At 43.5% G+C, this 144,179-nt stretch overlaps 2 protein-coding genes across 3 annotated transcripts; both read right to left on the minus strand.

Moving 5' to 3' along the window:
• Window positions 1–26,103: 26,103 nt before the first annotated feature.
• LOC120945767 (flavin-containing monooxygenase 5-like) lies at window positions 26,104–93,305 on the minus strand. Of its 2 annotated transcripts, XM_040360148.1 has the most exons (10): window positions 93,251–93,305; window positions 81,042–81,201; window positions 74,123–74,260; window positions 65,751–65,939; window positions 61,644–61,806; window positions 55,351–55,493; window positions 47,051–47,250; window positions 37,576–37,925; window positions 32,538–32,610; window positions 26,104–27,232 (listed from the first exon to the last, which is right to left on the minus strand). In XM_040360148.1, the coding sequence occupies exons 3-10, from the start codon at window positions 74,252–74,254 to the stop codon at window positions 26,893–26,895; spliced, it is 1,590 nt and encodes a 529-aa protein (XP_040216082.1). In that variant the 5' UTR covers window positions 74,255–74,260; window positions 81,042–81,201; window positions 93,251–93,305; the 3' UTR covers window positions 26,104–26,892. The 2 variants fall into 2 exon arrangements, with proteins under 2 accessions (XP_040216082.1, XP_040216081.1); XM_040360147.1 differs by lacking the exon at window positions 93,251–93,305 and having other exon boundaries at window positions 81,042–81,275.
• Window positions 93,306–102,584: 9,279 nt separating this feature from the next.
• Window positions 102,585–142,450, minus strand: LOC120945768 (flavin-containing monooxygenase 5-like). The gene is made up of 9 exons (XM_040360149.1): window positions 142,348–142,450; window positions 128,743–128,908; window positions 125,828–126,016; window positions 119,922–120,084; window positions 117,347–117,489; window positions 109,764–109,960; window positions 107,555–107,910; window positions 105,633–105,705; window positions 102,585–103,407 (listed from the first exon to the last, which is right to left on the minus strand). Exons 2-9 carry the CDS (start codon window positions 128,872–128,874, stop codon window positions 103,062–103,064), a joined length of 1,599 nt encoding a protein of 532 aa, XP_040216083.1. The 5' UTR covers window positions 128,875–128,908; window positions 142,348–142,450; the 3' UTR covers window positions 102,585–103,061.
• Window positions 142,451–144,179: the final 1,729 nt, after the last annotated feature.

The raw sequence follows: 144,179 nt of genomic DNA on the forward strand, positions 1-144,179 counted from the left end.
AAGCCATCTTTTACCCATCTCGTTCACATTTATGCAACAGGGAGTCAGCGTCTGCAGACAGGCACCGTTTTGTTGAAATAAACAGTTATTTACTGTATGTGCAGGAAACATTGGCAGAATTATTCCCTATGCAAGAACACTAGCAGCGCACAGTATTCTGCAGCAACCAATTAGAAGTCTTTGGGACGCTGGCAGGTAGCTCTTTGCTCTGGCCGGTACAAAACATTTACATTGAAAGATACATGAAAAAAGGAAAACTGTGTGACTTTTAAGGTGTCAGAATAAATGAATGATAGCTTTTGTATGAAAAAATTGAAATTTTATTAACATTAAAATTCATAAAAATTCCTTGTTGTACTATTGGGTCAATTCTTATACAGATACCGCTCTACATGTTTCGCTTCAATGAGGTTCTTCAAGAGACTTTAAAGTGTTGTATAGATTGAATGCTAAAAAAATAACAAAAGAACAGCAATAGAACAATTATATAAAGTTTTGGAAAAAAACACAAAAAATGACATATGTCTTATGGTAGGTATTACAAAAATACATTATTAGATGGTTCGATACAATAATGAATAAATCTAGTATTGTGCAAGAATGAGACAGTAGAATGGACTTACAAAATAATAAGTATATGAGTTGCCAGACAAAATAAGAGCCCTGATTCACTAGATCAAGCAATCACAGAGAAGGGATAAGGGATATCACCTCTTTTCTGAGGAAAAGAAGGTATAAATATATAATTATATATATGTTGTGAATATTAAGAAAATAATCCTAACTTCAATCAATGAAACAGAAAATACCTTAATCATGATGATATAATGGGATCAATTTATTTGGTGCTCGGTGGAGAGGAAGACCCCAAAAGTTGAGTGCTACGTGGAGAGAGAAAAGAGGGGGTACAGATAAAGATGATAGTGTGGGAAAATCTTGGGAATTTGCAGGGTGGTATTAATCTACCAAGATCGCTCCTTAGCTGATTGCCCCAAAATTTATAAGCTCCAAAGTAAACAAATTAACAACATTTTTAAAATAAATATAGTTCGGGCTGAACTTTGGTTGTTCGGATATTCGGCAAACAACGAACAATATGCAGAGTTCGGGGCAAAATCAAAAGCCACGGAACCCCGTTAAAGTCTATGGGACACTAACATGAAAAACAAAATTATATGCAAGTTCATGGGAGGCTCCTGCCGAGTGATGCTTCTTCTCGCTTTGACAGCTGTTATATAGCTGAGGGCGGGGCCACCCAGTGACGTAAATAGGTAACCCCGTCCCCTCTGACGCCACAGGGGTTTCCCCGTGGTGTCAGAGGGGGGCGGGGTCATCCATTTACATCACCGGGTGGCTCCGCCCTCAGCTATATAACAGCTGTCACCGGCGGGAGAAGCGTCACTCTGCGGCAGCCTCCCAGGGAGGCAGAACTGTTGCAGGTTTTTTTTCATTCTTTTTCAGTCATAGTGCGACGTGGATTTACATCGCTGGACATTTTTTTTTTTTTAATAAAGACTTGTCCCAAGCTGTCTCTTGTCTTTTTTACAATTTGTTACACTTTTTTTGTGAAATGGTAGGGGTTTAGACCCCAAAGCACCCTCCCTATGTTGTAGGGGGACCCTACGCCATTTTATTTTAAAATTTGGCACAGGGTTCCCCTTAATATTCATACCAGACCTGAAGGGCCTGGTATGGATTTTTTTTATTTTTACTTATTATTATTTATTTTTTATTATTTTTTATTTTTTCAATGAGTTTTATGTATGTTGCTGAGACCCCACAATTCCTTACAGCCGCGATCAGTTTTAAATGACTTTTTTTCCTTTAGAAATGTCATTTTGCTGTGGTAATGTTCTAAACACGGGGAAAATGTGCCACTTTACAGACATACTATAGACACCTCCCAGACACGAGACACCCCCCAGACACAAAATTTAAAGGAATATTTTATTTTTATTGTTTCACTTTAAGCATTATTGAAATCACTGCTCCCGAAAAAACATCTGTTTAAAAAGAAAAAAATTTGCATGGGTCCCCAAACACTTTTTATGGCAATAACTTGCATATAAGCCTTTAAAATGAGCACTTTTGATGTTTGTGTCCCATATACTTTATCGGTGTTTGTGTGTTCGAACAATTTTTTCGCCTGTTCGCAAGTTCTGGTGCAAACCAAACCTGGGGGGTGTTCGGCTCATACTTACTGCTGAAGTCTGAGGCCCTGTACACACGATCAGTCCAAACTGATGAAAACGGACTGAAGTTCAGTTTCATCAGTCCAAACCTACCGTGTGTATGGCCCATCAGACTTTTGTCCTTCAGACCAAAGTTTTAAAAATTGCTTTAAAATCGGACTGATGACCGATCGGTCAAAACCGATGGTTAGTACGCAAAAGCATTGGTTCAAAACCCGCACATGCTCAGAATCAAGTCGACGCATGCTTGGAAGCATTGAACTTCGTTTTTTTTAGCACGTCGTGTTTTACGTCACCGCATTGGACTCGATTGGATTTTGAACTGATGGTGTAGGCACATCAGACCATCAGACCATCAGTCCATCAGACCATCAGACTTCAGCCTTCAGTCCGTTTTCATCAGTTTGGACTGATCGTGTGTACAAGGCCTAACTCCCTTTTTTTCTCTTCCCATTACCTCCTCCGCTACCTCAGACATGTCCTCTTTCCAGCCCTGCCACCCAGCCCTAACCAGGTTGGGGTCTTCTAGGCTAGCGCACTCAACTGATCTTGTGTAATGTTTGAGGCCTGAACATTGCCCAAAAAATGATCAAGAGCTCTTGGAGATCTGTCGAGGGAATGAGCCCAAAAAGCGTTCTTTCAAGAGACACACTTTAGAGGGGCTGACCATCCTACGATTAGAGACTTCCGTTATCCCTTAGCATACCACAGTACTTCTCCAAATGCAAAGTCAAAAGGGGTTGGTAGTCTTATCTTTAATCTGGCCAACTTTATCAAGATCAGAAGACAGATGGAGAGGGGAGATTTCTGCCTAGTGGACACTTTGGTGGAATTGGCTAATATCTATGCCCCCGTTGCAGACCAAATCTCTTTTCTTGAGCACTGTGTGATGGAAATGGCCACCTTTGCTGAGAGTGTTCTTATTGTGTGTGTGCGGGGGGGGGGGGGGGGTGACAACAATATACCCCTGGACCCTGTCAAATAACACATCACATCTTTTGTATGCCTTAACTAATTTTAAACAGCTTTTATACACTGAACATTTGATTGACAGGTGATACCTTTAACATAGTCAAAGGGTTTTTCCCAGGGAATGGTTACAGCGCCCAGAGGCGATTCAGTTTGCATGTGCTGCGCTATATAAGTTCACTCACTCACTCATAGTAAAGAACGGGATTTATACGTATTACTCTGCCAAATATCCACATATTCCTGGCTGGACTACTTTTATGACAGATTGGTCTCCCTAAACTCTGGACCACTTCCATCACAGTAAAGACACTCTCAGACCACCCCTTAATCACCATTGACATCATGCTCTGGGAGGACACTCCTAAAGTGTGGGAGTGAAAATTATAATAGTCTTTACACCAGGACCCTGAAACGAAGGCCCTGATAGACTTAGATCATTTCTCAGCACCCACACTAATACCGAGACTCCTCCATTGACCGTTTTTAAGACCCACAAATGCGTCAAATCGGGGATATTAATTTCTCAGGTCTTCATGGTACAAAAAAGAGTGAACGAAACAGGTCACTACACTTCTTGCCAAGATCCATCAACTCGAGGCTGTACATAAAAAAATCACTGGCAACTACAACTCTTGTCAATCTGCAAATTCTCTGTGACCAACAAACTACTCCTCCAGAAATTAAAGCGAAAGCCACTAAAATGCGACATCACTTTTATGAGTGGCATAACAAGACTGGTAGACTATTGGCTAATGCCCTGAGAAAGGCAAAAGCTTGCTCTATTGTTCCTATTATAGACTCGAGCAGGGGAACCCTCTTGCATACCACACAAGCAATAGCTGATAGATAAAAAGTGATTCTAAAGTCTAATGTTTTTTTCGATAAAAATAACAAACATGTTATACTTACCTGCTCTGTGCAATGGTTTTGCACAGAGCAGCCCAGATCCATCTCTTATTGGGTCCCTCTTTGCTGCTCCTGGCTCCTCCCTCCTGTCGAGTGCCCCCACAGCAAGCAGCTATGATTAAGCACTAATTTATAGTGCGAAACGCGTCAGATGTTTTACTCCTGTGTAGTGTGCTGTGACTTGTAGTGCATTTTTCCTTTTTTAAATAAAGACAACCATCAAAGTTTTTTGGAGTGCGGCTGTCCATATTTTCTTTTTCCATTTGTTGCCTTGTGTATTGCCAGCACCCTTGATCTCCTGAGATCATACTGATCATCCTAACACAATCCACCTGGAGCGGTAACTTTCTTTCTTAGCTTGCTATGGGGGGCACCCAAGCCAAGCTGCAGCTCCATGTGTCCATTCAGACACGGAGCTGCCATTCGGATCCACCCCCTCTCTCTCTCCTAATTGGCTAACTGACTTTAATTAATAGCCACGGGAAACAATGGCACTGCTGCTGTGTCTCAGCCAATCAGGAGGAGAGTCTTGGACAGCCGAAGGACTCGTGGACATCGCTGGATAGAGATGGGGCTCAAGTAAGTATTAGGGGGGTGCTGGGGAGGCTGCTACACACAGAAGGCTTTTTATTGTAATGCATAGAATGCATTAATATAAAAACCTTCTACCTTTACAACTTTCTATAGAGAACTTAACAATTCCTCTCCCTGCCTGTCCGGAATAAGCCCGCAAGACAGGCATGACAGGATTAGCCTCACAAAGCCCCTGGGGCAGATGGCTTTTCTCTTACATATTATAGAATGTTCACACATCTTCTTGGCCAAACTTTAATGGATGGTTTTTACTCAATTCATAAGGGAGACTCTATCCCTGCTGACACGTTACAAGCTACAATTACAGTAATTCCTAAACTGAGAATGGATCAAGTCGGCTTTGTTACGTGCAGTTAGGCAAATGAAAACACAATCAGGGCCATTAATGCCATTTACTGGGTCGAAGTTACAAAATCCCTTGAAAAGGAATCACACTCACGCCCACCAGGGCCTATTTCAACCTCCCCCACTTTTTAACCCAGACTAGGAAAGACCTGATGGCCTGGGCAACTAAGCTACAATCCTGGTTCGGAAAATGTAACACACTTAAAAAGCACAAGCCCCTGTGTCTTTTATACTTGCTCCACACACTCTGGATGCACATTCTTAGTTACTTTCTATGACAAATAGGAGGTGAAGTTTCTGTGGGCAGGCAAGGTGCATGAAATCCAACAGAAACTTTTAACTAGCCTAAGCTTTTGTGTGACGTTGGTCTTCAAGACCCATTTAGATATCGTAAGGCGGCTTATATGTCACAGATTCCCAGCTCGTGTGTCACAAACTCTACTACACGATGGGTACACCTCATACAGTCTTTCTCTGATTGTAAACTGGGGAAGCTCCCCTGGCTATAGGAAGAAGATTCTCGCCAACTTCTAAATCATCCGATGATCAGAGTTATGTTAGCAGTTGTGAAATCGCTCAGACCCGGAGTCCTGTGGGATGCACACCTTTCCAGTCTAAGTTTGGTTGTCTTGCACCCAGGGCCGGCCCTACCATGGGACCCGATGGTACCATTGTACCAGGCAGCACTTTCAGGGGGGCGGCAATTGCATGAATAGAGCCATAACAGGTCCTTTTTATACTCCTATACGTGTAAACAACCATAACAGGTCCTCTTTATACTCCTATATACATGTATATAGCCATGATAGGTCCACTTTAGTTATCATGATATAAAATAATTGATGTGGGGGCATTTTGGTGGGTGTAATTTTTTTTTGGGGGGGGGGCAGCATTTCATTCTTGGTACCAGGCAGCACAATGTCTTGGGCCGGCACTGCTTGCACCCAAATTTGGCACTGGGACAAAATATTTCTCTCTGCTCTGCGAGATCAGAAAGCCTGCTGCCCCAATTCTTCTAGGCTAGCCAACGCTGACTATCTATCAAATACTGGGTCAAGGAGCTCTCCCCAAAAAAGAACACCCCCCCCCCCCCCCCAAAGGGCATAGGAGGAAGGAACAGAAAGGCTCTCACATCCTCCCCTAGACGTCAGGGCAATGACTCACACCCTTCATCTTTTTTTTTTTATTATTTAATTCTCTTTATTAAGTTTCTTTTTTCATCAATGTATAAAAACAGGTTACATTCACAATGATCCTTTTACAAAACATTTCTCATTCCCCGCATATCATAACCTTATATATTTCCCCCATTGATTTATTTAGCCTACCACACCCTTCATCTTAGTGAGAAAAAAACACACAAAAATGTGAAAGTGATAAACAGTAGAGGGAAATACATTAAAATAAATAAGTGGCCGTGCATGTGTACTGGCCGAGCCCTGAGGCCTGGAAGACCAAATTTAACCTGGACTTGGCCAAAAGGCCCAGCCCTAAATAGTTTTATTGACTGTGACCATGTGCCTGTTCACATAGTGGTCCCAGCAGGTTCTCGGCTTTCCCCTCGGGATTTCCGACGGGAACTTTCCCATCGAATATCCCGCACGTGTGTACGGGGGATTAGAATGGGGGAAATTATGTTTCTTTGATTTCAGTTTTGTTGTCCTAGTCTCTAGGCAATGAGCTTTCTTGAGTGCATGTGTGTGGCTTTATAATATGGTTATTTAAAAAGAACAGGATAGTTATATCATAAAACACATGCTTTTGTTTTCAGACTAGAACAATTTTATCTGATTTATATGCAGCCATGGAGAGATTTGTAGACACCAAAATAAACATCCATGTTCCGTTTTCATCCAATCCAACATTGTGAGTTTATTTCCCAGTAATTCAATGAAACATCTGGCATGCAAGACACGTTTAACACAACAGATGGGTCATATGATAAAACATGTGAAAACAATGAACATTCATTTCAGTGCACATATTTAGATGAAGATAGGCTATGTTCTGTTTATCCATTAAGTTTGGACATGATATCTCAGATTAAAGAATTCGTTTTAAATGGGCCATTTGTCTAACTGTCAAAACGAATAAGATATATGCAAGTAGCAGAAAATTTGGCTTCAGTGGGTTGTTGTTTCTAGTTATTTAAAATAAAATATATGTTCAAAGGAAAATATAGCTGTTTTAGTTCAATTTTATTTTTATTTTGTATTCATGTTTTCAAACTGTGGTGTTTTATCTTTGTATCACTATGCATACAGTCTTTGTTTTATACATACATAATTATTACAGACAGCACCCATGACAAGGGATTCCCAGAGCATTATGGGTATTCTAAAAAGAGAGCACAGCAGAAGTTGTTTATTTTTAAACGCCTGTGTGGTGAAATATAATCTGTGCAAACAAACTCAAAAATATGTGCAAATATCTATCAATAATACTGTTTGCCTATAATGACAAAGGCAGAGACTGCTGCTAACACTTTCTTAAGCGTGTCCACCAAATTCTCTTCATAAACATAAAATACAAAATATAAGTGCAGCGCAATCACATGTAAAATATAACATGTGTGAAACAATAAGAAAAATACAAAAGCTCAAATAGCTAATGTGGTAAAAAAAAACTGTGTCATTGTCCCAGATATAAGAGCTCACCATTGTGCAAATTCAAAGTGACATTTCTTATAATAACATCCAATATGTTCAGTGCCCACTACCTCTGGATAAAGTGCCTGCTCACCTCCAGTATCTGACCCCACTACAGAGTCATAATAGTCTTATGCCCGTACACACGATCAGTTAGTCTGATGAAAACGGTCTGATGGATTTTTCCATCAGTTATCCGATGAAGCTGACTGATGATCAGTCGTGCCTACACACCATCAGTTAAAAAAACGATCGTGTCAGAATGCGGTGACGTAAAACACAACGACGTGCTGAAAAAAATGAAGTTCAATGCTTCCAAGAATGCGTCGACTTGATTCTGAGCATGCATGGATTTTTAAACGATGGACGTACCCACAGACGATCGTTTATTTCTATAGGTTTTTTACCCATCAGATCATTTTAAAACAAGTTCCTAGTTTTTTGACTGATGGATAAAAAACCGATGGGGCCCACACACGATAGGTTAGTCTGATGAAAACGGTCCATCAGACCGTTTTCATCAGACAAACTGATCGTGTGTACGCAGCATTAGTGAACTCCACTCCAGATGGTACTGGAACATTCCTTGACCTAATGACCTCCCTGAATCACATTACTTCACTTCTTGAGTCTCGATCAACCATGTAACATATCATAAAAAAGAAATGGAGAAACCATAGTTCTCTCTCCTTCAAATTATTTATTAAAACTGAATCAAGGGATAAGCCCACGTTCACATCGGGGCGATTTGGCATTCGATTTAACATGTCAAATCGCATGCCAAATTGGTGGCTATTGCGGGCAATAGCACCGTCCGGTTTGCGGCGTCGCAACGATTCCCAAAAACAGTTCCTGCACTACTTTTGGTGACTTTGGGGGCGATTTCAATAGACATCTGTGCAGGAACATGCACAGATGTCTCTGAAATCGCTCCCGAAGTCAGACTGATATGCGGGTTAGACAATTTCTAACCCGCAGTCAGTGTGAACCTAGGCTTAAAAACACTCATATAGATATGTGCAAAACAAGCATACAATCAGCTCACCAATATACAAAGAAAAAGAGCCCCTGCTCCAGGTGTATGATGATAACCTGAGGTGAAATATCTCGTAGAGTGCCATCCCCGGCCCGCCTCCGTGGGAAACTTGTAAGAAAATAAATAGTTTCACATCCAGGAATTCCGATTGCCTTTTATTGTTCAAAGTGATAGCACCAAAGACACCGACACAAGGTCACGTAGACGCGTTTCACACAAACATCTTGTGCTTAATCATTATAATCAACTCACCACGCTGATACCAATGGTAAGTAGTGACGTCATGGGCAATGGCTCCTCCCACCCAGTGAGAGTTGGGATGTTAAAGTGGTTATTAATAAATATAAGATTACCAATTGTCACTGCCAGCCCCTCTATTATAACTAGGCATAACACACAGGATAAATGTTTTTCTAAAGCGAAGCTTGGAAATACTTTACAGCTATCTTCAGGCCGGTTATTTGACTCCAGGCCAATCTCCTACTCTGATCCAGGGCTTCAGCAGGAGGGGCCAAGATCTCCCTCTGACCTCAGCCAGGGAGGTCACTTGGCCGCTCAGCCCTTCTCGTCGTAGCCCTGGATCAGAGTAGGAGAGCGGATGGGAGTCACGTGACCGGCCTGAAGATAGCTATAAAGTATTTCCAAGCTTCGCTTTAGAAAACCTTTTTTTGTTTATAATAGCAGTAGGAGGGAGGGGTGGAGACAGAGACACACACACAGGAGCTGACAGGCAGGGAGGGGGTGAGGGGAACAGAGTAGGGCTGTGGATGAAGGAGGCCCGCAAGCTGACCACGGTAGTCAGGGCTCAGCATCCATGATTATTGTGGTCAGCTCACAGAGGGGGACACAGGAAGTGGCAGGATCAGCCAGGGTTTAGAGGGGGGCAGATTAGACAGCACAAGCACTGTGCTGTTTAATTTGCTATAAAGGAACAGAATCTCTCTTTTTTTTTGGGGGGGGGGGGGTTACAAACACTTTGGATGTGAGTGGGCTACTGTAGAAAGTGGAGAGGAGATAGATTTTTTAAGAGGTCTTTTTTTAAAAAAAAATGCTTTTTTTGTGTTTTATTGTTCATGCAAATGTAAAAAATAATGCCCGAAATGTTTTTAATATGTGTGTAATAGCAATTTCTAGTTGTTGTCTTTTGCTAGGCAAACATAACATTCCCTAACACTCCTAAGACAATTATAGACATAAAAACATTTAACCCTAAAAGTTTAAGAATTCACCAAGAGGGAAAAAGTATGAAAACAGCCTAACACTTAAGGGTAAGAACAATCAACCAGCAGGGTGCTAGACTATTTTTGCAAAGACCAATTTCTTGTGCCCAGTAGATAATATTAAAACAACAAAACATGAAACGGCTGAATTTCTCAAGCTAACATCATCCATACCTGCAGCACGCAGTGGCATGCGGAACATTTGCACAGTGTGTGGGGAACAACGGCGGCAGTGGGAAGCAGTCCCAGAACGGGCCAACAAATAGGCCTGGACCTTTTAGACTGAGCAGCCCATTTTTTTTTAAACCAAAAAATAGGCATGTGCACACTGAAATATTTTGTTTCGGAATTTCGTTTTCGTCCGAAAAATACATTTATTTAGTTTTTATTTATTTTGTTTTTCGTTTAAAAAATGCATTCGTCCGAAAATCCAAATTAATTAGGGTCGAATCTGTCATTGAAGGCTTATGGTGTCTGTTGAATGTTCTAAGAAGATTCGACGGAATCTTTAAAAAAAAGAAAAAAAAGAAAAGAAGATTCGACAGAATCTTAAAAAAAAAAAAATTCAACGGAGCAACAAAACTGTACGATGCCGCAATCGTACATTTCCGGTCGAATGTTCGAATGTCCCGCCTACAAGATATAGAAGAATTCTAATGTTGTATGACTAATAATAATTATATTTATTAATTATTATTACTAGTCAACCAACATTAGAATTCTTCTATAGCCTATGGGCAGAGAATTTCACCATAAATGTCCGTTTTCTGCGATCGTATGGTTTTAGCTACTTCGCCGAATCTTCATGTCTCTCTATGTTGAATCTTTTTTCTCTATGTCGAATCTTTTCTCTCTATGTCGAATCTTTTCTCTCTATGTCGAATCTTTTCTCTCTATGTCGAATCTTTTCTCTCTGGCCCCATACACACCATAGAATCTATCCGCAGATAAATCCCATCAAATGGGTTTCTGCGGATAGATCCTATGGTGTGTACACTCCGTCGGATATCTATCCGCAGATAAATCTCCCCTGGAATGGATTTCCAGCAGATAAATATTTGTCGACATGCACAGAATATCTATCTGCTGGAATCCATTCCAACGGATGGATCCGCTCGTCTGTACAGACTTACCGGATCCATCCGTCCAAAGGGATTCCCCGCACGCGCCGCGTGTACACGCCATCGCATTGAAATCCTCTGAAATCTTAGAGAGGATTTATCCGCGGATACGGTCCGCTGAACCGTATCTGCGGATAAATCCTATCGTGTGTATGGGGCCTCTATGTCGACTCTTCTTCATGACTCTATAATGTCAAATCTTTTCTCTTTATGCAGAATAATATTGGACTAATAGAGTTAAGGTTAGGCACATTCGACCGCAATGAAAACGAAAAAAAAAAAAGAATTTGTTTATGTCGGATCTTTCGTTTTTCGTTTTCTGTGCTTTCGTTATCGTTCGTTTAAACGATAACGAAAATACCTTAAATTCGGATGAAAATGCATTCGGACGAATGAACATGTCTACCAAATAACAAATAATGACAACCACCGATTTCTCAATGTCTTTTAGTTATATTTAGCCTGCTTCGCTCCATTGGTGTCAGTAGTTTATTTTATTTTAATACATTTTCTAACATTTTATTTATTTATTTATTCCAATTGTATTTTTTATTATTTGTTCAAGACTTTCATTGGTGGACTTTGGTGAAATATCAGGGGTATAAACAGATGATGATGTTCCACTTTTGAGACAGAGAAAGGATTGAGAACACCACCCTCAATCTCCATCTCTGGAGCCTCAGCAGCACAGATTTAATGAACAAGAATAACTTTGTACAATACAGTTTACTATACCTTAGTTGAGAATGAAAAAAATAAATAATAATATACAGAGTCAGTGGTCGGTACGGATGTAATTTCAGACAAGGAGGGGGCCGGTAAATGCCACATTCAACAGCCCGTTCCTCACTCTCCATCCTGACAGATCGCCCACAGCATTCGGCAGAAGAGAAGAGGAGGGAATCTGGCAGATCTGTGGGGGGGGGGGGGGGGAGCACAATGGGGCCAGGAAAGATTAAAATGAGAGAGTACAGTGGGGCCAGTAGAGAGGATAGTGGGGCCGGGAAAAAAGAGGAGACAGTAGGGCTGGTAGAAGGAAAGGGCTGGTAGAAGGAAACAGCGGGGCTAGGAAAGGAGGAGAAAGTGGTATTCAGTAGCAAGAGATCGGTTTCTGTACATGCAGCTGTCTTTTTAGGACATACCCTGGCTTTGCCCTTGGTGACAGTGCGTCCTAGGCGGCTGCCTAGTTCACCTAGTGGTAGAGCCTTGCTCAGGGCTCCTGGATGTCGGGGACCTGCCAGCCACCAGCCCTAACAACTAGTGGCTCATCCCTGCCTGGCACATTCAGCTGTGGGGATTTCTGGCTGACAGGTAAATGTAAACAAGGAGATAGTGTGAAAAGGGATAATGCCCCCCAAAAAAGCAGGTCTGGTATGAACCTTACACAAAAAGCAAGAAAAAAGTGTTGGGTCCCACAAACTATACTACACCCTGGAAACATACCAGGCCACATGCCCTCAACATAAGCAGGTACCAGAAGTGTAGTAGCAACTGCACTACAGTTGCACTGTATTATGTACTGTGTACATCACCAGAAAAGTAGTAGCAACTGCACTACGGCTGCACTGTATTGTGTACTGTGTACACCACCAGAAGTGCAGTAGCAACTTCACTACGGCTGCACTGTATTCTATATTGTGTACTGTGTACACCACCAGAAGTGTAGTAGCAACTGCACTACAGCTGCACTGTATTGTGTACACCACCATAAGTGTAGTATCTGCACTGTATTGTGTAGTAGAAACAGTACATCACAGAATGCACTGTAGATATAGGCTACACTGGATGCAGAGTATATATATATATATATATATATATATATATATATATATATATATATATATATATATATATATATCTCAAATACACTGCCACTAACTGAATAACCTGCCTGCTTAATATAAATCACACTATCTCTCCGTCGACACAAACGGCACTACACAGGGCTGCCATATAGGCAGCCTTATATAGTGTGGGGCATGGACTTAGTGCCCCTGAGCCATGATTGGCCAAAGGCCTTTGACCAATTATGGCTCTCTTAGCAGAGGGCGCTGGGATTGGCCAATGCATGCAGGTCAGGTGCATGCTTTGGCCAATCATCATACAGCAATGCACTGCGATTCTGCAGTGCATTATGGGGCGTCCGTGGCGCTCAAATTCCCTGAGAACGCCCAATAATGTTCGTTCTTTGGCGAATGGACGAACACCCGATGTTCAAGACGAACTTATGTTCGACCTGAACATCGAGCTCATCCCTAAGGCCCCTTTCACATTGGGGCGGGAAGTGCAGTGGCGGTAAAGTGCCGCTATTTTTAGCGCCACTTTACCATCAAAATTGCGGCAGGTATTCGGCTGCTAGCCGTGTGGCTTTACCCCCCCTGCTAGCGGCCGAAAAAGGGTTAATGCCTCTGCAGAGGCGTATTGCCGGCGGTATAGCCGCGGCTTTCCATTGCTTTCAATGGGAAGGAGAGGTGGAGGAGCGGTAAACACACCGCTCCTTCACTGCTCCAAAGATGCGGCTAGCAGGACTTTCTCCTGTTAGCACACTGGAGAAACAGCGGCCGCTGTTTCAGGTCGGTTTGCAGGTGCTATTTTTTGCGTAATAGCGCCTGCAAACCGCCCCAGTGTGAAAGGGATCTAAAGGGGGGTAATCATTATTAGAAAATGTTTCGCATGTATTCAATCATTATTTCTATATACAGTATACATATTTAACCATGATCTAATTGTATATGTATATAATATTTAACGCAGTGGTTCAATTAGAAATTGAAACATTATTTACAGAAATTTCAATAATTATTTCAAAGAATGGAGGAAAAACATAAGTGCGCAAGATGTTCTGGAAAGACCTTGCTTTTCAACAAATCAAGTTGGGGCATAAAGTATGATGTTTACGTGGAAATTGTAAAGTCATGCCAACAAAAGAAGAAAGCAAAAACTGTAAAGGACTGGAAGGCATTTAACAATTTTTGGATGAAAGCATTCAGTGTGTTAGCTTGGGTCCAGAGTTTGTTGAAAGATACTTGACTGAGAGAATTTTCATATTCCAAAATGTCACAGTTACATAACTGTCACAGAATTAATAGATGCAAATCGGTAACTAATTCTATTTGGCCAAAATGTGTTAGGCCTCGTACACACGATAGGTTAACCAGAGGACAACAGTCTGAAGGACCGTTTTCATTGGTCAAAACCGATCGTGTGTGGGCCCCATAGGTTATTTAACCAGAGGTTAAAAAAAAGCCAACTTGCTTTAAAATTAACCTATGGATTGGTAAACGATAGGTCAAAACCGATCGTTAGTAGGCACAACCATCGGTTAAAAATCCACGCATGCTCAGAATCAAGTCGACGCATGCTTAGAAGCATTGAACTTGTTTTTTTCAGCACGTCGTTGTGTTTTACGTCACCGCGTTCTGACATGATCGGTTATTTAACCTATGGTGTGTAGGCATGACGGACCATCAGTCAGCTTCATAGGTTAACCTGGGACAACGGTCCTTCAGACCGTTGTCCTCTGGTTAACCTATCGTGTGTACGAGGCTTTAGTGGCTCTGTAACTGTGCAATGCAGTGAAGTTTTAACCAACAAAGGTTCTGAAGTTCATGGTAGAGCTCCAGCACTCTCCATTTATGAATAGATATGATGCTATTGAGCCAACACTCCACAGGTTTTATAGGCTAAGGCCTCGTACACACGGACGGACTGTCCGCTCGGAGATTTCTGTCTGATGATTGTACACACCATCAGACAGAAATCCGCGCGGGCACGATACGCGGTGACCTGGCCGCGCCGTCGCCGCGGCGACGTGCGCGGCCCTGGAAGGTCAATGCTTCCTCGCATGCGTCGAATCACTTCGACGCATGCGAGGGCTTTCGGCCGAGCGGACATGTACGGTGAGTCTGTACAGACGACCGAACATGTCCGACGGACAGGCTTCCAGCGGACATGTTTCTTATAATGCTAAGAAATTTTTGTCCGCTGGAAAACGGTCGGCTGGACAAATGTCCGCTGGAAACCTGTCCGATAGGCCGTACACACGACCGAACATGTACGCTGAAACTGTTCCGCGGACCAGTTTCAGCGGACATGTTCGGTCGTGTGTACAGGGCCTAAGAGGTAGAGTTTATTTCTGAAAAACAAATTCTTTATGTAAATAGACCCCTTTGGGCTAATGTACACAGTTAAAAACTATTTCCTCCATTCTGTAAGAGAGGAGAGCAGCACCAGAGAGAGCGGTGTGCTTGTAGATGGCTGTCTTATTTTTTGTGTTTTCACTATGGATCCCTTCATAAGCATGTGTGAGGAAATGCCAGACCAGAAAAGACCAGAGTTTGTCGTATCTGGACTTATTCATTGATGCAGGCAACAGCATGTCATTAAAATTGTGTGTTTTCAAAATTTTTATGTGTTCAAAAATGACCAGAAATGTTTTCCCCTTTAAAACTGCCTTTAGCCACTTATGAACTGCCCGCCGCAGGCATACGTTGCTACTTTGAAGAGGAATACCGTTGTTATGGTACTCTCTTCTAGAGCGGGCGGTCTGCTTTCAGATAAAAGTGGTCTCTGAGGGGATTTGTCACAAGAACACTTTTATCGGCGGCGGGAGAGGGCCTCCTGCCGCTCTCCGTTGCCCCCTGCCGCTTACCAGAGCCATCGGCGGAGGGGATCGTATGCTGTCCCTGGCTGGGTATGGAGACGAGTGAAGAGAAGATGTCCCCAGTGCTGGGACAAGGTCATCCAGTGCCCAGAGCAAAGATGCCAAACTGCGCCCTCTTTCCACCGTTCACAATATGTAAGCTTAGGGGATCCTATGCCCAGCAACAGAAGGAAAGCGCCCCTTTCCCTGCAGTAAACTATTGCGCACAGGGCAGCCGTCCCTCTTGCCCACCCCTTGTCCCTAGATGGCCCCCACCCATCTCCATATCATTGCAGGGTGGAAGCAACGTCAAAATGTCACTTCCAACCAATGCTCTTAAAGGGACTTTTTTTTATTGCATTCTAGTCTAAATATGAGATCTTTTTGACCCCAGATCTCACATTTAACCACTTCCCGCCCGCCGCATGTAGATATACGTCGGCAGAATGGCACGTACAGGCACATGGGCGTACCTGTACGTCCCTGCCTAGACGTGGGTCGGGGGTCCGATCGGGACCCCCCCCCCGCTACATGCGGCGGTCTGGTTCCCGCGGGGAGCGATCTGGGACGACGGCGCGGCTATTCGTTTATAGCCGCTCCATCGCGATTGCTCCCCGGAGCTGAAGAACGGGGAGAGCCGTATGTAAACACGGCTTCCCTGTGCTTTACTGTGGCGGCTGCATCGATCGAGTGATCCCTTTTATAGGGAGACTCGATCGATGACGTCATTCCTACAGCCACACCCCCCTACAGTTGTAAACACACACTAGGTGAACCCTAACTCCTACAGCGCCCCCTTTGGTAAACTCCCAAACTGCAACTGTCATTTTCACAATAAACAATGCAATTTAAATGCATTTTTTGCTGTGAAAACGACAATGGTCCCAAAAATGTGTCAAAATTGTCCGAAGTGTCCGCCATAATGTCGCAGTCACGAAAAAAATCACTGATCGCCGCCATTAGTAGTAACAAAAAAAATAATAATAAAACTATCCCCTATTTTGTAAACGCTATAAATTTTGCGCAAACCAATCGATAAACGCTTATTGCGATTTTTTTTACCAAAAATAGGTAGAAGAATACGTATCGGCCTAAACTGAGGAAAAAAAATTATATATGTTTTTGGGGGATATTTATTATAGCAAAAAGTAAAAAATATTGCATTTTTTTCAAAATTGTCGCTCTATTTTTGTTTATAGCGCAAAAAATAAAAATCGCAGAGGTGATCAAATACCACCAAAAGAAAGCTCTATTTGTGGGGAAAAAAGGACGCCAATTTTGTTTGGGAGCCACGTCGCACAACCGCGCAATTGTCTGTTAAAGCGACGCAGTGCCGAATTGTAAAAACCCCTTGGGTCATTTAGCAGCATATTGGTCCGGTCCTTAAAGCGGATCTCCACTCTAAAGTGGAGTCCCGCTGATCGGCACCCTCCCCCCCTCCGGTGTCACATTTGACACCTTTCAGGGGGGAGGGGGGTGCAGATACCTGTCTACAGACAGGTATCTGCACCCACTTCCGGCCCTACGATACGGGCAAAGGACGGGTTTTTTCCTTACCTTCCGTCCGTCCCCCGTTGTATGCTGGGAACACTCGGCTCCCAGCACACAGCGGGAGCCAATCGGCGGGCGCAGCGCGACTCGCGCATGCGCCGTAGGGAACCGGGCAGTGAAGCCGGAGCGCTTCACTTCCTGGTTCCCTCACCGTGGATGGAGGGGGGAGCAGCAGGGTGACGAGCGATCGGCTCGTCATCTGCTGCGATCACCGCTGGACTCCAGGACAGGTAAGTGTCCTTATATTAAAAGTCAGCAGCTGCAGTATTTGTAGCTGCTGGCTTTTAATATATTTTTGGGGTGGCACATCCGCTTTAAGTGGTTAAGAGGACCTGTCATGCTTTTTTCTATTACAGGGGATGTTTACATTACTTATAATAGGAATAAAAGTGACCCAAAGTGTCAAAATAAAAAAATGTAAGTAAAAACGAATGCATACTGTACATGAGCAGTGCCCACATATGAAAATAGTGTTCAAACCACACATGTGAGATAATAGCAATAATTATAGCCTTAGAACTTCCCTGTAACTCAAAACATGCAACCTGTAGAATTTTTTAAACGTCGCCTATGGAGATTTTTTAAGGGTACAAGTCTGGCGACATTCCAAGAGCGGGCGCAACTTTGAAGCGTGACATGTTGGGTATCAATTTACTCGGCATAACATTATCTTTCACAGTATAAAAAAATTGGGCTAACTTTACTGTTGTCTTATTATTTGTATTCAAAAAAGTGAATCCCCCCCCAAAAAAAGCGCTTGTAAGGCCCCGTACACATGGTGGGACTGAACCGATGAGAATGAACCGAAGTTCAGTTTCATCGGACCAAACCGACCGTGTGTATAGGCTATCGGTCTGTTTTCCTCCGGTCCAAAATTTTAAAACATGCTTCAAAACCGAACCGGAGGACCACTGCCCGATCGGACCAAACCGATGGTTAGTACAGAAAAGCATTGGTTCAAAACCCGCGCATGCTCAGAATCAAGTCGACGCATGCTTGGAAGCATTGAATTTCTTTTTTTTCAGCACGTCGTGTGTTTTACGTCACCGCGTTCTGACCCGATCGGATTTTGAACTGATGGTGTGTATGCACATCAGACCATCAGGCCACTTCAGCGGTGAACCGATGAAAACGGTCCATCGGACCATTCTCATCGGTTTTGTCCGACCGTGTGTACGGGGCCTAAGACTGCTGTGCAAATACGGTGTGACAAAAAGTATTACAACGACCGCCATTTTATTCTCTAGAAAATATATAATGTTTGGAGGTTCTAAGTAATTTTCTAGCAAAGAAAAACTGTTTTTAACTTGTAAACACCAAATCTCAGAAAGAGGCTCATCCTTAAGTGGTTAAACACAAACGCACATAAACGCAGTTTACCACAGTTACAAGCATTTGGCTTTTGAAATGCCGGTAAACTACAGTCCTGAATGCGATTTTTCGGCTTTCAAAAAATGCCTGTAACCTCAACTGCTTCTAAACTACTACAAACTCAGTGTAGATGTACACATAAGATAACATAGAGGAGAGTTCAGGGGCTGCTGAAAAAAACACCCAACTGCTCCTAAACATCAGTTTAGCAGCTGTAGTGTACATGAGGCCTACGGCTCCTTTCACATTTGCATACCTCCCAACTTTCTGAGATGGGAATGAGGGACACCTATCAGCAAAAGTATATAGGTATAGGACACACCCCTTGCCACGCCCCCTTAAAGGAGAATTGTACAACAAAATAAAATTGGTTAAACCCACAAATGCTTTTTTACCGCTACTATTTCTTTATATTGGCTTTTGGAATTTACAAATGCAGCAATTTAGAAATCAGATGAAAGGTTTAGCACTGGGAAACACTTTTTGATAGATAAAAAAGTGCATTTTATATACAACTTTATAGATCAGACCAAAATGAGGGACAAATGAGAAAAATGAGGGACAGAGGGACATTGCTCGAAATCAGGGACAGTCCCTCGAAATCAGGGACAGTTGGGAGGTATGCACTTGTGAGACCCCAAGTCACAGAACATGTGAAATGGCATGTACAGTGGAACCTTGGATTACGAGCATAATCCGTTCCAGGAGAATGCTCGTAATCCAAAGTACTCGCATATCAACTGCTGAAGGCGCTGCAAGTTCAGAAAAGGTTCCTGCACTTCTGTGATCTGACTTTGACATGACTTCAAAGCCAGAGAGTGTAAAAGACTTATCAAAGTCACTTCAAAGTCACATCAAAGTCAGATTCCAAAGTTGCAAAGAAAATTCTGCAACTTTGGAGTCAGCTAGTGTGAAAGAAGCCTTATGCCACGTGCACACGATCGGAATTTCCGACAAGAAAAGTTCTATGTGATCTTTTGGTCGGAAATTCCGACCGTGTGTAGGCTCCATCGGACATTTTTTGTCGGAATTTACAACAGCAAAAATTTTGAGAGGTGGTTCTCAATTTTCAGACGGGAAAAGTTCTTGTATGCAATTCCGACGCACAAAAAAACACGCATGCTCGGAATCAATTCGACACATGCTCAGAATCATTGAACTTAAAGGGGTTGTAAAGGTAAAAAAAAATTCCCTAAACAGCTTCCTTTACCTTAGTGCAGTCCTCCTTCACTTACCTAATCCTTCCATTTTGCTTTTAAATGTCCTTATTTCTTCTGAGAAATCCTCACTTCCTGTTCTTCTGTCTATAACTCCACACAGTAATGCAAGGCTTTCTCCCTGGTGTGGAGAAAGCCTATTGAGGGGGCGAGCAGGAGTGTCAGGACGCCCACACACAACTGCTCTTTCTATCTGCAAAGTAGAGAGTGTCCTGACCCTCTTGCTCGCCCCCTCCCCCCTCAAGAGGCTTTCTCCACACCAGGGAGAAAGTGTCGCATTACTGTGTGGAGTTACAGACAGAAGAACAGGAAGTGAGGATTTCTCAGAAGAAAGAAGGACATTAAAAAGCAAAATCGAAGGATGAGGTAAGTGAAGGAGGACTGCACTAAGGTAAAGGAAGCTATTTAGGGAAACATTTTTACCTTTACAACCCCTTTAATTTTTCTTGGCTCGTTGTAGTGTTGTACGTCATCGCGTTCTTGACGGTCGGAATTTCAGACAACATTTTTGTGACCGTGTATATGCAAAACAAGTTTGAGCCAAAATTCCTGTCGGAAAAAAATCCACGGTTTTGTTGTCGGAATTTCCGATCGTGTGTACGAGTCACTTATGCTCTAGTAGTGGATTGGCCAGAACCAAAGACCAGACAAACCTTTATGAGCACTTTTTCATTGTTTTAATCCAAATTATTCATAGGTGTAAATCCAACCTCCAGTTTTTAACAAAAGTACAATTTTGCACAAATTTTTATAAAAAAATTACAAATATTTGTTATTTATTAATTTGATACAATTTTATCTTTTAGATTTAAAGCGGAGTTCCGGCCACAATTTCACTTTTTAAATATAAATACCCCTGTAATACACAAGCTTAATGTATTCTAGTAAAGTTAGTCTGTAAACTAAGGTCCGTTTTGTTAGGTTGTTACAGCATTTAGACCCTTTATAAAATAGAAATTGACTGGGGCCATCTTAAGTGTGGGCATCATGAAGCCAGACTGTATGACTTCCTGGATTTCAGCCTTGCAAATCTCGCACATGCTCAGTGCTGCACAAGCAGTGTCAGATCAGGTTTCAGCACCTGTGCTGTCCAAGTCACATGATTCTTTGAGACTGGGGAGTGCACAGACTCCTGAAAAGTTACACCCACTACATTCCCAGGAGTCTGTGCGGTGTAGGTTAAGCACCTAGGTGCAGGAAGTGGGAAGATTAATTATTCTGCCTAGCAACAACACTTTGAAGGCATCTAATAAAAACAATTTTTTTCGTAAAGGACTAATGACATTTTTTTAAAACTACTGATGTAATGTTATATTTATGGGTGGAACTCCACTTTAACAAGACTTTAGTAATTATTTTGTAAGTTAGGTTGTATCTGTGAGTGCTTATATTAATTTTAGTGTATTTTTATTGAAAATATCCTTTTTAACATTTGCGCAACTATAGCAGACCCTACAAAATCAGTAGTACCATCTTTTTATTCTACCTGTCCTGTTCTTTCAGAAATGTATGTTTTGGGAGGTCCTTTTTAAACTTTGGAAGCTGTAATGCCCTGTACACATGATCGGTTCGTCTGATGAAAACGGGCCGATGGATTTTTTCATCAGATATCCGATGAAGCTGACTTTCATCAGTCTTGCCTACACACCATCGGTTAAAAATCAGATCGTGTCCAACGCGGTGACGTAAAACACAACGACGTGCTGAGAAAAATGAAGTTCAATGCTTCCGAGCATGCGTCGACTTGATTCTGAGCATGCATGGATTTTTGACCGATGGATTTCCCCACCGACGATCGTTTTTTTCTATCGTTTTCTGTAACCATAAAATTTTTTTAAAACAAGTTCTATTTTTTTTCACCGATGGGAAAAAAAACGATGGGGCCCACACACGATCGGCTCGTCTGATGAAAACGGTCCATCGGCCCATTTTCTTTAGACAAACCGATCGTGTGTACAGGGCATAAGGGTTATTTACACTTGCTTCAACTTCAACACACATTAAAGTGCCTACCATGCTTTTGTGATGCTTTGGTGGTGTATTTTTCTAGCTTTAGTGAGCTTGGCAGATGCCCTGTGTGTGTGTTGATATCTCATGACTGCAATTTCTCCAAAACAAAGAAAAGCTAAAACGAAATAAAAGCCTCTCAAAAGCTACAGGTGCTTCAAGCGAGCAATGATGGGCACTGAAAGGCAGCACTGTATGGTGTTACTGATGGGCACAGACTGGCGTCACTTGCTGGGCACTGCTACGGCTGCCTGGATTATATGTACAGTCTCCCCTGCATGGAGATGCCGCTGATTGGCTCTCCTCACATGCTGTCTTTTACATGTGGTTGGCTGTTATTGGACACAACCGATCACATGGGTAAAGATCCACGTCATCGGCTCTTTACCAAGATCGGGGTCATGCTGTGTCATATTTGTCTTGCTTCATAACATCAATATCCTTCATAAAACCAGATGGGCATGGATTGTGAGCTAATTCGGTGGTACAATGGACAACTGGACTTACCCCCAAGGCTTAAAGCTGCCAGCCCTCCCTTAAACACATCCCATACAAATTATTTAGCACCAGGGTGGTGCTGGGAGGTGGAACCAAGGAACTGTGCTGAGAGTTGCGTAGGGGGCAGAAACTAGGGTGACGCAGAAGGGGGGAGTTCCTGCACCTATTCTCTCCTGGCTGAATGAATCTTCTTGGGGACTGTAATCTTTGCTTACCAGCTGCTATTGGCAAAGCTGTCTATGCTTCGTGTGCCTGCTGCTGCCTTCTGCTTTGCCTTTTGAGGACTGTTGATGGGATTACTATTTGTTCCTTGCTGTGCCTTACTGTTTTGAGGGATTATCCTGGATTGTTTTTCTTTTTTTTTATATTGTAATTTATCAATGTGTATAAATGCCTTCCACAGTAAAATGTCATTAAAACAAGGTTTGGAAATGCATTTTTTATAAATTATACCTTCTTCCGGGAATCGGCAGCTCCATCTTAACTACTGATCTTTGCATCTTATGCGGACGCCATTTCCACTCTTCCGTGGTTGCCCTGTCTAAATCTCGCACATGCGCGAGTAAGCCACACCTCCATCTCGATCACCGAGAACCTGAGGAGGGCACACTATCGCGGGGATTCCTTTGTGTGCCGTTCACCTTGGAAAGAATTGACCCAGCATCCCGGGTATATAGAAACGGCACACATAGCGTGCCGTTAACGAAACTACAGACTGCGCGTGCGCCAGGGGCGTCATTTACATTAGCAGGACGGATTATGAGGAAACTGTACAAGAGAGGGAAGTTTCACAGGCACAGATCTGCAGCTTTATCTGTGTAGATTAAAATGAGCTAAAGTGTAAAATGAGGGTTTACAACCACTTTAACAACAGAGCTATGCATGATGCCGCGTACACACCATCACTTTATGTGATGAAAAAAAACTACGTTTTTAAAAACGTCACTTTAAATGACCGTGTGTGGGGGAAAACGTTGTTTTATGTCTTGTGAAAAACGACAAAAAAAAATTGAAGCATGCTTCAATTTTATGTGTCGTTTTTCAAAACGTCGTTTTTTCTTCACAGAAATTGACCGTGTGTAGCAAAAAACGACGTTTTTACACCCGCGCATGCCCAGAAGCTAGTTATGAAGCGAGCTTCAATGGAAAAAAGTGGTGAACGTAACCTCGCTTTGCTAGAGCATTGTGAAAAAACGATGGTGTGTAGGCAACTTCGTCTTTGAAAATTTAAGTTTTAAAAACGTTGTTTTTTACTTCACAGAAAATGTCGTTTTTTTTCATCACATAAAGTGATGGTGTGTATGCTTAGGGTAAGTTTAGTTTATTGTCTGGTATAGGGAGTTAAAGAATGAACCACTGTTGCCATCTAGTGGTTTCCTTTATGTTTGCAGGCAGGCTTTATCTGATGATTGATGAGATCTTACATGACTCATATACCCAACTCTACTTACTGGGGAATATTGAATCACACCAGTGGGTTAAATAGTAAGTGCTCTAATACTTGGCTCCCTATTAAGGGTATATCAGTGGTTGTGAGATTTTTTTATATTTTCTATATCTACTGCTACAGTATATATAATGGTAAACTTTATTAAGACCCCAAAAATTGGTATGGTGGGTTCCTGTTTCCACAGGGGGGGCAGCTCTGTCCATTCATTGATTACTGAACACACATGGACAATTACACTGCAGTTTATCGATTGTGTTTATCATATAATTAATATACCATCACCGGCCACTGTTCAATTGTTTAGTAACACAAATTGCTAATCAGCCAATCACGTGGCAGCAACTCAATGCATTTAGGCATCTAGATGTGGTGAAGATGACTTGCTAAAATTCAAACCAATCATGTGTGTGAATGGACAATGTTCATTTACAGGAGCGTGGCTCAGTAGCGAGCCTGCTTGAGTGCCCCCATAGCAAGAGGCTTGCTATTGGGGACACTCGGCAGTGGAGTGAGTGAGTAACTTATATAGCGCTACAAATGTAAACTAAATCACCTCAAGGCTCTTGCATCCAGTGTCATCCTGATCCTTCAGAAGAGTTGGGTTTTAATTTTTTTCCGGAAGGCCTAATGGTTTTCTTCCATGTGGCTGTTCATGGGTAGAGCGTTCCATAGCCGTGGTCCTTGGACTGCAAATCTTTGTTCTCCTTTAGATTTGTAGCGGGTCTTGGGGATGTAAAGGAGGTTTTGGTTAGTTGACCGGAGGGCTCGACTAGGGTTGTAGTGTTTTATTTTCTCGCACAGGTATTGAGGAGCGATTCCTTGTGCACATTTGTGAGTGAGGAAGAGGGTCTTGAATGTAACCCGATCCTTTAAGGCTAGCCAATGTAGGGACCTCAGGGATGGGGTGATTGATTCCCAAGGTTTTTTCCTCATTACCAGTCTAGCTGCTGTGTTCTGGACGACTTATAGATGCAAAATCTGGTATTTGGGTAGTCCGAGGTAGAGGGAGTTTGCGTAGTCGAGTCGGGAGTTAATGATTGTTCCAACTGGAGGGGGGGAGGAACCAGGACTGCTGGCAGGGGACCCAAAAAAGAAGAGCATTGGGGCTGGTCTGTGCAAGATCATTGCACAGAGCAGGTATGTATAATATGTTTGTTATTTTTCTTTTAAATTAATACATTTAGAATCACTTTAAAATTACTATCATGCCGGTTCCATTTAACCCAAATGAATATCCTATTGTATAATTGTATCAGCCCTCAAAATTTCCCCTCGCCCACTCCCATTTTGCGAGTGTAAAATCGTTTCTGGCGAGGAGCTGGGAGTGGGGAGGGGGAGCGCGGGTACCGCTGGCATGCGGGGATTGATTGGTAGCCGTTCTCCCATCAATCACCCCCGGGAAGAGAAAAGCCGCGGGATTAGATAGCTCATAACCCGCTGTTACAGCTGACTTTACATTGCAGCTCGCTCCGCTCGCGGTTACACACAGCCCCGCCACCTGACCCCGCGCCTGTATCATATAGACAGAACACGTCCCAGCATTGGACTGGCATTCTGTCAATCTGATACAGGCACGGGGTCAGGAGGTGGGGCTGTGTGTAAACGCGAACGGAGCGGAGGGAGCTGCAATGTAAAGGCAGCTGTAACAGCGGGTTATCAGCTATGTAATCCCACGGCTTTTCTCTTCCCCAGGGTAATCGATGGGAGAACGGCTCTCAATCAATCCCTGCATGCTGGCGGTACCCGCGCTCCCCCCCCTACTCCCAGCTCCTCTTCCCCTGGGACTATCCTCTGCACAGGTGAGCAGAGGCTACAATCGTGGGCACAGTGAGTAAAGGCTGAAATGGTGGGCACAGTGCGTAAAGGCTGCAATGGTGGGCACAGTGCGTAAAGGCTGCAATGGTGGGCACAGTGCGTAAAGGCTGCAATGGTGGGCAGAGGCTGCTATGGTGGGCACAGTGGGCAGAGGCTGCAATGGTGGGCACAGTGGGCAGAAGCTGCAATGGTGGGCACAGTGGGCAGAGGCTGCAATGGTGGGCACAGTGGGCAGAGGCTGCAATGGTGGGCACAGTGGGCAGAGGCTGCAATGGTGGGCACAGTGGGCAGAGGCTGCAATGGTGGGCACAGGTGTGGCTGCACTGATAAAGTTTGTAACTTAATTCGGCATAAAACATGTAAGTGTCATTTCATGAGATAATTTGAGGGCGTGTTTAGGGGCAGAATTAGGGGTGGTGCAGGGTAGGGATTGGTTGGGTCAACTGGTGGCGAGTAACCCTTAAGGCCTGGCTGGTAGCGCAGGACTTGAAATTTTGAGCCCTGATTGTATTATATAATACGGTGGAAGACAGTAGTTTATTCATTCACATATCTCTTATCTGATTTTAAATGACAAAGGCTGCGGGGAGAAGAACCTAAATACAGAGGAAACATATTCCAAATGGTGAATTTAGCCTTTAAAAGGAAAAAGACATGAAACGTTTTTTAAAGAATAAAAATAGTAATTTTCTTTCATTCTGCAAACTACAATAGAAAAAAGACAGCTGGAATATATTTGGTTGGCACTGCCTCCACATAGACCGATTTCAGAAAATTATCCTCTTTGCCAAAAGACTGTTCTTTTTTGTTGGCTAGTGCTGGCACCAGTGATTTGTGCCAACGGGCAATCATTCTTTAATGACATTTGTCAGTGCTTTGTCATACATATCAAATGGATTATTCTACTCTGTCCAGCTCTGATGATGTACACAGTATACTAATATGAGTTCACAGACTGATTTAAAAAAAAAATTGACTGCCGAGTTAAGAAAGCACCAAATAACTTTCCTATGGCATTTAGCAATATTATGAAACAAAGTATTCTAGGACAGGTAGAGCTGAGGGTTCATTGTGATATGATTGCTTATACTGTACCTAACCTTGGATTAATTTCAACTAAAGTCATTAAGTCCATTTCCTTAGGTTGACAAACTCAACTTAATTATGTTTTCTTTTCATAATTCATATGCAATTCTTTCAAAAGTTTGCATAGTATCTGTTACTCTTTACTGCTGGACATTTGCCCAACTAAAATGTAATATTTGATGATCTGGTATGTAATAAGTACGGTAATATTTTAATTTTTTTTAAGAGAAAAGAAATATAGCAGCAAAAACCACCAGTATTCCCAGGAGAAACACTTGCATGGGAGAAATGCCTGAGCTTGGCTCTACATAGCGAGTTCTTGTTGGCTTCAGTGTTCTATCCCATTGACTTAGGATTGTTTTTCTGGCTTTGTCCCACTTTCCAGGTCCAGTTATTCGATACTGATAAGGTGTACAGGGTCCAAAATAGACTTGCCAGGCCAGCTTGGGGTCAGTTTGAAAAAGTTTCCACAAATCGGGCTTCACACCCAGTAATTCTGCTAATTCATCCATGTACTCTATGTAGTCCACCTGTATGGTATGACGCTGACTGTATACATAGCTGAAAGTGAAAGAAATAGAATCAGAATAAGGAATAATTAATAATATATTTCTTAATTGTGTTTGCTTTGATTGACGCAGTTTGAAATGTAAATAAATCTGAATACCATATATGGAAATATAGCAGCATTCAGATAATAAACCTTTTTACCCCTTCCTTACCGAGTCATTGTAAAATAACCTCGGCAGGAACCCTCCCTCCCTCCGCATGGATGTTATATGACGTCCTGGGCTTCTCGGGTGGCTAGGGGGCACGTGCGCGCCGCCGCTGACGCACGTCCGCTGCATCGCTCGGGACCTGGTGCACGTGCCCGGCGGCCGCGATGTCCGATGTCCCGCAATCACGGCAGGACCATGGATCTGTGTGTGTCATGTAAGGCCCTGTACACACAACCGGCCCATCCGATGAGAATGGTCCGACGGACCGTTTTCATCGGTTCACCGCTGAAGCAGACTGATGGTCTGATGTGCTTCCACACCACCAGTTCAAAAACCGTTCGGGTCAGAACGCGGTGATGTAAAACACACGATGTGCTGAAAAAAACGAAGTTCAATGCTTCCAAGCATGCGTTGACTTGATTCTAAGCATGCGCGGGTTTTGAACCGATGCTTTTGTGTACTAACCATCGGTCTTGACCGACGGTCGAGCGTCCATCAGTCCGATTTTAATGCAAGTTCTAAAACTTTGGTCTGAAGGACAAAAGTCTGATGTGCCGTACACACGGTTGGTTTGGACCGATGAAACTGAACCTCAGTCCGTTTTCATCAGTTTGGTCCGACCGTGTGTACGTGGCCTTAGAGTTGAGGAGACCAATGTGGATTCCCAGTACAGAGGAACACAGATCGGTCTCCCCCCTTGTGAGTCCCCTCCCCCCACAGTTAGAATCACTCAATAGGGAACATATTTAACCCCTTGATCACCCCTAGTGTTAACCCCTTCCCTGCCAGTCACATTTACACAGTAATCAGTGCAGTTTTATAGCACTAATCGCTGTATAAATGTGAATGGTCCTAAAAACGTGTCAAAAGTGTCCTATCTGTCCGTCGCAATGTCATGGTCACAATAAAAATCGCAGATCGCCGCCATTACTAGTAAACAAATAAAAATAAATAAAAATTATAAATCTACACCTTATTTTGTAGATGCTATAACTTTTGTGCAAACCAATCAAACACTAATTGCGATTTTTTTTTTTACCAAAAATATGTAGAAGAATATGTATCGGTCTAAACTGAGGGAAAAAAATAAAGTTTTTTTTTTTTAATTGTGATATTTATAAAATCAAAAAGTAAAAAATATTGTGTTTTTTTTCAAAATTGTCGCTCTTCTTTTGTTTATAGCGCAAAAAAATTAAACCGCAGAGGTAATCAAATACCACCGAACGAAAGCTCTATTTGTGGGGGAAAAAAAAACATAAAGACATTTGGGTACAGTGCTGCATGACCACGCAATTGTCATTCAAATTGCGACAGTGCTGAAAACGAAAAATTTATCTGGGCAGGAAGAGGGTGAAAATGCCCTGTATGGAAGCGGTTAAACTTACCCTACCTACATTTATTCAAAGTGAACTTCAGCCAAAATGTGTGAATTTTGAATAGAATGGGTAGGATTAGCTCTTACTGATATTCTAAAGTAGTATCATACAATCTAAGCTCATGTGTACATGAAACATGTTAAAAGTTCCTGCTCGTCTCCTGTGCAACTGATTTTATGGATCAAGAAAAATGTGACTTAGTCATTAGACCTGTGGAGGAATTGTCCTCCTCCCCCAAACGGCCCTTTGGAGTGGATTGGGAATTAAAGACCCTCTTAACTGCAATCTGACAGGCAGTTATCTGCTAATTTGTGTATACCAGTGTGCCTAAATCGCCCCATAGCTGATCATATACCCAGCATTTACCTAAACCCATGTTATTGAACTTATATTGTCCCTACTAGTATTCATTTTACTCCCTCTTTGTTGGGTTAGTTTGGGGACTGTTGTGTCTGTTTATCCTCTGGTGTAGTCATAAGATATAATATTATTTATAGCAGATAAGGATCATGAGTGCCTCATCCCACAACCATTCGGTGTGTCTCTCTCTTTCTGCCTGCTGAATGTCTATACATGGATCTCTGGACCTCACTTCCAACATAAATTTCCTTTTGGATGAGTACATGCATCAATAGTGTGTAGTGGTAAGATGCCCCTCATCAATTTTCATATGTATTGATGTATGAATTATAGTGAGTATTCATCTTTTTGGAATGTTCCACTCTGTACAGTTGAGACCATTTGAAATTAATATATATCTTTGTATACAATGATGATTATACTTCAATCTATCTATATATTTAGGTGTGATAATAAATATCCCCTGAGGACGCCGAATTCATTGGCAAAACATGTCGGAATTATCACCCCATAGTTTACATTAACTATCGATCATGTCTGTCAACATCCAAACTGATTTGATCCATTAATTTTATTTCAATTAATTTTAATGTTTTTTCATATATGTACTGTATATATATTTTTGCCATGTTTATACTTTATAACCATCATAATAAAAATTTGAAATGTTAACATTTGTTTATGGAATTGGGTTACTGGCACCTTAAAAATCCTAGCACTCGTGTTAATTTTGGCAGCAAATTTCGATTTAGTTTTATAGCTAGATTCAGAAAGAGTTAAGCCGGCGTATCAGTAGATAAGCCGTCGTAACTCTGAATCTAAGCCGTCGTACATTTAAGTGTATTCTCAAATTGAGATACACTTAAATGTAGCTGAGATACGACTGCCTGCGCCGTCGTATCTTAGCTGTCTAGTTCCGCCGGGCGCTAGGGGCGTGAACGCTGATTTACGCCTAGAATGCGTAAATCAGCGAGATACGCCTATTCACGAATGTACGCTTGCCCGTCGCAGTAAAGATACGCCGTTTACGTAAGGCGTTTTCCGGCGTAAAGTTAGTCGAACAAAAAGCTGGCCTAGTATGGACGTCGTTCCCGCGTCGAATTTTTAAATTTTTACGTCGTTTGCGTAAGTCGTCAGTGAATGGGGCTGGACGTAATTTACGTTCTTGTCGAAACCAATACGTCCTTGCGGCGTACTTTGGAGCAATGCACACTGGGATATGTCCACGGACGGGGCATGCGCCGTTCGTTAAAAATGTCAATCACGTCGGGTCACGAGTCATTAACATAAAACACGCCCCCCTGTTCCTCATTTGAATTAGGCGTGCTTAGGCCGGCCCATTTACGCTACACCACCGTAACTTAGGAGGCAAGTGCTTTGTGAATACAGCACTTGCCTCTCTGACTTACGGCGGCGTAGCGTATATGCGATACGCTACGCCGGCTCAAAGTTAAGCCAGTCTTTCTGAATCTGGCTATAAGTCTTTTGACTAAAATGCCATTTTAGTTTCAGTCCCATTTTAGTCATCTGCAGTTGTTTTAGTCATATTTAGTCAACTAAATCTGCCATACATTTTAGTCAACTAAAGTGCCCTGCATGTTAGTCGACTAAAGTGCCCTACATTTTAGTCAACTAAAATAATTTTAGTCGACTGAAATCAAATGAGTTTAGTTAAATTGTCATGCATTATTTAAGCATTTCTCTAGAATTTCCAAACGTATTATATGCTCCTGGAGTAAAAAATTTGAATAGGTTATTATTTATGATATTAAAGCGGAGTTCCACCCAAAAGTGGAACTTCCGCTCATTTGTCTCCTCCCCCCCCCTCTGGTGCCACATTTGGCACCTTTTGGCAGGTACCCGATCCCCACTTCCAGGAGACTTAACCACAGAGCATTGCGTCAGCAACTTGGCTCCCTCCTGAGTCGGGACTCTTGCCTGGAGGCCTGTAATGCACAGTACTGCTCTGGACAGTCATTTGAGGAGGCCTGTGATGCTCCGCAGTGCTAACTGCTAAGCATGGAGCTCTGTGGAAACTGTAAAGTTCACGTGGGTGAACATTTTTGTTTTTGTTCGTTAACGAAAATTAAATTGATTTTTGTCATAGTATTTGTCAGCGAACAAAAACATGCTGTACTTTCCTTTTGTTTTTCGTCACTATAAAAAGGCCGCTGATAAAAAATTTGAATAAATTATTTTTCGCTGATGAAATTACCTTGCTGGTGTGAGCATTTTTCGTGTGTGTTCTTTTTCTAATTGATGGGATGCAGTGTCCTTGAGCTTTCCTCTGAAAACTTTTTCCTGTGACTTTGGAATGAGTCAATGTGTTGATATCCATTTTCGACTGCTAGTAAATGTGCAAGCACCTGACTGTGCCAGGCAAGCGTGGACTGATTTGAAGAGACACTATAGTTTATTGATACATTTTGCTGGTATTTGCATTTTTTTTTTCTGTGTCAGTTTTAAGATGTCTTAATATTCTGGGAAGTCCCCGAAAAGTTTTGTCATTCACTTACAAGATATTCCAGAATTTTACTGTAAATCTGTCTATTACAAACAATAAATGATCATAATCTTCTGTGTACCGGCAACGTTATATCTCAATTATTTTTAAAAAATACTACTAAGAGGTAATAGTTTAAAATTCTCCCCAATGGGGCAGATCCACAAAGATCTGCCCCGGCGCAGCGTATCTGAGATACGCTACGCCGCTGTAACTTACTTTTGTTTGCTTCGAATCCAGAAAGAATTTGCGTCGTAAGTTACTGCGGCGTAGTCTATCTCTCGCGGCGTAATGGCGCGTAATTCAAATCAGGCGAGTAGGGGGCGTGTTTCATTTAAATGAAGTGCGTCCCTGCGCCCAGCGAACTGCGCATGCGCCGTCCCTAAATTTCCCGCTGTGCATTGCGCTAAATGACGTTGCAAGGACGTCATTGTTTTGACGTGGACGTAAATTACGTCCATCCCGATTCACGGACGACTTACGCAAACAAAATTTTGTTTTTTTAATTATACGCGGGAACGACGGCCATACTTAACATTGCGTACGCCACCAAATAGCAGCTTTAACTATACGCCGGAAAAAGCAGACTAGAGACGACGTAAAAGAATGCAACGGCCGCTCGTACGTTCGTGGATCTTCGGAAATAGCTAATTTGCATACTCGACGCAGATTACGACGGGAACGCCACCCAGCGGACGCCGAAGAATTGCATCTTAGATCCGAAGGCGTACGAAGACGTACGCCTGTCGGATCTAACCCAGATGCCGTCGTATCTTGTTTTGAGGATTCAAAACAAAGATACGAAGCAGGAAATTTGAAAGTACGCCGGCGTACTCTCTTTGTGGATCTGCCCCAATGTATTTTTTATAAATCTGGTAACCTTATTCTAGCAAAATTGTCAAACTTACCGTTTTGTCATCTCTTCTTTCTTTGTCTTGATATTCTCCTTCATGGCACTAACCGAGGGCAGCAGTTTTTCACCTTCAAATTGAAGGGGCAAAACAATAAAATAAAGTAAGTATTTTTTGACAAAAATGTACAATAGAACAATACTTTAAATGTTTTTTTTTGTAGTTTTGGATAGACTAGGAAAGAGTTAGCAAACATTGTCAAGGCTTTATTGCTGTATTTGTTTCCAGTGGGAAAAGTCACCCTAGTTATTTTTGTCACAGGTACCTAAAATGGGGGGAAATTCAAACTTGTATGCTGTCAAATGAACAGTGAAAGAGACAAAAGTCTCCCAGTGGTACCAGTTGTCTAAAAGGGGATTTCTTTGTAACCAGATAAGATAACTGGTTACAGGGGCACGTCCAAAGAGTGGTGATAAATAGCATGTACTAAGAATGGTCTGAAATGGTAAGTGGGCTACCCCAAGGCTCTCTTCTAGGACCAATTCTATTTAGATTATTCAAAAATGATATAGAGTTTGATATAAATAACTCAGTGATTGTTAATTATACAAAGCTAAGCAGGGCAAAAACGTTATCAGGATATAAAAACTTTACAGGAAGACCTCAATAAAATAAAGGCAACTACATGGTAAATGAGGTTTAATGTTTAAAAAGGTAAAGTGATGGATCGGGGGCTTAAAAAAAATATGAACAGAAGTTACTTGCCGGGGGGGGGGGGGGGGCTTTGGGGAAATCCAGGATGGGAAACGATTTGGGGGCCCTAGATCAGTGTTCCCCAACCCCCGGGCCGTGGACCGGTACCGGTCCGTGGATCAGGGGCTGCTATAATGCTGAAAAACAAAACAAAAAAAACACGCTCACAGCGGGGCTGCTATAATGCTGGGAAGAAAAAAAAGACTTTGTATGCACACAACCCTACACCTGTGCTTGATCCAGAGGAAGACAAAGAACTGACCTTACAGGCAAGTACAAGACACAGGCTGGATTGTAGGATGCTACCTTCAAGTGATTACACACTGGCAAAGCTTTTAAAAATGCCTCCCTTGGGCATACACCTATAAGGCTGAATTCACACTATGTGGGGTGAGATGTTTTACTGTAAATGGACAAGGGAAACATGCATCTGGTGACAGGCAGCTTGGCAAGTGACCCTCCGCATCTGGTGGCAGGCAACGTGACAAGTGGCAAAATGCATCTGGTGGCAGGCGACGTGGCAAAATGCATCTGGTGGCAGGCAACGTGGCAAGTGACAAGCTGCATATGAAGGCAGGCGATGTGGCAAGTGACAATCCGTATCGGGTGGCAGGTGACGTGGCGAGTGACACTCTGGCACATTCTGCATTATGGTGAGTTGAACTATTTCATTGTATATTACAATTTAATAATAGAAATAATGCGCTTTAATCATCCTGACACCATATCAATCATTGTGCCGGGATGATTGAAGCGCTAACACCAGCCATTACCCCGATAAATTGCCCGCGAAAAGGCGCATACACCCCCCCTCCCCGGGCCTTGGCACAATTTTCTTTAACAACGCCGGTCCCCGGTGCCAAAAAGGTTGGGGACCACTGCCCTAGATCACAGACTCAGCAATATCAAGCTACAGCAAGTAAAGCTAGCAGAATATTAGCATGCATTAAAAAGGGGATATACTCAAAAGATAGGACTATAATTCTACCACTTTAAAAAGCTCTGGTCTGGCCATATCTTGAATATGTCATCCAGTTCTGGTCACCAGTGATCAGGAAAGATATGCTGAAACTGGTTATAGTCCAGAGAGAAGGGCAACAAAGTTAATAAGGGGGGCTGGCGGACCTCAGTTACGAGGATCTACTACAAGCATTGAACCTATTCTACCTTGAGTTGAGATATGATGGCTATATACAAATATCTCAATGGTGATTCTAGCTTAGGGAGACAAGTATTTAGTGTCAGGGAGCTTAAGAAGACACACAGCCGTAAAGTTAGAGGACAAGTTGTGGAACTCCCTTCCATAATCAGTGGTTAGCGGGAAGTGTTGATCATATTTAAAAAAATCTTAGATGGACATCTTAACCACTTGACCACTAGGCACGTAAACCCCCTTAATAACCAGACCAATTTTCAGCTTTCGGTGCTCTCACAATTTGAATGACAATTACTCAGTCATACAACACTGTACCCAAATGAAATTTTCGTCCTTTTTTTCACACAAATAGAGCTTTCTTTTGGTGGTATTTAATCACTGTTGGGTTTTTTATTTTTTGCGCTATAAAAGAAAAAAGACTGACAATTCTGTAAAAAAAAATAATTTTTCTTTGTTTCGGTTATAAAATTTGGCAAATTTAGTATTTTTTCTTCATTCTTTTGCATAAATGTGAAAGATGAAGTTACGCCGAGTAAATAGATACCCAACATGTCACCCTTCAAAATTGCACACGCTCGTGGAATGGCGCCAAACTTCGCTACTTAAAAATCCCCATAGACGACGTTGCAGGGTATTGCGGAGTATTGTGGGGTATTTCGGAGTATTGTGGGGTATTGTGGGGTATTGCGGAGTATTGTGGGGTATTGCAGGGTATTGCGGAGTATTGCGGGGTATTGCGGGGTATTGTGGGGTATTGCGGAGTATTGCGGAGTATTGTGGGGTATTGTGGGGTATTGCGGAGTATTGTGGGGTATTGCGGAGTATTGCGGGGTATTGCGGAGTATTGCGGGGTATTGCGGAGTATTGTGGGGTATTGTGGGGCATTGCGGAGTATTGCGGGGCATTGCGGAGTATTGCGGGGCATTGCGGAGTATTGCGGGGCATTGCAGAGTATTTTGGGGTATTGCAGAGTATTTTGGGGTATTGCACAGTGTGGGGGCATTGCAGAGTGTGGGGGCATTGCAGAGTATTTTGGGGTATTGCACAGTGTGGGGGCATTGCAGAGTGTGGGGGCATTGCAGAGTGTGGGGGCATTGCAGAGTGTGGGGGCATTGCAGAGTATGGGGGCATTGCAGAGTATGGCTGGTACTGCAGAGTATTGCACAGGGAGGGATCGATGGCTGGATCTGTGACTGCATGTGTCACAGATCCAGCCCGCAGCAGCAGCAGCAGCTGCTGCTGCTTCCGCTCTCTCCCCTCTCCTCTCTCACACTGTACCGTTCGGTACAGAGAGGAGAGGGAGGAACCGGCGTCATCACGACGCCGGTTTGTTTACTAGTGATCGCTCCGTCATTGGACGGAGCGTTCACGTGGTAAACCGCCGCTATCAGCGGCGATTTACCGTGATCCGTGATCAGCCGGGTCCGGAGGACCCGGCGGTCACGGAGACTCCCGTGTGCGCGCCCCACAGGGCGCGCGGGAGCGCGATTCTAGGAGGACGTACACTGACGCCCTCCTAGAGTTAAGCAACTGCCTTGTAGACGTATTTCGTCTATAGGGCGGTTGCTAACTGGTTAACAAAAGCAGGTATATGGAAAATGTTTTTGACATAAACACACCCACAAGTTGAAATGGATGAACTGGTGTCTTTATTAAACCTTACCAACTACAAAACTATGTAACTACCGTATATACTCGAGTATAAGCCAAGTTTTTCAGCACATTTTTTGATCTATCTATGACTGTTTCCGTTTAAAAGGAGTCGATCTAATGATCAACTCTTCTCGAAAGGGACTGCTGGGGAATTTTCGCTCAATCAGCACATACTGTAGAGCCAATTGGCTGCAGCACTGATCAGTGTATTCTGGCAGGAGAGGAGTCCTGCTGTCAGAATTAATAGCGCAGTGGGGAAACTGTTTCGTTTTTTTATTTTTTTATCAGTCTGCTGGCTGATTTAAAAAAAAAAAAACAATTCATGTATGGAAAACTTTAGAAATAAAAACACATCTTTAAACAGGGAAAAACAAAAAAAAAACACTAAAGTTGGTGGTAGGACTAGCAGTACTGTTATGGACTGAGAAAATATTCATAAGGCCTTTAACAGGAAAACATTTACAGAGATATTGTAATTTACAGGTCTCTCCCAGTATATGGCAAGAAATCTAACACTGAATATTACTGTTTTATATTTTCCGCCTTAATATTTTTAATATATGAGTACCTACTAGTGAAAACTGGGAAATCTGATACAGATTTTCACAGGAACATTTTTAAAAGATATAGGCCCGGATTCACAAAGCACTTGCGCCGACGTATCTCAACATACGCAGCGTAAGTGCAAATATGCGCTGTCGTATCTGTGCGCCGGACCCACAAAGTAAGATACGCCTAAAAACAGGCTTCATCCCGCCGACATAACTTGCCTACGCCGGTGTAGGGTGGGCGCACATTTACGCCGGACGCATGGTGGCGCTACCATTGATTAGCCATTCAAATATGCAAATGAGGAAAATACGGCGATTCACAAACCTGCGCGCACCCGACGCAGGCTACGAGAGGTGCGTGTAAGTTGTACGTTCGGCGTTAAGTTAGGCCCCATAAAGGAGGTGTAACTCAGCAGCAGACAACATGTAAAGGTCTGCACCAAGGAATACAAGCCGGCGTATTTTACGTTGGACGTGAGTCTGGCTGGGCGTAGGATACGTTCATGGCGTAGGCAGTGATCCGGCGTATGTTAGGTATTTGTTCCGACGTGGTTGGGAGCATGCGCAGGGGGATGCGTCCACGGCACGACGCATTCGCAGTTCGTTAAACGTACTTGTCTGGCGCTCGGACCATCATTTGCATGGGGTCACGCCTCATTTGCATGGGTTTGCATGGGTCAAGCCCACTTCCACCTACGCCGGCCTGAGCCTTCGAAACCTACGCCACGCCGATGCAGCGTGGGGGGGGGCACTGGCTTCCTGAATTCCATGCATGCCTCTCTGCGCTGCGTCGGTGTAGCGTACATTGATTTGCGCTATGGCGGCGTAATGTGCGCCCGCTCTCTGTGAATCCGGGCCAAACTGTATTATAATGGAAGCTCTCTGCTAGTAGAAGCTCAGTACATGGCAAGAAATCTAACACTGAATATAATTGTTTTTTATTCCCCACTGAGATCTTCAAATACAGAATATGGATACTTACCAGTGAAAGCCCTTGCAGCCAATCGACACTGAAGTTCTGAGATGGGCATGATGGCTCCAAGTGGTTGTATCAAACCAATGACAGCCAGTGTCTGTTTCTCCAGCTCTGGCAGAAAAGCGTACTTATATAATGATACTTTGTTGTTTTCAACTTTAATATCTTTGCAAAAAGGGAAGCTGAAGCTATAGCCTGTTGCGAATATGACAGCATCAATGTTCTTTTCTACAGTCTCATCATCAAAAATGGCATCTGTTTCTGTAAACCTTGACACGTTGCACTTCACCAGTACAGTGCCTGCAATAATTCGGTTTGGAAGATCGTCATTCACCATTGGATGCTGGCTAAAAATCCTAGGAACAATAGGGAAAAAAAGGCAATTAAAAATTATGTCTAAAGAATGTTTTCCTAAATGTAACTTGGCTCTGAACCTAAGAAGTGGTCAGCGGTTGACAGATACAGTACAGAAGGGGCCTGAAAGTTCCAATATGCAGAATCCCGTGCCCAAAGGACACACATAGCGCCACACAATCAAAAGCTCACTTAAAAGAGAGACTGCAAAGACAGACAAGAGCCCGAAGGTCACAATTTAGGGAACCCCTGTGCAGTAGTGTATTTAGGTTTGTGCTGCCCTAGGCCTTACTAAACTTGCGCACCCCCTAAATTAAATATGACCCACCCATTCTGGTCACGGCCACACCCCTTTAAGACTTGCCCTGTCATCTTCATGGGAGGAGGACAGAGGGACGCCGTGGGAAAAGGACAGAGGGACATCGTGAGAAGCAGACAGAGGGACGCCGTGGGAAGAGGACAGAGGGTCACCATGGGAGGAGGACAGAGGGACTCCATGGGAGGAGGACAGGAAGGGAGGAGGACAGAGGTGGATGCCGTGAGAGGAGGACAGAAATGGACACCGTGAGAGAAGGACAGAAAATAAGGAGGACAGATCAGGACACCGCAGGAGGAGGACAGAGAGGGACGCTACGGGAGAAGGACAGAGTCCAGGTGGATGTGGGTGCTGGCAATGCACTAGGCAATGGAAAGTAGCAAAGGACGGATGGACGGCCGCATACCAAAGAACTCTTGAGTTGTCTTTATTGAAGGAACATGAGAAAACACCGCAAATACACAGCAGAAATCAAAAAAATCCGACGCGTTTCACACTTAGTTAGTGCTTATTCATGGCTTTTTGATTTCTGCTGTGTATTTGCGGTGTTTGCTCATGTTCCTTCAATAAAGACAACTCAAGAGTTCTTTGGTGTGCGGCCGTCCATCCGTCCTTTGCTACTTTCCATCTTTTAATGTGGGGGGGGGGGTAACTGGATATGTGCTGGGGCTGCTTTGGGAGTGTAGAAGACATGTGTTAGTGTCTGACAGAGCAGAAGGATCCATATGTGCTACAGTATGTAATGCAAGGTATAGCACAACCTGGATGTCATACATACTGTGTGGGCGGTGACTGCAAGGTGTTTTTTCACCTGAATGCATAGGATGCATTAAGGTGAAAAAACACAAAGCTTTAGAACCCCTTTAAAGTTCACTTGCGCATGTAAAGGCAGCCATCCCAATACTTTTGGTAATATAGTGTAAGTCCTAATGCTGGAACTCCTAGATTAGAACAGGATAAACAAACGTGTTATTGGCACCTTTATAGTGGTCTGGCATTTACATGTATATCTGCAAAATCACTAAGCTCTCTATTTATAACATATCAATATATAATTATATATATATATATATATATATATATATATATATATATATATATATATATATATATATATATATATATATATATATATATAAAATATATTATACTTCTAGATGCAGAATGTCCTTCTAAATGCACATATTGTTGCTTATTAGTGAAGCTTGTCATGCAGTGCATTATTTGTGTTTTTGACTATATGAATAACTGTAAGGCCCAACCTTTTGAAAAGCGAGGGCCACTTAAGCGACTTGGTAACTGGTCGCGGGCCACAATGAGCAGAGCGGGTGGATGGCATGTTTGCGTCCGCTCTGCATATGCAGAGCGGACACTGACACAGCCCACTATACTTTTTAGCAGATCGTATTGGAGGTAGGACACAAGTTTGTTTATGTCTTCTACTACTTAGAGATGAATGGAGGGTCCAATTTGTCGGACTGACCGCGTGAAAAGGGGACCAAGGCTGCTTTCACACTGATGTGCTGTGGTTTACCCGCACCACGGGTGCAACGCAGTGTACCTTTGGCTTTCCTGAACTTTGCAATAGACTTCTATTATATTCTGTAGGTTTGGTGCACTTCAGAAAGCTCACCAAACTCTCAGGTAATTACAGAAGTCTATGGCTCAGTGCAGGGAACCCACAGGTAAAATAATCTGCACCTGTACTATTCTATTCCATCCCAGAGCAGGAGGTCGCGGGCCACATCAGAGGACTCCGCAGGCCACATGTGGCCCCTGGGCCACTGGTTGGGCACCCCTGCTATAAGGTCACACCACAGTTGAAGAAAGTCTATACATCAAGTCTGACACATTTATTGTTCCCAGGTGCAAAACAATAAAACAAAAAGGTACTCTTTATAAAAAATGTTGTAATTTTGAAAACCTGCACTGTACTGTTGCATTGGTTATGTAAGGTGTTGTAAAAACACAGGACCTTGGAAAAGTATTAAGCAATACTTGGCAGATTAGATATAATCAGAAATTGCATGCCGTGTTGGCAATAATCCTAATCAGTATATCAGGTATCTCATGACAGATAAAATTATGTTTTATTATAGCTCCCAAACAAATAAAATAGGTTACATTCAGAAACTCGGTATTATAACAGAGGTTAACATGTTGCATAATTGTTTTTTTTTTTGCCGTTCACAAGTAATAGAACTCACTGTGGAGTGTTATGACCATGTAGCTTTAGACCATGGAATTTATATAAAGATAAGCATAAAATCATAAGCTTTTCAGTTGGAGGATAGGCGTATTTTCTGAAAACGCTTTTGCCTAACCCTCCTCCTGACCTAATTATTCCTTTGCTTTGACTTTGCCTGAGCCTACTGTTTCTGTAGACATCTCTTAGGTCCAACTCCTGGGCTGTTTAATAATATAGGTTTTGTGCTTTCAGAAAATAGTGGGGAGTCCTTGGAAGTCCTTTGGCATATGGCTGTCATGTGTTGCCTTTGTTTGGGGGACTTCAATCTATCAGAGGTTTTAGCCATCGTGGTGTTTTGTGAAACCTGCTGAGTTATTTCCTCCTCAGAGTGATGCAGCTACACACATATGAAAAATTCATATAGTCTCTCTAAGAAGATGACTGTCAGAAACATGGGCCTCAAATCTAATGCCCCGTACACACATGCGGGATTTCCGATGGGAAAAGTTCCTGTCGGAAATCCAGAGGGGAAACCCGAGAACCTGCTTGGTTCAGTCTTTCCCCTACACACGGCCGGTTTTCCTGACAGGAAAACTGTGATGGAGCTTTGGCCGGGTATCACAGCCGTGTGTATGCTCTATTGCAGTTTTTCCCATAGGAAAACTGCCAAAAAACCCCGGGCAAAAGTCCCGCTGTTTTCCTGGCAAGAAAAAAGAGAACTGGAAAAACTGCGAGGAGCATACACATGGCTGGGATTCCCGGTCATAAGCTCTCCTCACAGTTTTCCCGTCGGGAAAACTGATCGTGTGTATGAGGCATAAGTGTTTGGATCTGGTGGGTTTAAAATGTTTCAGGAATTCAAAAAGGGATCTGCTATGCTATAAAGGTATGTAATGAGTTTATCTCATATATTAGTTTAACCTTTTAAGTTGCATTAGTAAAATAAATTAACTTTTGCACAATATTCAAATTTTTCGAGTTTCACCTGTATTGTAGCCAGTCTGTGGGAACCAAAATTATTGTCGGTTGTAAGGGGATCAAATACTTATTTTACTCACTGAACTTAATTTATAACATTTGTATCATGTGTTTTTTTTTCTGGCTCTCTGGTTGATATTCTGTCTCTATCATTTAAAATACATCTATTATTACAATTATAGACACTTAATTTCTTTGTAAGTGGGCAAACTTACAAGATTTGCAGGGGATCAAATAATTATTTTCCCCACTGTATATGCTGCTTTTAATAGGAGAATTACCAGGCTGTGACTGATTGGGCTGGGAGCCAACTATCATTTGATAGGTTCCCACAGGTTCAGGCCCATATGGCCCAAGCTTTAGCTCATCCCCAAACCACAGTTTTTATATTTCAGAAGCTACCCCAATAGAAAAATAGGATTTTTTGTACTCACCGTAAAATCCTTTTCTCTGACGTCCATGGACGGACACAGCTCCTTAAATCTTGACAAGTGTTATGTTCCTGTTCACAGGAGAGGACTAGGCAGAAACATGTTAGATAATTAAATACATGTTACTTTAACAGAGTTAAACAGCCCCGCCCAGGGGGCGGTCCCTCCAGACATAACGCTCCTCCCAGCCTCAGTTCGTAATAAGCAGTACAAACCTAAACAGGAGGGGTGGGTGCTGTGTCCGTCCATGGACGTCAGAGAAAAGGATTTTACTGTGAGTAAAAAAAAAACGATTTTCTCATATCGTCCATGGACGGACACAGCTCCTAAAAATCTTGACAAGTGGGACATCCCCAAGCAGTGTCAAAAACGAGGGGTGGGAACAGTATCAGTAAAACCAATTTTAACTCCACCCCAAAACAAGCAGAGCTCCTCAACAGAGGAGGTGCAACATTAAGCAGCCGCCTGCAAAACCTAGTGGCCGAAAGAAGCATCAGAAGATGCACTCATGTAAAATCTGGAAAAAGTGTGAACGGACGACCAAGTCTCACCTGTGAGACAGACGCATGATGTCGGAATACCCAGGAAGCACCAATTGCCCTGGTCGAAAGCGCCGTGACCGGAAAGGGGGCGCCCGCCCCCCTAAGAGCATAGGCCTGTATGACGGTCTGCCTGATCCACCGGGAAATGGTGGTTGACGAGACTGCCAGGCCCTTTTGTGGACCAGACACTGACACAAAAGGAGCGTCAGATCTCCAAAACGGAGCTGCAGCAGGCAGGCACACCCGCAAAACACAGCCAAGGCTGAAATCTGCCCCCAAACGGTGTAAATTTCTAGATCCATTCCAAGCTGTAAAAAAAGCAGGACCCTGGACACCGAGTACGTCCGTGGACGTCACCCCATCTCTTCGTACAAAGAGACGTAGGCCTTCCAGGTGCGATGGTAAATCTTCCTGGAAGGAGACTACCTTGCTTTCAGCATGGGTGAGATGACCAAGTTGGACAGACCCCGGTCTCTTAAAACCTGGCTTCCAATAGCCATGTCGTGTAAGCAAGCGACTTTACCACAGGAGAAAGTATGGGACCTTGAGACAGAAGGTCCTCCTGCCCTGGCAACTGCCAGGGTACATCCACCACCAGGTGCCCGACTTCGGCGTACCAAGGACACCAATGCCAATCTGGAGCGATTAGAAGTTTCGGGATCCCCTTGGCCTCCAATCTGTGGAGCAGCCAAAGAAGCAACTACAATGGGGGAAAGGCATAAAGTAGCCGATACAGACCCCACAGGGCCACCAACGCATCTGACGCATCCGTACAGGGATCACTAGACCTGGCCACAAACTCCGACACCTTGTGGTCGAGACGAGCGGCCAGGAGATCCATGCCCTGGGAGTCTCACCTCCTGCAAGGGAGCTGAAACACCTTCAAGTACAGAGGCCAGTCGCCCTGGTCCAGCATCTGGCGACTCCGGTAGTCTGCCTGCCAGTATACCTGATGGTAGACCGAAGCCACCGCCGTGGTGTTGTCCGGCTGAATCCAGATCGGGTGACCATTTAACCTCCTCGACCAAGAGGAGAGGCATAGCCTGATCGTCCAAAGTACTAGGACCCTGGGCCGACTGGACCCGCCAGGCACCCCCCTCAACACGTGAGGCTGGCGTCCGTCGTAATCACCGTCCACTGGAGGGGAAGAAATGACTTCTCGGACCGAAGAGTCGGGGATCTCAGCCACCAATTCAGAGAGACTATGACTAGGTGCCTCACCAGATCTGATGATCCCTCTGGAAAGAGATTTGTACCACTTGGACAGTATCTCCCACTGGAAAACACGAGTGTGGAACTGGGCATACGGTACCGTGCGAAGGAGGCTACCAACAGGCCCAGTACTCGCATGCAAAATGGAGAGATGACCGATTGCGTGATGCCAACACCTTCACTGTAGACTGAAGAGCCTGCGATTTCTCCAGGGGAAGAAAAACCTTCAAGCGCTGAGTCGGAACCAGGACCGACTTCAAAATGTTTAACACCCACCCTAATTTTTGGAGGGTCCACAATGGCTTTAGACACATCCTCCACTGATTCTGAGCCAGAAGTTGCTCTCATAAAAAGGGCGTCTGAGTAGCCCATGATGGTAAAGCCTCGCTGTCCCAGCAAAGCTAGGATAAGTGCGAGCACCCTGGTGAAAACTCTTGGTGCTGACGCTAGATCAAAAGGAAGGGACACAAACTTACAGTGGGTCTCCCTAATCGCGAAGCACAGAAATCTCTGTGACTTGCGCAAAATGGGACATGCATGTGTGCGTCCTTGATTTCCAAGGACGCCAGAAAGTCCTCCAGATGGAGCGCAGCTACCACCGAATGAATGGATTCCATGCGGAACTACCCATCATTCACAAAGGCATTTTAGGCCCTTGAGGCCCAAAATCGGACGGACCCCGTCCATCTTTTGGGACCGAGAACAGATTAGAATAGAATCCCTCAAACCTCTCATCCTGCAGGACAGGTAAAATTACCCACACTGTCCCAGGGCAGACTGACGAGCGGAGAGGGAGACTCGAGGGAAAAAATCTGTTCGGTGGATAGGAAGGAACCCTATCTAATACTCCGAAGAGACCACCCTGCATACCCACTGGTCAGCGAGCAGGGAGGTTCACCAAGCTGTGAACCTGCAAAGCCGTGTCCCCACCCAAGAGACGGGCAGGGGGAGGCTACATACATTGGCGGTATAGGGTGCCGGCGTGTTCGGCTTACGAACCCAGGGACGTTTCAGTCCCCCAGTGTAGCCTTTAGTCGGCCTGGGAGGGTCAACCCGCGGGCCCTGACCGACGCAAAGAATCGGCTTCTGAGCGGGGAATTAAGGACCCGGCCCACGGCGCGGCTCCTTTCCCCTGGTGGACTGAGGGAGGAGAGTGCTCTCACCCCCAGTGACATCCTTAATAATGTCATCCAAGGAGGTACCAAAAAACCTCCCACCCCTAAAGGGTAAATCAGCCAGGGCATTTGAAGATGCTAGGTCATCAGATCAGCATTTCAGCCAAATCAGGCGGCGCAAAACCACCCCCGAAACAGAGGCTCTGGACATCAAGGATGCCCTGTGTAGCAACACAGACATATAGAAGGCCCTGGACCAACTGGTCGGCCAGTCTAACAATTTAGGGAGGGAGCTGGTGCTCCTGCACAGTCTGGTGCAAAACCTTGCCCATTTAGAGAGTGTCAGAGACACCAAGGTTGCGGCCACAACAGGTCGCAATGCATAACCCAGCATGGTAAACATGGAGCGGGTCAGCGCCTTGGACCTCCTATCAGTAAGGTCCCTGAAAGCCACCCCCCTTTTCAACCGGGCACCAGGGGCCACAAACTGAGGAGAAGTTTTTTTTTTTTTTTAAACTCTCCTCAAAAGGGGGAAAACCCCAGGCCCTGAGGAACTAAAAAACGTCTGCGGCATTACCCATTTCTTATTAATGAACTAGTCAAAGAAAAAATAAGGAAAAGCTTTCACAGAGCGGTCTGATTTGCACAAAAAAGACAAAGCCCTGACAAGTGCTTTACACACATGTCATAGGAGTGTGGGAGGAAACCGGATTACCCGGAGAAAAACGCAGACATAGGGAGAGAGCATGCAATCTCCAGGCAGTTTGGTGTTAGAGTCCAGATTTAAACCTGTGACTCTCTTTCTGCCAGGTGAGGGAGTGAATCACTACACCACCGTCCACGGCTCCAGATAAAACAGAACCGGGGACCTGAGCCGCAGCAGGTCCTGGTCTGAAACAGAGCATTCCCCAGGGCATAGCGGGGGGAGGGGGCACTTTTGTACCCCTCTCACATCCGCACTCTGCTCCCACCCTGGCAACAAAGGTTTCCAGGACTACTGACAAAGTGTCTGTGGGAATCCCAGGTGCAGGAGCACCAGCTGTCACCTCAGGCATGTTTGGGGAAGAAGAACCAGAGACTGACTCCCTTTTAAAAGCTCTCAGGGGCCTATTCAGGCTAGATTGAAAACCCACCCTCTTGCTGCGCTGAACGGGGGGGTTACCCAGGGGACTCACTATCACAGGAGAAGACTGCACAGCGCCGCTGCCCGTCCTCAGTACACAGCCTGTGTGAGAGGAGGAAAAACCGTGAGGCAATTCGTGAGGAGACCTATGCTGCGTGCCGTAGGAACCAGCTCTAGAGGCCGAACGCTGCATAGAGAGCTGAAGATGGCCGACTGCAATAGTGCCATAGCGCGGCTACAACAAAATGGCCGCCAATGGAATTTTCAATAGTAACTGAAAATCCCTAAAAAATGGCGCCAGCGTCGCCAAAATGGCGGCAAAACGCAGCATTTTGAACAGTGAAAGCCTAAAGAGGCTAAACAGTGTCCAAACTCCTCTTTGAAAAAGACCCCCAGCAGTAAAAAACACTGACCAAACGTGCAGTCCCCTCAGTAAGGTTCCCCCCCCCCCGACAGCAGTAATATAATGCAGCAGAGGCAAAAGGAGCAGGGAAGGGAGGATAGGACTCCCGAACCCCAGGAATGCCCAGCCGTACCAACTCACCTAAGCGGGAGGGACTGTACTTACCTGTCCAAGCGAGGACTCACTGACGCATTCCTGACAGGCCTACAACCGCAATGGAGGTAGCTGTCGGCCCGGTCCACTGTGAGTGAGAAAACACCACAGCCCAGTCATGTGTGGACCTCGGAGCAAAGCTCATCGGCCACCCCAGGAGTCATGGGGTATGTCGTGGCAGACCCAGCCTCTTTGCAAAGGTGTGCTCATGCTCGCTGGCCGGACTGAGTAGACTACAAGGATCTATATATCCAGCCTGCCAACAGTTGATAGAAGATTCCTTCAATAAAAAATAAAATACAATTTTTCCTCAGGGCGCTGGGCCCAAAGGGAGCCATACATCCTTCTCCTTTGCTAGGCAGAACGAAACTGAGGCTGCATACTGCAGGGAGGAGGGTTATGTCTGGAGGGACCGCCCCCTGGGCGGGGCTGTTCAACTCTGTTAAAGTAACATGTATTTAATTATCTAACATGTTTCTGCCTAGTCCTCTCCTGTGAACAGGAACATAACCCACTTGTCAAGATTTAAGGAGCTGTGTCCGTCCATGGACTATAAGAGAAAACAGCTTACTGTCTTCATTGGGGTAAGGCGAATAATTATTATTTTGTAAAACCTAGAACAGATTGCACAGGGGCCCCCTCAATTCACTTAGCTAAAGAAATTACCTGTGTTTAGGTTTCAAGCCAAAATTTGCATGGTCAAACCGCTTATTGACTGTCGATTCTCCAACATAGTTCAACAAAGAAGATGGTAAGGCATGTTTCAGTGTATTTAGAAAGCGAGAAAGATTTAACATGTCCAGAGGATAGCCATAATTAGAGACACGATTTAAAATCCAAGAACCTCTCCTGGTACTGAGAAACACCTGAAAAAAATCAGCTGGAAATGTAAAAAAATGTTTTGACATGTACAACAAAAACATGCCAAGAACACTAAAATGAAATAGATCCTATCTGAAAACAGCAGAAAACATAGAAAATCATGGTTTTACCCCCAACATCTGTATAATTAACAATTGGTATTCAGATGAAATATTGCACTAGACTACTGTGCTCCCAGGAGCTGTTGCTACCTCAAGATACTCTATATCAGGGGGTCTCAAACTGGCGGCCCTCCAGCTGTTGCAGAAGTTCCATCATGCCTCTGCCTCTGGGAGTCTTGCTTGAAACTGTCTGCCTTGCAAAGCCTCATGGGAATTGGAGTTCTGCAACAGCTGGAGGGCCACCAGTTTAATACCCCAGCTCTATAATGAAGTTTGTAGCAACTACAGGGTTGATACAAATAAAAGATACAAAATTAAAAAATGACTAGTGACTAGGGTCCAATTTATTCACTCAACAAAAAATGTTTTACATGTAAAAGCTCAAGATCTTAAAAAAAGGCATTAATTATCTGCCTGGGTCCTATTTGCATATAATAATAATCTAGTATAAACAGTAAATCTCTCTTTCTTAGAGGAGATAAACCAGTCTTGCATCATGTGTGGGAAAAGGAGTTAAATGCCTACAGTTATGGGGCCGGATTCAGATACCTGAGCGTATCTGTCTGGCCGGCGTAATGTATCCTAGATACGTTACGCCGCTGTAACTTTGGGCGCAAGTTCCGTATTCAGAAAGAACTTGCGCCCTAAGCTACGGCGGCATAACGTATGTGGGCCGGCGTAAGCCCGCCTAATTCAAATGGGGATGTTGGGGGCGTGTTTTATAAAAATTTGGCTTGACCCCGCGTATTTTACGTTTTCTTTGACCGGCGCATGCGCTGTTCGTGAAAACATCCCAGTGCGCATGCTCGAAAATCCGCCGCAAAACGTCATTGCTTTCGACGTGAAAGCTACGTCCAGCCCTATTCGCGAACGACTTACGCAAACGACGTAAAATTTCAAAACTCGGCGCGGGAACGACGGCCATACTTAACATTAGCTACGCCTCATATAGCAGGGATAACTATACGCCGGAAAAAGCCAAACGCAAACGACGTAAAAAAAAAGCGCCGGGCGGTCGTTCGTTTGTTTCTGAATCGGCGTAAATACTAATTTGCATATTCCTTGTGTAAAAATACAGAATCGCCACCTAGCGGCCAGCGTGAAATTGCAGCCTAAGATACGACGGTGTAAGACACTTACACCTGTCGGATCTTAGGGATATCTATGCGTAACTGATTCTCCGAATCAGGCGCATAGATACGACTGACCCCACTCAGAGATACGACGGCGTATCAGGAGATACGCCGTCGTATCTCTTTCTGAATCTGGCCCATGGGGTCTACAGGTTGTAAAAATGGTCTCCGAAAAAAAAGTTTGGATACAACATTTCTGAGCACCAAAGCAAAATGACTATTTACTTAATAACTTTTTTTTTTTTCCACTTTTCTTCCTTTCTAATGTGTAATGGATTTGATAGATTTACATGTTTTTATTTAGGAATAGGCTTCGTTAACCACTTAAAGCGGTGGTTCCCCTAAAAATAAAATGTTAACATTGCCTTTCCCAAATAAATTACGATTAGAATCGGCCGGTTTTATTAAAAAAAAAAGGTCCGTACATACCGTTTGTTAGATTCGTTCCCACCGCCACTTCCGGGTACGATGCTGGCGGTGGGCGTTCCTAATTGATGGACAGGCATCCGACCGACGCATACATCGCGTCACGAGATGCCGAAAGAAGCCGAACGTCGGTGCGCATGCGCCGTATAGAGCCGCACCGACGTTCGGCTTCTTTCGGCATCTCGTGACGCGATGTATGCGTCGGTCGGATGCCTGGGAGAACGGCGGAAGGGGGGGGCCACGGAGAGCACCGTTATCGTTTAGAGGACCGCTCACTGAAAAGATGGATGTCTCGGTTGTGGCAGCGGCTGCTGCCGTTACCGAGATATCCATCTTTAAAAAAATTACGTATATATACAGTGAGTGGTTAAGGAGCCTTCTTATACTAGTATAAGTTCACCACCCCCCCCCCTTTTTTATGTTTTGGCATTTTGAGTAGACCCGATAGATATATGCTCCTGTCCATGAATAAGCTCTGTTTAGGAACCTTCTTAAATTAATTAGGTATAAATTTCCTGCACAAATTATTTTTTTCTATATATAGAAGATCTGAGAGGTATCACTTACTAATAGGCTTTGATAAGGAGCCTTCATAAATGATTATAGGTACACCCCCCCCCCCCTTTTTTTTATTTTCTTCCTATATATAGAAGATTTGAGAGGTATCACTTATTAATAGGCTTTGATAGGGAGCCTTCATAAATTACTATAGATACACCCCCCTTTTTTTTTTCCTCCATCGCCCTTCCCTCCCCTGCCTACTCGCTTCTTTGATTTATTTAGTATCCGCTTTCTTACTTCCTCCCTCCATATTAGTGGGGAATATATGCTGGGGTATATTTTATATAAGAAGAGTTGACTTTCTAGTAGGATAACTACCAGGATCAATAATATATTTTAATATTGGGGGTATATTGGGACTGTTTTTGTGTTTTATGTATGTGTGTTTTATGTATATTTATGTATATTTGTATTGAAAGGTATGAATTGTAATGTTGAAAAAGATTAATAAAGAAATTTAAAACAAAATGACTATTAACTTTGGATTTAAAACGTCCAAAAAATGTAAAACCCATACCTACACTGAAGAAGTGACTTGTCATGAAAACTGTCGAGGATATGTCACTAGCCACATCAATTCTGTTCTCTACTTACCTGTGGAGTCTGTAATGATTTTAATTTCTGATGTCAAGTCACTATTGTGACCGTCAATTGTGTATTTATGTCATTTTCATTTTGCAAACTTTTGTAATAAATTGTTAATTTTTAGAAACCAATCGTTTCTTGTCTGGGTGTTGCAATAGACCAACCACTACTGGCGATCAGGGCCTTATTTTAGAGTGACCCTTGAATTATTTCCATTCCCCTTTCCAATTTCATATTTTAGGATGATGGCACCCACCCAGGGCCGCCATCAGGAATTATGGGGCCCCTTACACAGCTCCAGGCATGGGTCCCCTGAAATTGAGAAGCGGGAAGGCTGCCACGAATTGAGAAGTGGGGGGGGGGGGGGGGCATTACAAAAAATAAGAAATAAAGAAAAATTTATAAAAAAAGGGGGGTTGCCATCCGGGGCCCTCTGGGCCCTTTATTATTAATAATAATAATAATAATAATAATAATAATAATAATATAATATATATATAAAAAATAAAATAAATAAAAAAATATATAAAACAAAAGATATTTTTTTTATAAAAAAGGGGGATTGTTATCCAGGGCCCTGGGGATCTCCGGGGACCTCCGGACCCCTAAAAAAAAAAAATTGGCCCTTTAATAAAAAAATAAATAAAAGTATATTAAAAAAAATATATATTTTTATAAAAAATAAATAAAAAAAAGGGGGGTTGCCATCTGGGGCCCTGTGGACCTCCAGGCCCCTTACAGGTGTACTGCCTGTACCCCCCTGATAGCGGCCCTGCACCCACCCCTATTTTTGTTCAAATAATGAGGAAATCTATTTCTATCATACCTTCACTGTTGTTATTTAGTATGTTTACAAATCCCCCCCCCCCCCTCCAATGATATGCAGCCTGTATATTGAACCCTATCTTCCCTAAACACAATATTTTATTTTCACCACCCAAGAAACACATTTGCAAAGGTGGGCCACAGCATGTTCCCATTGCCATGCTTCTTTTTTCATTGCAAACTGTATCATTTTCAGAAACTTTTAGAGTTGATGTTAAAACGCTTGAAATTTGTCCTTCAGCATGATTGGTTCCTCTTTCAATTCCCCTTTTACTAAGGAAAGAGGCTCACACATCTAAACTTAGGTTATGTTCAATGTTACTATATAATGCTTAGACATCTAATTTTGCCAAGAGAGTATTCTACAAAGCAGGTAAATCATTTAACTGTATCAACATATTTTCTGTAAGACTAATTCTTCAACAATATTTTTTTGAGTAACTTGAGCAGAGTATACAATACTGCAAATGCAGAGGTCCTGAAACCGCCTTGACCAAAGTCCAGGATGATCTACTCTGGGCCCTGGACAGAAATGAGGCTTCGGCCATGGTATTGCTGGATCTGTCGGCAGCATTCGATACCATCGATCATTCTAGACTGCTTGATCGATTAGGGACTGTGGCAGGCATTGATGGTATAGCATTGGCATGGATGACCTCATTTCTGCTGGACAGGGTTCAGAGAGTAAGGCTGGGACTGCACTGCTCTTCTGATATTCCCATGTCCTGTGGAGTCCCTCAAGGGTCGGCGTTATCGCCGCTCCTGTTCAACATCTATATGAGGCCTCTGCTATATATCATCCGCCGCCACAACCTATCTTTTCATGTCTACGCTGACGACACCCAGTTCTACATTCCTCTGCCCAGGGATGGGGGGGCACAGATAACTCTGGCCACCTGCCTGGAGGAAATTCAAGCCTGGATGGGGGCCAATTATCTTATGCTCAATGGCTCCAAGACTGAGTGCATGGTTTTATGCAATCAGCCATGGTCGGGCGGTTTCCCTACCTGGCCGGACTCGTTTTCATCGGTCCCAGTGCCAGTCACCCAGGTCAGGGATTTGGGAATCATCTTGGACGAGAGATTGACGCTACAACCACAGGTAAACCAGGTGGTGAGTTCTTGTCACTTCCACTTGAAACTCCTGAGGTCGACTTTTCGCTTCATTGAAGAATCGCATAAGATCTCCATGGTCAATGCCATTATCGGAAGTCGATTAGATTATTGTAATGCTTTGTACCTGGGTTTACCTAATAACATCATGCACAAATTACAGCTTATTCAGAATGCCGCTGCGAGGCTACTCACGGGTGTTGAAAAAAGTGAATATTACCGCGCTTATCAGGGGAGAAAAACTCACGGGTGTTGGTCGTCGTGACCACATCACGCCATCGCTGAGAGCCCTGCATTGGCTACCCGTGAAGGAACGGGTTCTGTTTAAGACTGGATGCATGGTGCACAGGGCTACCCATGGCAAGGGGCCAGTGTACCTGCAGGAAAAATTCACAAGTATGTGCCCAACCGTACCTTAAGGTCGGCTAATTTGGAAACTTTGGTGATCCCTAAATTTCGTAAGAAAAAATGCGGAGGGAGGACGAGTGCGGTCCAGGGAGCACAGTTTTGTAACTCCCTGCCTCTAAAATTAAGGCTTGAGAATGATCTTTTTAAGTTCAGGAAGCTTTTAAAAACTGAGCTTTTCAGTCTAGCCTATGGAATTACATAGGTTTTTATAGTTCTTTGACCTGCTAACTATTTTAAATTTGATCTGTTCCGCTGCCTGTGTGTGTTTTTTTGGTTGTTGCTGTATTGTTGTTCTCGGCGCATCGAGGCCTACGGGTAACTGACTGCTTTTTGTACTTTTTTTGTACTTTTAAGAATTTTAATAAATAAATAAATAATGTTGTCTTCTGAATTAGTATGAATATAAATTCAACTGTTGATATCAGTTTACATTCTAGAGCTTTTTTTTTTTTAATATCCTCCAATTCTTGTATGAATTTTACTGTAGGGTCTTTCAGAATGTTATAATTTGTAGCATTTTGTAAAAATGGACAGATATTTCTTTCTTTGCATTACAACAATACTTTATATCTGCCTTTATCTGCAGGCTTAAATATACCGGAATTTGATTGGATTAAAGATCAGTGTCTGTCTTTCATTATTCGATAAGCTGTGTTTGATCATCTATTTACTGTTTTGGCTCAAATTATTGAGTTCATTCTCCAATAGTTCAACAAATACCATATATACTTGAGTATAAGCTGAGTTTTTCAGCCCTTTTTTTAGGGCTGAAAATACCCCCGTTGGCTTATACTTGAGTCAGTGTACCTGAATTCTTGACAGGCATCCATTTTTTTTTAAAGTTGCCGCTTCCTCCTGGTGTTCAGTTCCGTGATAGACATTTGACACTGTGTTCCACCTATCATGGAGGTCCTCTCATCCTCTGACAGTTTTCCAGCAGACACTGTGTTCAGTGTTCCGCCAATCACAGACGTCCTCTTGTCCGAGGATGAAAGAATGTCTGTAATTGGCGGAACACTGAACGCAGTGTCTGCTGGGAAACTGAGCCAAGGATGAAAGGACCTCCGTGATAGGCGGAACACAGTGTCAAATGCCTATCATGGAACGGAAAGCCAGGAGGAAGCCGCAACTTTTAAAAATGGACGCCTGTCAAAAATTCAGGTACTCAGGCACAGTGAGACTGCAATGGGCACAGTGAGTTATGGCACAGTGAGACTGCAATGGGAACAGTGAGTTACGGCACAATGAGGTATGGCACAGTGAGACTGCAATGGGCACAGTGAGGTATGGCACAGTGAGGTTGCAATAGGCACAGTGAGGTTGCAATGGGCACAGTGAGGCGTGCAAATGGGTATTGTTGACCCTCTTTCCTGCTTACAGTAAATGCTGCAATCTCACCCTAGGCTTATACTCAAGTCAATCTGCTTCCCCAGTTTTTTGTGGTAAAATTAGGTCCTCGGCTTATACTCGGGTCGGCTTGGAGGTCTGTAGAAGTGACTCAGAGGCCGTACAGCTGCCAGATCACTTACATCTGAAGGTCAACATTTTCTCAGATTTATATGTACAGTTGTGCTCATAAGTTTACATACCCTGGCAGAATTTATGATTTATTGGCCATTTTTCAGAGAATATGAAGGATAACACAAAAACATTTCTTTCACTCGTGGTTAGTGTTTGGCTGAATCCATTTATTATCAATCAGCTGTTTTTACTCTTTGAAACTACAGAAACAGAAACTACCCAAATGACCCTGATCAAAGGTTTACATAAGCTGGTGATTTTGACCTGATAACATGCACACAATCAATTCGAGACTCAACTATGTAAACACCCTTTACCTCGGACTCCCAAAGTACCAAATTGCTCGTCTACAAGTCGTCCAGAATACGGCGGCACGTCTTGTAACAGGTAAAAAACCCTGGGAATCAATCTCTCCCTCCCTGAGATCCCTTCACTGGTTGCCAGTAAAAGACAGAATAAAGTTTAAGGCACAATGCCTAACACACAAATGTGTACAAGGAAATGCCCCCCAATATCTATGTGAAAAATTAAAATGTCACAACCCTGATCGCGTTCTCCGTTCTACCAACCAAAATCTACTCCGGATACCCAAGGCCAAATACAAGTCCAAAGGATAACGAAGATTTGCAGTCCAAGGACCTAGACTATGGAACGCATCCGAAACCCATCTATTCTGAAGGCAACGTATAGTAGGAAATAGATACCAAGCGCCCCGAGGCGATTCAGTTCGCATGTGTTGCACTATATAAGTTTTTTCTCTCACTTTCACTCACAAGTTGACACAAAGGGGGTTGAATGGCTATTAAAGGTAACCATCCTCATCTGTGATCTGTTTGCTTGTAATTAGTGTGTGTGTATAAAAGTTCAATGAGTTTCTGGACTCCTGACATACCCTTGCATCTTTCATCCAGTGCTGCACTGATGTTTCTGGATTCTGGGTCATGGGGAAATCAAAAGAATTGTCAAAGGATCTGCAGGAAAAGGTTGTTGAATTGTATAAAACAGGAACCTTTGTGGATAGAAACTAGTGAGCCTGTCATTGCTGACCTCTTTCTGAAGATACTTGTTGCCTGGCTATTAGGATGATCCATGTGTTTGAATAATTTGAGTCAAGAAAGCAATAGAAGGTGCCTTTTGCAAAACTGAACGGAAGATGCAGCATGAAGGACTTTTAAAAGTGCAGCGCACCTACAACGTGGGTCTGCTGCATAGGATTTTCCTACTGTACATAGGATTTTATGGGGAACTGTTTTCATGTGCTTTTTTCGCCCTGGAAAAGTGCACCGGTGTAAAGGGATCGACTCTCGCTGTTATCTTGCATTAGGTGTTCAATACACAAATATATAATATTGACATTCCATGGCTTTTTGCTCAGTATGGTTTAGATTTTTTGTCAGTGGATTTAATCATACCTGAGATGCCGTCCTGCTGAGCTCCACAGCAATGTCACCGCCAGAGTTTCCAATACCAATTACAATCACTCTTTTACCGGAAAATTCTTCAGGGTTCTTATAATCCCGGCTGTGAATATAGCGCCCTTTAAAGTTTTGGATACCTGTCACATATAGATATTATAATTATTCGTTTACGGCTCTTTAAAAACCCCAAAAAATAGTAAAATAGTCATGCAGCTTTTTTCATCTTTTTATTGAAAATCAATGCCCAGTGTTCACTGTCTGTACAGTAGTATGGTACCCTTTGTTTTCTAAAAGAGTTGATCAAATGAGTCAAATGTCATTGGCAAAGGTATTTACTGTGTATCTAGATCTGTATATCAGAGAAGCAACCACAAGATCATCTTTTATTTATTTATGATTTAATTGACCATAGTAATGAAAATGTCATACATGCCGATCCAGCTATACAGTGATAGCTGGATTCAGGTACATTGCCGCATCTTTGCGGCGGCGTAGCGTATCATATTTACACTACGCCGCCGTAAGTTAGCTAGGCAAGTACTGTATTCACAAAGTACTTGCCTGTTAAGTTACGTAAATCGGGCCGGCGTAAGCGTGCCTAATTGAAATTAGGCTGAGGGGGCGTGTTTTATGTTAATGGAGGGTGACCTGACGTGATTGACGTTTTTTACGAACGGCACATGCGCCGTCCGTGTACATATCCCAGTGTGCATTGCGGCAAAGTACGCCGCAAGGACGTATTGGTTTCGACGTGGACGTAAATTACGTCCAGCCCTATTCAGGGACGACTTACGCAAACGACGTAAAATTTAAAAATTTCGACATGGGAACGAAAGGTCATACTTAACATTACTAAATAAATTTACACCTGAAAATGCCTTACGTAAACGGCGTATCTTTACTGCGACGGGCGCACGTACGTTCGTGAATAGGCGTATCTAGTGATTTACATATTCTACGCTGAACTCAATGGAAGCGCCACCTAGCGGCCAGTCTAAATATTGCACCCTAAGATAGGACGGTGCAAGCCGTCGTATCTTAGATAGGTTTAAGTGTATCTCAGTTTGAGAATACACTTAAACTTAGGACGGTGCAGATTCTGAGTTAGGTCGGCGTATCTACTGATACGCCGGCCTAACGCTCTGTGAATCCACCTACATGTCTCACAACTAAACTGTGATATTAGCATCAAATACGTTTGTAAAAAAATTAGATAGTTGCTCTTGTGGCTACCTGGAGGAGGAGCATGCAAAACAGCTACTTAGGGGTACTGTGGTCCCTGCACTGGAATAGTGTAATTTCAGTATCCACCACTGGGTGACTCCAAGCAATCAGCAGAGAATAGTGATTAGTCACCACCTGAGGCTGGCTGCAGGAAAGCTATTTAACCCCACCTTGCTATTCATTCAGTCAGCATTTTGTCTGTGTACCAATTTCTGCTTCTCTCTTGAACCTGCCTGCTTCTACATCACCTGTGAGCTTCCTGACCCAGTTTCCCTCTGCCACCCAGCTTCCACACCCAGGCCTTGCTTTCCTCTATGCCCCTTTACAATTGTATTGCAGTTCTTGTAGTTCCATTCTGCATGTGTGTTTCAGTTTTCGGTTTATGCTATTTTTGCTGTATCAATTTCGTTCGAAGGGACATGCTGGAAATTTTTGTTTTGATAAGAGTATTCTGACAGTAGCGAGTCCCACTGTCAGAATACAATGTCCCCACGAGGCCGTGGGTGGGATTCCTCCATCCACCATATTTGTATTGATGGATAAATAGTTTTTTTTTTGTCTTCTGGCTGAATGGAAAAAGTTTATGATAGATAAAACGCTTGGAAGAGTAATTTTGGTGCCTTTTTAAACACTGCCGTTAGCTTTTGGGTTTCTTTCTCTTTCAATAGTTTTATTATCTGAGATACCAACATTTATAAAGGAAAGAAAACAAACATGTTTTCTAAAGTTTCTTGTTGCATACGAAGTACACATATTAAATTTATCCATGTGCTATAATGATTGTTACAAGAAAAACAGGTTTGCTAATCTGCTTAAATATAACAAAGTATACTGGAAGGTTACATCAGGGCTCGACAAATCCCGGGTGCCAGGTCGCCATGGCGACTAGAAATAGGGTCCTGGCGACTTGGCTTGGAAGGGGGGCTATTTTTTTTTTGTGAGCTGGCTCCATATGGTGGTGAGCCTTGGTATTACAAGTTATTACCGCCAGATGTGTAAGCTGGCGCCATCTGGTGGTGGCCGTTGGTATTACAAGTTAAGCATTACAAGTTAAACAGCAATTCTAATGTAATTTTTCAAAATTTTTCACTATTTTCACTGCCATCTTCTTCCCTCTAATTAGAACCCCCCAAACATTATATATATTTTTTATCCTAACACCCTAGAGAATACAATGGCGATCGTTGCAATACTTTCTGTCACGCCGTATTTGCGCAGCGGTCTTACAAGCACACTTTTTTGGGAAAAAATTACACTTTTTTTAATTAAAAAATAAAACCGTAAAGTTATCCCCATTTTTTTTAATATTATGAAAGATAATGTTACGCCGAGTAAATTCATACCCAAAATGTCACGCTTTAAAATTGCGTCCGCTCGTGGAATGCCGACAAACTTTTACACTTTAAAATCTTCATAGACGACGTTTAAAAAAATCTACAGTTTGCATGTTTTGAGTTAGAGGAGGTCTAGGGCTAGAATTATTGCTCTCGCTCTACCAATCGCAGCGATACCTCACATAAGTGATTTAAACACCGTTTACATATGCGGGTGCTGCTCACGTATGTGTTCGCTCCTGCGCGCAAGCTCGTCAGGATGGGGCGCGTTTTCTGGCTCCTAACTTTTTTAGCTGGCTCCTAGATTCCAAGCAAATTTGTCAACCCCTGGGTTACATAACCATGATATAATGTCCTCCTGGCTGACCAGCGATGGATGCATTCTACTAATCATATCTCTGGACCGAACTGTAAGTAAATAACCAAAACCGGTTCACAGAGTCAAATACAAGAAGAGTTAAAGAAGGAGAAAAAAATCAAAACAGAAAGCCTAAAGATGAGTCTTAACTGAAGCGACTTTCCAGGAAGATAACATTTCTCAGGCAAACCTCACCCTCCCCCTCCCTCCCCTAGAACTGATTGTTGTTTGATTGGCGACTGGAAAGTCTCCTGTCCTGGAGACGACTTCAAGTCGTGTTGTAAATCGCCCCAGATCGCCCTGTGGTTCATGCTCAAGTCGTGTCAGAGTCGCCTCTGAAAGTCGCGCTGGAAGTCATGTCGCCATAGTGTGAACCGACTCTAAGTATTAACCCGTTTATTGTTTTATTAAAAATAAATAAAACATTTACTTTACCATCACTTTAAGGTTGATTTGGGTCAGTGAGAATATGAAATTGTATTGTGGCTCCACAAGCTTTTGACTTCTGGACATGTCCACCAAATGTGGAACTCTGTGCCTTTTTGCCCACATCCTCTAAAGCAATTTGGAGAGGTTCCAGAGACTGTAGCTTCTTACAGGAATTAGATACCATTGAGGAAACACCTTATTGTTCACTTCAGTAATAGAGGTGTTTATGTATGATGCAGAGGAGTTAAAGGCCAACCTGCGCCAATCACCAAGATTCAGTTCCCCACCCAAATCTCCCTTCAGTTTTCTTCATACATGACCCTGTAAGGGGTGTCAAGTAAATCATATATTGCCGAAATAGGCCTTGTCACTTATCAAATGAGCAGCATAGTCGCCAAATTCGAATGACGTGCCAAGGTACAGTATGCAAAAAATTAGTTCGCTGAGTGTAGTGGTAACATTTTTTAATAGGAAGTTGTGATTTCTCTTGCAAGAATGATCTTCGTAAAATTCTGCATTTGTTGTACAGATCGTGTATACGCAAGAAACCTTTATTGGTCCACCACAAAAAGTCTATAGGGGTAAGACCTAGACAAAAGGCTGGATTGTGGAGATTGTGATGTTTTTAGCACCCCAGATAAATCTGAGCAATTTATTTTGGAAGATCTTGAGGTCAACAGAAATTGCAACGGGGGAGGGATCTAAACAAATATAAAATTCAAGAAGGATATTCATTTGGGATGGGAGGGTTCCCTGTCATCTATCCATGTTCTGTGACAATTTTTTTATAAAGCGGTGGGTAAGTTTTCTCATATAAGGTCCATAAAGGGGGAGTCATGAAATGCCTAGGTAATGAAGGGTATCAGATTTTCAAGTAAATGGAAAATTCCTCTCAACATTTTAGAGGGTTAGATCATCTAATGATAGTTTTTAGTGCTGGAGATTCAGTATTAAATTTCTTTTTTCTGAGAGTAATCTCATGTTGTGGAGGGACATTTCTAAACACGTGCCACTACTATAGACACCCAGTAGGTAAGATATTTAAAGGAATTTTTGATTATTTTTTTTTCACTTTAAGCATCATTAAAATCGCTGCTCCACAAAAAACAACAGTTTTTAAACGTTTTTTTTCCATTGATACATGTTCCCTGGGGCAATTGGGGTTCTCAAAGACGTTTTCCAACAATAACTTGAATATTGGGCTTTAAAATGAGCACTTTTGAATTCGAACGTTCGAGTCCCATAGACTTCAATGGGGTTCTAAATGTTCGTGCGAACGATCGGTCTGTTAGAAAGTTCTGGTGCGAACCGAACGCGGGTATGTTCGGCTCATCCCTACTACTTATGTTCAAAATGTGTATCTCTTTAGCCCCAAATGTTACCAGGTACAGTTACATACACAGCAATAGACATGGACCATTATAGCCAGCTGGCCTTTCTAACACTCTAGCTACAAAAACAGCGCTAAAATATGTTATGCAGAGCAATGGAAACTGTAAAAATATTCAGCTGCCAATCACATTTTAGATTACTAATGTTATTGTAGTGCTACCCCCTCAGGAGCCTCTGCTTAGATTGGGTCGGCATGTTGGGTTACCTCTGTGATATGTCTAGGGATGATGATGATGATGAAAGCAAATGACGGAATGTCCAAACAGCAGAGTGTCGTTTTCTGTGCTTTTATTCTTGCCCAATTCGGCAAATAATTAACTTGAGGTAGATAGAGATAGGTTGGTGAAAGGAGAACTTGCAGATTCAGGCCTATGGATGGCGGAAACAATCCTGCTTCCAATGGGACTCTAACCCTTCGTCGCCACTCCAGCCGGAATGGGTATAGTGTACCTGGACAGGCCTCTCACACCGACCTGGCAGCCAGGGTATCACTCGGAACTTTGAGAAGGAACAAGTCTCTGCCACAGACTTGGCTCAGATAAAAATAAGAGCGGAACCTCTGCCACAGGTCCGTGCTCTGGAACATAGATGATAGAGCGAATCCTTCTCAATAAATGCAAATCTGCCTGAATCTTCCTTAGGTAGTCTCTCAAATGGTCACCGACTGACAGGTTGCCAACAAACAAACTGTCAGTGTCCGGTCACCTTGATCCCCGATGGATTGTCTAAGCCCTGTTGGATCGCCTGCCTTCGGGCTCTCCTCAGACTGACTCCCCATCAAACAGCACAACTCGCTTGGGCTCTCCTTCAGAATTTTGGGGACCCAGTGGATGACTGGGGCCCCGCCACAGCTTCAGTTGCTCCGGGCCTTGAAGGCCCAGAAGCGAGAACTCCACGTAGCACGTGCGCCCCGGCCTGGTAGGCCATATCGTATGATGTGCATACACCCTGAAGGTGGGTGCCGCACCTGAAACCAGGAACAGACCCCTAAAACATGGCGTCCGCTCTAGAAGTACCCTCCCCCAGCATGCCCCGCGAGGGAGAAACTCCTCTGATTGGCTGCTGGCAAGAGGCGCTTCAAAACTGAACTCCACTGCTGCCACCTGTTGCCCAGAGATGGAAAGGTATCTCTAGAACACAAAATGAACTGGCAGTACAGCCCAGCTAGAGTAGAGGCCAAATTAAACTGAATTAGCCGGATGAGAGTAACATAACTATCTCATCCCCCTCTAAATTTAAGATAGCACCTGGACTGAAAGTACACAGGCGCTACATTATGTAAAATAATTTCTGACTGGATGATATTAGTTACTGCATTTTGCACATTACCACTTACGTTGTGTTCCAATAATAAAAAAGCCAAATAAAAAAAATATGCCATCATCATATTTATTAGGTAGTTTTGACCATAATTGTGTTTTTTTATGAATGTCTAAAAGAAGGTAATTTTCAACAACTCATTTAATAAATTGTAACATAGCTTGCCCTTTGCAATGTTGCAATAGAAAATTCAGCTGCACTAAAAATGTGCAATGAAATAATGAACTGACCTGGGAATGAGTCCAGAGGAAGATGGGCATCTGTGTGATGGCCGCTACAAACAAGTACAGCATCAAAGATGGCTGTTTCCTGCTTGCCATCTTTTTCGGTTGTGACATCCCACTGTCCAGTGGTGGCAAAGTCTGTCCGTTTTGTAACACTTAGCACGTTGGTCTAAAATTGTAATGTGATGTGTTAAATAAAATGACTAAAATTACCACGTAACTTAAAAAGAAGCATTTTAAAACATCATACAGGAAAGAGCATAGAACACCAGAGGGCACCCATCTAAGTGTAGTACTAAAACATATTTTTTTAAATTAAATCTTTATTTTCATATTCTCAATAAAAAATATTACAGACATTAACAAAAATGAAGCTTCAGAATATTCAATTAGACAGTGCTTCCAGAGACATACAATATAGAGAAAGGTTGCCACCATTAACAGACATGGTGCAAAATATATACCTCTGGGGGGATCGAATGAACACAGACCGTCTGTCCGTGTTCACCGGATATGATCCACAGATGGATGGAAAAATAGGGTTTTCCTCCGCCTGCAGAATCGGAGGATTTCAGACCCGGATGAGATCGGGTGTCAGTGGATGTTCATCCGCTGACACCCGCAATCTCATAGGGATCAATGTATGTCCCTTTTTTATCCGTAAACGGATGGATGAAAAAGCAGACATATGGTCCGCAGGTGTGAAAGGGGCCTAAAAGAAAAGAGAGGCACCTCTAAGTGTAGCAATATGGTTACATTTAATGAAGGTACAACATTTAGCAACGTATTGCTACACTTAGAGGCGCCTCTCTTCTCTTTTATACTCTGTAGCTCCTGTTGGATTTTGCTTCCAATCCCCTTGTGGATTTTATGCATATACAACCTATACCATTGCTATAATCTTTTTATATGGACAATGGGGAAATTTGCTTTGATATAAGAGTACTTTGTTTCTGGAACTAATTATGCTCGAAATCCAAGGTTTTACGATATTCCTGAATCAGAATAACCTTTTTTATAAACTGTATACTTTTCTGTCTAGAAGTGTGATTATATGAATAGTAAGAGCGATCTGGCTCCATCTTCTGGTCTTTTTTGTGTACTGTGTGCATACACTAAGCTCTTTAGGTAATGTCCTTTATGATAATGGATTGTCCTTTTGTTTTATGTATTTTTTTACGTGTGTGTGTGTGTGTGTGTGTGTGTGTGTGTGTGTGTGTGTATATATATATATATATATATATATATATATATATATATATATATTTTTTTTTTTCAGTTTATGTAAATATCACGCTGGCAGTTAATGAAAATGGTAGTTATTCTTGACTCTTTTTTTTGGACGGCAATCCCAATGAGCAATCATTTCTATATTTTTTTATATCAATTTATTATCATTATTACATTTGTACATTCATTGTGTTTAATTACCTATCCTCAGTATGTTTTTAGTTCAGCAAATATTTATATGTTTAAAACCACTCCCAGTGGTTCTTCTGTTCCCCTTCGCTGGGAAATGCAGATCGCCTGATTTCAAATAGCCCCATTAACAAAAGGTCCTATAGAATTGGGGTAGGAGCCTAGGTGGCTGCAAAATGCGTAGTCATATCCCCTTTGTGTTCTAGCAATGTCTGACGTCACTTCCATTTCAGCCCTGCGCTCCACCGAGGTCCTGGGCTTCCTGGTCTTTGGTTTTGAGTCTACTTCCTGGTCTCTTCCATCTGCCCAGCAGCAGTGAGGCTGTATACTGGAATGGAGTGATCTACCAACTGCTCATAAGCTGTACTGGTACAGGTGTCATATTCGATTACCTTTGTGAGTTGCTTATTGTTTTTTTACCATTAAAGTCACTACACTTAGATGAGCAACCTCTAGTGTTCTTGTCTTATTATTACAACAGAGAATTCTTCAGTCTGTTTTGAGGCACTGCTATAAGTGTCACAAGATTTATGTTCATCTAAAGCAATTCTAAACACCTGTCCTCAGGACCCACTGACAGGCCAGATTTTAAGTATTACCTTGGGGAGAGGCAGAATAGAATACTGCAATCACTGAGCAGCAAATTATATCACCTGTGATGTATTTCAGTTATCTTGAAAACCTGGCCTGTTAGTGGATCCTGAGGACAGGGTTGATGACCACTGATCTAAGCGGACTACTTCACCTTACATGAACTTTCCGAACGTCATATGCTCCCATATTTTTATTACCTAGGCCATTACCTAGCCACACTACATAATTTCTTGCGCCATTTTCTCCTTTCTTTCACAAGAAAGAGCAACCATCCTACCAGGTCAAATGTAATGCAATATAAGTGTAATACAAGTGTAAAGAACCAGTTGCACATCAGTCTAGTTCACTGCAAACTATTAGACATTAATGGCATTGTAAATGTAGATTGTAGACCACTTCTAGAAAGGTACAATGTATATTCAAAATATATTTCCCAACACTTTGTTCTCAAAGGTTTAATTTTCTAGGGTGCCTTTACAAGGTGTTACAAAACTGGCAATTTGTTTCATAGATCATCTTTGACAATTTGGGGTTGTTTTCTAAAACTGAAGAGTGCAAACTCTGGTGTGGCTGTGTATAGAAGCCAATCATATTCTAATTGCAGCTTGTTCAAGAGATGTATGGGTTTGTTTGTTTTTTTAAGATTCATACTTACCTAGGTGGATGCAGCATCGGTCCAATGTTGCATCTATCCCCCGGTGCCTCTAACACTGAGAACCGAGCGAATCCACACACCGCTGATCGCTCGGTTTTCACAGCTTCTTGAGCAGAGAGCTAGTGACTGTCATTCAGCAGCTCTCTGCTCTGCCCCCCCCCCCCATTCACTGGAGTGCTGGGCTGGGGAGGGGCAGGAGTGGCCGGCTCTCAGTGAGTTGCTGTGCCGGGTGGTGGTCCAGTCATGTGGGCGGATCCCGACTCCACAGTTGACAGTGCCCCCCTCCTGGATCATACCATGCCACATGCCCTCAACATGGGGGGGCTCTGCCCCCCCCCCCGCTCCAAAGCACCTTGTCCCCATTTTGATTTTGATAGTACCCCCCTACCCATTCACTAAAAAAGTGTCAAAAAGTAATAAACACAAGAGACAGTTTTTGATAAATCCTTTATTAAAAAATAAAAAAATAGTGTCCCTCGATGTATATCCATTGTCAATCACGCCACCCGCCGGATCCATAAAAAAACTCAGAAAAAACGCTCTGCTCACCTGGGAGTCCTCCCACCGAATGCCTCCTCTGCGCTTTGACATTTTTTATATAGGCAAGGGGTGGGGCCACCTGTCTACGCCACCGGATGGCACTGCCCCCTTCTGACATCACAGACTGGTGCATGCTGGGCATATCTTATGTGTTTTTTACTTTTTGACACTTTTTTGGTGAATGGGTAGGGGTATTATGTACCCCTACCCATTCACATAGAGGGGGGGTCAAGATCTGGGGGTCCCTTGTTAAAGGGGGCTTCCAGATCCTGACAAGCCCCCTGCTTGCAGACTCCGAAAACCACAAAGCAGGGTTGTTGTGAAGAGGCCCTTGTCCCCATCAACAAGGCTCCCCCCTGCCCCAAAGCATGTGGCGCTCATTTGTCCCCTCTACTTTCCTGACCTGCCGGGCTGCATGCCCGGATAAGGGTCTGGTTTGGTTTTTTGGGGACCTCACGCTGCTTTTTTACCTTTTTTTATTGTTCAGCTGTCAGCGGAGAAACTGATTGACAGCTGATGATTGTTGCGGCCGGCTTCCCTGTTCCGCTCCTGAACAACCAGCTTACACTGTGCCCAATCAGGATGCAGAATGCACTGTGTATCGCTCAGTGCATTGCAGGGCGTTCTTCGGGGCAAACACTCGGTGAACACCCTGCAAATTCGGGTGTTCAGCGGACGTCCGAACAGACAAATGTTCAGCCCAAACTTATGCTCAGGCGGAACCGTTCGCCCTTCCCTACTCATATGATCCACAGGAGAAGTAAAACCTAGAAGCGGATTGCTTTCTCTGCAGAACCGCACCACATTTTTCACTCTCTGGTTTTAGTAAATCAACCCCTTTGTTACAGTAGGGGACTGTACTGACATACTGTATACTAAATAACAATAATGTCTAGCAAGCTTACCTTGAACTGGATATACTGTGTCAGCTGAAAATGTTCTGCATACATTTTGAAATATTTAAATATCTTAGAGTTATGCATGAAATTTGGAAAATCTTCTGGAATTGGAAAATCACTATAAGACATCATTTCCTTGGAAGTGTTGATAATGACAGTCTTATAAATACTTGCTCTGCCATCCTCTGGGTTTTCCTGTAATGAATTATAGTATTAAAAAAATGCTGTTATTTCCATGATGCGAAGCCAGTATATAAACACAACTCAGCTAAATCATAGCTTTATAAATACTAATTAAAAAAAAAAATATGTAAATTTTATGGCACCTTGACATCTCATCACATGCTTAAAAATGCTAAATAAAAATAAAATGTAATAAATTGCAGCTTAGCTGTCCTTAGATTTGTTGTCTGCATTAGTTTTATTTTTTAGACAATCATCAAATCATTTATTCTGTTGGAATTCTCGCCTCTGCAGTCTGATTTTACCTATTTAGATATCATGAAACATTCTATGCATGATAGACAAGCCACAGTACCAATTTCAGTTAAGTGCTGTAGTGTTGCAGAAAATAACTGACACAGCTAGTAGCAACATATAGCCGGATTCAGGTAGAGCGGTGTATCTTAGATTGGCGTAGCGCATCTCATTTGCGCTACGCCGACGTAACATAGAGAGGCAAGTACAGTATTCTCAAAGCACTTGCTCCGTAAGTTACGTCGGCGTAGCGTAAGCCCGCCTAATTCAAATTAGGAAGGTAGTGGGCGTGTTGTATTAAAATTAGCCGTGACCCCATGTTAATGAATTCCCGAACGAACGGCGCATGCGCGCGCATGCTCAGAATCACGTCGAATTTACACCCTAAGATACGACGGATCAATGGCAACGACGTGAACGTAACCTACGCCCAGCCCCATTTACGTACGACCTACGTAAACGATGTAAAATCCGACGGCAGTTCCGACGTCCATACCCTAACATGACTTAGACCAGCTATTTGGTGGTTTATCTTTACGCCGGCAAAAACGCCTTATGTAAACGGTGTAGATTACAGCGACGGGCGTGAGTACGTTCGTGAATCGGCGTATCTAGGTCATTTACATATTCGATGTGTAAATCAACGGAAGTGCCCCTAGCGGCCAGCGTAAATATGCACCCCAAGATACGACGACGTAGGAGACTTACGTCGGTCGTATTAAGCCAGAATTCAGGCGTATCTAGTATTAAGAATAAGGCGGATAGATACGACGCCGCATCTGTACACTTACGCTGCATATCTGTAGATACGCCAGCGTAAGTCTTTCTAAATCTGGCCCATAGAGTGGTCCAGTGTAGGAAATGGAAACCAGATGAATGCACTAACCAGCCATGGCTACATATAGAAAATAAAGAAACATTTGTAGGGGCTCAATTTTGTCAGGTAGACCCTAATTTCTCTTTAGAATTAATAAAGTATTCTGATTCAGATTTTTTTTTCTTTTTCAAAATATTTTTTATTGTATTTTTCAAAGGAAACAAAAATAAATAAATAGTTTTGATTCAGATTTTTAAGACTAAGTACACTATACACAGTAAAGAACAATCAGGGCAATTCATTCTTTAGAATTCTGATATGGCATGCCTTGAATATGACTGTCAATAGGACGGACATCCCCCCTAAGAATTCTTATGACTTGGGCGTGGGTGTGTGGGCCCCCCGACACATTTTACCATCGAGACAGGCATTGTAGCGCGAGCTACAGTATGCCTGTCCCGATTTTTTTAACCCCGTACTCACCTTGTAGTCCATCGTAGATTTCGGCTCCCGCGGGGAATGGGCGTGCCTATGGAGAGGGAGGATGATTGACGGCCGGCCCTGGCACGTCACTCTCCCCGAAGACAGCCGGAGTAGGTCTCGGCTCTTCACGGCGCCTGCGCACAGGCTATGCGCACGCGTCGTGAAGACCAAGCCTATTTCGGCTATTTCCGGAGAAGCGTGACGCGCCAGAGCCGGCCGTCAATCATCCTCCGTCTCCATAGGCACGCCCATTCCCCGGTATCTTCGATGGACGACTACAAGGTGAGTACGGGGGTAAAAAATTCGGGACAGGCATACTGTAGCTCGCGCTACAATGCCTGATTTTAAGGTAAAAGAAAAAAAAAAAAAATTTTTCCCGTCGATAGGGTGAACCCCCGCTTTAAAACTGAATGTACTGCATCACATGTTGTTGCCCTTAATGTAACGGATGATTGTTTCAGGGTAAACACAAATTACATGGCATGAACATGATTCTCGATGGAAGCTCTAAACGCTGTTGGATGACTGTTTGTGCTTTATTTTGTTTACAAAATTATTTTTATTATTGTAGAAAATCATAGTTTAGTACAAATGTGTAACAGAAACATCGGTACATCCATCGTGTGTAGGCTCCAGGAAATTTTTCTCGATGAGAAAAATGGGGGTTAAAAATTTTGAACCTGCTCTATTTTTTTCTGTTGTGTGTACGCTTTGACGAGGGGGAAAAAAACGTTCATGCTCAGAAGCAAGTTATGAGACGGGGAAATTAGCAAAAGCAGCCCAAAGGGTGGCGCCATTCGAATGGAACTTCCCCTTTATAGTGCCGTCGTGCATGTTGTACGTCACTGTGCTTTGCTTGAGCATTTTTTTTCACGATCGTGTGTATGCAAGGCAGGCTTGAGAGGAATCATGACAAATCACGTCGAGAAAAACTATGGGGTAGATTCAGTAAGCAATTGCGTCTGTGTATCCATAGATACGCAGCGCAATAGCTTAGTTGCGCCGGCATATCGACTGCTCCTGATTCAGACAGGTCGATACGCCGACTGCAGCCTAAGATATGACTGGCATAAGGCTCTTATGCCGTCGTATCGTAGGCTGCATTCTTACGATGGCCACTAGGTGGCGTTCCTGTAGTGGTCAGCGTAGAGTATGCAAATTGCATACTCACGCCGATTCACAACCGTACGCACGCCCTGCGTTCGCATTTTACGTCGTTTGCGTTTGTCGGGTTCTGCGTAAGGCTGCTCCTGCTATTAGCAGGGGCAGCCAATGCTAAGTATACCCGTCGTTCCCGCGTTGCAATTTTTAAAAATTACGTTGTTTGCGTAAGTGAATCGCGAATGGCGCTGGACGCCATTTACGTTTACGTTGAAGCAAATGACGTCCTTGCGACGTCATTTACCGCAATGCACGTCGGGAAAGTTTCCCGACGGAGCATGCGCACTACGTTCGGCGCGGGAACACGCCTAATTTAAATGATCCACGCCCCCTACGGGATCATTTAAATTACGCACGCTTACGCCGGGCAGTTTTCCGGAGCGCACACGCAAATTACGGAGCTACTGCTTCGTGGATGAAGCGTAGCGCAGGTAATTTACGGAGGCGTAGCGTAAAAACGGTACGCTGCGCCTCCGTAGTAGTGCACGCCCCTACCTGAATCCACCCCCATGTTTTTTTCCATGACACGAATAGCGGTCGTGTGTACGCCGCATTAAACCACCATTTGATTGAGATCTGTGCATGAGAGAGTAACCAAACCTTGTTTTCTTCTTTTTTTTTTGAGCCATATACATTTATCAATTTCTCTTTGAAGGGAGTCTAAAGTGCTTTTTAGGGATCAGTGTGGGTAAAGCTCTAAAACAAAAAAAGTCGTTTAGGTAGAGGGTTTACAACCTCTTTAACCAAAAGGCAGCCTGCTATTGGCTATAGACAGCGTCCACTACCTGCTGTCAATTACACAGTGAGAGCAGATCTGGTGGGGAACTAGTATCTCAGCTTCCCCCCAGCAGACCCTGCCCACTGAAGCATCCCGGATGCTGGGAGGCTGTCGGCTGCAGGGAATAATTTTAGAATTTTATGCATTAATAGTGCCACTTTGTAAAAATGGTGATTTTAAAACGACCTGAATCGGTTGCACATGCAGTAAAGTTACTGAAACGGCCGTAGGGATATTTTAACCGCTTCAAGACCAACCTGCTTCCCTGACCCTGTCCAGGCCATTTGTTAGTTTCCTGCACTGTCACTCTAAATGGCAATTACTCAGCCATACAACACTATACCCAAATGAATTTTAAATCATTTTTTGGGACAGATAAGCTTTCCTTTAAGGTATTTAACGGCCGCTGGGCTTTTTTTTTTTTATATCTAAAGGAAGAAAGACTGAGTGATGCGCACTCTGGGAGCCACGTATTAGCAGCTGATGCTGAGAACATACAGGTCCTCGCTTTCAGATCGCTCTACTGCAGGGTAGTCTTCACGATTATGACTGCAGACTGACATCGGTGAGAGCCGGCGGTTGTGGAGGATGATCTATATGGACAGCTTTACCCCAGATGCCTGCATACTTAGGCTGCTTACACACGATCAGTCCATCCAATGAGAACGGTCCGAAGGACCGTTGTCATCGGTTAACCGATGAAGCTGACTGATGGTCTGATGTGCCTACACACCATCAGTTAAAAAAACGATCGAGTCCAATGCGGTGACGTAAAACACAACGACGTGCAGAGAAAAATGAAGTTCAATTCTTCCAAGCATGCGTCGACTTGATTCTGAGCATGCGCGGGTTTTTAACTGATGCTTTTGCATACTAACCATCGGTTTTGACCTATCGGTTAGGCGTCCATCGGTTTAATTTTAAAGCAAGTTCTAAAATTTTTGACCGAAGGATAACTGACCGATGGGGCCCACACACGATCGGTTTGGACCGATGAAAAGGTCCTTCATGTCCGTTTTCATCGGTTTGGACCGATCGTGTGTACGCGGCCTTATCTGTGCCTGGTTTAATACTTAACTATGTGAGTTGTTAAATGTTGTACCGTCATTAAATGTAACCATATTGCTACACTTAGGCCCTGTACACACGAGAGGATCCATCCGCTGAAAAATCTCAGCGGATCGGTTTCAGCGGATAGATCCCCTGGTGTGTACATTCCAACGGATATTTATCCGTGGATATTTCCGATTTCCAGCAGATAAAAATTTGTAGACATGCTTACAAATCTATACGCTGGAATCGGCTCCAGCGGATCGATCCGGTGGTCTGTACAGACTCACCGGATCGATCCGTCCGAACCCGTCCCTCGCATGCGTCGTAATGATTCGACGCATGCGTGGAATTGCTTATATGACAGCGTCGCGCACGTCGCCGCGTCATCATCGCGGCGACGGCGCGACACGTCACCGCGGTGTAAATTCGGCGCGGATTTCGATCCGATTGTGAGTACACTCCATCGGATCAAAATCCTCAGGGGATTTATCCGCGGATACGGTCCGGCAGACCGTATCCGCGGATCAATCCTATCGTGTGTACCAGGCCTTAGAGGCGCCTCTCTTTTCTTTTATACTCTGTAGCTCCTGCTGGATTTTGCTTCTAATCCCCTTGTGGAGGTTTCCATTTGTGGATGGACATTTTATAGTTACACAAATCACATTGCTATAATCTTTTTATATGGACTATAAACTGAAGGACTTATGAATAAATGGTTGTGGAACAAATCATCTAAGTTTCCATTATTTCTTATTGGGAAATTCGCTTTGATATATGAGTGTTTTGGATTAAAAGCATGTTTCTGAAACAAATTATGCTCGCAATCCAAGGTTTTACTCTATATACAATATCTTACATAAGTGAGTACACCCCTCACATTTTTGTAAATATTTTATTATATCTTTTCATGTGACAACACTGAAGAAATTACACTTTGCTACAATGTAAAGTAATGAGTGTACAGCCTGTATAACAGTGTAAAGTTGCTGTCCCCTCCAAATAACTCAACACACAGCCATTAATGTACATACCTAAGTGAAAATGTCCAAATTGGACCATGTTGTAGTTTTTCCTCCCCGGTGTCATGTGATTTGTTAGCGTTACAAGGTCTCAGGTGTAAATAGAGAGCAGGTGTGTTAAATTTGGTGTTATCACTCTCACTCTCTTATACTGGTCCCTGGAAGTTCAACTTGGCACCTCATGGCAAAGAACTCTCTGAGGAACTGAAAAAAAATGTTGGTGCTCTACATAAAGATGGCCTAGGCTATATGAAGATTGCCAAGACCTTGAAACTGCACGGTGGCCAAGACCATACAGTGGTTTAACAGGACAGGTTACACTCAGAACAGGCCTCGCCATGGTCGACCAAAGATGTTGAGTGCATGTGCTCACCATCCTATCCAGAGGTTGTCTTTGGGAAATAGACGTATGAGTGCTGCCAGCATTGCTGCAGAGGTTAAAGGATTGAGGGGTCAGCCTGTCAGTGCTCAGACCATACGCCACACACTGCATTAAATTGGTCTGCATGGCTGTTGTTCCGGGAAGAAAGCCTCTTCTAAAGATGATGCACAAGAAAGCTCGCAAACAGTTTGCTGAAGACAAGCAGACTAAGGACATGGATTACTGGAACCATGTCCTGTGATCTGTTGAGACCAAGATAAACTTATTTGGTTCAGATGGTACCAAGCGTGTGTGGCGGCAACCAGATGAGTACAAAACCAAGTGTGTCTTGCCTACGGTCAAGCATGGTGGTGGGAGTGTCATGGTCTGGGGCTACATGAGTGTTGCCGACACTGGGGGGCTACAGTGCCAACATGTACTGTGACATACTGAAGTAGAACATCATCCTCTCCCTTTGGAGACTGGGCCACAGGGCAGTATTCCAACATGACATTGACATTGACATGACATTGACCCCAAACACACCTCCAAGATGACCACTGCCTTGATAAAGAAGCTGAGGGTAAAGGTGATGGACTTGCCAAGCATGGCTCCAGACCTAAACCCTATTCTGTGGGGTGTCCTCAAATGGAAAGTGGAGGAGCGCAAGGTCTCTGTGATGTCTCTGTGATGTCATCATGGAGGAGTGGAAGAGGACTCCAATGGCAACCTGTGAAGCTCTGGTGAACTCCATGCTCAAGAGGGTTAAGGCAGTGCTGGAAAATAATGGTGACCACACAAAATATTGACACTCTGGGCCCAATTTGGACATTTTCCCTTAGGGGTGTACTCACTTTTTTTTACCAGTAGTTTAGACATTAATGGCTGTGTGTTAAGTTATTTGGAGGGGAAAGCAAATTTACACTGTAATAAAAGCTGTACACTCAATACATTGTATCAAAGTGTCATTTCTTCAGTGTTGTCTACTATTAGATTTTCTGCAGATTTTTGTCTTCGGATTTACCAAAACCATATAACGTGAGGTCAAAACTTAAGAATTTAAATTTGTATGCAATCAGGCAGGCCCTTGTACTACGTTATTTTGGTAAATCTGAAGACAAAAATCGGCAGAAAATCTAATAGTGTGTATGGGGCTTTAGACAGTCATCGAACCACTTATGCTGTTGGAATTCACATCTCTACAGTCTAACTTTACTTACTGTATTTAACACTCACTTTTTTTACCCTGAAAGTAGAGGGTAAACAGTGCCTGTGTGTTATACGCAGGGGGCTGTGGAAAGTTTTCCCCCTGAAACTTCCCTCTTAAAGTTAGGGTGCGCGTTATACGCCTGTGCGTGTTATACGCCGATAAATACGGTATTTAGATATCATGAAACATTCTATGCATGATAGACAAGCCACAGTACCAATTCAGTTAAACTGGAGTTCCACTCGTTATTTCCCCCCAAAAAATCTTAAAATAAATTTAAATTTTTTTATTTTTTATACTCACCTGAAAGGGCGGTTGCTATGCGGAAGTAGCTCTTCTGCCTCTTCTTCCACCGCGGTGGATCTTCTGCCTCGTCCTCTGTCGTGGTGTCTTCTGGTGAATTAGCCGCGCTGCCTTCTGGGAACTGTGTGTATCCCAGGAGGCAGCCGCCCATTCAGAAAAGCGCTGCTCGAGTCACGCATGTGCAGTAGGAAACGGGCAGTGAAGCCGTAAGGCTTCACTGCCTGTTTCCCTTAGTAAGGATGGAGGCGCCAGGACCGAGCGATGGCCATTGGGGGACCGACATCGCAGGCAATTAGGACAGGTAAGTCTCCTTATTAAAAGTCAGCAGCTACAGTGTTAGTAGCTGTTGACTTTTAAAAAACAAAAAATTTGCGGGTAAAAACCCGCTTTAAGTGCTGTGGTGTTGCAGAAAATAACTGACACGGATAGTATAGAAGGGGGAGAACAGCATGCAGTTGCAACATAGAGTTGTCCAGAGTAGAATATGGAAACCCAATGAATGCACTAATCAGCCATGGCTACATATAAAAAACAAAGAAAAGCTTGTAGGGGTTCAAGTTTGGCAGGTAGGCCCTAAGCTTTAAAGAAATGGTTTACCGGTCTTGGATTTGTCAAGAGATACAGATAAAATAGCAGCTCCCAAACTAAATCTAGGTTGAGATTTTTATACACTTTTGCAAATGCAAGAATATTTGTTAAGATTTTAGGTAACTGACTTTAAACCTCCATAGTCCGCCAATGTCTTCAGTTCTCTCAAAGCAAGTGGGTTCCAAACCTTCTTCTAAACAGCTTTTAATAGCAACCAGGCCACTTGCTCCGGCTCCTATCACCGCAACTTTTTTCCCCATGATGGCCTAGAAAACAAAATGGGAAACACATGTTAAAGAAGAAGCAAAAAAATTATAAAACAACATAAAACTTTCATATGTACTGACATTTTTATATATTTGAAGAATTAGTTCTCCCTAAACTTATTTTGGTTAAAGAGAGATATTAGGAGGTTGAGTCACCTTTCGATATCCCATATGAGAACTTCAGCGATGAGATCTTCTGGTGGAGATTTAGGTTTAACCCCCTCCAGATACAGTTTCACTTTGGGGCAGATCCACAAAGATCTGCCCTGGCGCATCGTATCTGAGATACGCTACGCCGCCGTACCTTACCTGGCTTTGGTTCAAATCCATAAAGATTTTGCGCCGTAAGTTACAGCGGCGTAGTGTATCTCAAGCGGCGTAACGGCGCGAATTTCAAGTTGGGCTGGTAGGGGGCGCGTTTCATTTAAATGAATCGCATCCCCGCGCCGAACGAACTGCACATGCGCCGTCCCTAAATTTCCCACCGTGCATTGCGCGAAATGACGTCACAAGGACGTCATTGTTTAGACTTGGACGTAAATGACGTCCATCCCGCGATTCACGGATGACTTACGCAAACAAAAAAAAAATTCAAATCAAACGCAGGAACGACGGCCATACTTAAAGGGGTTGTAAAGGAATTTTTTTTTTCATAATAAGCATCCTTTACCTGCAGACATTCCTCTTTTCACTTCCTCATTGTTCGTTTTTGCTCAGAAGTTGCTCTATTTCTTCTCTGTTCTGTTCACTTCCTGCTTGTCTGATTTTACTGACCACCGTGAAGGGAGGCTTTACTGCGGTGGTCAGTAACCTGCTCACCCCCTCCTGGGAACTACATCTGTGCGGCAGGACGCTCTCTACGTGTTAGAAACCTCAAGGAGGTGTGAATTACTGGGCGTGCCGCAATTCATACTGGGAAATGTAGTTCTTGCATGAACGAACGATGCAAACCAGGAAGTGAATGAGAAAACAGAAACTAGAATGCCAGAGGTGATATAGATGAAGGAATTGAATAGGTATTTACTAGTTTTTTTAACAAAATCATTACACTATTCTGTCTGTCTACCTTGCAGACATTAATTTTAGGCAAAACATTTTTTTCCTTTACAACTCCTTTAACATAGCAAGTCTAACTATACGCCACGAAACAGCAGCTTTAACTATACGCCAGAAAAAGCCGACTAGAGACGACATAAAAGAATGCGACGGCCGCTCGTACGTTCGTGGATCGTCAGAAATAGCTAATTTGCATACTCAACGCGGAAAACGACAGGAACGCCACCCAGCGGACGCCGAAGAATTGCATCTTAGATCCGAAGACGTACGAAGCCGTACGCCTGTCGGATCTAACCCAGATGCCGTCGTATCTTGTTTTGAGGATTCAAAACAAAGATACGACGCGGGAAATTTGAAAGTACGCCGGCGTACTCGCTCTGTGGATCTGCCCCTTTATCTATATGTCGGTGTTGCATTTCACACATTTTCTTCTCAGTGGCATAGGAACACACAGCAATATCAGCTGAGGTCTGGATCAGTCAGTTACTGGATCTCAGTGGCAGCTGGTGCTCAACATTTTTTTGGGGGGGGCACAAACGAAAAAAAATAAAAAAACAATTGCAGCCTCACTGTGCCCATCAAATGCAGCCACTGTGCCCATCAAATGCAGCCACTGGGCCCATCAAATGCAGCCACTGTGCCATGCCATCAAACGCAGCCACTGTGCCATCAATTGTCACCACTGTGCCATGCCATCAAACGCAGCCACTGTGCCATCAATTGTCACCACTGTGCCTTGCCATCAAACGCAGTCACTGTGCCATCAATTGTCACCACTGTGCCATGCCATCAAATGCAGCCACTGTGCCATCAATTGTCACCACTGTGCCATGCCATCAAATGCAGTCACTGTGCCATGCCATCAAACGCAGCCACTGTGCCATCAGTTGTCACCACTGTGCCATGCCATCAAACGCAGTCACTGTGCCATTAATTGTCACCACTGTACCATGCCATCAAACGCATCCACTGTGCAATGCCATCAAACGCAGCCACTGTGCCAATTGTCGCCACTGTGCCCTTTGTCGCCACTGTGCCCTTTAATTGTTGCCACTGTGCCAATTAATGCCACTGTGCCCTTTAATTGTCGCCACTGTGCCCATTGTCGCCACTGTGCCCATTGTCGCCACTGTGCCCATTGATGCCACTGTGCCCATTGTCGCCGCTGTGCCCTGTAAAATACCCCTCCCCCGCCCGGCACTTACCTTTCTGGGGGTCAGCCATCCTCCTTCCACGTCCCTCGATGTCTTCTCCTGCCCTCGATGACGCTTCAGCCAATCAGGTTACCGGTGACCAGAACCGGTGAACCTGATTGGCTGAGACACCTGTCAGTCTTATTTAAGGAACGCACCCCCCGTACGTCCCTTAGATAAGTTTCCTGGAAGCCAACTACAACCTGAGGGCTGGCTCTGATAGGCACTTCCACACAGCCAACCAGCTACCGTTATATATAAATAATCGGCGGCAGTGGCAACAATAACATAGATTCATGCAATGCATGAATCTATGTTATTGTAATCAGTGGCGGTGCGAGAGCCAGAGGGGGCGGCGCTCCGGCGCCCTCTATAGACGCGCCGCCACTGCTGGATCTCCTTTAGTCATGGTTCACAACCAGTGTGGCTTTGAAATTGATCTACTTCAGCACTATTTCAAAGTTACAAATCAGTGGAATTTGGAACTAAGATTTCATTGTGGCTTGCGACTTCATTTAACAGAAGTCAATGCAAGTCGCAATCAAATCGCAAAAAAAGCAGTGCAGGAACCTTTTTCAACTTGAGTTTCAACATTTTGAACAATCCCATTGCCGGCAATGAGGTGAGACTTGTCATGCAATTTTGAACTGGAAAATCACATGGCAAATCACACTGGTGTGAACCAGGGCTTAATGGCCTTCCAGAAACAAGCTACTGGGGGTTATTTACTAAAGACAAATCCACTTTGCACTTGTAATTGCACTGAAAGTGCACTTGGAAGTGCAGTCACTGTAGATTCGAGGGGGACATGCAAGGAAAATAAAAACTTGTAGTGCAAAGTGGATTTGCCTTTAGTAAATAACCCCCACTATCAAGATAAAGAACACAGTAGGTAGAAGCTGTCAATTGACTAATCATTTAGTTGCTGCCTAACCAGCTGCAGTCAAGATCTGTACTTGTAATCACTCTGTCCCTGATTTCGAGGGACTGTCCCTGATTTGGAGCAATGTCCCTCTGTCCCTCATTCCTCCTCATGTGTCCCTCATTTTGGTCTGATCTATATAGTTTTATATAAAATGCACTTTTTAATCTATCAAAAAGTTTTTTTCGAGCACTAAACATTCCATCTGATTTCGAAATTGCTGCATTTGTAAATTCCAAAAGCTCATATAAAGGAATAGTAGTTCTAAAAAAAATCACTTGTATGTTTAACCACTTAAGCCCCGGACCAATATGCTGGCTAAAGACCCAAGGTGTTTTTACAGTTCGGGACTGCGTCGCTTTAACAGACAATTGCGCGGTCGTGCGACGTGGCTCCCAAACAAAATTGGCGTCCTTTTTTCCCCACAAATAGAGCTTTCTTTTGGTGGTATTTGATCACCTCTGCGGTTTTTATTTTTTGCGCTATAAACAAAAATAGAGCGACAATTTAAAAAAATATTTTTTACTTTTTGCTATAATAAAAAACATATATATATATTTTTTTTCCTCAGTTTAGGCCGATACGTATTATTCTACCTATTTTTGGTTAAAAAAATCGCAATAATCGTTTATCGGTTGGTTTGCACAAAATTTATAGCGTTTACAAAATAGGGGATATTTTTTTTGCATTTTAATTTTTTTTACTAGTAATGGCGGCGATCAGCGATTTTTTTCGTGACTGCGACATTATGGCGGACACTTCGGACAATTTTGACACATTTTTGGGACCATTGTCATTTTCACAGCAAAAAATGCATTTAAATTGCATTCTTTATTGTGAAAATGACAGTTGCAGTTTGGGAGTTAAACACAGGGGGCGCTGTAACATTTAGGGATCACTGTGTATGTGTTTACTAGTGTAGGGGGGTGTGGCTGTAGGACTGACACCATCGATCAAGTCTTCCCTATAAAAGGGATCACTCGATCGATGCGCCGCCACAGTGAAGCACGGGGAAGCCGTGTTTACACACGGCTCTCCCCGTTCTTCAGCTCCGGGGAGCGGCTATAAACAAATAGCCGCGCCGTCGTCCCGGATCGCTCCCCGAGCGGACCCGACCTCCGCATGTACCGGGGGGGTCCCGATCGGACCCCCCACCCACGTCTAGGCAGGGACGTACAGGTACGTTGATGTGCCTGTCCGTGCCATTCTGCCGACGTAAATGTACATGAGGAGGTCGGGAAGTGGTTAACAAATCTTGTTTTTTTTTGGACAATGCTCCTTTAAGGGGGCATGGCAAGGGGTGTGTCCTATGCCGGCATACTTTTGCTGATAGGTGTCCCCCATTTAAGGTTGCCACTTTTTCTTCAAGCCAAACCCGAACACTCTAGCGGTGTGCAGTACTGCATTTGGCCTGAGGTGGGGGGGAGGGGCGCCAGAGCCGAGCGGAGCTGTTTGGAGCCGTTTGGAAATGCTTGGTTCCCGAGCCTTTACGAAGCTCAGCCGAGCTGTCCCCGAATCTTTCCGAGTGTTTCCGAGGCTCTCCGGCGCCCCCCTCCCACCCCTGGCCACATGCGGTATTGCATGCCATAGAAGTCAAAGCGGAACAAATAATTTTAGTTTCCATTCACTTCTCTATGGGGAAACTCGCTTTGATATGCGAATGCTTTGGATTACGAGCATTCTCCTGGAAACGGATTATGCTCGAAATCCGAGGTTCCGCTGTATACACTATAAGATGGTAACGGACCTGGGACACCTTTCGAAACTCCAAAGAGGAAAGTAATGTGGCGTACATAGTGCCCCCTCACCCTCCTGTCAAATTCTTTCCTGAGCCACATTCTTGTCTGACTATTGTGTCCGGGTTTCAGGTGGACTGAAACCTGGACACAATATTCAAAACCCGGACAGTCCGGGTGAATCCCAGACAGGTGGCAACCCTACCCTCATTCCCATCTCCAAAAGTTGTGAGACATGCCCACACATGTCCCCACACAGTAAAAACACCTGTCCCCCACCTATGTCACAGTAAAATCACATGTCCCAGTGATTATCTGCACACATCTGTACATGATCATCTGCATACATCTGTCCGTGATCACACAAACCAATTATTATACACTTAACATGATTTTTTTTTACCAAAGACATGTAGCAGAATACATTTTGGCTTAAATTTATGACAAAATTCGATTTTATTGGATTTCTTTTAACCACTTCCAAACCGCTGTACGTCTTTATACGGCCTAACTTTAAAGATGGATATCTCGGTAACGGCAGCAGCTGCTGCCACAACCGAGGTATCCATCTTTAGTGTCAGCGGTTCTGTTAACTATAACGGCGGTCTCCACGGCGGATTCACCGCGAGATCGCCGTTATCGGCGGCGGGAGAGGGGCCCTCCCGCCGCTCTCCCGCGCCCTCCGGAGCCGTCGGTAGCGGCGGAGGAGATCGGGTGCGTTCGGCTGCTGACTGGGGACGAGACTGAAGGAAAAATCTCCTTCGCCCGTCCCCATAGCTCTGCTGGGCGGAAGTGACGTCAAAACGTCAGTCCCGCCCAGCCTCTTAAAGAAACATTTTTTTTTTGTCATTTGAAAAAATTACAGTTTCAATTTTTTTTTTTTTTTTTTTTTTTGCATTTTAGTCTAATTATGAGATCTGAGGTCTTTTTGACCCCAGATCTCATATTTAAGAGGACCTGTCATGCTTTTTTCTATTACAAGGGATGTTTACATTCCTTGTAATAGGAATAAAAGTGATAATTTTTTTTTTCCCCAGTGTAAAAAATAATAAAATAAATAAAAAAAAATAAGAAAAAAAAAATGTTTTTTTAAAGCCCCCCGTCCCGACGAGCTTGTGCGCAGAAGCGAACGCATACGTGAGTAGCGCCCGCATATGAAAACGGTGTTCAAACGACGCAAGTGAGGTATCGCCGCGATCGTTAGAGCGAGAGCAATAATTATAGCCCTAGACCTACTCTGTAACTCAAAAAATGCAACCTATAGAATTTTTTAAACGTCGCCTATCGAGATTTTTAAGGGTAAAAGTTTGACGCCATGCCACGAGCGGGCGCAATTTGTAAGCGTGACATGTTGATTATCATTTTACTCGGCGTAACATTATCTTTCACAATATATAAAAAAATTGGGCCAAATTTATTGCTGTCTTATTTTTTAATTCAAAAAAGTGAATTTTTTCCAAAAAAATGCTCTTGTAGGACCGCTGCGCAAATATGGTGTGACAAAAAGTATTGCAATGATCACCATTTTATCTCTAGGGTATTAGAAAAAAATAAATATATAATGTTTGTGGGTTTCAATTTTCTAGCAAAAAAAAATGTTTTAGTCTTGTAAACACCAAATCTGAAAAACACCCAAAGTAGAGAAGTGGTTAAAATAGAAAGAAGAAAATATTGTTTGCCCCCCCAAATTTCCGCTCTTTTTTCGCTTATATCGCAAAAAATGTGAGACTGATGCATGCACAAAGACAAAGATAAATACATGCAAGAAGAAGAGGATAAATAAATGCAAGTCAGCACAACTAAGTAACCAACAGATCTTAAAACATTTACTAACAACAAGAACGCTCTGATGTTTTGTAGAGAACAATACAAACCTGCAAGCGAAGGAATATCTGACTTTCTTGCCTGGCTACTGTATGAATGTGACACTACTGCTTCCTGGTTTGTACAGTGGGTTGTATCTTCCTCCTTTAACTCTAAGCAGGCCAAGCAGCTCGTAGTTCCCTGATGGTTTATGCTTCTCCAGGCAGGAAGCTGTGTAAAGAATGAGAAGTGTAAAGGGAGTGTGTGCAGCCCGAGATGCACCAATCACAAGGACAGATCGCAGCTGGTACTTCCTGCTATGTGTGCAACACATACAGCACCAGTTGTTACCTTTCACCCAAAGTCATGTTAATGATTTTCCATTGCTTGATTACCAAGTTTTACAGCAATATACTGTAGCTGCACTTTGGACTGACATTCAAAGCAATTTGGACTTTATTATCCATTTTATTAGTAATCCATTATTATTATTATTTCCAATTGCACCACAAAGTCATACCTCCCAACTTTTTGAGATGGGAATGAGGGACACCTATCAGCATAGGCATAGGACAGACCCCCTGCCATGCCCCCTTAACCACTTCCATACCAGGCACTTACGCACCTTCCTGCCCAAGCCAATTTTTAGCTTTCAGCACTGTCGCAATTTGAATGACAATTGCGCGGTCATGCTACACTGTACCCAAATGAAATTTTTATAATTTTGTTCCCACAAATAGAGCTTTCTTTTGGTGGTATTTGATCACCGCTGTGATTTTTATTTTTAGCGCAACAACTAAAAAAAGACCGAAATTTTTGAAAAAAATTAAGTTTTTTTTTTCTGTTAATTTTTTTTGTAAATAAGTAAGTTTTCTTCTTCAATTATGGGCACTGATTTGGCAGCACTGATGGGCACCGATGAGGTGGCACTGATGGGCATCCAAAGGTGTCACTGATGGGCACTGATAGGCGGCGCTGGTATGCTGCACTGATGGGCATTCATAGGCGGCACTGATGGGCACTCATAGGCGGCACTGATGGGCACTCATAGGCGGCACTGGGCACTCATAGGCGGCACGGATGGGCACTCATGGGTGGCACTGATGGGTACTTATGGGTGGCACAGGTGGGCACTGGGCATAGATGGGCACTACGAGGTGGCACTGATGGACACTGGGTGGCACTGATGGACACTGAGGGGTGGCACTGATGGCATTGCTAGGCATCATTCCAGCCAGTGGCCATGTTGCCAGTCAGTGCCCATTTGTGGGCACTGATTGGCATCGGTTGTGTTATTTTTTTTATTTTTTTGGTGTTTTTTTTGTTTGTTTTTTGCTCTATTGAGCACCGGGGGCACTCCCTGGTGGTCCAGTGTTGGCATCCGAGGGGGAGGCTGCGCTGATAAACAATCAGCGCAAACCCCCCCTGTCAGGAGAGCCACCGATCGGCTCTCCTCTACTCGCGTCTGTCAGACGCGAGTGAGGAAGAGCCGATCAACGGCTCTTCCTGTTTACATCGTGATTAGCCCTGGTTGGATACGGCTGATCACGTGGTAAACAGCCTCTGCCGGAGGCTCTTTACCAAGATCGGAGATGCAGGGTGTCAGACTGACACCCCGCATCACCGATCGCCACGCTGCGCTCCCCCACGGGCGCGCGCCGGCATGAAATCCTGCAGGACGTCAATAGATGTCCAGTCAGGATTTCACAACCACTTCCCGGACGTCAATTGACTATTAACCGGACGGGAAGTGGTTAAAGGAAAATTGTAAAAAAAAAACAAGATTGGTTAAACCCAAAAAAGTGCTTTTGTAACACTACAATTCCTTTATATTGGCTTTTGGATTTTACAAATGCAGCAATTTAGAAATCATATAAAAGGCTTAGCGCTGGAAAATACTTTTTGACAGATAAAAAGTGCATTTTATATACAACTATATAGATCAGACAAAAATGAGGGACAAATGAGGAGAAATGAGGGACAGAGGGACATTGCTCCAAATCAGGGACAGTCCCTCGAAATCAGGGACAGTTGGGAGCTATGCAAAGTGGTCCATACAAACAAGGGGAATACAGATGATGCATATACATACCATTGTATAATAAAGCAGTTACAGAATACATGAGAGAAATCCCTGTCCTTGAGAATTTACAAATAGGGATGATCTGAGTGATTTTGGTGAAAATAATTTAGCTGGGAGATTATTGGTTTTACTGTCGGTGAAAGCGGAAACGAATAATTTTCATGACAAAGCAGCTTAGGTGAAATTTGTTTGGAAAAAAAAAGTAACCGTATATACTCGAGTATAAGCTGACCCAAGTATAAACTGAGGCACCTGATCCTAATTTTACCACAAAAAAACTGGGAAAACTTATTGACTTGAGTAAAAGCATAGGGTGAGGATGCAGCAGCTACTGTAAGATTTCCGCTTACAGTAGCTCCTGCATTCTCACCCCAGGCTTATACTTGAGTCAATACGTTTTGCCAATCAACAATGCCCATTTGCACACCTCACTGTGCCCATTTGCACGCCTCACTGTGCCCAACCTCACTGTGCCCATTGCAACCTCACTGTGCCCATCCTCACTGTTCCCATTACAACCTCACTGTGCCCATTTGCACGCCTCACTGTACCCATCCTCACTGTGCCCATTACAACCTCACTGTGCCCATTACCTCACTGTGCCCATTTTAAACCTCACTGTGCCCATTACAACCTCACTGTGCCCATTACCTCAATCTGCCCATTACCTCACTGTGCCCATTACAACCTCACTGTGCCCATTACCTCAATCTGCCCATTACCTCCCTGTGCCCATTACAACCTCACTGTGCTTATTGCAGGATACCTGAAATTCTTGACAGGCTGCGCTGCGGGTGTCCATTTTTTAAAACTCGCGGCTTCCTCCTGGTCCCGTCCCGTTCCGTGATAGGCGTTTGACACTGTGTTCAGTGTTCCACCTATCACAGACATTCTTTCATCCCCAGACTCAGTTTCCCAGCAGACACTGTGTTCAGTGTTCCGCCAATCACAAAAGTTTTTTCATCCTCGGACAAGAGAAGGTCCGTGATAGGCAGAACACTGAACAGTGTCAGGCCCCGTACACACGTCCGAGGAACTCGACGTGCCAAACACATCGAGTTCCTCGTCGAGTTCTGTGTTGAAGCCGCCGAGGATCTCGGCGGGCCGACTTTCCTCATTGAACAACGAGGAAATAGAGAACATGTTCTCTATTTGGCCCGACGAGTTCCTCGTCGGCTTCCTCGCTGAAAAGTGTACACACGACCGAGTTTCTCGGCAGAATCCAGCTCCGATCGAGTTTCTGGCTGAATTCTGCCGAGAAACTCGGTCGTGTGTACGGGGCCTCAAACGCCTATCACAGAACAGGACAGAACCAAGAGGAAGCTACGAGTTTTAAAAAATGGAAGCCCAGGGTACACTGAGTCGAGTATAAGCCGAGAGGGGTATTTTCAGCCCTAAGGAAAGGGCTGAAAAACGGGGTTTATACTCGAGTGTATACGGTACTTTTTCTTTATTTAAAGTGGAACTTCACTCTTCCAATCAACATTGATTATTGTTAATCCTCATGCCGCTAGCATTAGTAAATAGATAGGAAAGTACAGCTGTGGTCAAAAGTTTTAAGAATGACACAAATATTAATTTTCACAAAGTCTGCTGCTTCAACGTTTTTAGATCTTTTGTCAGATGTTACTATGGCACATATATCTGTAGTGTTTTCTTATCTCTCTCCAAAGCACTGAGTCCTGTGTGTTTCTTCTGTCCCGTAGCTCTGTTATCAGCCTGATAACTTCTGACTAAGGATGAGCCGAACACCCCCCTGTTCGGTTCGCATCAGAACTTGTGAACACACCAAATGTTTGTGTGAACTTTAGAACCCCATTAAAGTCTATGGGACTCGAACATTTAAAATCTAAAGTGTTGATTTTAAAGGCTAATATGCAAGTTATTGTCCTAAAAAGTGTTTGGGGACCTGGGTCCTGCACCAGGGGACATGTATCAATGCAAAAAAAAGTTTTAAAAACTGCCGTTTTTTCGGGAGCAGTGAATTTAATAATGCTAAAAGTGAAACAATAAAAGTGTAATATTACTTTAAATTTCGTACCTGGGGGGGGGGGGGGTGTAAAGTCAGCATGTGAAAAAGCGCATGTTTCCCATACATAGAACTGTCCCTGCATATAGTGTAATTTCGGAAAGAATAAAAAGGCATTTAAAACCGGCTTTGCGGCTATAATGAATTGTCGGCTCTGGCTTATTGTCATAGAAGGCGTCTCAGCAGTGTGCCCATCAGCAACAATGGCAGTGGTGGGGCGCGTTGGCGCGCGGTTGTGCGAGCGGTGATGGCACTTGGCGCTAAAACCCCCTATTTAAAGAAGCCAGGTCCCCCACTGTCTTGCTGTCCAGTCTACAGCGTATCCTGAAGATTCCTGTACCCGTATACCCATTTGCTTCTGGTTACCTGAGCCGGCTTTCCCTGACCACTCCTGCATACCTCCTGCCCCTGATCCCGGCTACGTCTGACCACTGCTCTTGCTCTCCCTTTGCTCTGATCTCTGCCCGCCTGTTGTACCGACCCGGTCTGGACTTTGACTCCCTTTGGATTCCGCTTTGGCTCCTGATCCACCCGCCTATGTTTGACCCGGTCTGCATCACCCTGTTTGTCTCCTGCTCCACGAGTGCCACACTACTGTCTGCTGTTTCTGGCTTGCTGTCTGCATCCTGCTAGGATTCCGGTGCACCTCCCAGTATCCGCATCCAGTCTTCTACTCCAGCTACCAGCCAGGCGCTTGTGTCCCTCTGAACTCTTCACCCCTGTCTACTCTACCAGGGGCTCCTGAGTAGTCAGAGGCTTACGACAGGCCACTCCCTGCACGTTGGGCTCCGCTACCAGGTACGTGACACTTACCTGTTTCTTCGATTTTTCTTCTAAATGTCACAAATTCTTGTTTGAAATCCTCACTTCCTGTTATTCTTCATGGAACTTGTCACCGTAATGCGAGCTGTTTTGCCTGGTGGTTAGTGATCGTGCTCGCCCCCTCCCTTGGACTATAGCCCTGCGTGAAGACGCTCTCAACGTTTCACAGAGAGACAGGGGCTGGTGGTTAGTGGGTGTGTTCACGACGCTGCAGCGCCGCCTCCCTTGTCTCGTGCAGCTGGATTCCAGCATTCGCAGCCTCTGGGAACAGCGGGGAACACAGGGAAGGTCGGAGATGGCGTCACTTCCAGGTGCAGGGTGAGAGGAGGTGGCTTTGCGTTTGGAGCATGCATTCTCCTTCCTCAGGCCATCCTGGTCATCCATGGCCTGAAAAAGGAGCATGCATGCTCTGAACACGAAGCAGCCTTCTCTAACCCAGCACCCGGAAGTGACGTCATCTCTGACCTTCCCTGTGTTTCCAGAGGCTGCAAATGCTGGAATCCACCTACACAAGCTGTCAGCTGCACTTCAGAGACACGAACATTCAGGAGATAACCACCCCCAAATGTTGATGCAGGATTACCACTACCATGCTTGTATTCATGCTCCTTTGTGAGTGGTTTTACCTTTACTTTATCATTAAATTGTTTACCCATACTGCACTTAGAGGCACTGTGTTTCTTTTTCTTTGTTGCATTGCAGAGACTGCTTCTAGCTCTTTACACTGGCTGCACTTATTCCTCGTACACACGATCGGTTTTCCCGACGGGAAAACTGCCATGTTTGCTTTTGGTCGGGAAAACCGGCAGTGTGTATGCTCCATAGCAGTTTTCCCGACAGAAAAACTGCAAGCAAAAAAAAAGGAACTTGTTCTCCTTTTTCCTGCCACGATTCTTTTTTTTTTTGCTCGGCAGTTTTCCTATGGGAAACACTGCAGTGGAGAATACACACGGCCGGTTTTCCCGACCAAAGCTCTCATGGCAGTTTTCCTGTCGGGAAAACCGGCCGTGTGTACACGGGGAAAAGCAACCGAGCAAGTTCTCGGTATTCCCCTCGGTTTTCCCGGTGGACTTTTAGCCGCCGGGAAAACCGATCTTTTATTTCATTTTCTTTTCTTTCATTTTAGAGACTTTTACTATCGGCTGATCTGTGTACATCTGAGTTTATTTTTTGTCAGGTGAGTGTTATGTTTATTAAGAGTCAGCAGCTATACTTTTTGTAGATGTTGACTTTTAGCAAAAACACACAAATGACTGAGGGAAAGTGCTGTTATATCTCAAATTTCTTAAGAACTTTAATGGAATATACTTAAAGAACTTTGTTAACAGTGCACCCAGTTTACAAACCAAAAATGATATTGAATTAATGTTTAATATTAAAAGCAGCCTGTCCATCCATTTATGTCTCCATGCTTTATTTTGTGGGGAAATTGCTTCAAACCAACTTCCCCTTTTCTTCGAGTTTTCGAGTTGGCCTTTAGGCTGGGTTCACACCTATGAGAACTGGATGCAAGTTTCACCACATCCAATTTGCACGACAGGAGATTGTGACCAGCTCTCTATGGATCCGGTTTACACATCTCTGTTGTGGCTACAGAGTGGCTTGCACAGGAACTCTGTGTGTCTTTGGCTCAGTTTCAGGACCAAATTCAGGTAAAAATTGTTGCTTCTACCAGAACTTGTACCTGGATGGGGCATGAGCAGGGTGAGCTTCTCCAGGCACTGCTTCTGTAGACTGGCATGAACATTTAAAGTCGCAGTCTTTCCTATGTAGTACACCACATTATTCGGACACTATTTGGTTGAGGAAATGGGGGCTCCTGTCTTGTTTGGTGTGCGACCTGCACTGAATGCAGAAACTGCTACTCAGCCCTTCAAGAAGTTTCCCCAATAGAGCAAATTGGGACATTCCCATGGAAGGTGCAACTGTGCCTGCAGGGAATAGACGATCAATGACATTGCCACTGTGAAGAATTGGGAAGGTGTGTTTACATACACCTCTCCCAGGTTCTTCAGCTCCTGTGACCGATCGCGGGGCTCCGGCGGCAATCGGGTCCCGCGGTCACGGAGCTTCGGTCCCACAGCTGGGCACTTAAAGAGGACGTACATGTACGTGATTGTGCCCAGCCGTGCCATTCTGCCAATATATATCGGCGTTAGGCGGTCCTTAAGTGGTTAAAAACAAAATCGAAGGATGAGGTAAGTGAAGGAGGACTGCACTAAGGTAAAAGAAGCTATTTAGGGATAATTTTTTTTTTCCTTTACAACCCCTTAGGCCCGGTACACACGAGCAAACATGTACGATGAAACCGGTCCGTCGGACCGTTTTCACCGTACATGCCTGCCAGAGGGCTTCTGTACGATGGTTGTACTAACCATCATACAGAAGTCTGCGCGTAAACAATACACGGGGCGTGTCCGCGTCGTCGCCGCGACGATGACGCGGCGACGTGGGCGGGCCTGCCATTTAAAGGCTTCCAAGCATGCGTCAAAGTCATTCGACGCATGCGAGGGACGGCGGGCGCTCGGACATGTACGGTAGGTCTGTACTGACGACCGTACATGTCCGAGCGGGCAGGATTCCAGCGGACGGTTTTAAAACACGTCCAGGAATATTTGTCTGCTGGGAAAAGGCCCGGCGGGCAAATGTTTGCTGGAATTCGGCCCGCTCGCGCCTACACACGACCGAACATGTATGCTGAAACTGGCCCGCGGACCAGTTTCAGCATACATGTTTGGTCGTGTGTACGGGGCCTTAAAGTCATATATTAAAATTAAAGACTCTGCCTGTGTGCCAATCCTGTTATCACTTGATACATGGGTAGAAATGTTAGATAACAATGTAATTTACTGAAGATCCATAGTTGCAGGCGACTTTCAGATTTGTATGTTAACTTAATAATTTTCTTTTGTCATATTCGTTACGATAGAATGATTAATTTTCTGAATTCTTTTTGTATATTAAAATTTGTTTTGTATGCTTGTTATTTTTAAATCTATTAAAAATTATCCAAATTAATTCAAATTAGAATTTGAAATGGAAACATATTGCAATAAATACAGTAAGGTATTAAAGGGAAATAAGATGATGATTCCTACTTGGTTGCTTTCTGCTTTATAGAATAAAATAGAATACTACATAATTAAATAGAATAAAGCAGAATAGAATTAAATGGAAAATAAAATAGAAAATAAAAATAAGATAGAATGAATTAGAATAGAATGGAAAAAAATAGAATAGTTTAGAATATAATAGAAGAAAATGGAACGAATATAGCCATCTTCCGAAATTTGCATTTTGGAAGACAGCTTTGTTTATTCTACTCTATTCAATTATTTTCTATTCCTTTATTTTTTTCAACTGTCATTTTTATTGTATTTTAATACAGATAAGAGTCAGGGGGAACACATCCATAATAACATATAAACAGGGACAAATGTGTCTGATAATACAGCTCTATCAAAGAGGGAAAGGTCCGATTCCCAGTTATACTCAATGGGACCGTTCAAGATCCTTTTCTATTTCTATTCTAATCTTTTATTTTCCATTCTTGTATTTTCTCTTTTGTTTTATTCTTTTATATTCTATTCCATAAAGCAGCATAAGTAGGAATCATAATCCTATTTCACATTTATACATTGCTGTATTTATTGCAATATGTTTCCATTTCAAATTCAAATTCATTTTCAAATTTTAATTTATTTTGGATTTGATGAAATTCGCTACTCTTGTGATTTGGAAATTCAGATGCATCGGAATCTTCTAATAACGAAAATCTTGTCCAAATTTGGTTCTTAATTAAACAAATCGCACATGTCTAGGTCATGTTAGCTGTATGCAAGCACAATTATATGAATAGATGCAGACCTATCTATTATTTTTGCAATTTATCCTATACATTACTAATTACTTTCTAAAAGGTAAATATGTTGATGTTGTGAAATTATATCATCCAATAAAAAACAAAATAAAAAAATAATTATCTGATACTGGTTTACAATGCAATCATATAACCAAAGAGTGATTATCAGACAACAAAAGTAAAATAAACAGTTGTGACGGTATCGGTATGATATCCCCGTCAAGCATTCCCTCCTCTCCATACAAGAACATCACAGGATTCCCCACACATGAGTCAAGACTGGATGCTGGAACCAAGACACTTTATTGACACAAAAACTCAGCTTATATGTGGTTACAGCCTGTTAGGAACGCCCCCCTCACACAGTGGGGTTTCCCATACAGATTATAGGAGACAAGTCGGAGCCGACCATGCAGACACGTTTCTTTAGATAAAGACATCAGGGGAGTTAATTAATACACTGAAGCAATCAGAATAATTAACATACTACTTCTCTAATCATTTAGCCTGATGATACAATACACATCTTTTAAGGGTAAACACAGATCTTCTTTACACAACACAATAGATCAATTAACCTTTAGAATAGTGAGGGGACATTAGCACGTCAATAACCGGTCAGAGATTCCTTTCTACCTCTACCCATGGCTAGCAGGGAGCAGTATACTGAGACATATAGGCAAATGTATCACAATGGCCCCCCTTTTGCTCCCTGCTCCGGCAAATCCGGTTGGACCTTCCCTGGTCCAGTAGGGTTGACGGGTTCAGAGCTTTTAGTCCGAGGTTAACTCCGTTTGGCATGACTGACCTCCCTTGGCAACTGCTTCAGACTCAGGTATGTCACCGGGTCGTCAGATCACACGCCGGTCAGTCCCCAAGTCTTTGTGCGATCTGCAAAGTCACCAGAAGTCAGTGTGAAGACAGCGAATGGGTCTGTGCGCCGCCGTCTAGGTGTCCCGCTATGGGAGGGGGCAGGTTATGGCTCTGAAGTGACAATCACAGGAGATTCATAAAAAGAAAAAGTTATATTTGTTGAAATGCTGTAGCACTGGTGCTCAGAGTCCGGGGGGGGGGGGGGGAGAGGGGACTCAGAGCCCCATAAGGTCAGCCACCCCCTGCTCCCTCCGCAGCCGCCGGTTCTCCTCTTGGAGCTTCTCCAGCTCCATCTCCAGTTCATGGAGCCTGGGGGGGTCAGCCCGCTGTGACCTCAGGTGGTTGTTCTCCTCCTCCATGCGGCTTATGCACTCCTCCAGCTCTATGTACTCACGGATCAGCTCCTGCTTGCTCATGTCCTGCAGGCTCTCCACGTGGTCCTTCATCATCAGGAACTGGGTGGTGGTGTAAGGGGCCACCGGTGGGCCCTTGGCGAACATCTCGGCCCGCATCTGGGACGCCCGCTGCGACTCCCTCTCCTCCAGTCGCTTCTTCTCCTCCCAGGTCAGCTTGTTATACGGCTTCCAGGACCTCTTCTTCTTGAAGGGTGGCCGGCGGTGCCTCTTTCTGCCCAGCTCCCTCCAGGGCCCCTCCGGCTCAGGGCTGGAGCCCATGACCAGCTGACAATGGTGTTCCCTGTTGTCCGTAATAGCAGATTGTACCATGAGGGCTTCGTAAGGGGTGCCCAATGGTTCTTCCCGACCCCGCTCCTGGGGATCCCAAGCCGAGTCTACACAATGGGCTGCTGCTGGTGGGCGGTACCCAGGTTGAGACCAATTTGACCTGGTGTTGTCATTCATGGGGCAATTCTGCTTGAAGTGACCCAACTGTTTGCACCGGAAGCAGCGTTGTTCGTTGTCCTCCTGGCGTGGATAGCGAGGGCTAGATGTCACCGGTCTGTTAGGAGGTTGGTATCTAGCGGCTGGTGGGTGTGAGGGCACCGTTTGTGGTGGAGGTTGTTCCTGTGGTGTGATCTGGTTCGTCTTGCGAGTATCCGCATATTCATCCGCCAACTTAGCGGCCTCTGGTAGAGTCATGGGCCTGCGATCTCTCACCCAATCTTTGACATCCGTCTGGATGTGATTGTAAAATTGCTCCAGGAGCATTAGTTGCAAAATGTCCTCTGCGGTGGTGGCCTGGCTGCTGTTAGCCCAGTTAGAGGCCGACCGGGACAACTGGCATGCCCATTCCGCATAAGAGTCTTTCGTGGTTTTGCGTGAGTCCCTGAACTTCTGTCGGTGGGACTCTGGGGTTACTGCATAACGAGCCAGGAGCACTTCTTTAACCCGGGCGTAGCTATGGATATCCTGATCTGGCACGGTCCGGAAAGCATCAGAAGCTTTGCCTGACAGTTTGCCTGACAATATTGCAACCCACTCTCCTCTAGCTATTCGGTGCAGGTTACATTGTCGCTCAAAATCCGCCAGGAAGTTATCAATCTCACAGTCCTTTTCATCAAAAGCTTTAAAAGCGCTAAACGGAATCTTCCTTGCGTCTGCTGTGCTGTACTCACTGTTTGGAGAAGGTGCGGCTGCTGGTTGGACTGCTGCCAGTTTTAACTGTAGCTCTGCATCTCTTATTTGTTTATCCTTCTGTAGCTCTGCGTCTCTTATTTCTTTAGCCTCCTTCGCTAACAGGTCCATCACTTTCAGCACCACATCCGGCGTTGGGTTCGGGCCGAACCACGCTAGATTCTCTCTCATTAGCTTGTTGGCTGGCGATTCCTCCTCCTGAATCACTGGTGTCTCCATCTCTTGTACTGCTGGCGTTGCTGCAATCCCGTCCTCCTGGTCTAGCTCCATTGATTCTGCTATGATGACCCGCTTGGTTTTGTTGCTAGCAATCCTTCCACGAACTTCCAGTAGTTCTTCCAGTGTCTGCTTGGAATCCGGGTGTAAAGGAGAGTAGAAGGGAAGATCCCGCTGCTACCAACCAATTGTGACGGTATCGGTATGATATCCCCGTCAAGCATTCCCTCCTCTCCATACAAGAACATCACAGGATTCCCCACACATGAGTCAAGACTGGATGCTGGAACCAAGACACTTTATTGACACAAAAACTCAGCTTATATGTGGTTACAGCCTGTTAGGAACGCCCCCCTCACACAGTGGGGTTTCCCATACAGATTATAGGAGACAAGTCGGAGCCGACCATGCAGACACGTTTCTTTAGATAAAGACATCAGGGGAGTTAATTAATACACTGAAGCAATCAGAATAATTAACATACTACTTCTCTAATCATTTAGCCTGATGATACAATACACATCTTTTAAGGGTAAACACAGATCTTCTTTACACAACACAATAGATCAATTAACCTTTAGAATAGTGAGGGGACATTAGCACGTCAATAACCGGTCAGAGGAATGAATCACACATGAAATTCCTTTCTACCTCTACCCATGGCTAGCAGGGAGCAGTATACTGAGACATATAGGCAAATGTATCACAACAGTCATTTAAAGTTTAGAATCCTATGACTTTAATGCATTATCATTTTATGAAAGCAGCGTCCACACAGATCTTATCCTGGTACAGAATCTTACCTGTTCTGAGTTCCTTGTCCGTAATAGAGCACAACTGAAAATTGTTGATTATACTAAGAAAAGTGTTCAACTATCACCACTGACTAAAGTCTAAAATACAGAGACTAGATGAGATATTATCAGAAGTGTATCTGTGCTTGAAGATTATGGTTGAATTTACAGTGAACCCTGTACTGAACTGTAGTGCTCTAAGGTGAGGCTTGTTTTAGTACACTAACTAAAATCTGGTTTTGACAGATTAGGATATTGCAAGGAATATATATATATATATATATATATATATATATATATATATATATATATATATATATATATATATATATATATATATATATATAAGCACCTTCTAGTGACAGTGTTGTTTTTGGTTTTTAGTAGAGCAGGTACATTTCCAGGTTTGGCTGGGAGCCAAGCCTGGGTGTGTTTTGATCCGAGTTGGGGAGTGACTCAGTGTAGAGCTTAGTGGCTCACAGGCAGCATCACCAAGACCTCCCACTTAGCTGCCTGGGGTGTTCTGAGGAACACTGACCAATCCCCAACTTGGATTGGCAGGGGCAGGTCTCCTTAAATACCCAGGATCAGCCCAGCTGGGGAGGAGTTGGTGATTGGGTGGAAGATGGAGATGGAGTGTTAGGCTGTCGGGGCCTTTGAGTGAGCTCCCCAATCTGGAGGGGGGGCTTGGGCCTGGGCTGGGGTGCAGACTGACCCTCTTAAAACCCACAGAGGCATCCTGACCCGGAGGCACAGGAAGAGCAAGAGAGGACAGTAGGAGAACACTGCTGGGCAAGTCTCCAGAAGTTCCACAGAGACAGCCAAGAGGGTGGGTGAGTGTTCCCACAGTCAGGAGGACTGGGAGGCATGCTTGAGACTGGGATGGAGCAGTCTGGAATGGGTGCAGAGCAGGTCAGGAGGACTGTGGTGGCACAGGCAGTGGAGAGTGGCAGCTTTGGCCAGGAGGGCTGGCAGTGCCTGAAGAGGTGGTGCTGGGATCAGTAGCCACATACTGCTCCCAGTATACAGCTAGCACCTAGAGCTACCATATTATTGCTACATTATAGGGGCCCGTGGTCCCTGCCTGCAAAGGGCATCTGCTTTAGGCCTGGCTGAGACAGTGTCCTTCAGCTTATAGTCCATATAAAAAGATTATAACAATGTGATAGGTTGTGTAACCATAAAATGTCCATCCACAAATGGAAGCCTCCACAAGGGGATTAGAAGCAAAATCCAGGAGGAGCTACAGAGTATAAAAGAGAAGAGAGGCGTCTCTAAGTGTAGCAATATCTTGCTAAATGTTGTACCTTCATTAACCACTTACCCCCCGGACCATATTGCTGCCCAAAGACCAGAGTACTTTTTGCGATTCGGGACTGCGTCGCTTTAACAGACAATTGCGCGGTCGTGCGACGTGGCTCCCAAACAAAATTGGCGTCCTTTTTTTCCCACAAATAGAGCTTTCTTTTGGTGGTATTTGATCACCTCTGCGTTTTTTTTTTTTTGCGCTATAAACAAAAATAGAACGACAATTTTGAAAAAAATGAATATTTTTTACTTTTTGCTGTAATAAATATCCCCCAAAAATATATAAAAAAACATTTTTTTTCCTCAGTTTAGGCCGATACGTATTCTTCTACATATTTTTCGTAAAAAAAAATAAGCGTTTATTGATTGGTTTGCGCAAAAGTTATAGCGTTTACAAAATAGGGGGTATTTTTATGGCATTTTTATTAATATTTTTTTTACTAGTAATGGCGGCGATCAGCGATTTTTTTTTCGGTATTGCGACATTATGGCGGACACTTCGGACACTTTTGACACATTTTTGGGACCATTGGCATTTTTATAGCGATCAGTGCTATAAAAATGCATTAGATTACTATAAAAATGCCACTGGCAGTGAAGGGGTTAACACTAGGGGGCGGGGAAGGGGTTAAGTATGCCTGGGCGTGCGCCCCTAGTGGCGGCTAAAAGGCAGGACGTCCATTTACGTGGTCTCGCCTAGGAGAGCCACCTTGTGGACGTATAATGACGGTGCGGCGACGGCAAGTGGTTAAATGCAACCATATTGCTACACTTAGAGGCGCCTCTCTTCTATACTCAGTTGTGACATTATGCTACTTGTATATCAAGACATCGCTTGTATATCAAGTCAGAATATATTAAAAAATTTAGCTTGTCTTGCAAAACGCTCTCAAACCAAGGTTTTACTGTATAAACAACTCCTATTAAGTGCTTTGAATTAAGTACATCAATTGTGATACCAAAAAACTCCACCAGGTGTCTCCACCAGATGTTGATATGTACCAATCAAATATATAATATAAATTATATAAATTGAGATACATCAATTAATACAAGTGCTTATATCAAAGTGCTTTGTGTGCAATAAAGTCCAAAAAGCTGCCACCAGATATTCCCATGCTGATAATTGAGTGGTGTCTTCATAACAATTCCACACCTCTGTGATCAATTGTTTTCCTCCAGCAACACAATATGCACAGCCCACTCACCAGATTCTTATGACACCCATTACATGGAGTCATAAATAACAGGATGAAGATGCCGTTTCTGATACTCCTCTCAGCTGGTCACTGGGCCGGTATTAATAGACACAAGATAGGGACTCCCACAAACAATAGAAACAGAAAAGGAGGCCTCCCATGGTGAAGTATGTTGAATTTATTTAAAAGATGCAATAAAAGTTCCACTTACATTGATTATAGATAAACACAGCTTGAGATAATAGCAGGGACACCGATATGCGCTCCACATGCGTTCCAAAATGGAGGAATTGACGTGCCAAGGAAACGCGTTGGTTGGGATCTTGCGTGACACGTCACTTCCGCCATTTTGGCTGGTTTACATCATCAGCGTCTGCATCTCACAGCAGGGGGTCTGGTGCATCCCTATTCATCATTTTAGATCCAAATTAGGTCTGAATTTTTGCCTGAATTCAGACCTGAAACAAGGCCAAAGACACACAGGACGCTTCTGCTGTGCACTCTGTGGCCGCCCTGGAGATGTGCGAACCGGCTCCATTGAAAGCCGGTCACACTCTCCTGTCATGCGAATTGGATGCAGCGAAAACCCGCATTCAATTTGCATAAGTGTGAACCCAGCCTTAGACATTTGTCACCGAAGCAAGTTTCTCCACTGGAAAATTATTATCTATGCTTGTTCCAATAATAACTAAATATTTTGGATTTTTCCTGTCTTTTAGCCCTTCTGACAATGATCACAAGGAAATAAAGAGAGTTAAAGAATATGTAAACTCGACATTTCATATTCCTGATATGTGCCTGCTGTACCTTATAATTGTGCAAATAGTATCTTGTTCTCTTTGTATTGATTCCTTGGTGTGACTTCCCTGGTGTTCCGACCAGTCCCTCTGCTTTCCTATTAAATACTGACCACACTAAGCAGGAGAACACACCATGGACAGTTCTCTAGCTGTGCTGGGAACTCAGTGTGCTCTCCCCCAATGATCAGACTTGTCCAGACACACCGCCCCTGCACAGCCAATCGCAGGGAAGCTCAGTGTGCTGCTGTTTATCCTGCCCCAGCTCCAATGCAGAGGAGGAAGAGGGAGAACAGAGGAAGTGTGATCACTTATAAAACAAAGAGTAAAGTGTTTATAATATTTTTATATACCCAATTTTACAAAAAGTATTGTGACACACGCCTTTACACGCACCTGAACTTTAATGGCATCCCAGTCTTAGTCCGTAGGGTTCAATATTGAGTTGGCCCACCCTTTGCAGCTATAACAGCTTCAATTCTTCTGGGAAGGCTGTCCACAAGGTTTAGGAGTGTGTCTTTGGGAATGTTTGACCATTCTTCCAGAATCCCATTTGTGAAGTCAGGCACTGATGTTGGAGGATAAGGCCTGGCTCGCAGTCTCTGCTCTTATTCATCCCAAAGGTGTTCTATCAGGTTGAGGTGCAGGCCAATCAAGTTCCTCCACCCCAAACTCACTCATCTATGTCTTTATGGACCTTGCTTTGTCACTGGTGGGCATTCATGTTGGAACAGGAAAGGGCCACCCCCAAACTGTTCCCACAAAGTTGGGAACATGAAATTGTCCAAAATGTCTTGGTATGCTGATGCCTTAAGAGTTCCCTTTACTGGAACTAAAGGGCCAGGCCCAACCCCTGGTGAAACGACCCCACACCATAATCCCAGCCAAAACCAAATGATTTGGAGGGGTGGCCCAATACTTTTGGCAATATAATGTAGATGAAGGAGTATGGAGTGGAAGATCTTGACTGGCCTGCACAGAGTCCTGACCTCAACCCGATAAAACACCTTTGGGATGAATTAGAGCAGAGACTGCGAGCCAGGCCTTATCCTCCAACATCAGTGCCTGACCTCACAAATGGGATTCTGGAAGAATGGTCAAACATTCCAATAGACACACTCCTAAACCTTGTGGACAGCCTTCCTAGAAGAGTTGAAGCTGTTATAGCTGCAAAGGGTGGGCCAACTCAATATTGAACCCTAGGGACTAAGACTTAAAATTGATGTGCGTGTTTGTACTGTAAAACTAATAAAAAACATTGAAATATAAAATTGATGTGCGTGTAAAGGCAGGTATACCAATACGTGTATATATGTTTTGCTTTTCATTTCTACATAAAACTAAATAGGTTGTGTTACTAGGTGAGGGTTTTAACATATACTTTAATCTCCCCATCTAAGACACACACAGAAATAAAAAACAGATGAGGGTTCTAACCCCTCCCAAATCTATCAAAAACCTAAAAAAGCCCCTTCACCTACACTTTAAGCTGAGCCCAACCTCTAAAACAGCTACGAGGAAAGATTAGAGGAACTGAATTGATTCACTCTTGAGAAGAGGAGAATAAGGGGGGATATGATCCACATGTACAAATATATAAGGGGTCCATATAGTGAACTTGGTATTGAGTTATTCACTTTACGGTCAACACAAAAGACAAAGGGGCACTCTTTACGTCTAGAGGATAGGAGGTTTCATCTCCAAATACGGAAAGGTTTCTTCACAGTAAGGCCCCTTTCACACTGGGGTGGGAGCCGCTGTGGCGGTATGCGGCGCTATACCGTCGGATTTGCCGCGGCATTCGGCTGCTAGCGGGGCGGTATTAACCCCCGCTAGCGGCCGATAAAGGGTTAATACCGCCCGCAATGCGCCTCTGCAGAGGCGCATTGCGGGCGGTATTGCCGCGGTTTACCATTGTTTTAAATGGGAAGGAGCGGTGAAGGAGCGGTATACATACCGCTCCTCTCACCGCTCCAAAGATGCTGCTAGCAGGAGATTTTTTTCTCTCCTGCCAGCGCATTGCCTCAGTGTGAAAGCCCTCCAGCTTTCAAATTGAGGTCGCTGGGCAGGAGTTTTTCAGGCGGTATAGCAGCGCTATTTTTAGCGCTGTACCGCCTGAAAAACTCCTCAGTGTGAAAGGGGTCTCAGAGCTTTGGAAATGTGGAATATACTCTCTCCAGAGATGGTCCTGGCCAGCTCAGTAGATTGCTTTAAGAAAGGCCTGGATTATTTCCTAAATGTACATAATATAACTGGGTACTGACATTTATAGGTAAAGTTCATCCGGGGGGCCCCACACTTGCATCTACCGATGTTTATTATGGGAGATTACAATGCCATTCTCGACCCGGTGCTGGACTCCTCCAATGCTGCTAGGCAGGCGTCGGGGGATCTCGGCTCCTGGGCGTCAGTGGCGGGGCTGACCGAGTTGTGGAGATGGAAGCACCCCGGTGTCATTTCATACTCCCACCTTTCCACTACACACAGATCTTCTGCTAGAATAGATTTAGCGTTTGGTAACTGCTTTGCCCTACAACATGTGTATGCAATGGAATATTTGTCGGGGGGCCCCTCTGATCACAACCCACTCCTGGCCACTCTGGCATTTCCGGAGGGTGGTGCCAGGGGGGGCTGGAGACTGTCCCCGGGGTGGTTGGGGGAGGACCAGGTATCGGATCATCTGAGCAAGTCCATAACTACATACTGGGAGACCAATGAGGGCTCGGCGGAGCCCTCGGTGGTATGGGATGCTTTCAAGGCTGCGACAAGGGGTGAGTGTATCTCAGCCATAAAATCAGCCAGGAAGGAATTTAACCAGGAGGGTGAGACCTTGATGGCCAACGAGCGGGAGAGTGCTAAAACACATGCAGACTCTCCCTCGGAGGCCTCGTATGTTTCCCTTCTGGAGGCTAGGCGCTCGCTCACCTTACATTTTTCGAACCTGGCGCACACCGAGGTTAGGAAAAAGGCCGAAAATGTTTTTGCAGAAGGGGATAAAAATGGGAAGCTCTTAGCCAACTTGGCGGCGGAACAAAAAACAACGGTCAGTGTTCCTGTGGTGAGGGGTGGGGGAGGAGACCTGATCACTGATCCTGAGAAAATCTTGGGGGAGTTTGTGGATTATTATGCAGCCTTGTACTCACCCATTCCAGCATATAGCCCGGCTGACTTAGACGAGTTGTTGCAAGATGTGGAGCTGCCGCGTCTGTCGGATTCAGATACGGCATTTTTAGACGAACCTATCTCGGTGTTGGAAATAGAGGCAGCGATCCAGGCCTTCCCTCCGCGTAAGGCGCCGGGCCCGGACGGGTTCCCGGCGGACTTCTACAGGTCGTTTGGCTCACACCTAGCACCTAGACTTAATAAACTTTTCAGTCACTGCTGGGAGAGGGGAGCCTTGCCGGACTCCATGAGAGAGGCCTACATGGTGCTCCTCCTGAAACCCGGTAAGGATCCACTAGCTTGTTCCTCCTATCGCCCCATAGCGCTTTTAAATACGGATTTAAAAATTTTAACCAAGGTATTGGCCTCGAGATTAGCAAAAGTTATAGCGTCCATAGTAGATATTGATCAAACGGGTTTCATGCCAGGCATGTCAACGGACACAAATTTAAGGAGGCTGTTCACGCATATCCAACTGGATAATTCTGACTGTTTAGCCAAAGTGATTGTTTCCATTGACATCGAAAAAGCATTCGATTCGGTTGATTGGCACTACATGCATGCGGTATTGGAGGGAATGGGTTTCGGCCCAGGCTTCCGCCAATGGATTCGACTTTTATACGCTGACCCACGGACGGCTGTCCGATTGGGGTTCAGGGTATCCTCCTTCTTCACAATAGGCAGGGGCACGAGGCAGGGGTGTCCCCTCTCCCCGTTCCTTTTTGCCTTAATGATGGAACCCATCGCCAGGGCCCTCAGGCGTTCGGATGAGGTGGGAGGAATTAGGGTTGGCTCCATCATGGAATCTGTTGCGCTTTATGCAGACGACTTGCTCCTGTTTCTCCGAGACCCGGGGTCGTCGCTTAAGGCGGCCTTGCGGATCCTGGACAGATTTGCATCTTTTTCGGGGTTACGAGTGAACTGGGGCAAGTCGTCTATCCTCCCTCTGGGCCCGGAGGCCCAGTCGCGAAGGGATGACACATTGCCGCTGATCTGGGTCTCCTCCCTCACCTATTTGGGGGTGAAGGTTACCGCCAATATATATGATTATATGCCCCTGAATCTCCTCCCGGCAGTGGAGTCCCTGAAACAGAAAATACAGGCCTGGAAAAAGCTGCCTCTCTCATTGGTAGGTAGAGTCAGTTTACTTAAAATGAAGTTTTTACCAGTACTTCTTTATTTCCTGCGACACTCTCCAATTTGGATACCAAAATCTTTTTTCACCAAGCTGAATGGTTTAATTGGGGCTTTCATTTGGTCACCCCGGGCACCCAGGATTAGCATCAGGGTTCTACAGGAACCATGGGGACAAGGAGGGCTGGCGCTTCCCGACTGGCAGAAATACTATCTGGCTGGCCAGATGGTGTTCGCCAGGAGGTGGCTGCTGGCGGATGAGGGAGACACGGCCACTGTACTGGAGGCCGCACTATTAGGTTCGTATGAAAGCTTACGGTTGGCCCTCTATAGGGGCCCGAAATCCTCCCTACCTATCACCACTTCCATGAAGGCGACTTTCAGAGCGTGGGAGACTGCCACGGTCCTGATGTCACCCTCCTATTCGGGTGTGTCCCCCTCGGCTCCTCTATGGCTAAACCCCAATTTATCGGACTTTTGCTCCCTCCCGGACCCGATGATTTGGGCTTGTGGGGGAGTTAAGTTGCTAGAGCATATCACCAGAGAGGGCGAGCTCATTACCTTTGACCAGTTGAAAGATAGGCATGGTCTCCCGAATTCTTTCTTCTTCAGATACCTACAACTGCGCCATGCCTTTCAGGCGCAGTTCGGAGATCGCAGGGTGGAATCTCTGCCCTCGAAACTAGAGAGTCTCTTGGGAAATGAAGAACTGCCCAAGACTTTGTCCACAGTATACAAAGCATTGTTCACGAAGACGCCCATAGGAGTCACCAGATGTAGAGAGCGTTGGGAGAGGGAAGTTCCAGACATTCAAGGCGAAGACTGGGAGGATATGTGGGATCATCCCTTCAAACATTTAGTCTCAGCTAGGGATCGCTTAATTCACTTCAAGTTTCTACACCGTATTTATTATACTCCTGCTAGGTTATCCCGAGTGTACCCATCGACTAGCAGTCAATGCTGGAGGTGTGTATTCTCTCCAGCGGATTCGGAACACATTTTCTGGACATGCCCCCTCATAAAAACTTTCTGGACAGGGGTGGTGGAGTGTTTGTCAGAGGTTCTTAGCATACCGGTCCCCTTGACGGCTAGAGTCTGTCTCCTGGGATTGGTCGAGGAGGTTGCTCCCTCCTTGGCCCATCGCACCTTGATAAATATAGGGCTTTTCTATGGCAGGAAAGCTATCTTACTGAGATGGAAAAAGTCTGCTGCTCCCACGCTAGAGTACTGGAAGGGACTAGTAAACTCAGTAATTCACCTGTACAGGGCCACATACAGATCAAGAGGATGTGGGAAAAAGTTTACAAAGGTTTGGCAGGCATGGCTAGACAGTCCGGTAACGGTGGGTTAGACCTCTAAGTCAATTGACTACTGTATTTTGTGATTGCAACTATGCAAGATTTCTCATTTCAAGGTTGTTAGATCAAATATACACAAAACTCCTGTATGCAAGGGTTGTGGGGGAGGGTGTTGGTCGGGGGGGGAGGGGGGGGAGGGGGGGGGAGGGTGTGCTCAGGGAACTGTGTTTTCCCTATGTAAATGTGTTTTCGGCCCTGCGCGGCCGCTTTTGTGGTGGGTATGTTGCCCGCCTGTATGTGTTGTTTTTGTGTGCAAAAACCTAATAAAAAGAATTTTCAAAAAAAAAAAAAAGTTCATCCGGGGAATATCCAATTACCTCTCAGGGTATCCGGAAGGATTTTTTTCCTCTGCTGTAGCAAATTGGATCATGCTCTGCTGTTTTTTTTTTTTTTTTTGCCTTCCTCTGGATCAACTGTGAGTATAGAATTGGGTGTATTGGATTGTACGATATATTTTTTTTTTCTATGGTTGAACTGAATGGACTTGTGTCTTTTTTCAACCTGACTAACTATGTAAAACACTACTCTAAAACTTCATGATGATAAATACTATCATGGTGATGCTAGCAAGACAAAATAGAATTAGTACAGAATTTATTTTTTTATGTGCCCTAATATGAACCTCTAAGCCCCGGTCATAGCGGTCCAACTTGTCATGCGATTAGATAGGTCCAAATCGCATTACAAGTCACACCCTATTGTCGGCAATGGAACTGCTCAAATTGCATGAAATTACCCAGATGTCAGCCAAGTCGCTGGATTTTTCAAATGTAAAGAATAATTTATATAACAAATAGGTCCTGCTCAAGAGACTGAAGCCTGTAACAATGGACTTGTCTGAATCATAGTATTGCTGACCTAATTACAATAGGACATATCCAGCAGCAAAGATCACCAAGATGCCCAGAAGCTTAACAAGCATATTAAATGAACCGTGAGCCTTTTCAGTATGCGTAATTCGGGTCTTTGTTGGCTTTATGATACGATCCTTCTGAGTTAGAATGGCTTTCCTGGCACCGTTCCATTGCCCTGGTCCATACAGACGATACTGGTAAGGTGTACATGGACCAAAGAATATGTCCCAGGCCAGCTTGGGATCGGACAGGAAAAGGTGCTTAACATCGGGCTTGCAGCCTACTTCTACTGCAACTTCATCCATGTATGGTACATAATCCACTTGTATGGTGTGACGCTCACTTTTGACATACCTGAAACAAGAGGTTTTCGACAATATTGTGTAAAGAATATTCCAAAAAAAGACAATAGTAACCATATAGTATATACTATGTAGACGTAGTTCACTCAAAAAAGGTTAAAATGTGTATTTTATTTTGTGCAAAGCACCTAAAGAACCAGTTAAAGGGACTTGGTGTGCAGGCAGGTGGATGGGAAGGGGTTAAAAGAGAAGTTTGGGATTGAAAAAAAAAACATACATACAGTACATTCTCACCTATGTGGCTGAAGCATCAATCCAAACCCAGTTCACATGACTGTTGATTGCTCAGTTCTCAGTCTTCACTGTCTGTCATCAGCTCTCTGCTCTGCCCCTCCAGCGCTCACTGGAGCGCCGGTCTGTGAAGGGGGCAGAAGTGGCTGGCTCAGGCTCACAGCAGAGTGCTAAAAGGCTGAGCCAGCTGCCAATCAGACATCTGGGCAGATGCAGTGCAGTGAGGACGGTTTCCGTTGTGTCAGAAGGGGGCGGGTTCCCCTTAATATCCATACCAGACCTGAAGGGCCTGGTATGGAATTTGGGGGGACCCCCATGCTTTTTTTTTTTTTACATTTTGGTTTGGAGTTCCTCTTAATATTCATACCAGACCCAAAGGGCCTGGTAATGGACTGGGGGGGGGACCCATGTCGTTTTTTTTTCAATGACTTTTATCGGTATTGCCGGGACCCGACAATTCATTATATTTGTTTGCACCCCCCAAAATGTTTGAGCACCAGCCGCCAGGTAAAGAAAAAAGGGGTTCAGATTTATTTGCTCTTTGTGCCAAAATTAGGCCATACACATAGTATGATACATATTTACTCGAAGACTGGGTGTTCTGTCATCTGTCCTCACTTAACATATTTTTTTTGGGCAGATTGAACAAGCAAAATCTCAACCAATAAATATTAACTCTTTTAGATAAAGCATTCATAAGATATTGTTAATATAAACTCACTTTCATAATTATATTGTCTGTGTCTTTTGTGCTTTTTCTTTGCATGTTAGTCCCCCACTGAACAAGGCATAGAAATATTTACTGTATTTATTGGCGTATAACACTCACTTTTTTACCCTGAAAATAGAGGGTAAACTGTGCCTGCGTGTTATATGCAGGGGGCTGTGGAAAGTTTTTTCCTGAAACTTCCCTCTTAAAGTTAGGGTGCCTGTTATACGCCTGTGTGTGTTATACGCCGATAAATACGGTATATCCCAATTCTTCATGTAATCCTCAACTAGAGCTCCAAGTCAGGTCTTTGGCACAAACCTCCAGCATGCCACAATACAGTTTCGTTGCCTATTTAAGGTCACCAAACATTTTATAATCTGACTGAACAATCTACTTTAGATCTGCCAACAACTATGTAGTGTAAAGCCCTGTACACACAATCGGATATCTGATGGAATCTGATCCGATGGATTTTTTCGTCGGATATCCGATGAAGCTGACTTTCATCAGTCTTGCCTACACACCATCAGTCAAAAATCCGATTGTGCCAAAACACGGTGACGTACAACACTACGACGAGCCGAAAAAAAATTAAGTTCGATGCTTTCGAGCATGCGTCGACTTGATTCTGAGCATGTGTGAATTTTTGTCCGATGGAGTTCCACACAGACGATCAGATTTTTCTGTCGGTTTTTCATCCATAGGAAAATTTTAAAACATGTTCTGTTTTTTTTCACCGATGGAAAAAAAAACGATGGGGCCCACACACGATCGGTTTGTCCGATGAAAATTGTCTATCGATCTGTTTTCAGCAAACAAACATATTGTGTGTACAGGGCTTAAGGCCTCGCTCACATGGGGTAATTTTATCTGTGCCACTTGCAGGGTTGTGTTTTATTGGCATGGGTATGTACAAGTTATGTCCCGGCAACTCCATAGCTATATACTGGGACGCTTGGAAAGTGACATCCATACGGGTGCACAGTACCGAACACATTCATGGTGAGTTCGGGACATGCACCCACACCCACATAGATATCATATTGGGAGCAACGGGTGTGTCCATGGAGAAGCTGTATCCCAATAGACAGACATGAATGGGACTGCCAGCTTAAGGATGCATGCAATCCTTGTGCATCCCTGTGCCAGAAAAACATTGCCCTGCAAGGGGCGTGGATCAAATCGCCCTGTGTGAATCAGGCCTAAAACACATTAACAGAGATCCAGAGTCCTAGAAATTGTTGACTGGTTCTGTTTAAGAAGATTTTTCTAACCTGTTCTGCATGTCTTGCTTTCTCTTGTTGATCTCCTCCTTCATCTCACCCATGGGTGGAAGCTTAGCTAGACCTAAGACAAGTGCAGAAATAGTTAAACACAACATTTAAAGCCCAACTCTATGCACAGCTATTTTTATATATGTTTTTGTCTTTAGTCCTTTTATTTTGTTGGTCAATATTGCTCCAATGTCCACCTGGGGGAAATGAAGCTGCTCAGCTTTTGAATCTCTGGTCCAGCTGGTTGTCCTCCTCTCTAGGCAAGGCTTGAGCCCCCTTTTGAGCAATCTGGAACTCAAAACTTTAATTATGTATTATTTTGCTATTTGTATTGTATATTGTATTGTATATTATTATTATGTGTTTTTGTTTAATTGTAGATATTTCATACTCCCTAACCTCCTGAAGAAGTAGTTTTCACCATGAAACGCGTTGAGATATATATCGGCTGTACTTATGTTCCTTTTTATTGCTAACTCCAAATCATTGAGATACATTCACGGACATATGTTTATCTTTCACGATAGGAACTGTATCTCAGACCAGGAGTAATGCTTTTATATTTATGTTCAGTGTTGTAATGTCCATCTAATGGATTTGTCTTAATCAATATCTGTATTAAAATATGGAAAGCCTCTTTTCTTTTGTATACTCTGGTATGATGTTTGTACACTGATCATGACCACTCTTGTGAGAGTGAGACACTGAAGACAGTGCTATATGTGCCTGTTAGCTTGGATGAAGGCGGTGTGATATACCTGGCAGGATTGCATTAGGCAATCTTTGGCCACTCTACAATGGGGGTCATTCCACTCTGGTAAGCCTCTGCCTACCTCACATTGGCGTGTGCTCAGAGGCGTATCTAGTGAAAATGGCGCCTATGGCAAGCACTGAAAATGTGCCCCTGTCGAAACATTTGAAACCCATCCTTCAGATAACCTTAACAAAACAAAACTGATATTTATCAACCCTTTTGATACCTTAGGTAGTGTCATATCCTCTTTTTGGAGAAATCTGGGGTTTATTAGACCACTGATCCCTCCTCTGCCCTCCAAGGCATATTGGCTGCTTTTTCAGCTGATACCAGCCAGGTAAATGCAGAACTGATACTGGAAGTGATGAACTCTTCATCACTTAAGGCCTCAGTTGTCACAGAGGAGAGGGAGAAACTGATGTTCCTTCTTCTTTGTGCGCTGCCAATCCGACCAGATGGAATGGGATAGCCTGAGAGAACAGGGGAGGGCTGTGGCTGAACGCAGCAGGGATAGCGCTGCCATTGTCCATTAGCAAAGGTGCTGAAAAGGAGATTCTGCCTATGCTCAGGAGGAGGGAAGAAGAGACCCCGAGACCCTGGGAAGTGCCTTGTTGCCAAGCCACTCAACAGCACCCACCTTCATATGCCTTAGATACGCCACTGCGTGTGCTGTGCTCACCATATTAGAGCCAAAGGCTTTCTGTGATCTACTGTACGTCTGCTACTCTTTTGGAGGATCACTCATCTTTACATTTGGCTTCATTGGGATATTTCTGTGTTTCTACTGATGTGATTGTCATAAAACTTACAGTATATGAATACTTTTATTTGGGTGGACTGTGCTTATAATTGTTTTATTTATGTACTGTATAGAACTTTTTGCTGCATTTTTTGTTATTTATTTACACTATTTTATATTGCCATTTAGTTTTGTCATAGTTACACTTAGTGGCTAATATCATCTTACTGCATGTTTGCATGGGTTTATTTTGTTGTTTTAACGCTGCACTTTTTTTGTTCTTATTTACACAGCTTGTATTTTTCAAAATACATATTAATAGATATGGAGCCGTGTTCCTATCATTTTATTATCTGCTTGGAGTTCAGCTTAATGATATCAGAATAATTCAAAAGTATTGAGTAGATGAATATATACATTACTATTTACCTTGGAAAACTCTTGTTGCCCAGCGAGCCTGAATCTCAGAGATCGGCATTATAGCACCAATTGGTTGGATGTAACCAATGAAAGCCATTGTTGGCTTTTCCAGATGTGCAGGAAAAATCATTTTATACAGAGGCACTTCGTTATGTTCAACCTTTATAACAGATTCATCGATGAAAGGGAATGAAAAATTATATCCTGTGGCAAAAATGACCACATCAATGTCTTTTTCTATTGTTCCATCTTCAAAAAAGGCATCTGTCTCGGTGAAGCGTGTCACATTCGTTTTCATCAGCACTTTGCCAGAGATAATGCGATTAGGTAAATCATCACTAATTGTTGGGTGCTGACCAAAAATTCTGTATATCCAAACAGATACAAATTAGATTAAATTTTTTAGCTTTTGCATGAAACATTTTCTGATACTATTTAACCCCTTCCTTACCGGGCCATAATAATATGACGCCGACAGGAACCCTCCCTCCGGGTGGACGTCATAAGACGTCCTTTCTTCCTGGCCATCTAGGGGGCACGTGCGCACCACCGCTTGTGACCCGGTGTGCGTGTCCGGCAGCACGGTGTCCGCCGGGCACCCCCAATTGCCAGTGATCACGGCAGGAGTGTGGATCTGTGTGTATACACACACAGATCCACCTCCTGTCAAAGGTGAGGAGACCGATGTGTGTTCCCAGTACAGAGGAACACAGATTGGTCTCCTCCTCTTGTGCGTCCCTTCCCCCTACAGTAAGGCCCCATACAAACGATAGAATTTATCCGCGAATACGGTCCAGCGGACCGTTTCCGCGGATAAATCCTCTCGAGGATTTCTGCAGATTTTAATGCGATGGAGTGTACTCACCATCGCATTGAAATCCGCGCCGAAATCCTCTGGCGATGACGTGTCGCGCCGTCGCCGCGATTATGACGCGGCGACGTGCGCGATGCTGTCATATAAGGAATTCCACGCATGCGTCGAATCATTACGACGCATGCGGGGGATCCCTTCGGACGGATGGATCCGGTGAGTCTGTACAGACCAGCGGATCCATCCGTTGGGATGGACTCCAGCAGATGGATATGTTCTGCATGTCAGCAAATATTCGATCTGCTGGAATCCATCCCAGGGGAGATATATCCGCGGAAACAGATCCGCTGGCGTGTACACACCATAGGATCTATCCGCTGAAACCCATTTGCTGGGATTTATCTGCGGATGGATTCTATGGTGTGTACGGGGCCTTAGAATCACTCAATAGGAAACATATTAACCCCTTGATCACCCCCTAGTGTTAACCCCTTCCCTGCCAGTCACATTTACACAGTAATCAGTGCAGTTTTATAGCACTAATCACTGTATAAATGTGAATGGTCCCAAAAACGTGTCAAACGTGTCCGATATGTCCGCTGCAAAGTCATGGTCACAATAAAAATCGCCGCTATTACTAGTAAAAAAATTAATAAATAAAGAAAGATGCCATAAATCTATCCCCCATTTTGTAGACGCTATAACTTTTGCACAAACCAATCAATATACGCTTTTTGCATTTTTTTTACCAAAATATGTAGAAGAATACGTATCGGTCTAAACTGAAGAAATTTTTTTTAAATTGTGATATTTATAAGTAAAAAATATTGTGTTTTTTTCAAAATTGGCGCTCTTCTTTTGTTTATAGCGCAAAAAATTAAAACCGCAGAGATGATGGAATACCACCAAACGAAAGCTCTATTTGTGTGGGGAAAAAAAACAAAGATTTCATTTGGGTACAGTGTTGCATGACCGCGCAATTGTCATTCAAAGTGCAACAGCGCTAAAAACTAAAAATTGGTCTGGGCAGGAAGAGGGTGAAAATGCCCAGTATGGAGGTGGTTAAGGAGAACACCTATGTGTGATTTTCATCCAGTTCCTGAAAAACCCACCTAAATTCACTTGGGTGGCCCCATCAGCCTCTTCTATCAAACAGCCTTCGAATTCCAGCCAAACAAGAGGTTGCAACCCCTGTTTGGGTATTCTGACACATGCTGGCATTGACTGTCAGAATGCAATAGCCCAGCAGGAGAATTTGTCCTTCTGTGCTATATAGCGTAACTGGAGGAGTCTGTTAAATCTTTTTTTATTTAGCCTGCAGGCTGAATTAAAAATATTTCTGAGATCTTATTATGTGTTATTATATTATACAGTATGCTCTAAAGAATGAAACAAAGACCTCATTACCTGTGTTTAGGTTTTAGGCCAAAGTTGTCATGGTCAACTCTGGAATTGACTTTGTTCTCCAGGTATTTATTGATCAGGTTTGGAAAAGCATTTTGCAAAATGGCGAAGAAGCGACTGAACAGAACGATGTCCACTGGAAAGCCATTGTCACAAACACGATTCAACAACCACGCCCCTCTCCTGGTGCTGAGGAATACCTAAAAACAGTGGGGGTCTTGCTCAAATCTTAATAAAATTTGATTTAACTTTTAAAACAAGGATTTTTAAAAGGAATAAGGGAAGGAATTTCTGACACATGTATCAGAAAATATCATCTTAAGTCATCTTAAGTCAACTGTGGGTCAAGAGCAGCGAAAAGGGACCTGAGAAGAATTTTTGTCCCAGTCCAGCCCTGGCCCAAAGTGTTAATATTTTGTGTGGCCACCATTATTTTCCCGCACTGCCTTAACCCTCTTGGGGCATCCTCAAACGGAAAGTGGAGGAGCACACATACTGTATACAGCATAGCAGTAACAACTGTAATACAACCGCAGAAATGCATTCAATTGTACCCCGCAAGCACCTGCTTACAAACAGGTACCTAGTTTTGGCAGGAACCAGCTCTCCACTTCCGGTGGGATTGCCTGAGTGAAGTTCACCCGTCTCCCTCCCCCCAACATCTTGGGACACGTCACAGGTCCCAAGAGGCTTGTGGGACCGTTCACACGGGGCAGAGTGGATTGCACAGATGCTCTGGGGAGCTGGTTGTGAAGCTGCAAGGAGTCACAGCTGGCTTCCCACACTTAACATGGAAGCGCTGGGGACCTAAAGACTGGCAATGAACACGCCCAGGTGAGGACAGCGTCGGATCCCTAAACAGGATTGTCTTATTATTAAAAGTAAGCAGCTACAGTATTTGTAGCTGCTGACTTTTAATTTTCTTAAACCTGACTAAAGAACCTCTTTAAGCAGTACACTGAAACATTTACTATTTGTCAGGAATTCCTCCTAAAAAATAGTAATGCGCTTCCTGTGAGAGTGCCTAAGGGCCCTTTCACACGGGGCGGATCAGTAATGATCCGCCTCCGTGTGTCCGTACAGCTCAGTGGGGATCCCCTGTAAAATCCCTGCTGAGCCGTCGGCTGACAGGGCGGTCCCCGTACACTGTGCAGGGACCGCCCTGTCTTTCCTCCGCTCTCCCCTATGGGGGATCGGATGAACACGGACCGTATGTCCGTGTTCACCCGATCCGACCTGCCAGAAAAATCTGAGCTTTGCAGAGGCGGGTGATTACGGGTGACAGCAGATGGTCATCCGCTGACACCCGCAATCACATAGGGACCAATGTATGTCCAGTTTTCATCCGCAACGGATGGATAAAAATGCGGACATACGGTCCGCACATGTGAAAGGGGCCTTAGTGCTTTTCTACCTACAGCCTCATAACTGAATATCTGCTGTGTGAAATCTTAGTCTCAGCTACATCCAAATTCTAGTCTCATGAATTTTTTTGTGAGATTTTGTGCAGATCTCTGTTTTCCTTGCTGGAGGCTCTGACAAGAGGACGCAAAGATATACGTAGGCAGAATGGCACGGCTGGGCACATCCACGTACATGTACGTAGCTCTTTAAGCCCAGCCGCGGGGTCGCGCGCGCTTGCACGCGACCCGATCCGAAGCTCCGTGACCGTGGCCGCAGGACTCGCGGACCCGATCGCCGCTGGAGTCCCGCGATAGGTCCCCAGAGCTGAAGAACAGGGAGAGAGCTGTGTGTAAACACAACTTCCCCGTTCTTCACTGTGGCCCTGTCATCGATCGTGTGTTCCCTTTTATAGGGAACCACAATTGATGACGTCACACCTACAGCCACACCCCCCTACAGTTAGAAACACAAATGAGGTCACACAGAACCCCTTCAGCGCCCCCTTGTGATTAACTCCCAAACTGCAATTGTCATTTTCACAGTAAACAATGCATTTTTAATGCATTTTTTGCTGTAAAAATGATAATGGTCCCAAAAATGTGTCAAAATTGTCCGACGTGTACGCCATAATGTCGCAGTCATGAAAAAAAACGCTGATCGCCGCCATTAGTAGTAAAAAAAAGAAAATTAATAAAAATGCAATAAAACTATCCCCTTTTTTTGTAAACGCTATATATTTTGCGCAAACCAATCGATAAACGCTCATTGCGATTTTTTTTACCAAAAATAGGTAGAAGAATACGTATCGGCCTAAACTGAGGAAAAAAAAATAATGTTTTATATATTTTTGGGGGATATTTATTATAGAAAAAAGTAAAAAATATAGATTTTTTTTCAAAATTGTTGCTCTATTTTTGTTTATAGCGCAAAAAATAAAAACCGCAGAGGTGATCAAATACCACCAAAAGAAAGCTCTATTTGTGGGAAAAAAAGGAGCCACATCGCACGACCGCGCAATTGTCAGTTAAAGCGACGCAGTGCCGAATCGCAAAAACTGGCCGGGTCCTTTAGCTGCCTAAAGGTCCGTGTCTTGTGGTTAAGACCCGAACCTTTAGGCAGGTAAAGGACCTGGCCAGTTTTTGCGATTCGGCACTGCATCGCTTTAACTGACAATTGCGCGGTCATGCAACGTAGCTCCCAAACAAAATTGGCGTCCTTTTTTTCCCACAAATAGAGCTTTCTTTTGGTGGTATTTGATCACCTATCCCCCAAAAATACATACATTTTTTTCCTCAGTTTAGGCCGATACATTTGCGCAAAATTTATAGCGTTTACAAAAAAGGGGATAGTTTTATTGCATTTTTATTCATTATTTTTTTTTTTACTACTAATGGTGGCGATCAGCGATTTTTTTCATGACTGCGACATTATGGCGGACACTTCAGACAATTTTGAAAATTTTTTGGGACCATTGTAATTTTCACAGCAAAAAATGCATTAAAAATGCATTGTTTACTGTGAAAATGCCAATTGCAGTTTGGGAGTTAACCACAAGGGGGCGCTGAAGGGGTTAAGTGTGACCTCATCTGTGTTTCTAACTGTAGGGGGGCGGGGCTGGACGTGTGATATCATTGATTGTGTTTCCCTATATCAGGGAACACACGATCAATGACAGCACCACAGTGAAGAACGGGGAAGCTTCGGGGAGCTTCGGACCGGGTCACGGGCGCGCGCCCACGACCCACGGCTGGGCACTTAAAGAGGACGTACAGGTACGTGCTTGTGCCCAGCCGTGCCATTCTGCCGACGTATATCTGCAGGAGGCAGTCCTTAAGTGGTTAATGTCATGGAAAAAACTAGGGTTGTCCCGATACCACTTTTTTGAGACCGAGTACAAGTACCGATACTTTTTTTCAAGTACTCGCCGCTACCGAATACCGATACTTGTTTTTAATGTCATGTGACAGTGGCAGTATTTTTAAAAAAAATGTTTTACTTTTTGGGGGGGGGGGGGTGGATTATCAGGTTTTTTTTAAATTATTATTTACATTTTATTTTTAATTATTAATTGCAATTTTTTTTTTTAAATCAGCCCTGTTGGGGGTCTTTGGTGAGATGTCAGGGGTCTTAACAGACCTCTGACATCTCCTCTTTGAGACAGAGAAAGGGACTAAGGACACAGATTCCCCAGTCCCTTTCTCTGCAGCCTCCGCTGAAATGAATAGAGAGAAGCTTCTCTCCATTCATAAACTAAGCATCGTAAACACAGGTTACGATGCTCAGTTATGTGAATGGACAGAGTCAGTGATCATTCGGAAAAGGTAGGAGCCGGATTTAGTGGCTCCTACCTCCGGCACGGAGGGGGGAGAAGATGGCACGAAGGGGGCAGCACATGGAGCATGGGGGGAGAAGGCAGCACACGGAGCACGGGGGGGGGAGGCAGCACACGGAGCACGGGGGGGGGGAGGCAGCACACGGAGCACAGGGGGGAGAAGGCAGCACACGGAGCACTGGGGGAAGGAGAAGGAAGCACATGGAGCACGGGGGGGGGGAAGGAAAAGGCAGAACACAGAGCACGGGGGGGGAGAAGGAGAAGGCAGCACACTGACCACGGGGGGGGGGAGAAGGCAGCACACGGAGCACGGGGGGGGGGAGAAGGCAGCACACGGAGCACGGGGGGGAGAAGGAGAAGGCAGCACACGGAGCACGGGGGGGGGGGGGAGAAGGCAGCACACGGAGCACGGGGGGGAGAAGGAGAAGGCAGCACATGGAGCACGGGGGGGAGAAGGAGAAGGCAACACATGGAGCACGGGGGGGAGAAGGAGAAGGCAGCACACTGACCACGGGGGGGGGGAGAAGGCAGCACACGGAGCACAGGGGGGGGGAGAAGGCAGCACACGGAGCACGGGGGGGAGAAGGAGAAGGCAGCACACGGAGCACGGGGGGGGGGGGGAGAAGGCAGCACACGGAGCACGGGGCGGAGAAGGAGAAGGCAGCACATGGAGCACGGGGGGGAGAAGGAGAAGGCAGCACATGGACCACTGGGGGGGATGAGAAGGAGAAGGCAGAACACGCAGCACGGGGGGGGAGAAGGCAGCACACGGAGCACGGGGGGAGAAGGAGAAGGCAGCACACAGAACACGGGGGGGATGAGAAGGAGAAGGCAGAACACGCAGCACGGGGGGGGAGAAGGCAGCACACGGAGCACGGGGGGGGGGAGACAGCACGGAGAAGACTTGCAACTCCCCTGCCGCACTGATCACACTGACTGCCTAGGTATCGGGTGAGGCATCGTAGCATTTCCCCCGAGTACAAGTACTCAGGGAAATGCTTGGTATCGGTATCGGTACATGCCTAGAAAAAACAACTTTTTTTCTAGACGTGTCAAGCCTGCCTTGTATACACACGATCGTGAAAAATAAAAATGCTCGAGCAAAGCGCGTGACATACAACACATACAACGGCACTATAAAGGGGAAGTTTCATTCGATTGGCGACACACTTTGGGCTGATTATGCAAATTTCCCTTCTCATAACCTGCTTCTGAGCATGCACGTTTTTTTTCCCGTCGATGAAGCCTTCACACGACCGTTTTTCATGACGTGAAAAGCAACGACGTGAAAAACGACGAGAAAAAATAGAGCAAGTTCTAAATTTTTATTGCCCATTTTTCACGTCGAGAAAAATGCTCTGGAGCCTACACACGACCGTTTTTAATGACCAATTAAAGAAATTGCATTTTTCTCGTCATGAAAAACGGTTGTGTGTACGCGGCATAAGATGCGTCTACACTACAGTTTCACATTATTTTTAGAGAGATGAAAAGAACAGGAGGAGCCAGAAGTCACAGTCATGGATCAGGGTGCAGATAGTACAAGGGAGGCTGGAAGATGCACAAGATGTCACCATCATTTACGCATCTTCATGCCATTTTTGCTGGCAAATTATAGGGAGAACCCAAAGATTCCCATTCAGAATACAGGAAACCACAGAAAACTATACATACACACACAAGGTACATACACACACAATATTACCCAGGTGCCCCACCAGCTCTGGAGTCTCTGTTACGTGGGACACCTGTGTTATCAGTAAGGAGTTGAGCTGGACCTAACCCTTCATGGGCAAAAACTTGCTGTACAATGAATGTAAGGTATAACTAAAGACCCAGAGGATGGGTGGCTGCACTTGGTCTAGTCTTTTTGCCGAGTTCTAGTCAGGCCTTCTGGCTGGCTGGTGTAAGTGCTGTCCCTGTCAGAGATCTGGTAGGAGGAGCTGGTACTGCCCTGGTGGAAAGACGGGGTAAGACCATGCAAATCCACCGGGTTGACGGGGGGTCTGGAATGGCTAGTATTGGAGGAGGCTGCTAACTGGAGCGGCAGTTCTCCCTAAGAAAACCTTAAAGGGCTCTCTATCTGGCAGGGGTGGAGGGCTGCACTGGCCGGTCGGGGGGTTGGATTTGGAGCGGAAAGCCTATGGTGCATGTGCCCCTGGAGTGGCAGTCCAGGGGTATCTGAGAATCACTGTGAGTGAGGGTCACTTTGATTTAAAGATATCATGGTCACTGCACCAGCAACACACTTTTTTTTAGCACCTGCCTCCTGGGCCAGGCCTTTTGGCTAGGACCGGAGGAATTTTTTATTCCTGGCTGGAGGGCCTGGTCATTGTACACCACAATGACCACTTCGTTCACTCTCCTCTCCACTATCCCTTTCCCCCACTTTATTTAATATATTGCCTATGTTTGGTCACGTTTTTGTCTTTTTTTGTTTGTGCACGTTATTTGTTCACTGTGTGACTATTAGGGTGCCGGTCCTAGGGCCAGCCCTGAACGTCTTGGGAGTGAGTGGACATGGCCTTCTGGCTTAGTTCACCTGCTCTCATGGGGTCTCCCTTCGGGGGAGCCCCACCTAGTACTGGGAGGGTTCTGTTTCGGCAGTCCCTCCAAGGAAGTTGGGTCCGTGTCGGCTTCGGTTGCTCGGACCACAGTACCTCAGTCCCCGTCTGGAGCCTAATGCCCCAGGGGATCAGGGTTTGGGTCCTTTTTCACAGGAGGATTACTTGACGTTGCACCCGTCTGCACGTTTTTGTGAACACGCTTTATGTGTATGCACATTTTTTCTGCACCGGGTGGAGTTTATTGGGTGTGTTCACACGCCATAGGCTTTTCAAAAAAATAATAACTGAAGACCCAGAACTGAAGTTTGAATTTCCCTCTCCCTGTTCTCCTGATGAAGCTGGATATATAAAATATGCTGAAAAAGGAGACATCTGTGGAAATGTATTGAATGGAACCCCTGGACTAATTGACACATGTTGTATACAAACCTTTGGTTCCTGTGTGGAGGGAATAAGAGGATTAATAGAGACACCCCACTCTCCGGCTGCTCCTGCACCCTAGCTAATTGAAAAAAGTGCATATTGACTTTCTTTAACTGTGAAGTGGTTGGTGAGTTATTTAGCATTTGCTCTCTCACTGGGTGACATATACTTTACCGATGGTGGAGGAATATTGAGGGTGGAGGAATATTGAAGCACTAGGAAGTATTTTGGAAAAACTGACACATCAGCGTCACTATATGGACTTTTCATATATTTTTTATTTGATTGGATATATGCATGGATTTATATTTCTTTTTGATGGTTATGTGAATTTATGACATTATATATTGAATTTATATTGTATTGTATTATACACACATAACACCCCCTATTGAGGTTTATGATATGGTAGTGATTGTATATCACATTGGGTTAACAGCGTTATAACATATATCGTGGTGCAGGGTTTATCACAGCTTTTTTTTTTTTACTGAGCTAAAATACAGCCCATTAATTATAATGAGCCTATGCACACAAGCGCCGTGCATTCTTCAGTAAAAAAAAAAAAAATAGAAAAATCTGCATCTTTTGTTAGTAATTTACACCGTGAGTGTGTGCAAATAGTCATTTGTATATTGTGCAGAATGAGAATGCGAGAATACATTTGCGCAAAAATGCGCGAGTGTGCCCAAAAATTTGCAAATGCATATGCATGATCATACGTGTAAATACGCACAGCTACATACAAAAAATGTAATGCCTGAAATTATGTTTGAAAAAGTAGACGCTCAAACAGGAGTATCTTGTGCAAGAGGCCTTAAAAAGATTCACCCCATCCTAAGAAGAATCAGAATACATACCTGCTTAGCTACAGCGCTGAGTTCCACCGCCAGATCGACTGCAGTGTTTCCAATACCAATCACTATTACCCTTTTGTTTTTGAAAGATTCTGCGGTTTTGTAGTCACGGCTATGAAAGTACTGACCTTTGAAGTTTTCAATGCCTTTAAGGAACAGCATAGCTGTATTATTTTATTGTTTCACCAAAACTCATTCTATACATCCTTGTTTTATCAAGGTAATGCTGATCATTAGAACATTAGGTACTTTTGATTTATAACAAATGTAAAATACAGAGTTAAACATTTCGAGTTCTGATTTGTGAAAGTAAAACTTAAATGTAAATATTTTATCACAATATTGAAATTTCAAGCTGAATATAAAGTAGATATATGCAAAACAGAAGCCATGCAAGCTGGAGGTCGGAAGGAGGATGTGCCTGGAGCTGGGAGCACCTGGGAGCACCGTACATATTAAAGAGGAGACCAATGATGTTCTAATACGTGCATTAAGCCCATTTTGACCACCTTAACCAGAGTCAGAATTATCTGGTAAGCCCCCAACCTTACAGCGTGTGGTGGAGTATTCTTTCTTAGAGGGAATTTCAAACTGTTTTCACATCCTACCCCCCGGGTGATGTTCCCAGCACTTTTATGCTCCCACAGTTTAATGACAAGGCCAAAGAATATTGTTGCTTTTCTCCACCTAAAGCCTTTCAGTAAAAAGGCCTTACATATTTCAAAGCTGATCTTCACCCCCCCTCCCCCACCCCCACCTGCTTATACTGGGTTGCAGCTTCTTCATAGTTCAGACTCAGCAAAATCAGCATTGTCCTGCTTAGATCCTCTAATTTGGCCATCCTGTGTTGTCATGTTCTTTGTGACTTCATCAGGAGAATGCTGACTCTTTCAGGTTCAGCTGGTTGGCCACCAGATGACACGCTGCTAGGTCCAACCACCTTGTTTATGAATTAAACACTATGAATGAATGAATGAATGAATGAAAACTTATATAGCGCAGCACATGCGAATTTAATCGCCTCCTGAGATATGTGACTTGCATATCCCAGGAGGCACAGGAAGCACAGCGCACATCATTTGTCTAGGCGAGTGATGTGCAGATAGGGTGGTCTATAAAAAAAGAAAAAAAAATTCTCTTATCCGGCCCCCACCTAACAACTGTATATTTACTTTCCCCATCAGATCGTCCCTCATTGCTCTTACTTTTTGAATCACTTGACCCTCCCTCCTAGATTGTTAGCTCTAACGAGCAGGGCTCTCCGATTCCTCCTGTATTGAATTGTATTGTAACTTTACTGTCTGCCCTCATGTTGTAAAGCGATGTGCAAACTGTTGGCGCTGTATAAATCCTGTATAATACTAATAATAATAATAAATAAACCAAAATACAAAGTGATCTTTGTGTAATGGAGTGGAGGAGGAGTGGAAAGAAGGGAACTTTCTTTTGGGATCTGCTTTATTAAACCTTATTATAAAGGGTTCCCATGCTTCATATTAATATTTAATCTCCTAGATCAGAAGTTCTTAAAGGGGTTGTAAAGGTAAAAAAAAATATTCCCTAAATAGCTTCCTTTACCTTAGTGCAGTCCTCCTTCACTTACCTCATCCTTCCATTTTGCTTTTAAATGTCCTTATTGCTTCTGAGAAATCTTCACTTCCTGTTCTTCTGTCTGTAACTCCACACAGTAATGCAAGGCTTTCTCCCTGGTGTGGAGAAAGCCTCTTGAGGGGGGTGGGGGCAAACAGGAGTGTCAGGATGCCCACTAACACACAGCTCCTTTCTCTATCTGCAAAGTAGAGAGTGTCCTGACTTGCCTGCTCGCCCCCTCCCCCCCTTAGAAGGCTTTCTCCACACCAGGGAGAAAGCCTTGCATTACTGTGTGTAGTTACAGACAGAAGAACAGGAAGTGAGGATTTCTCAGAAGAAATAAGGACATTGAAAAGCAAAATGGAAGGATGAGGCAAGTGAAGGAGGACTGCACTAAGGTAAAGGAAGCTATTTAGGGGAAAAAAATACCTTTACAACCCCTTTAACCCTCCTTGAGGGGTATAGAAACAACATGATGGGATATAGGACCAGTTGAAATTGGATCTCTAAATATTCATCCAACTAATAATCTAACCATTCGATTAATAACTATCACTGTTTTCATCAATAGAGATCAAGACAGCAAGGCCTCTAACCAATCATCAATCAGATTTTAAACTTGGAAATCTTCCCTATTACCAGTTTTGCTAGTTGATATTTTAGCTTTGTCAGAGTAACATTGCTCACTCTGTATGTTGATGGGTCAGATGCCACCTGTGTGCGGCATCCTAGTGTCTTGTTTATGAAGCTCAGTAAATAAATTGAAGATATTTTTATTTTAAATATCCAGTTCTGCAGGGAAATTAATTTAAAAAACATGTTCTTATTTTCACATGATTAGATAATCAAAGTAAACCTAGCTTGACTTAATTCACCAAATGAAATAAGGGAGAAAAGTGACTGGACAGAAAAGGATATGCAAATCTTTCACAGGTTAATGAAATCTTCCTGTCTATGGGTATACCTTATCTTTTTGAAAATGTCATACCTGGAAAAGAATGAAGAGGTAATTTTGGATGTGTGTGGTGACCTATGCACACAAGAATGGCATCAAAGACATGCTTCTCCTGTTTTCCTTCTGACTCTGTGACAACATCCCACTGGCCAGTGGTGAGGAAATCTGGATGCTTCCGAATGCTGCAAACAGCCGTCTTCATGTAAGACAGAACAAGACAGAGGTCATTTGATTACATCTCTTGATGTCCATTTCAACAGAGCCAAACAGGACAAGCTAGAGATCACTAAGAAACCTTATAAAGGAACACCATGATAAAGTGTATGTTGGGGGTAGTGGCGCTACCTAAGATCTAATAGGTGACCAGATGGCCTAAAACTAATAATTGACAAACAAAAAATATGCAGAGCACATGTGACTCCAATTGTATAATGTGGTGCACTCTAATAACTAAAACAGGCCACGGATTTACAATATATTCCTGAAAATTTGGAAAATGCTAGAAAAACACTAAGGCCGGGTACACACGGGCAAACATGTACGATGAAACCGGTCCGTCGGACCATTTTCACCGTACATGTCTGCCCGGGGACTTCTGTACGATGGCTGTACTAACCATCGTACAGAAGTCCGCGCGTAAACAATACGCGGGGCGTGTCCGCACCGTCGCCGCGGCGATGACGCGGCGACGTGGGCGGGCCTGCCTTTTAAATGCTTCCACGCATGCGTCGAAGTCATTCGACGCATGCGAGGGACGGCGTCCGCTCGGACATGTACGGTAGGTCTGTACTGACGACCATACATGTCCGAGCGGGCAGGATTCCAGCGGACGGTTTTAAAACAAGTCCAGGAATATTTGCCCGCTGGGAAAAGGCCCGGCGGGCAAATGTTTGCTGGAATTATGCCCGCTCGCGCCTACACACGACCGAACATGTATGCTGAAACTGGTCCGCGGACCAGTTTCAGCATACATGTTTGGTCGTGTGTATGGGGCCTAACAGGGACAAGTAGTATAATAAACCTCCAGTTCAGTGTTGGTAGTGCAGCAAAAATCTCCAATTGAGATTGTTAAATCATGTGATCACACAGTCGCAATGGTGTAGCTGTGCCAAACCATATGTATAAAGTGACTGTGAAAAATAAATAACAGTGTTACATAATTAATAATGAAATAAGTACAATAAAAATAAAAAAAATCACATGTGCATAAGGCCAGATGCGTAACCAAAGTGAGATTAATTCCAGCAGTCAAGCACGCATAAAGTTGGTGTTATTTAGCAACTGTCCTGAAGTAAAGTTCAAAGTTATATCCCCATCAGAAAGTTATTTTGTTTATATAAGGCATTTATATAAGGCAATGTTCAAGAGGTATCTCCAAACAGTTCTCCAATGCTGCTCCTAAATAAGTATTGTACAGTAAGAGAGTGTTTTCACTCTAAAGCCTCGTACACACGATCGGATTATCCAATGGCAATTGTGTGATGACAGGCTGTTTCTGCGGACAAATGTGGGATAGCATGCTTTAAAATTGTCCACCAACAAATGTTTGTTGTCGGATGTGTACACAAGTCCGTCGGACAAAACTCCAAAGTACAAACACGCATGCTCAGAAGCAATGCTCACCATAACACAACATTAGCAGAAGTTGCCCAAAGGGTGGTGCTAAAGAGCTGAAAAAACACGTAGTTTAATGTTTGTTGGCCGACAACTCTTTGCCGTTTGTATGCAATACAAGTTTCCGGCCGACGCCCTTCGGACACAAGTCCTACGCTTTGTCCACAGAAAATCTGATCGTGTGTACGAGGCTTTAGACAGGATCACTTGAAATTATAAAAAAAAAACTTCAAAAAATGAATGCAGCTACTACATCTAAGCACTAGTGAGCTACAATATATTACATTTTTGAATTGGGTTTAGACACACTTGGTTTTCTTAGTGCCGGTTCACACGGGGGCAGCCCGACTTACAGCGTGACTTTGCAAGGAAACTTCAACGCAACTTGGAGCAACTTACAACGCGACTTAACGTTGCCTCCAGGACAGGCGACTTTGGCTGTGGCCAATCACAGAATAATCAGCTCTGTGGGAGGGAGGAGTAAACTATTTTCTCTTCCTGTAAAGTTGCTTCAGTTAAGACGGAGATCCGACTTTGGAGGCAACTTCCGCTGAAATCAATGGGTACAAGTTGCCTACAAGTCGCCTTGAAGTAGTACAGGAACCTTTTCTAAAGTCGGAGCAACTTCAGTAGTGTACATTAAGACGGCTCCCATTCACTTCAGTTGAATTTCTCATGTCGCGCGACTTGGGGAGACACAAGTCGGATCCCAAGTCACGGTACAGTAGTGTGAACCGGCAGTTAAACCACAGAACTTGTGATTTAATATGAACAACAAACACAAATAAGGCATTCCAAATAAAAATGCTTCTCATTCAAAACATTACCCAGGAATCCTGTTAACTTAAAATCCATATATGTTTTAAGTTTTCTTAATCTTTAAAAATCTACTTTACAATAAATAAATACAAATGGTTCACATTAAAACAGAATCCCTGTAACACTCCAGGAATCCTGTTCAAACCCCCCATATAAGCATTAATGTTTTTATTATGGATATTTCAGAATAAATACATTTCATAGACATCACTACAGAAACTGCAGTGTGGAATGCAAGGTACACAGACTTAATTTCATTAGGTAGCACTGCAATGTACTTTGCTACAATGTTACATTATTTTATCAATAAAATCGAAGGGTCATTTTTAACCACTTCGTTACCGAGCCTGTTTTTCAGATTCAGTGTTTACGAGACTAAAACAGTTTTTTTTGGGGGTTTTAAGTAATATTACTTAAAACCCCCAAACATTATATATATATTTTTTTCTAACACCATAGAGAATAAAATGGCAGTCATTGCAATACTTTTTGTCACACCGTATTTGCGCAGCGGTCTTACAAGCGCACTTTTTTTGGAAAAAATTCACTTTTTTAAATAAAAAAATAACACAACAATAAATTTGGCCCAATTTTTTTATATATTGTGAAAGATAATGTTACGCCGAGTAAAATGATACCCAACATGTCACACTTAAAAATTGCGCCCGCTCGTGGCATGGCGTCAAACCTTTACCCTTAAAAATCTCGATAGGCGACGTTTAAAAAATTCTACAGGTTGCATTTTTTGAGTTACAGAGTAGGCCTTAGGCTAAAATTATTGCTCTTGCTCTAACGATCGCGGCGATACCTCACTTGTGTGGTTTGAATACCGTTTTCATATGTCGGCGCTACTCGCGTATACGTTCGCTTCTACGCGCGAGCTCGTCGGGACGGGGCGCTTTAAACATTTTTTTTTTTGCTTTTCGCATTTATTTTTAGTTATTTTACAATTTTTAACACTGAAATAATTTTTTTTTTTTAAATTATCACTTTTATTCCTATTACAAGGAATGTAAACATCCCTTGTAATAGAAAAAAGTATGACAGGTCCTCTTAAATATGAGATCTGGGGTCAAAAAGACCTCAGATCTCATATTTGGGCTTAAATGCAAAAAAAAAATTAAAATTTTGGAAATGTCATTTTTTCAAATGACAAAAAAAAAAATGTCTCTTTAAGAGGCTGGGCGGGACTGACGTTTTGACGTCACTTCCGCCCAGCAGAGCTATGGGGGACAGGCGAAGGAGATTTTTCCTTCAGTCTCGTCCCCGCTCAGCTGCCGGATGGTCGCGATCTCCTCCGCCGCTACCGACGGCTCCGGTAAGCGGCGGAGGGCGCGGGACAGCGGCGGGAGGGGGGGGCCCCTCTCCCGCCACCGATAACGGCGATCTCGCGGTGAATCCGCCACGGAGACCGCCGCTATCGTGTACAGGACCGTCGGCACTAAAGATGGATACTTCAGTTGTGACAGCAGCTGCTGCCATTACTGAGATATCCATCTTTAAAAACAGGACGTCATTTGACTATGGGCCAGTAAGCAAGTGGTTAAAGGAGTTCTCTAAGCTAAAACTTTTAACCCCCGCTGTGCCCGGGCTGTAAAACTATACAAAATAAACTTTCACTTACCTGCCTACGATCCCCCGTTGTTCCGATATCGCCGTCCCGTTCTCCGGTCCCGGTCTCTTCCACTTCCTGCGGGTCGGTGACTCACAGTGCGCTTAGCCTATCAGCGGCCGCAGCAATGTCCCGTCGCGGCCGCTGATAGGCTGAGCGCACTGTGAGTCACCGACCCGCAGGAAGTGGAAGAGACCGGGACCGGAGAACGGGACGGCGATATCGGAACAACGGGGGATCGTAGGCAGGTAAGTGAAAGTTTATTTTGTATAGTTTTACAGCCCGGGCACAGTGGGGGTTAAAAGTTTTAGCTTGGAGAACTCCTTTAATTTCAAAGCTTGAAAATAGCATATGTATGTATATGCACACACACATACTTACACAGTACAAGGGCCCAGATTCACAAAAGAGATACGACGGCGTATCTCCTGATACGCCGTCATATCTCTGTTTTAGGGTCTTCCTAACTATGCGACTGATTCATAGAATCAGTTACGCATAGTTAGCCCTAAGATCCAACAGGTGTAATTGAATTACACTGTCGGATCTTAGGATGCAATACCTCGGCCGCCGCTGGGGGGAGTTCGCGTCGTAAACCAGCGTCGGGTATGCAAATTAGTAGTTACGGCGATCCACGGTGGTTTTTCGCGTTCGCTACGTCGCTGCTAGTCTAGTTTCCCGTCGCAAAGTTAGTCGTCGTTTTTGCTGCCCTAACTTTACACAGCACACCTATGTGCTGTATAAAGTATGGCCGTCGTTCCCGCGTTGAAATTTGAAAATTTTTTGTCCTTGCGTAAGACGTCCGGGAATACGAAAGTACGCTACGCACGTCGCCGTTCGAAAAAATGACATCACTTTGCGCAAAGCACGGCGGGAATTTCAAAACGGAGCATGCGCAGTAGGTCCGGCGCGGGAGCGTGCCTAATTTAAATGGCACACGCCCCTTTGAATTACGCGGGCTTACGCCGGAGGCCACCAGCGTAAGTTTTCATGCAAGTGCTTTGAGAATCAGGCACTTGCGATGAAAACTTGCGGCGGTGTAACGTATCTACAATACATTACGCCTCCGCGATTCTACGTGAATCTGGGCCAAGGTTTGTACCGAAAGTAATGCAAAATAAATGTTCTTATTAACTTCCATAGTTAGATCAAATATCACATGTTGGTAGCATAACTCTACTTCTTCTGCTCTTCTTCTTTATCATTACAGGTAAATAATGCATTCCAAGCAGAAGCAACGTGCTGTCATTGAGTTCTTGATGAAAGAGGGGTGAAGGTATGAAGTAGGGGTGCAGGTTGTCCAATATCACCAGAAAGCTACAGAAGGTGTATGGAGATTACACCATTGACAGGACCTATGTGCACACATGGATGAAGAAGTTTAAAGAAGGGGAAACCAGCTCTGAAGACAAACCATGCATTGAGAGACACTCGACTGCAACCACTGTCATGAATCCTCCTTCGTCAAGAACTCAGTGACAACACATTTCTTCTGCTTGAAATCCATTTTTTATCTGCAATGTTACTACACCAACATTTGAACAACCTATGTAAGGTAGTAAAAAAGTTATGTCCACTTTTGCATTCCTTTCGATACAGCCCTCAAATAAATGAATAAATACATATACAGTTTGTGTATATATATATATATATATATATATATATATATATATATATATATATATATATATATACATACATACATACATACATACACACACACACACACACACACATACATACATACATACATACATACATACATACATACATACACAGTATCTCACAAAAGTGAGGTACACCCCTCACATTGGTGATGTGGTGATGCGACAGTGTGCTAGGGATGCGATTGGGTTTACAGCACATTATCCACATTGATCTTTGTAATAATTACCTTGAATTGGATGTATTTCAACAGTTGAAAATGCTCGCCATACTGCCGGAAATACTGCAGCACCTTAGAATTGTGCATGTAATTGGGGTAGTCCTCTGGTATTGGGTAATCACTGTAACACATCATCTCCTTAGATGTATTGATGATAACAGAATTATAAATACTGGCTCTGTCATCCTCAGGAAATTCCTGCAATTAATATCATACAACATGAATCCCAGATTTATAGAAAAAAAATACTAAATAAATATGCACTACGATGCAAAATGCGGGTGTGACAAAATGCTGTAAATTAAGAAAGCTTTCAGCAACAGAAGTGTTAATAGTTTATTTGTATCAATTAACAAACTGGGAAGTAAATAAACAGAAGAGAAATCCAAATCAAATCCATATTTGGTGTGACCACTGGAGATGGGTTACACCATATGGGGCTCTTCCGTGGTGTTCACCTGCCGTGGAGCGCCCCATAATGCACTGCGAGATTGCAGTGCATTGACGGCTGCTGATTGGCCGAAGCATGCACGCGACTTGTATGCTTTGGCCAATCATGGTTTAGGGGCTAAGTCCACGCCCCACACTATATAAGGCTGCTTACACAGCGGTCGTATTCAGTGTGGACTGGAGAGAGATTAGGCAGGTTAGTTAGTTAGTGGATTTAGCATGCAGTCAGTGTAGAATATATAACACAGTGCAGTCAGTGTAGAATATATAACACAGTGCAGTCAGTGTAGAATATATAACACAGTGCAGTCAGTGTAGAATATATAATACAGTGCAGTCAGTGTAGAATATATAATACAGTGCAGTCAGTGTAGTGTATATGATACTGTGCAGTCAGTGTAGAGTATATAATACAATGCAGTCAGTGTAGTGTATATGATACTGTGCAGTCAGTGTAGAGTATATAATACAATGCAGTCAGTGTAGAGTATATAATACAGTGCAGTCAGTGTAGTGTATATAGTGAAGTGCAGAATATATAGAGCAGTGCAGAGTATATTATACGGTGCAGTGCAGAGTATAAAGTGCAGAGTATATTATACAGTGCAGTGCAGAGTATAAAGTGCAGAGTATATAATGCAGTTCAACACAGAGTATATAGGGCAGTACACATTATACAATACAGTGTAGTGCAGAGTATATAATACAGTGTAGTACGGTGTGAATAACACAGTGTAGTGCGGTGTTAATAACACAGTGTAGTGCGGTGTATATAATTCAGTGTAGTGTAGCGTGAATACAACAGTGTTGTGGTACTACTGAAGTGTTCACGTGTACAACACTTCTGTATCACCCCTGATCCCATTTTATGTTTTCATTAATCAATTGTTTTAATTATTGCACCAAGCATAAAAGTATTGCACCAAAGCACCATAGCTCCACCCCACACTCTAATTAAAAGGTATGAAAATCCCCCCAAAAATCCCCATCATGTTCGGAAGGCCAACAAGGAGAGGCAGATGCTCATAGCTATGATTAGGGATGAGCTTCATGTTCGAGTCGAACTCATGTTCGACTCGAAAATCGTATGTTCGACCATTCGTCGAATTGCAAACATTATGGGCCATTCGCGCCAAATTCGAATGGCGCGTCAGGGCCCATAATTCACTGCAGCATCGCAGTGCATTGCTGGCTAATGATTGGCCAAGCATGCACTATGACCCGCATGCTTGGCCAATCACAGCGCCGCCTGTACAGAGAGCCGTAATTGGCCAAAGCCAGGGTGGCTTTGGCCAATTATGCCTCAGGGGATTTAGTACACGTCCCACACTATATAAGGCCGCCTGTGTGGTGGCCTTGTGTAGTGTGTTGCGGCAGTGGTTAAAGATAGACTGACTGAGAGAGACAGTGTCATTTCAATTGAGTTAGATAGAGCAGGCAGGCGAGTCAGTTACAGTGTGTAAAGGATATATATGCATCCCAGGTGTTGTATGTATATTTATACACTGTATTTGGTTTAGCTAGATCCATTCCTGTATGCTCTTCCTAATAAATAGGCGAAAAAACTCTGGACTGCCGCACTCCAAAATGACTAAAACAAATTAGGTCTTTAGTCATGTGATTGACATTTTGACCAAAAACGAGCTCCCCCCCGTCGCGTAAGCTGCGTCACGATTGGCGAAAGGAGCCGAACGGCGATGCGCATGCGCAGTATAGCGCCGACTCGCCGTTCGGCTCCTTTCGCCAACCGTGACGCGGCTTACGCGACGGGGGGGAGCTCATTTTTGGTCAAAATGTCAATCACAGACATGTGAGGAACGCCCACTCCCGCGGGGACTCGCAATGGGTGAATATGCTGTACAAAGGTATGTACAGCATCAAAAAAATAATGATAGCCTTAATCGTATTGTAATGTGGGGGCCACAAGTAGTTTTTAGGGTGAACCACCCCTTTAAGGTAAAAAAAAAAATTGACTTTAGAACCACTTTAATGCTGCGTACACACAATTTGAATTTCCGACAACAAAACCGTGGATTTAGCTCAAACGGAATGTTGGCTCAAACTTGTGTTGCATACACACGGTCACACAAATGTTGTCTGAAATTCCGAACGTCAAGAACTCGGTGACATACAACACTACAACGAGCCTAGAAAAATTAAGTTTAATGATTTCGAGCATGCATAAGATTTTTTTTTCTGACAAGAACTTTAGTTGTCGGAAAAATTGAGAACCAGCTCTCAAACATTTGTTGTTGGAAATTCCGACAGCAAATGTCAGATGGAGCATACACACGGTCGCAATATCCGACCAAAAGCTCACATCGAACATTTCGGTCGTGTGTACGCGGCATAAGTCTTTTAAAAGTCTGTTTGTTTCAATTTGAATAAATATATAGTATCAGTCATCTGTTTTCCATCTATAAGATTTATTGTAAAAATATATACAGCAAAAACTCATAATGAGTTGACAATACCTTAAATCTCCAGAGTCCACCAATATCTCCACTCTTTTCAAAGCAAGTGGGCTCCAAACCTTCCTCGAGACAGCATTTTATAGCAGTCAGTCCACTACAACCAGCACCAATCACTGCGACTCTTTTCACCATGATGGAATTATAGTTTCACTGATTAACTGGAGTTCTGTAAAACAAAAAGTGTATCATAAGATTTTAATATTTTTTTTGGAAGCGGGAGAAAAGTAAATGTTATTCTAAACCAGGTTTTGTCAAAAAGAAAACTAGGTCCATAAAAAAAAAAAAAGCAAATGACCAGCAAAGAAGAAAACTTCACTTTGGAGCTAATTATTAATACAGTATTATGGGACTTTTCTTTCTGCAGAGCTTCCTTAAACAATGGGGGTATTGGTATTGTTTTTGAGTTTGTATGTATCCTGGGGGTATTTTTTTTATGTATTGTGATTTTTTTTTTTTACATTTTTTTATTGAGAATGTTTTATAGCAGAAAGTAAAAAATATTGTGTTTTTTTTCAAAATTGTCTGCCTTTTTTGTATATAGCACAACAAATAACAACCACAGAAGTGATAAAATACCACCAAAAGAAAGCTTTAAAAATAAACTTTATTTGGGTACAGCATCACATGCTTGCGGAATTGTCAGTTAAAATAGCGCAGTGCTGTGTTGCACAAAAAGGCATGGTCATGAAGGTAAACCTTCCGGAGTTGAAGTTGTTACAGGATAAGTTCACATTTGTTCTTTTTTTTTTTTTTTAATTTCCAGTTCCCCAATATATCAATTTGCAAAAATGAAGCAGCTTTCCGTTTATTCTACACACGCTTACTTCACTATCTTTATGGATGTTTGAAAACAATATATAAAAGGATTCAAGTCAACTAACAATTTCTTAAAGGCTACGTTCACCTTTTTTTTCTAAATTCCAGCTCCTCTATGCACGAATATACCATTAATGTACTTGTTTTACAAAAATAAAACAACTTTCCATTTATTCTACACACGCTTACCTCACTGACTTCATGGATGTTTAAAAACCCTGCTCCGTTACTTCTGCCTTACTTCCTGTACTGACTTTAGCTCATGACACAGAAGGGAGTTGACCAGCTGAGGGTAGATGATGCAGCGTGTGTGCTAATGAGATCAGCTGGTCAACTCCCTCCTGTGTCATGACCTAAAGTCTGTCCAGCAAGTAAGGCAGAAGTTATGGAGCAGTGTTTTGAAACATCCATGAAGTCAGTGAGGTAAGCGTGTGTAGAATAAATGGAAAGCTGTTTTATTTTTCTAAAAGAAGTACATTAATGGTATATTGGTGCATAGAGGAGCTGGAATTTAGAAAACAAAAACAAAGGTGAACGTAGCCTTTTAAGGCATTGTTAGTTGACTTGAACTCTTTTATGATACTTTTTTTATTTGCACTAACATACAATTTTTCAGGACAAGCTTTCGGGGTGTTACCCCTTCTTCAAGGTCCAAGCAGTACTGATTCACAATTTTTTGGCAGAATGTTCAAACAAAAGAAGAAAAAAAAGGGAAAGGAAAAAAAAAGAAAAACCAACACATACAAATCAATAGTAATAAAGATAGCAGCAGAGTTAGTGAGATAAGACAGAGGGAGAGCTAAAGATTTGAGGGGGGATGTTAGTCACAGAGGGGGGTCATAAAACTGTAGTATAATGGTTAAGGAAACCAATATCTAAATTTAGGCCATTCGTTTTTGTGTCAAAAAGAATTATCATTCTTAGTTCAAACGTTTTCCTTTCCTGGATAGTTCTGAAATTCCCTTTAAGAACTAAAACATTAAGGCCTCATTCACACAGGCGGACTCCGCTACGGAGTCAGCCTGCTCCCGTCAGCTCAGCGGGAGATCAGTCCGCAGATCTCCGCTGAGCCGATGGATGACAAACTCCTCTCTGCTCACTGAGCGGGGAGGGGCTTGTCGGGCACCGCTGTCCTCCTATGGAGCCATCTTACCCGATCCGAAACCCCACCTGTCCTCCCGCGGCTGCCTCCCACACTAATGTAGCTCCCGGCGCCGCGCCTGCCCTGCTGAAACGAGGCGCCGCCACAGCAATTGCTAATATTTCTCCTTCTGCCTGGGGAGGGGAGTGACAGGTGCACCCAAGACGGCCGATGACTGGCCAGACCGGATCCATATGGGGTAGTGGCTGCGTTTGATGGGCACAGTGGCTGCACTTGATGGGCACAGTGGCTGCAATTTATGTTTTTTTTTTCAGTTTGGTTGCGCCCCCCCCCAAAAAAAAATCAGCACCAGCCGCCAGTGGTCCCCAGTGTCCCTCTCTGTCCCCACCGTGTCCCTGGTTATCTGAAAGATGTGTTTCAAATGTTTTTACAAGGGCGCAGTTTCAGTGCTTGCCATAGGCGCCATTTTCACTAGATACGCCTCTGGTCTGAGGTTGGGTGGTTGTCTGAAAGCCAATAATGGGGGTTGTTGGAATATTCCTTTCAGAGTTTCATCCTCTTTTATAATGGGTTGTAAATCTTTGATTATCTTATGTGGTGACCAGAGGTACTCGGTTATTTGTTTTTTTCTCTGTGCATTGGAGGAGATTTTCTCTCTGGGTTTTCAAGGCTGTGTTTATGCTGTTATTGATGGTTTTGTCTTTGTAACCTTTCTTTAACATTCTGCCAAAAAAATTGTGAATCAGTACTGCTTGAACCTTGAAGAAGGAGTAACACCCCGAAAGCTTGTCCTGAAAAATTGTATGTTAGTGCAAATAAAAAAAGTATCACGGACAGTACTCAATTTTCTCTATCACAATTGCACTAATACGGCTACAATCACGTCAAGTATATATTGTAGTAAAACACTGGTCTGTCTTGCTGCTGGCCAGCTTTAAACTATTGTATCTGCAGTCTCGCAACTCCTAAAGAGTTTGATAGAAATTGGGCAATAACAGGACAGTTTTGGATCAGTGAGAACAAGATCATCCTTAGCAAATTACTGGGCAGAGAGGTATTAGGCCTTGCCAAAGCAGATATATTAACAATTGAGGATACAATACATGTGCCACTGCCAAAAAAATGTAACATGTAAAACATTTTTTTTTTTTTTTTTTGTTAAACGGAAATGTATCATGTTGTTGCTGTATGCAAGTCAAGTGAAATGTAAAATAAAAATCAATTATGCACTGCAAGCATATGTTGTTGCTGTGTTGTAACAACACATCCCCTAAGCATGTTATTAAAATGAGGTGTGTATTTTCAATGCCAAATGTTGCCCTCTCACCCACATAAATAGACCCTCTCCCCACTGTACGGTATATTTATATTTTTTTCATTGGTACATATCCCCCATGGCAGTGTCCAGCTTTTTAAGCAGCTTGCCTACTAGCCCTAAAAATGACCAAAATTAGCCCCCATAGGATTTCACAGCTAGGTTCTCATTTGCTGAATTTCAAAGAGGGTTCTCCAAAACCTTTTGAAAATCAAATCCAAGCATATTCTCTCATTACCTCTTATAACAATGACATTTTTGTGAAAGGCCTATGCACTGGTTAGCTTAGAGGCAAAGTGAACAATGTGCACTTTATCATTTTTTCTTAAGTTATTGTTTGACTATATGCCTTGGATAATTAACTTTTTTGAATAAATTGCCAATGATATGCAAGCATAAGGATGCATGGTACTAAGCGTGCTGGGGCCATAGTTATATTGTACTTAATAAATATGATATACTGTATATATATATATATATATATATATATATATATATATATATATATATATATATATATAACAATTATGATGGACTTGATTCTTCTTTCTTATGGGGGGGGGGTATAGTGTGACCCCCAGATGCTGCCCCCCCTCCGTCAAATAAAATGTATTCTAAAAAGGCATGCACACACCTTGCTAAACATTCACACACCTTGCAAGTGCTCACACTTTATAAAATGTGGAATTTCTGCCCCCTAGTGTAAAACTAGTGTACAACATTTTACTACTCCTATTCTCACCTATCCTTGGTGATTGTGTAACTGTACAGTGATGGGGAACCTTGGCCCCCCAGATATTTTGGAACCACATTTCCCATGATGCTCCACTACACTGCAGAGTGCATGAGCATTATGGGAAATGTAGTTCCAAAACATCTGGGGGGCCAAGGTTCCCCATCATGTAACATCACATTTAGGGTGACCACGTGTCCCAGATTGCCCGTGACAGTCCCGCATTTAGCAGGTCTGTCCCGTGCACCTTCATTCCAGAACAATACAGTGTCCCAGTGTCCCGGAATGAAACTGACACAGCTACCCCCCCCCCCCGGTCAATCTGATGCCCCCAAAAAAGGCCGCCACATCGCTGCTTTACTCACTGACAGTACTTGCCCTGACCGGGAATGCCTGGAGGAGAACAATCCCCGCCCCCTCGTTACAGCACAAGCTGATTTTTGGGAAGGGGGTGTCCCTGAATGGTAGTTTGGAAATGTGGTAACCCTAGTCACAATATGGCACACTATCATAATGTTTTGGCAGTAAAGCCTTATGGCTTCAAGCCATATACCTACTCCGCATGCAAGAACCACGCTATGCTTTGTGAATGTATAGGCAGCGGGGGGGAAGATAAATAAATATGTGAAAAGTGTGGCATGCATTTGTATTCAGCCCCCCCTGAGCCAGTACTTTGTAGAACCACCTTTCACTGCAATTACAGCTGCAAGTCTTTATGGGGATGTCTCTACCAGCTCTTCACATCTAGAGAGTGACATTTTTGCCTATAATTCTTTGCAAAATAGCTCAAGCTCTGTCAGATTGGATGGAGAGCGTCTGTGAACCACAATTTTCAAGTCTTGCCACATATTCTCAATTAGATTTGGGTCTGGACTTTGACTGGGCCATTTCAAGTTTGCTTTAAAGCGGATCTCCCGCGGCTCAATCGTTTTTTTTTTTTTGTCAAATCAAAATGTGTATTAGCACTGCTGTGCTAAACTTACGTGTCCCGTTTTCGTCCGCCCCTCCGCTGTTTTTTCTGCCCTAATAAACACTTATATTCTGCTCAAAGTCCCGTGGCCATCTTGGCTTTGGGCGCTCGAATCCAAGAAGGAGGTAGTTCCTGTTTGCGGTGGATGCTGTCCCAGCATCCACCGCTCGATCTCGCGCGTGCGCACTGGCGAATGTGCCCGTCGGCGTGAGCGTCCCTGTTGTCATCGCAACGCGGGAAGTCGCGCGATGTGTCATTACAGCTGAATATTAGGAGCTCTGAGAATAGCTCCCAGCAGGCACAGCGCGGCGCCGGAAACTCAGAAAAACCCGTCTAAAACCCGAGGGGGGGCAGACCGGAACCACGGCTAGAATAAAAGGTACCAGTTCAACATTTAAAATGTAAATAGCCGATTCTGGCTTATATTGTAGCGCTTTTAATATGGACGTCCAGTGTAAATGAGGGTGGAGATCCGCTTTAATTGAAACCATTCCATTGTAATGAGAGGGGGAACCAATGCGCAAATCAACCTAATAAAGAATAATTCTGAACTAGAAGGAAACTAAAATAAATTTAAAATAAAATAGCAGCCACGACGAAAAGTGTTCTCACACTCAAAACAGATATGAATATTGGTGGGTGTAATGGCGCTAAAAACACTATAAAAACTTAAAAACAATAAGTGATCATCATCACTCGACCCATAAAATAATGGAGAAAGTTTCTTGGTAAATGCTCCAATGAATATGAATAAATGTGTCCCACTCTTGGCGAATCCTGGAATACCATCCAAACATCAACAAAAAATGTGGAGGGTATTAATAGTGGCAAATAATAACAATTGATAAGTGAACAAAATGTGCCAAGCCAATGCACAATGTTGCATCAATACAATCAAAAGTGAAATATTTGGGTAACCAAATAAACATCAATATTAGTGAAAAAAAGGGGGGGATCCAATATACAAAAACACCAAAAAACAATGGTCCAATAAAGTGCAACGTGCAATAATTATAGTGTAAACAAATTCCAAAGTGATCCAAAGTATTTTAAAACAACATGCAAAAATTAAGCATGAAAATAAATCTAATTGTGAAAAAATGTCCAGTGAAATGAATAATGTTACATTAGTAACAATGTCTCTAAAATTCACCAATAAAAGTTAGAAATAAAAACACAGTGATATTAATAAGGTGTCACAGTGCATATATGAATGAAGAAAAAACAATCATAAAGAGATGTTCAGTGAAAAGGATAGTGCTCCAAAACGCAAAATCTTTAAAGTTCACGGCGTTCAGTGATCAATCCTGGATGTGCATGCAAGCTTAAAACTTCCACCATCAGGATTCCCAGAAGTGTCCAGCAAACTAAGTGTTCCAGCCTCTTACCTCAGAGCGGCTTGTAATTGAGCCTATATAGATGTCTCACAAGCTGTCAGCTGTTCATCCAGCTCCACAGTCCCACGACCCAGTCACGGATGGTTGCAGTCTCTCAGAGACTATTTGGATTCTCTCCTGTATCCTGCTCGGGTGTGCTCCTCTGCTGCCAAGTTCCAGCAATGCCTCCTCTCTACTTCTTCCCTAGGGGAAGAAGTAGAGAGGAGGCATTGCTGGAACTTGGCAGCAGAGGAGCACACCCGAGCAGGATACAGGAGAGAATCCAAATAGTCTCTGAGAGACTGCAACCATCCGTGACTGGGTCGTGGGACTGTGGAGCTGGATGAACAGCTGACAGCTTGTGAGACATCTATATAGGCTCAATTACAAGCCGCTCTGAGGTAAGAGGCTGGAACACTTAGTTTGCTGGACACTTCTGGGAATCCTGATGGTGGAAGTTTTAAGCTTGCATGCACATCCAGGATTGATCACTGAACGCCGTGAACTTTAAAGATTTTGCGTTTTGGAGCACTATCCTTTTCACTGAACATCTCTTTATGATTGTTTTTTCTTCATTCATATATGCACTGTGACACCTTATTAATATCACTGTGTTTTTATTTCTAACTTTTATTGGTGAATTTTAGAGACATTGTTACTAATGTAACATTATTCATTTCACTGGACATTTTTTCACAATTAGATTTATTTTCATGCTTAATTTTTGCATGTTGTTTTAAAATACTTTGGATCACTTTGGAATTTGTTTACACTATAATTATTGCACGTTGCACTTTATTGGACCATTGTTTTTTGGTGTTTTTGTATATTGGATCCCCCCCTTTTTTTCACTAATATTGATGTTTATTTGGTTACCCAAATATTTCACTTTTGATTGTATTGATGCAACATTGTGCATTGGCTTGGCACATTTTGTTCACTTATCAATTGTTATTATTTGCCACTATTAATACCCTCCACATTTTTTGTTGATGTTTGGATGGTATTCCAGGATTCGCCAAGAGTGGGACACATTTATTCATATTCATTGGAGCATTTACCAAGAAACTTTCTCCATTATTTTATGGGTCGAGTGATGATGATCACTTATTGTTTTTAAGTTTTTATAGTGTTTTTAGCGCCATTACACCCACCAATATTCATTCCATTGTAGCTTTGACTGTATATTTAGGATTTCCCAGCCAAAAGCTCTCATGGCAGTTTTCTCGACAGGAAAACCGGTTGTGTGTACGCGGCATAACAGGTTTTCTTCTAAGATTGCCCTATTTTTGGCTCCATCCATCTTCCCATCAACTCCCTGTTCCTGATGAATAGTCTGTTTACTTGCTAATATCTTGCCTTCTGTTATTCGAAGGAATTCCTTTGCTGAGTTGTCGCAGTTGCCTAAAACTCAGCAGATCTATTACCTTCTCTGGCAATGGCATGTGGCACAGGTGGGAACAGATGAGGCGGTGGCTGTTCTCCTTGATCAAGACCAATGTCGCCGCTTTCAGCGTGAGGAAAAAAAGTAGCCAATTACCGACTCTGTTTACATCACATGATGTAAAGAACCTAAAGCCCTATAAACACGCGATCGGTTTGTCTGATGAAAACGGAACAATTTCTTTTTTTTTCCTTTCTTTTTTTTTTTGTCAACCACTTCAGACTCAACCACAGCAAGAGACTTGCTCATGATTTCATTCATTCATTATTATTGTCTCTTTTATATATATTTTACTTCATTATATATATATATTTCTCTCTCCCTACTGTTTATTATTTTATCTATCAAATTATAAAACCATACCCGCATCCCCCCCCCCTTTCCTACACCTGTCCCCTAATGGTTTGTTCCTTCCTTTTTATATTCTTTCATCTTCTATTGTCCTCTATTATTTTCCCCAGGTATTCCTCTGATGATTTAAAATCTTTCCACTGTCTCCATCTTTTATTATATATATTGAGTTGACCCGTATCACTACTGCATAAATATTCCATTTTGTTGTAGTTTTCCACTCTTTCGAACCATTCTTTTATGTCTGTTTTTTTGTACTTAGCCAATTTTTTGGTATCAATCCTTTTGCGACATTTATCAATGGTGGAAATAATGTTTTCCTATAACTTATTTTTGATTCCGTTGATTCGTGAAATACACACGCTTGTATGATGTTAGATATCTTTTCTCCAGTTATTACTTCCACGTAATCCCGGATTTCCTGCCAGTATTCCTTTATCTTTGGACAGTCCCACCATATATGTGTAGTTGTTCCAATCTGTCCACATTCTCTCCAACACAATGGGGTTTTGTCTTTGCTATATCTATGGATCACTTCGGGTGTCCTATGCCATCACGAAATGCATTTGTAATTCATTTCAATTGTATTCATATCGGTTGAGGTATTATGTACGGATGCTATTATTCTTTCGACTTGTTGATCCTCAAATTTCTTGTTTATTTATTTTCCCCCACTTCTCTATAAAATAGGGTCTTCCTTGTAGCTCTGTTTCTGTCAGGATTCGATATACTCTTGATATCACGTGCCTTAATGGGGTTTGTGTAGAACATAATTTTTCTAGTGCTGTTAATTCGTTTGCATCTCTTATTAGTGAGGGTATTGAATTTACCAGATGTTTTAATTGTAAATATTCCCATTCGTTTATATCCCACCTGTTTTTTCCTTTTATATCCAAGAGTGTTTTTATCTTTCCCTGTTCTGTGATATCCTTTACTTGTGCTGCCCCTCTTTTATTTGCCCACTGAGACCCTTTCCCTGGGATAAAAAAATTAGTTTCCGTAAGTGAAATTAAAGGTAAATTATAAGTCCATTTATTCTGTCTTTAAATTAAGTCCCAAACTTTGAAGACATTTTTTGTTAATCCGTGCGTGTCCACATCACATACTCTATGTTTTCGTGGTATCCAAAAGTTTTTGTGCAGTGTTGTTTTACTATTTTCCATTCGAATCCATTTTTTCTCTTTATCTTTATTTCCCCATTCCACCATTCGTGCAATAATCGTGGCCTTATAATATCTATTTATATCTGGTGCTGCTAATCCTCTGTGTTTTTTTCCTCTTGTTAATGTTGCGAAATTTACTCTCGGCTTTCTATTTTTCCATATGTATTTTATCAACATTGTTTTAATAGTCTTAAAAAAAACTCTGTGGAATGTCTATGGGTAACATCTGGAATTTATATGTTAATTTTGGGAGGATAGCCATCTTGAAAACATTTATCCTTCCTAACCATGAAAGAGGTCTTGTTATGTTCTTTTTTAGGTCTGTTTTTATCTCATTTAGCAAGGGAATATAGTTAACAAGGTACAAGCCATCTACTGTAGATGTCAGTTTAACACCAAGATAAGTCAACTCTCCTCTCACCCACGTAAATGGATGGAAATATGAATGCTGCCATTGTTGCCTTTTTTTTTAAAATGCTTGCTGCCTTGCTCTCTCTAGTGAGAGAGTAAAGCCTCATATACATACGATCGGATATCTGATGGAATCTAATCCGATGGATTTTTTCATCGGATATCCGATGAAGCTGACTTTCTTCAGTCTTGACTACACACCATCGGTTAAAAATCCGATCGTGTCCAACGTGGTGACGTAAAACACTACGACATGCTGAGAAGTTCAATGCTTCCGAGCATGCGTCGACTTGATTCTGAGCATGTATGGATTTTTGACTGATGGACTTCCCCACAGACGAGCAATTTTTTCTATTGTTTTTTCAACCATAGAAAAAATTTAAAACAGGTTCTATTTTTTTTTCACAGATGGAAAAAAAAAAACGACGGGGCCCACGCACGATCGGGTCATCCGATGAAAACGGTCCATTGGTTTGTTTTCATCAGACAAACCGATCGTACAGGGCTTTAGGCAGCAATTTTAGAGTTACTGACCAACAACAGGCAAGCATCAATTGAAGTACTTTTTCCAGGTCAGGTTCATTTTCTGAATACAGTTGGCCTGTTTGCATGATCACAAGAAAAATAATATGCGTGTGCCACATCCTAAAGTGTGTGTCGTTTACATCACACTGAATATTGGGTTTACAGTGTAGTGTACAGAATGCGGTGGTGTGGTACAGTGTATGTACAGCGTAGTTAATGAAATGAGGTGGTGTGGAATTAGGTTATTACAGCGCATTGTACAAAATGAGGTGGTGTGGAATAGGGTATGTACACTGCAGTTTACGAAATGAGATGGTGTTGAATAGGATATGTACAGCACAGTGTACGAAATGATCTAGTGTGGAATAGGGTATGTACAGAGCAGTTTAAGGAATGTGGTGGTAAGAATAGGGTATGTATAATGCAGTGCACAAAATGAAGTGTTGTGGAATAGGGTATGTACAGAGCAGTTTACGGAATGTGGTGGTAAAGAATAGGGTATGTATAATGCAGTGCACAAAATGAAGTGGTGTGGAATAGGGTATGTACAGTGCAGTTTAAGGAATGAGGTGGTGTGGAAAAGGGTATTGCAGCGCATTGTACAAAATGATGTAGTGTGGAATAGGGTATGTACAGCGCACCTTAGGCCCCATACACACGAGAGGATTTATCCGCGGACACGGTCGAGGATTTGCGCGGATTTCCATGCGATGGAGTGTACTCACCATCGAATCGAAATCCGCGCCGAAATCCTCTGGCGATGACGCGGCGACGTGCGTCGAATCATTACGACGCATGCGGGGGATCCCTTCGGACGGATGGATCCGGTGAGTCTGTACAGACCAGCGGATCCATCCGTTGGGATGGATTCCAGCGGATAGATTTGATAGCATGTCATCAAATATTTATCCGCTGGAAATCCATCCCAGGGGATAAATATCCGCGGAAACAGATCCGCTGGAGTGTACACACCATAGGATCTATCCGCTGAAACCCATTCGCTGGGATTTTTCAGCGGATGGATTCTATTGTGTATGGGGCCTTACAGAATGAGATGGTGTGGAATAGGGTATGTACAGCATAGTTTGCGGTGTTGTGGAAAATGGTTTATACAGCGCCGTGTACAAAATGAGGTGGTGTGGAACAGGGTATGTACAGCACAGAATTTTAAATATGCAAACATGGCCAAAAAACTCACCCTGACTGCCCCCTTAATATTAAGAGCCACCTTCACACCAAAGCCCCCATAGACATCAGACTCCCCCTTCACATAAGAGTCACCCTGCTTATCAGAGTCTCCCCTTACATCACTGCCTGCCTGTACATCAGAATTCCACCTTCACATTAGAGTTCCCGTATCCATCAGAGCCCTGTCTCCCTTTAACATCAGGAGCCCCCTTTTTCAAATCATCTCTCTGTGTGAGAACACATTCAAGTAGAACAGGTGCCACAAGAAGGGTTACTTCAAGTGCTTTATGTGCCTTCCACTTATGCTAGTTAGAGTATTTTTCAGTCACTCACATCTACCTGAGAAGAGGGCACCAGGAAGGATGTAGGGCATGCTAGTGAAATAATATTCCCTAACTGGAATGTTGGAATACCTTACAACTTTCACTACAGTATTCCATGGCAGCATCGCATAGGGTGGAGCAGGACAAAGGTAGACTTCCATCTAATTCTGAATGCTGGGGCAAGTGCTGAGAAAATTGCTGAGAAGCGGAGGGCGCTGACGACAGTGACATGTCACATTAAAGAAAGTTGAGAAGCGGGGGGAGGGGGTGTTCTGCTGTTGGAAATGACTCAGCCAGCGAGTTTAGAAGCGCGGTGAGGGGGCAAAAATGACTTCTCACCAGACAGGGCCTCTAGTAATTTGGGAGGCCCTTCTCAGCTTTGCGGGGCCCTAAGCGGCTTGCATAGTGAGCCTATAGGGAGGATCAGCCCTGGTTCCACCAAACTGCAAACAGCAATATAGAGCGAGTAAAACTATTGATTAAGCCTCAGAGAGATCATAAAGTGTTTAAATAACTTAAAGTGAGAGTAGAGATACTGAAGAAAGAAATATATCTACCATTTTATGCAGAATGACAAGATTGAACAGTTGAACCGCCATTTGTTATACTTTATTTAACACATGTTTGTACATGGACTGTCTGCTGCAAAATTGTCAGTGTTATATATGAAGAAAAGCTGAAGTTAATAAAGAAGTTATTTCAAGAGTTTGGTGTGCTCTTTAAACCTACTGCTTCCATAGAACGGCGCTAGAGGAATTATAAAGTAACAGTCTTGTTTGGACTCAAAGGTCAGAAATTAAAATTCTTCTAATGCCATAGTGCATAAGGCACTTCATAGTGCTGTGCCTGCCACAAAGGGAAATCGAAGGAAAAGGTAAGTGAACCAACAATGCACTAGCTTAAAGGAACCTATTTAGAAAATAACCTTTACAACCCCTTAAGAATATACTAGTGTTTAAAGACAGTGGCCCATATTCTCTGTAAAAATCCGTGGGCTGCGCTTAAGGCACTTACACTCCGCTGTCCCAACTTACAGGAGCAAGTGTTGTATTCCCCAAACACTTGCTCCGTAAGTTGGGATGGCGGAGTGTAAATGCCCCGGCGTAGCCTGGCCGATCTCCAAGGGGGTGGCTTGTATTCAAATTAAGCGCGCCCCCGATTCTAAAGAACTGCGCATGCGCTGGGCTTCAAAAAGCCCAGTGCGCATGCTCCAGTTCTCGGCGGAAAACGTCAATGACGCCGACGTGTGCGTCATTGACGTAAAGTCGTATTCAAGAACGACTTACGGAAACGACGTACCCGACGAAAAAACACGACGCGGACCCGACGCCATCCGTAACATGGCCTACGTGGGACTTAATCCTCATATAGCAGGACTAAATTTCCGCTTACGCAAACGACGTTAGCAACGGTTACGCGACGCGAACTCGTTCGGGAATCGGCGTAGAAGGATCATTTGCATACGCAAATGAGTCCTTTACGTAAATGCCATCTAGCGGCGGATCTTAAGTGTATCTATGCGAAAATGATTCTAAGAATCAGTCGCATAGATACACGGGCCAAAAAAGGGAGATACGATGGAGTATCCTGAGATACTCCATCGTAACTTCTATGAGAGTATGGCCCAGTGATTTTAGCATCTGAAGTCAGAGGTTTAGCATGATAGTCATGAAACTAGAATTTTTACAAGGCAATTGGCAACCACTGTGTTTATAGGTTTTCATTAAAAAACTCAACTCTTTAGTGCACAATCAACATCATTTTAAACTACAGTATACTAGACAGTTCAATTGTAGTATTTCCAACATGAGATATAACATTATATATATTAATGTTTTTCATTGGAAATGCTATACAATATAAAATGTCATGAAGCTTAAAAACTTGCCTTAGTTATCCCCAAACCAGCTTCGTCTTGAATGTGTTTGTATGAGAGAAGCATGGACTTTTAACATATATATCCCCCTCCCTTATGGAGTACATCTGTTTAAATTAAGCAAACTTGGCAGCTGGAACTTTGCTTGTTCCTTGTTAATGTATAATAAGCCAAGTGAACTTTGGATTGACAGTAATATCATTGGCAGATATAACATGTAAAGACTAGCTTCTTGTCTCCTTTATTACCAAACATGCTGCTTAACAGCACAAGCCCATACATTTACAATTAATACATGGATAATGTAATTACAGCTGAACTTTAGGAAGTATTTACTGCACATTGGCTTGGCATAATGTAGGCATGCATTACTCATACCTACAGTAATGGACTGATTGGGAAGTTGGAAATCACTGTAGCAGTCTATCTATGCTAATACAGTAATAGCTGCAATCTTTTCTAGGATACTCTCAGGTCCTGTGCGTGCAGCTGCCCCACAGCACACTGACCACCGGGGGTCGCTCTGTGCTGCCACTATTTATACACTACCTTGTATTTTTTTCAGTGAATACAAGGCATTCTCTAATTGAATAAGGTGGAGGTCATGATGTCACTGCCCATACATTCCCTTACACGCCACTGTGGCAATGCATGCACATTGGTGTGTGTTATTACGCACAATAACATGTTTTGCATTTGGGTAGTCAACTTATTTTAATGGGTTTTCCAAAAATGTAGCACACAGCAATGCATGCTAATAAATTGCCACAGCGTTGTGTTGTGCAGCAATGAACATGTGTTAGCAAGGTGTTAAGCCCCGTACACAAGATCGGACATTTGTCCGACCAAACTCACATCAGAATTCCGACAGAATTCCATCGGAGTAACATGTTCTCTATCTAAACTCAGATGGAATTCATCAGAATTACTCCGATGGGGCATACACGTTCGGGATTTCCGATGGAAAAAGTGCTTTGGACTTTTTCCATCAGAAATTCCGATCCTGTGTACGGGGCTTAAGGGGGCCATTAGCAATAAATGGTACCACAGTACACCAACAAGAACAGTACATGTTTTAGTGTGCTGATGCAATGCGTAAGAGGTCACATGCGTTCCAACATTGCACAGATGTGAATGGGGAGTGTTATTTTTATTTTTATACTGGGGGTTTAGCAAAAGATCGGGGGTCTGAATAGACCCCTGATACTTCACTTTTATCCTGGCCTGCCAAGCTGCATTCTCAACTAATGTCCGATGTAAGCTTTTGGTCGGAAATTCTGACCGTGTGTATGCTCCATCGGACTTTTGCTGTCAAAATTTCTGCCACTAGAAGATTGAGAGCAGGTTCTCTATTTCTATCTAGTTCTATATTTCCTATTGGAAAATCCTCTCGTCTGTATGCAATTCCGACGCGCCAAAAAAAATGCATGCTCAGAATCAAGCAGAAGAGCGGAACTGGCTATTGAACTTCATTGATCTCGGCTCGTCATACCTGTTGTACGTCACTGCGTTCTTGACGGTCAGAAATTCCGACAAGATTTGTGTAACCGTGTGTATGCAGCGCAAGTTTGAGCCAACATTCCATCAGAAAAAATCCACGGTTTACTTGTCGGAATTTAGGATCGTGTGTACGCGGCATGAGGGTTTGGTATGGATTTTGAGGGGGGCTTACTCACTGATTTTGGTGTGGGGTACCACTTTCAAATCTATACCAGACTCAAATGGCCTGATTTAAATTAGAGGGGAACGCCATGCCCTTTTTAAAAAACAATCCTCATCTCCAATAAGCATCTCCAATAAGCACCCCCCACCACAGAGCCCTACAACTAGGGATGGGCTATCTG

The sequence above is a fragment of the Rana temporaria genome, chromosome 7 (genome assembly GCF_905171775.1).
Source record: "Rana temporaria chromosome 7, aRanTem1.1, whole genome shotgun sequence".
NCBI classification, from domain to species: domain Eukaryota; kingdom Metazoa; phylum Chordata; class Amphibia; order Anura; family Ranidae; genus Rana; species Rana temporaria.

Bases quoted from the DNA above. Each gene is read 5' to 3' on its own strand.
- LOC120945768 (XM_040360149.1), bottom strand. From the start codon at position 128,874: ATGGTGAAAAGAGTCGCAGTGATTGGTGCTGGTTGTAGTGGACTGACT. The intron at 107,911-109,763 runs GTAATGAGGTCT...TTGGATATACAG, and splicing joins GGCCTAAAACCTAAACACAG to AATTTTTGGTCAGCACCCAA. The intron at 105,706-107,554 runs GTAAATAGTAAT...CACTTGTCTTAG, and splicing joins GGCAACAAGAGTTTTCCAAG to GTCTAGCTAAGCTTCCACCC.
- LOC120945767 (XM_040360148.1), bottom strand. From the start codon at position 74,254: ATGGGGAAAAAAGTTGCGGTGATAGGAGCCGGAGCAAGTGGCCTGGTT. The intron at 61,807-65,750 runs GTAAGCTTGCTA...TTACAATTTTAG, and splicing joins CACAGTATATCCAGTTCAAG to ACCAACGTGCTAAGTGTTAC. The intron at 37,926-47,050 runs GTAATTTCTTTA...TATTGTTCCTAG, and splicing joins GGCTTGAAACCTAAACACAG to GATTTTTAGCCAGCATCCAA.